Here is a 144,179-nt window from a genome sequence, read left to right as displayed (position 1 = left end):
AAACTCGCCTGCTGACTGAATGAATGAGGAAATCAAATGGAGTGCGTGGCTCTGAAAGAGGGCGGAGACAGAAAGAAACTTGAGGTCCATTGAGAAAAACCTGGTCCCGACCAGGTTAGGTTCATAGAGTCTGTTACTACGGTAACTGACCGAGAGCTTAAGTTACCTCTCTCTCTGAAACAGGCTAGTGTTACCCCTCTTTCTCTGGTTTGAGTTACCTCCCTTTTTGAAATGGAAAACTCAGAATTTCCCTCATTTCAGGGTTAACAGACTCTGAGTTTTCACTAAACCTGCTTTGTGAAATGGACCCCTGCACAAAAGCAATAGCTCAAAAGGAGGGGTCGGTGTTTGTACACAAACCAGCACACACATAGCACTGGTAGGCAAAAGCATAATTCTCAAAACACAAAATATAGTGTGTCCAAAGCAGCGGGTGGATATGGCGAGTTGTCATGCTGCACTGCAAACCAGCAAAAGGGTGATTGACCCATATCCTAAGAAAGCGACATGCAGTTGCTCATTGGCAAAACACAAGCAGCACCAACGGTATCACTTATTTTTGTCTGTAATGTTACGCAAGAAAATACTGGTGATGAAAGCTGTGAAAAGGAAGAACTGGACACCGGGACAACTACCAGGGCAGAGCCTCCATTTTAATCCAGTGGACATAGAGATATTAATCCATGTATATGCTGACTGCACATTTCTATTTTTCTTTGTTTTTTATGTTTTAAATAGAGCCTGAGTCAGAACGGGGAAGCGTGTCAGTAACCTACCATAATAAAGTTTTAAATCATCAGTACGCCATAGCCTACATTACATTCAAATATATTCGTTAAGCTTTAATCTGAAGGGGACAAAGCACAGGGGCCAGCTACTGAAGATGAAAAAAAGTACATTAAAATATAACATATAAAAAATATAGAAATTAAATACATAGAGACATAAGTTCACAATCTGATCCAGTAATAATGTGGTTGGTATGCACTTAAAAATGCATAGGTTAAAATACAGTAGATCTTCAATTTTAGACATTTGATTGGATCTTGGTCTGAAAGGCATTTAGTGGCTTTATTTCAGCTACTTCAACAAAATGGACACCATTTTGTTGAAGTAGCTGAAATAAAGCCACAATAATTTAACTTAAACACTGTCACTGAAATGCAATCATGTTCAGACACAGTCTATTCAAAAAACTAAAGTCAGCATCTGCACCACAATCTCATTAGAAACATTAACATATAATCTTCAGTATTATGGGAATTATGTGCCATCGGTGTGACCAGTTAAATTGTGGGTGACAGAGAGAATTATTCACTGAGCCTTTGTGTCTAAAGCTTCACACCAATTTTTGCTATTTAACCTGAGATAACCTGAGATTTAGTGGACTGATAGTGGACTGCTCTGACAGGCTGATGGCTGACTGCAGTGTTATAAAACAGAAGGGAGGCAGAGATTTGATTCTGTGCACAGGAGACTTGATCCTACATAACACATAGGGGGAAATAACTTTTGAACATGTCAGTTTTTTTCAATAAAACATATTTCCAGTGCATCTATTCACATGAAATTTACACCAGTTTGCAGTGTGTTTTGGATCATTGTCCTGCTGGAAGGTCCATCTGTGTCTCATCCTCACCGTCCTGGTGGATGGCAACAGATTCTTCTCATGAAATACCTGGTACATGACTCCATTCATCATCTCTTTGATGATTTGAATTCTGCTGCTGCCATGAGAAAAGAAACAGACCCATACCATGATGCTTCCACCACCAAACTTCACTGTAGATGTGTGTTTTAAGGTCATATGCAGAGCCAGTTCTCCTCCAAACATGACACGTCATACTATTGAAGAAAAGGTACATTTTGTCTTGTTTGACCACACTTAAGTTCTCCCAGTAATCCACAGGCTTTTCAAAATATGTGGCAAACTTAAAACAAGCTTTTGGGCAAAAATACAATGTGCCATGTTTAAGAAGAAAAGGTCTTTTAATGGTCCAGTTAATCACCGGACTTAACCCTGATACAACATTTGTGGAAGAAGATTCACCAGCTGGCCTCTCAGAATCTTCTACATTTTAAGACTCTGTGTGGAAGAATGGACCAAAATCCCATCTTAACACTGTGAGCCACTAATGTCTCCATAGAGGAAGCATCTTAAAAGCTGACATTGCAAACAAAGGCTTCTCTACCAATTAATTAATACATTTCAGTTGCTGTGGTCAATACTTTCCCCCCAATGTTATTTCACTTCATTGCACATAACTTTTTTAATGGACTGAAATGTTACACTTTATCAGTTGAGAATTATTGATTTAATATCAATGTCTGGAGTAAATTTCACTGGAAACATGTTATATGAAAAAATGTTTAATGTTTAATTCTTATTTCCCCCCACTGTATGTAAGGGCTAAACCTGCTGTTCAAAGAAATGACTGGCATAAAAGCAGTGACTCTAGACAAGTTAGTCCTGAGTAACAAACTAATACTGAACCAGAATTTTGATTGTGACATAGGCTACAGTAAACCTCCTCTGTGATACAAACTGAATCAATAAGGACATGTAAGCAGCGTATCTGTCTCTGTCAGAGGAAGGAGACAGACAAACTCAACCTGCCAGCGTGCAGGTTAACGTTAGCTTTACAGGAGTTCAAGATATCCCAGAGTTTCCCTCATCTCAGCATGAACTTACTCGGAATTTTCACTTTCTAAAACAGTTCAAATCATATGATCAATGGCACTGCCTGTGTTTTGTCCACCACCAACGTGTCGTCACTCCGTTATATCAGCTCGGTTACTCCTGTTAAACTGTTGTTAAATTGGGTGAAGTTTACTCTAGAATTTATTAACATTAACTGTGATCATCTAGCCACGCCAATAATATCTTCAGTTCTTATTTCCCGCATTGTGATATTGTAATCACTCGCCTGAGGCTCAATTGTTCTTCTTCACGTTACTTAAATATCATTCTGTACCACTATAGCAGCTGACGTTACAGCATTAACTGTCCCAGACTGTGGCTACATTGAGCAAAATGCTCATTTACGACTGGAGGACCTAACGTTTGCATTAACGTGACGCTGACTAAAGCCTGATTTATGGTCCTGCGTTAAATCAATGACATTGCTACGTTGTAGGGTACGTGGCTACGCCGAAGGCTCGCCGTAGCCCCCGGCCTAGCCTGACGTGCACCTCCCCAAAAATGTAAAGCCTGATTTATGGTCCTGCGTTAAATCAACGACGTCGCTACGTCGTAGGGTACGTGGCTACGCAGAAGGCTCGCCATAGCCTGATGTGCACCTCCCCAAAAATGTAACTACACATCGAGGCGACGCAGACCCAGCGCAGACCAAGAGGGCTGTGATTGGTTTGCTTGGTAGCAACGCATTTCCGGTTCCGTATTTCCAGATTGCGCCATCCCCGCCATCTTTAAACATCTTCTGTTGCGATGTAGATGTTGCAGTATTAAGGTCCATTTATGCTCAACGTTCAATACGGATACGGATACGGACGGGAGCCGTCTGTCCGTGCTCCGCGTTCATTTCTCTGTGACCGGAAAAGCCGGAAGCTAAACAAATGATCAACTAGAGACGACGATAACCATTCAGGAAAGGAACGCAGCCTCCTACCGCTCTGGCGGTGAATTGCACCGCGACAAAATGGAGTAACGGAGAAGTTCGAAGGGTTCACGACGGCATCACGGCAACGACGTAGGTACGTCGTAGGTACGCCGCAGGACCATAAATCAGGCTTAACTACACGTCGAGGCAACGCAGACCCAGCGCAGACCCAGCGCAGACCGAGAGGGCTGTGATTGGTTTGCTTGGTAGCAACGCATTTCCGGTTCCGTATTTCCAGATTGCGCCATCTTTAAACATCTTCTGTTGCGATGTAGATGTTGCACATATGTGGCAGTATTAAGGCCCATTTATGCTCAACGTTCAATACGGATACGGACGAAGCCGTCTGTCCGTGATCCGCGTTCATTTCTCTGTGACCGGAAAAGCCGGAAGCTAAACAAATAATCAACTAGAGACGACGATAACCATTCAGGAAAGGAACGCAGCCTCCTACCGCTCTGGCGGTGAATTGCACCGCGACGAAATGGAGTGACGGAGAAGGTCGAAGGGTTCACGACGGCGTCACGTTAACGACGTAGGTACGTTATAGGTACGCCGCAGGACCATAAATCAGGCTTACGTTAACATTAGTTGACAGTAAACTTACCACGGTATGGCTTTGCCAGAGAATATTCCCGCTTCAAAAAGTCCTCCATAAAGTCCCGGTCGTCTGCCAACGACTGCCTCATCAAAATACACACGGTAACAAACAAACATGTTAATTCACGGATGTTTTTCCAATGAAACATTGGACATATGAACCAGAAAGTTCTCAATCGATCCGGGTATGACTTAGTTACAGCGGCAACCATCTTTACACTCCTTACAGTCACGTGATTAAAAAAGACCAACCTCACTCTACTTCCGGTTATTACTTTCCAAATTAAAAGCTCTGACAAACTTGATAACAGGCGTTTAAGTCAAACAGTGTATTCAGAATTACCTTAATGGGTAATTCCCAGCATTCGATGCCATTTGAGTCTCTATGACATAGTATTTTGTGTAAAAATGGGCCTACACTTCTTTCTAAAAGCTTGTCTTTCATTGTTAACCCACGTCTGCCATATAACAGAATTATTGTAAGATAAGATAAGATAAGATACACCTTTATTGATCCCACAATTGAGAAATTCCAGTGTTACAGCAGTCAAGGGTAAAGAGTCAAATTAAAGATTTCAATATTTAAAAAACTTAAAAAAAAAAAAAAAACTAGGCATGCAGAAAAAAAAGTACAAAAAATACAAGAAACAGCAATAAATAATAATAATAAGAAGAAGAAGAAGAAGAATGATAATGAGCAGTGGATAAAAAGTGAGCAATGGATTAAAGTGAACATATTTAGTGCAAGTGAATATTGAATGTGCAAATAAACAACAACATAGGGGACAGCAATGCTTATTGTGGTGTTTATAAAGTGTCCATAAAGTGTCTACTGTGAGCAGTGCTGGTTATGTAGCCTGACAGCAGCAGGCAGGAAGGACCTGTGATAGCGTTCCTTCACACACTTTGGGTGAATCAGTCTATTGCTGAAGGAGCTCTCCAGAGCTCCAGGGTGAAAGTGAGGATGAGGGAGGTTGCAGCCGTGATGTCTGGGACAGGGGAGGGGCAGACTGATCAAATCTACTGAAGAACAGATTCAGATCATTCACCGGGGATTCATTAAAAAATAAAATAATTACTCTAATTTTAGCACAAGTAGGTGAAACGGCCATGTCCCTAGTTATGTTTGCCCAACTTAAATTATAAATGTAAGTAATAGAAATCAAACAAATTATACAATTTTAATTATTGTTGTATAGCCTTATTTATAATATTCCTAACCAAATGTTATTTTTGTTAGATGTTTTTAATGCTGACATTTAAACAATATATATATATATATATATATATATATATATGTTGTGTCCCTGAGACACATTGCTCACTTTTTATCCACTGCTCATTATTATTATTATTATTATTATTATTATTATTATTATTATTCGCTGCGAGGGTCATAAGGACAGAGGGATGTCGTATGCTGTAAAGCCCTGTGGGGCAAATTGTGATTTGTGATATTGGGCTTTATAAATAAAATTGATTGATTGATTGATATTATTATTGTTATTATTATTATTTATTGCTGTTTCTTGTATTTTTTTGTACTTTTTTTGCATGCCTAGTTTTTTAAGTTTTTAAATACTGAAATCTTTAATCTGACTTTTTCGCCTTGACTGCTGTAACACTGGAATTTCTCGATTGTGGGATCAATAAAGGTGTATCTTATCTTATCTTATGCCTGTCCCCCCTCTTACTCTGATGCAAGTCCCCCTGAACATGCTCCATGACTATTCCTTGTCCATCACATGACTCAGAGAGTAGCATACATTTCTGGCAGGAAAATCCATATATATATATACGTAGTGGAGCAAAAACTATATCATTGGCCTCTCTAATGTAGTGGAGTAGAATTATGATGCTGTTCATATATAAAATTGGACTAGCTGTGATTGCAATCCTTTCTTAAAATGTTTTCACAGCTGTCCAGGTCAACTGTCCTTCATATTCATACATTGTAGAGGACTATAAGTACCTGGGGGTACACATTGACAATAAACTGGACTGGGCTAAGAACACTAACGCTCTCTACAGGAAGGGCCAGAGCCGTCTCTATTTTCTGAGGCGACTGAGGTCCTTCAACATCTGCCGGACTATGCTCAGGATTTTCTATGAGTCTGTGGTGGCCAGTGCTATCCTCTATGCTGTTGTGTGCTGGGGCAGCAGGCTGAGGGTGGCGGACGCCAACAGACTCAACAAACTGATCCGCAAGGCCAGTGACGTCGTGGGAAAGGAGTGTGACTCTCTGATGGTGGTGTCAGAGAGGAGGATGCTGTCTAAGCTACGAACTATCTTGGACAATGTCTCACATCCACTCCACCATGTGCTGGTCAGGCACAAGAGTACTTTCAGTGGGAGACTCATACCACCAAGATGTACCACTGAGTGCCACAGGAAATCATTCCTGCCTGTGGCCATCAAACTGTACAACTCCTCCCTCTGAGTAGCCCTGAGACTTTTTCACACACTGCAATAATATAATGTAACAATAACTCCATTTCACCCTGACTGTATATATTCTGTTTGTGTAAATAATCTTGTTCAACTTACAATATATATATATATGTATATATACATATATATATATGTGTGTGTGTATATACAGTACAGGCCAAAAGTTTGGACACACCTTCTCATTCAATGCGTTTTCTTTATTTTCATGACTATTTACATTGTAGATTCTCACTGAAGGCATCAAAACTATGAATGAACACATGTGGAGTTATGTACTTAACAAAAAAAGGTGAAATAACTGAAAACATGTTTTATATTCTAGTTTCTTCAAAATAGCCACCCTTTGCTCTAATTACTGCTTTGCACACTCTTGGCATTCTCTCCATGAGCTTCAAGAGGTAGTCACCTGAAATGGTTTTCCAACAGTCTTGAAGGAGTTCCCAGAGGTGTTTAGCACTTATTGGCCCCTTTGCCTTCACTCTGCGGTCCAGCTCACCCCAAACCATCTCGATTGGGTTCAGGTCCGGTGACTGTGGAGGCCAGGTCATCTGCAGCAGCACTCCATCACTCTCCTTCTTGGTCAAATAGCCCTTACACAGCCTGGAGGTGTGTTTGGGGTCATTGTCCTGTTGAAAAATAAATGATCGTCCAACTAAACGCAAACCGGATGGGATGGCATGTCGCTGCAGGATGCTGTGGTAGCCATGCTGGTTCAGTGTGCCTTCAATTTTGAATAAATCCCCAACAGTGTCACCAGCAAAACACCCCCACACCATCACACCTCCTCCTCCATGCTTCACAGTGGGAACCAGGCATGTGGAATCCATCCGTTCACCTTTTCTGCGTCTCACAAAGACATGGCGGTTGGAACCAAAGATCTCAAATTTGGACTCATCAGACCAAAGCACAGATTTCCACTGGTCTGATGTCCATTCCTTGTGTTTCTTGGCCCAAACAAATCTCTTCTGCTTGTTGCCTCTCCTTAGCAGTGGTTTCCTAGCAGCTATTTGACCATGAAGGCCTGATTGGCGCAGTCTCCTCTTAACAGTTGTTCTAGAGATGGGTCTGCTGCTAGAACTCTGTGTGGCATTCATCTGGTCTCTGATCTGAGCTGCTGTTAACTTGCGATTTCTGAGGCTGGTGACTCGGATGAACTTATCCTCAGAAGCAGAGGTGACTCTTGGTCTTCCTTTCCTGGGTCGGTCCTCATGTGTGCCAGTTTCGTTGTAGCGCTTGATGGTTTTTGCGACTCCACTTGGGGACACATTTAAAGTTTTTGCAATTTTCCAGACTGACTGACCTTCATTTCTTAAAGTAATGATGGCCACTCGTTTTTCTTTAGTTAGCTGATTGGTTCTTGCCATAATGTGAATTTTAACAGTTGTCCAATAGGGCTGTCAGCTGTGTATTAACCTGACTTCTGCACAACACAACTGATGGTCCCCACCCCATTGATAAAGCAAGAAATTCCACTAATTAACCCTGATAAGGCACACCTGTGAAGTGGAAACCATTTCAGGTGACTACCTCTCGAAGCTCATCGAGAGAATGCCAAGAGTGTGCAAAGCAGTAATCAGAGCAAAGGGTGGCTATTTTGAAGAAACTAGAATATAAAACATGTTTTCAGTTATTTCACCTTTTTTTGTTTAGTACATAACTCCACGTGTTCATTCATAGTTTTGATGCCTTCAGTGAGAATCTACAATGTAAATAGTCATGAAAATAAAGAAAACGCATTGAATGAGAAGGTGTGTCCAAACTTTTGGCCTGTACTGTATATATATATATATATAGGTAGTGCCGAAAAAATACACAGTATATAGGGTTAATTCAGGGTGAGTGGGACATCAGGTTGGGTGGGACAGTATAAGTAAATTGGCTGTATTTTCTCCCCTGGTCATTGAAAATAAAAACTTTTTTTTGTTGAGCCTTGCTGTGAAACCACATTAACAGAGTTGCTTAGACTCATTGATGTGATGTCACATGTGGGGGCGGAGCCAACATCAATCAGGAAGTTGACCCTGCATAACCCAAGGTGAGGAAAATGGCATAAGATTTTGATTGTTATGATCATAAGGTTATAAAAATGTTTTCGCCAAGATATTGCAGAAATATTTGCTGGAAACATGAATTTGATGCACTTCTACAATAAAATCAGAAAAAAATGTTAAGATTATGTTTACATTTATGGAATTAGGCTATTTTTATTTTGTCCCAGTTTGGGTGGGTGGGACAGCATGGTTTTGGGTGAGTGGGACAGCACCAAAAGGCACTCTTAATGAATAAAAATGATCAATCCTGCCATAGGGAATCATTATATATGTTCCAGATTAATAGTTCCTAACCTTCTTGTGTGTGCAGACCCAAAATTTACCACACAATTGTTGATGGAGTACCTCAGTTTTACTGCTAGCCCGACTACCTAGCTAGCAAAACAGCTAGCAGAAACAGCAAGTGTACCCAGCCTACTAGGGATGCATGATAACAGATTATTTCCCAGGATCTAATTTGCAAATTGTCCCCAACTCTTCAAGCATATTGTTGATGATAGGATAGCCTATATAGAGGAACACACACACACACACACACACCAGCCAATACAAACTGCACGCATGCACACACAGACACACACTCACACACTCACACACACACACACACACACACACACACACATACATACACACACCCCTGCCAATACAATGCAACACAGTTATCAGATAATATGTGTACTAGATGCAGACGTAAAGGCTTTTCAAAGTAACAACAGTAGGGAACATTTGTTCATCAAGTGTCAACTTATACAAAGTTTAGACTTGATTTCTTTCCAAACTAATCCTGATTAATCCACTGCAGAAAGAATGGCACCAGAGAGCCAGAGAGGGAATGAGAAGGCAAGAAGAAAAGTACAGGGAGAGAACAAAAAGTTAAACAAATGTGTTGTCCCACTCACCCAAATGTCCTGTCCCACTCACCCAAATCTCACACACAAAAACGAATTTTAGTCAGTTCACAAAAAAGGGTATGCCATGCATCCATGGAACATAATCAGATCTTCTTTCCTCCTCAAATGGATAGGTAACATCTTCAGCATTACAGAAATATATCATATGTTGGGTTATTTTTTGAAATCCATAGCCAGAAATCTCACACAATGCAGAAAACCGAAAACTGTCCCACTCACCCTGAACTTACCCTACTGTGTATTGTTTTTCGGCACTACCTTGTTCTCTATAGCTGATGTAAGGTGAATTACTCCTGTGTGGGATCAATAAAGTTCTTATCTTAGCCATCTGAGAAGATCAAATACATTGTTTCTGGTGCCTAACTGTTTCCCAAGTATATTAGTGTGTGTGTGAATGAATAAACGAGAGGCATTAACGTAAATTTCTTTGAAAAAAGGCGCTTTATGAAATTAAGTCCATTCACTTGTATTAGTTTACAGCGCAGCCTTGCCACATCCAATATGGCGGCGACGTTGACGTACGGCTCAGCGCTCGATGCGGCGTCTATGTATATATGTCTATGGTTGACCTCAGGCCGTTTAAATACATAATACTGAGAGACAGAACTCCGATTTTTGGTAAGTAGCTGTCAATAACTACATTGATTTATAATATATGTGTAGCACGCCATAAACAGTTACATCTTTATGTTGTTTTTTAAAGTAAAATGTGCTAATATTTGAGGATTAGTGTTAGTTTACTACGGTTAGGTAAGACTCTATTAATCCCAACCTTGGAAATTCACGTTACAGCAGCTTAATACACATGATGTGTAGTAGCTATTTTTACTGTAGAAATATAGGAATGTATAGATACAGTCAGGTCCATAATTATTTGGACAATGATACAGTTGTCGTCATTTTGGCTCTGTACACCACCACAATGGGTTTTAAATGAAACAATGAATACCTGCTTCAAGTGCAGACTCTCAGCTTTCATTTAAGGCTTTTTTCAAAAATGTAGTATGAACCGTGTAGGAATGACAACCATTTCTTCACACAGTCCCCCGACTTTAAGGGCTCATAAGTATTTGGACAAACTAACATAATCATCAATTAAACAGTCAGTTTTAATACTTGGTTGCAAATCCTTTGCAGTCAATGATTGCCTGAAGTGTTGGACACATAGGCATCATCAGATGCTGGGTTTCTTCCCTGGTGATGCTCTGCCAGCCCTTTACTGTAGCTGTCTGCACTTCCTGCTTGTGTTTTGGGTGTTTTGCCCTCAGTTTTGGCTTCAGCAAGAGAAACGCATGCTCAATTGGATTCAGGTCAGATAATATGACTTGGCCATTGCAGAACATTCCACTTCTTTGCCTTAAAAATGTCTTTGGTTGCTTTTGCAATATGCTTCAGGTCAATGTCCATCTGCACTGTGAAGCATCGTCCAATGAGTTTTGAAGCATTTGGTTGAATCTGAGCAGGTAATGGTGCCCCAAACACTTCAGCTTTCATCCTGCTGCTCTTGTAAGCAAGACAAGACTTCACTAGAATAAATACAGAGGGTTTATCACAAGATGCAAATCATTGGTTAGCCTTAAAAATGGAAGGCCAGATTAGAGTTTGTCAAAAACCATCAAAAAAGCCTGTACAGTTGTGGAACAGCATACTATGGACAGATAAAACAAAGATCAACTACCAGAATGATGGGAAGACAAGAGAAGGAAGAAGGGAAGGAACTGCTCATGATCCAAAGCACACCACCTCATCAGTGAAGCATGGTGGAGGTACTGTTATGTCATGGCCATGTATGGCTGCCAGTGGAACTGGTTCTCTTGTATTTATTGATGATGTGACTGCTTACAAGAGCAGCAGGATGAAAGCTGAAGTGTTTGGGGCACCATTATCTGCTCAGATTCAACCAAATGCTTCAAAACTCATTGGACGATGCTTCACAGTGCAGTTGGACAATGACCTGAAGCATACTGCAAAAGCAACCAAAGACATTTTTAAGGCAAAGAAGTGGAATGTTCTGCAATGGCCAAGTCATATCATCTGACCTGAATCCAACTGAGCATGCGTTTCTCTTGCTGAAGCCAAAACTGAGGGCAAAACACCCAAAACACAAGCAGGAAGTGCAGACGGCTGCAGTAAAGGGCTGGCAGAGCATCACCAGGGAAGAAACCCAGCATCTGATGATGCCTATGTGTCCAACACTTCAGGCAGTCATTGACTGCAAAGGATTTGCAACCAAGTATTAAAACTGACTGTTTAATTGATGATTATGTTAGTTTGTCCAAATACTTATGAGCCCTTAAAGTCGGGGGACTGTGTGAAGAAATGGTTGTAATTCCTACACGGTTCATACTACATTTTTGAAAAAAGCCTTAAATGAAAGCTGAGAGTCTGCACTTGAAGCAGGTATTCATTGTTTCATTTAAAACCCATTGTGGTGGTGTACAGAGCCAAAATGACGACAACTGTATCATTGTCCAAATAATTATGGACCTGACTGTATCCCCCAGGAAGTGGCAAAATATAGCACACAGGAATATTACACAGTATGTACACAGTGCACAGTTTGAATATAAGGGATGTGGATAAGGATATGTATTTATATATGTTTACAGGCCAGTATAAGTATATTAATGACATAGCGTAATTATATGATAGAAATGTATTATTACACAGTATAACTATGTGTAATGTGTATATAACATATGTTATTGTCTGCCTTGTTTAAATATGTTAGTCTTTCCTTACCTTGGTGAAACAGCATGTTGCTTTTATTGCTTTAAATTATGTTTTCAATTCTGTCCTTAGTCTTGTGTGGTTGTCAAGAGTAATCACATCCTAACATTTATTGATAATGTAATGATTTATAACTAATGTTATCTTAATTACTTTCAGTGGGACAGAAGGAGACCGACGACAGGTGACTACCAATCAAGTGACAGCACAATGGGTCACTGGGCTAGCAGCAGCAGCAGCAGCTTATAGACATATATATTTTATGTATCTTTGTCTTTTTACTATGTACTTATTTACTATAACAAATTAATTTTTAATAAACTCAGAAACATGACTTGGATGTCAAGCAGTTTGTCTGTGCCCTTCCTTCCATGTTGTCCTCTCGTACAGTCTCCACCATGGTGCTGTGTGGGGATGTTCCAGTCGTTTAGAGAGAGAGGTACATCCACAATTTCTTCATTGACACAGAGATGAGAATTTTTTTTTTGGCTTAAGTCAGCAGGAGTAACCTGAGACTCACTACAGACTACAACAACAAAAATATGTAAGGTTATCATTCTCAAATACTGCATTAGCACATTTCCACAAACAAATACCACACTACTGGGAAGCTCAGTGTTTGGTTTATTAAAAATAAGGAACAGGGAAAGGCTTGCAAAACCCACAGAGTTGAGACTCAGGGTAAGGGGGTTGTTTAATTACGGGGTGAGGCTCCATTGCAACCCCCTGTTGTTCTTGTGCTGAAAGAGGGGAAAAAAAGAAAGAGGAGAAATGGTTAGGCACACGTATATATGTCTGGGTCTGACGTTGCCTTGTGAGATAAGGCACAAGTATGACAAGTGGCATCAGTTTTAATTGCATTTGTTTGAAGTTGTCTCATGGATATGTACTGAGTGTATACATGTTAAGTAAGTATAAAGTGTTCCCGAATACTGTATGCATTCAACCACTATGGGATATGTCTGTGGGTAGACAAAAGTGAGTTGTGTGTGGGAAGTCACTGCAGGCACATTTTGGTGCAGACCAGTTTGCCAAGACCAAAAAGGGCAAGACAAAGCTTAGAGCAGATTTAATTCCCACCATCTTCGTGCATCATGCTGTGAGCGCCCCTGCACCACAATGCACCCCTGGACCTGTAACATCATTATTATTGCCACTCCTGAACTGTAACATTAATGGTCCTCATCCTGCAGCACTCCTGACATGAGGCACGCAGCATCACTGCAGTATAATTCCTTAAAATGTTTACTTATATTTCAGTGTTGGGTGCTGTTGTAACTGATCAGCACACTGGAAACCAGCAGGTGGCTCTACCAGCTCTGGTGTATTAATTTGCACTTGTCATAGTGACTGACTGGCAAGCCAATTTCCTTTTGTTGTGCTAAACTCAGCATTTGCCTACTGTGTTTCATTTGACAGGCCGTCAAATATTCATCCCTATCTCATAAGTTATCAGACTTTGATCCTGTGTCTGGTTGTCCCTGTGTCCACAGTTATCTCTTTATTTGAAAAGGTCTAGGCTATTTAATTGTTTAATATCATAACACTGTTATTTATATAAACAGGGGATTTTAATACAAAGTTGTAACCACTGTATGTGAATGCGTGAATCGGTCAGATCTGCACTCCAGAGGAGAGCCTTCATTAGACCATGCAATATCGCCCACTACTGGATTTGTAAGTTAATGAACTGTAATTAAAGCTCTCTGTGCTTTGATTAGCCGCTATGAAACAACATGACCCTCTTCTATTTTATAATGCCTATTAATATTATAATATCATAATAACGGTAACTGGTAATATGCAATGTATTACATTTTCAAAGTAACTTACCCAACACTGTATATCATATTATATATTCAATATAATTACTTATATAATTAATATAAAATGCAGTATAATACATATTAAGTATGATTCCTTATCTCTGGAACTACTTGAAACACACCTTGTTAAGTTTTAAGTCTCACCAAGGTCGACTCAGCACTTATCTGCAGTGTCCTCTCTCACACAGTGGTCCTGCAGCATCACTGCTCCTTACATATCTAATACTGTGATAGAATATACAGTACAGGCCAAAAGTTTGGACACACCTTCTCATTCAATGCGTTTTCTTTATTTTCATGACTATTTACATTGTAGATTCTCACTGAAGGCATCAAAACTATGAATGAACACATGTGGAGTTATGTACTTAACAAAAAAAGGTGAAATAACTGAAAACATGTTTTGTATTCTAGTTTCTTCAAAATAGCCACCCTTTGCTCTGATTACTGTTTTGCACACTCTTGGCATTCTCTCGATGAGCTTCAAGAGGTAGTCACCTGAAATGGTTTCCACTTCACAGGTGTGCCTTATCAGGGTTAATTAGTGGAATTTCTTGCTTTATCAATGGGGTTGGGACCATCAGTTGTGTTGTGCAGAAGTCAGGTTAATACACAGCCGACAGCCCTATTGGACAACTGTTAAAATTCATATTATGGCAAGAACCAATCAGCTAACTAAAGAAAAACGAGTGGCCATCATTACTTTAAGAAATGAAGGTCAGTCAGTCTGGAAAATTGCAAAAACTTTAAATGTGTCCCCAAGTGGAGTCGCAAAAACCATCAAGCGCTACAACGAAACTGGCACACATGAGGACCGACCCAGGAAAGGAAGACCAAGAGTCACCTCTGCTTCTGAGGATAAGTTCATCCGAGTCACCAGCCTCAGAAATCTCAAGTTAACAACAGCTCAGATCAGAGACCAGATGAATGCTACACAGAGTTCTAGCAGCAGACCCATCTCTAGAACAACTGTTAAGAGGAGACTGCGCCAATCAGGCCTTCATGGTCAAATAGCTGCTAGGAAACCACTGCTAAGGAGAGGCAACAAGCAGAAGAGATTTGTTTGGGCCAAGAAACACAAGGAATGGACATTAGACCAGTGGAAATCTGTGCTTTGGTCTGATGAGTCCAAATTTGAGATCTTTGGTTCCAACCGCCGTGTCTTTGTGAGACGCAGAAAAGGTGAACGGATGGATTCCACATGCCTGGTTCCCACTGTGAAGCATGGAGGAGGAGGTGTGATGGTGTGGGGGTGTTTTGCTGGTGACACTGTTGGGGATTTATTCAAAATTGAAGGCACACTGAACCAGCATGGCTACCACAGCATCCTGCAGCAACATGCCATCCCATCCGGTTTGCGTTTAGTTGGACGATCATTTATTTTTCAACAGGACAATGACCCCAAACACACCTCCAGGCTGTGTAAGGGCTATTTGACCAAGAAGGAGAGTGATGGAGTGCTGCGGCAGATGACCTGGCCTCCACAGTCACCGGACCTGAACCCAATCGAGATGGTTTGGGGTGAGCTGGACCGCAGAGTGAAGGCAAAGGGGCCAACAAGTGCTAAACACCTCTGGGAACTCCTTCAAGACTGTTGGAAAACCATTTCAGGTGACTACCTCTTGAAGCTCATGGAGAGAATGCCAAGAGTGTGCAAAGCAGTAATCAGAGCAAAGGGTGGCTATTTTGAAGAAACTAGAATATAAAACATGTTTTCAGTTATTTCACCTTTTTTTGTTAAGTACATAACTCCACATGTGTTCATTCATAGTTTTGATGCCTTCAGTGAGAATCTACAATGTAAATAGTCATGAAAATAAAGAAAACGCATTGAATGAGAAGGTGTGTCCAAACTTTTGGCCTGTACTGTACATACACACATAGATCAAGGAGGGGAGATTGGTGGGTGTTTATGGGCCGGTGCCGCATGGTGCAGCCTGCTCCCCTTGCGTCCCGTAGCAGACATGGGTGGGGGTCGGCCTGCTCTGTGGCTGTGTGGGGATCCGAGGCAGATCCTTCGCTTCTCTTCCTCTCTTTATATTTATTTATCCCCCCTTTTTTTTATTTATTACTATCATTATGACGATGATGATGATGGCGACGATGATAATGATGATTATTATTATGTGTGTGTGTGTATGTGTATGTATATATACTTTTGTTATAATAATAATAATTATTATTATTATTTTATTTTATGTATTCATTTTGTTTATTTTTTCTTTTTGTTTATTATTTTTCTTTCTATTTGCTTATTTTATTTATTTGTTTATTTTCCATTGTCATCTCCCCCCTTCAGTGCCTATGATGATAATGTTGTTGATTATTACTACTTTTTATTATTATTATTACTATCATTACTATTATTGTTATGTATGCTGACACGCACGCACCCACACACCCACGCACCCACAGTCACTAATTGTTGTTTCATCATGTCGTATGTGTCTTTATGTATGTATGTAGCCTTTTTTACGAGTCCTTACATGTACCTTGTATTGCTTCACAATTAAAAAAAAAAAAAAAAAAAAGTAAACAGAAGTAAACGGCGGTAAACGGTGAGACACTGTTAGCGACCAATCACAGTCGACGTTTAACCCTGCCCAGATTCGACTTTCAACCAATCACCATCGATGTTTAACTCCACCCCTAAGCCCGCCCCTAACTGCAGGCTGCAGACGGGTACGTCTCGACAAGACGGCGGACAAGGAATGGGATGGATCATAGACATAGGCTGCGGTCGGAAAGTCCCTCCTATCGTCTATTCCTAATCACTATTCCTTGACCTCGGTGGGAAACGTCACGAGGTCAAGGAAAGATGAGTAGGAGAATTCATAAGGACTTAGGAAAAGAGAACCGCAGAGCTGAGAAAATCCGACCGCACTTACGCTGGGCTATGTCATCATGCGACGGGGGACGTCAGTGACGTAGGTCGACCGTGGTGAAACTACAGTTTAGTTTAGATGGACTACAAAAAGCGCATCTCAGATACTCCGCCCCGTGCCTACTTACCATGTTGCTTCATACAGGTTATATAAACGTGGACAGCACAGTGAAAAATATGACTTAATTACCAATGTCTGAATTGAATTAAAAAAGATAGACAGGTAGTCACAAAACTGAAACGCTGAAAATGGTTGCTCACACTCACCCTCCTCCTGAATCATTGTGATTATTTATGACAAATGTTCAAGTGTATGCAAGAGAGGCAAATATGTTAGGCTTACAAATCTATTACTGTACATATCATTCTTAAGTTGCAAACATGTTGAATTAAAAACATCATCTAAATAAAAACGTTTCATATCCCTTTTTCTTGAAACACAAACTTCTGTGTTAATATGCTAATCAATCATCATCTGTCATTTGCTTACAGTAGTTTAAAAACGACCACAAAACTCAGTAAACACCTTGAAATGTTGACGTGATTGTGCCTTGAAGTTATTTTTTTTTTTTTTTTTTAATTGTGTTTATTGGATTTTCCATTATATTAGTGACAATAACAACACAGAAAAAAAGAAAAGAACAAATAACAAGAGCATACATAGGGGATGAAGGTGCACCTGTGCAATTAACAGTATATCTTCTGCCTAAATGGACAGGTTTTCTGTGTTTGCTGATGTTCGTATGCAAGAAATGAGTAAACTATTCAATTCACAGAGAGAGCAGAAAGGGAAAAAGGGGGGCAGGGCAGAGATGTGGGAGGCTTTATTCTAAAGTGTTTGGGTGAAATTCATTTGCGTAATAGTCTAAAAAGGGCTGCCTCCCGCTGAAGAGGTGCTCCAGCCGCACAAGTGCCCGTATGAGTGCAGCGATGTCAGCATCTGTGACTGAAGAAAAATTAATTAATGATATTGCTAAAAGCTGGAGATTCAACAACGCTCAAATAGTGACATGATTAATGCAGACTGAGCATATCTTACACCACAATATTAACTTGAATTGGGTAATGTTACAACAGTAGCGTGACGTTTATAATTTGCATGGGTTTAACATATTGTTGAGAGTTTGGAACATATCATGTTACACATATTATCAATTAAGTTATGGCATGAGATGGGCAAAGCTTCAGGTAACGGTGACTTACATGGTGATCTCCGTGACTTTTCAGTCATGTTGAGAGCCAGTTGTTCTTTTTCTTTACCTTTTGTCGCTTCTTTCGTTCTTCCTCTTCTCCTACTTCTTCGGGTTTATTCGTTTGTCTCCGTGAACGGTCGGTCGCTTTAAATATTGCTGCCGCAAAGCATTGTGGGATTAAATTATCTCCTTTCCTATTGCTTAGGAAGGTCCGATGTATCCTATGCTAAAGAAGATCTGAAAGGAAGCATTGAACCTCCTTTCCTTAGTGTTTAGAGAATTCGAACAGCTCTTATCATGGCGGCCACTAAAATACTTTGGGGTCATTTCACTCAGCTAGGAACCTTCCTAAGCAAAAAAGACTTTCCGACCGCAGCCATAGACGCCGCGTTGACTGCTGCTGCCCAGAGCCCTTGAATAGAGAGTCGCGTCATCTCCATTCATTCTAATGGGCCATTTTTTTTCACAGCAATGGCGGTTCGCGTAGCCTCTCAATAGTTCCAAGGCTATTCAAGAGAAGGCTGGGACACGGGGTCAAACATGGGGGGATTGCACATGCGCAGTGTAACTTGAGCTGTGATGCTGGAAGGTGACAGCAGGGGCGCTAGATAAAAAGCGCAGGATCCGCTCAGGCGATCAAGGAGTGCGCTTGGCTAAAAAATTAATTTATATGCTGACGACATTTTACTTTATCTACAAGAACCAAAATCGTCTTTACATGAAGTATTTAATCTCATAACAAATTTTTCTAAATTTTCAGACTACTCCATCAACTGGTCCAAATCGACAATACTGCCAATAACGGAGAACTCTTGGAATCCTGCAGACCAAAAATTTTCTCTCCCTGTGGGCAACATAAGATATCTTGGCATAAATATTTCTTCCAAACTATCAGACTTGGTCCACCTGAACTTTAGCCCGCTGCTAGATAAGATCCGTGGTGACCTGAAGCGCTGGAATAATCTTCCCATCTCCCTCCTGGGACAAATAGCCACAGTTAAAATGAAAATTCTTCCCCAAATTAACTATTTTTTTTCCATGATTCCATTCACACCCACATCGAAATGGTTCCTGTCATTAGATTCTGCAATTATGAAATTCTACTCAAAGAACAAAACAGCAAAAATTAGCCTAAGCACCCTTCAGAAAAACAAATTGGAAGGGGGATTGGACGCTCCTAACTTTAAACATTACTATTTAGCTAACCAGCTACAATACCTATCCAAATGGTTACATCCTAATGAAGACTACAACTCCTGGCTCGAACTACAACAGGCGGACTGCAACAATATAAAACTCTCTGACCTCCCGTTTATCACCACTACACTCAGACGTCATAACTGTTTTAAGAACCCAATGATTGCTTCCACCTTGTCAGCCTGGTGGAAAACACTAGAAATCACAAACTCTCAGATAGAACCTTGCTTGCTCTCTCCAATTTAGCACAACCCGGATTTTGAAATTAACAAAAGACCTCTCCATTTTAGCACATGGGAGATGAAGGGAGTAACTCATCTCCACCACCTTTTCCAAGACAATATACTTATGACATACACAAACTTATTTCAAACTTTTGAAATAAGAAATGGAAATTTTATACAGTATTTACAATTGATAAAAACAATCAAGAGGAGAATTCCAGCACCCCAGGACACTTTGCAGCCACCAGAATTTGCCAAACATATTACAAAGCTTTCTCCGAGAAATAAGAAGAACCTTTCTAAGATTTATAAATTACTGTCAGAGACCAGTTCTATACATTTACCAATTTTAAAATGGGAAAAGGAGCTGGGTGTATCACCGGACCCTGACTTCTGGACTCAGATATGCAAAAATACATTCAAGATGACAAGACACACTAATATACAACTTACCCAATTTAAAGTACTCCACAGAACACACATCACCCAACAAAAGATGAATAGAATGGGCTTTAGTCAATCTGACATATGCACTCAGTGTACTCAGAACACTGCAGACACCTACTTTCATGCACTCTGGTTATGTTCACCCGTCCAGCACTTTTGGTCAACAGTCACTCAAAAACTCTCCTCCATTTTGGACTGCAGGATCCCATTATCTCCCAACCTCTGCTCAATTGGTGACCTGATGACAATTGACCTCCCAAACAGCCACTGCAATTCTCTTCTTGTTGCTCTCGCCATTGCCAAGAAAACAATCCTAGTCAATTGGAAAGATAAACAGACTCTCAACATCAACCACTGGCTGAATCTCCTTGCAGAACATATTTCGCTGGAGAAAATATCTGCTGGCCACAGAAACCAATTAACATACTTTACAGAAAAATGGTCACCATTTATCCACTCACTAAACCTGTCTGTATAGTGCCACTCAGCCTGTGAGCATATGCCACCTGTACATATAAATATTACAACTCAAGAAAGACTGTTGTGTAATATGTAACGTGTTTCTGTTAATGATGTAACCCCTAATCCCTCTATCTCTCTCACCACAATATACCACAGCGGTTCATCAGAATTCAAGGTCTTAAGCATGTGTTAGGTGCACCTTCTCCCCCTTGAATCCGGGCCTGCTCCCTGGCTCTGTGGGGGATTGCGGGGCCGGGCGGTTTTCCCCTGGGGGTCGGGTGCGTCTGGACTGCTTGCCCTGTGTGCCTGGGGGTGGCGGGGTCTCCTCGTGCTCCCTGGGCCTAGGGCGGCGTGGCCGGTCCCCCTTGGGGGGCTGTTTCCGCCCCTGGTGGTGCGGGGTGGGTGCCCCCCCTCCTTCCTCCCTGGGGGGCTTCATGATGGGGCAGGCTATGGGACAGTGGTGTCCTGTAGCCCTCCATACTGCCCCCCGGCCCATCCTTATCTGTCCTCCAATTTTAAAGCACCACACACACCTACATCTTGGGGGACAGATGGGAACAGGTTCCAGGTGCCTTAAGGCCGCACGGGCTGCAGGACAGCAGTGTGCTGTAGCCATCAGCCTTGCCCCCACCTGTCTCCTATGTCCCTCAATTTTAATGCACCACATCACATTTATGGGCACTCACATTCACACTCACGGTGTAGGGTTAATGTTTCTCCGTCAGGGATCGGAGAATCATAGTAAGAGGGGGGGTGGTGGGTTTAGACACACTGTAGATACGCGTGGCATGGCTCGTGGGGCCCGGCCCTCCTGGGCTGAGGGTTGGAGCCAGGGAGCCCATTTACATCATAGTAGGTGTCGCTGGGTTCCCGGTGTCGGGGGGGTCCCGTGGCCCTGTGGCGGGTGGGCCGGGTGGCGCCCTGGGGGCTCTGTGGGTTCCTGCCAGAGTTCTGCCTCCTGACCGGCTGTGGTTTTTGGGCCCTCTGGTAGGGGGTCCCGATGGGGGATTGACTTCTCTTGGTGGGCCGCTCTCTCCTGTGTGTTGGTGGGGGCCCGTCCTGGGGGGTTCGGGCGGGGGGCCCTTCGCGGTCCCCTGGATCCCGGTGAGTGGAGGGCGTATGCCTTGTGGCATCGCCACCTCCTTGCCAGGCCCGGGCCTGGGTGGGCTCTCACTAACATCTGGTCCGGTGCCCGCTGGCGGCCGGCGCCTGGTGCGGGCCCGTCCGTTGCGGTGCTGGTCCTCTCCCCGGGGGCGGTGCTGGGCCCCCGCGCCTGGCCCCTTGGGTCGGGGGCGGTCCCCAGGTGTGTCCGTGGGTGGGGGCGGGCGGGTGGTCGGGGGTGGGTGGTGGTTGGGGGGGGGATGGGGGCGGGGGGGTCCGCGTTGGGCGGTGGGTGGGCGGGCCCTCCTGCCCCGCCCGTCTGGGGTGTGTCTCTGGCTCTCTGGGGGTGCTGGCCATTGCTGCCCCGGGTCCTTGGGCCTGCGTGGTGTCCTGTGGCCTCTGTGGCTCCCTGGGCGTGGGGTCTGGGCGCTCCTGCGGTCTTGGGGTGCCATACCGCCTGCCTTCCCCCGCAGGGCTGGCCCTGGACCCTGGTGATGGTTTTCATTTACACACTGGGAGGGTTCAAATACACGCATGCATGTTCGATACTTCAGCTCCGTGATGCATCGCAAAGAACCTATGGGATCACTTAAAAGGGGCCCACTTGCTTCTCGAACCTACCACACTGCGCTGGCAACTCTTCTCCACAATCGGGCTTTCCTCCTCCACCAGGACTCTCACATTTTTGGTGTTCAGTATAGACTTGTCTTTTGTTTTTGTTTTTCAGTACAGTATAGTAGACGTGTATATGTTTATTTTTGATAATCTGTATGGAGCACAACCACCTCAAGGCCACAATACATCAGCTACACTGCCTGTTTCTCCTCTGTTTTTTTGTTTGTTTGTTTGTTTGTTTTTTCCTCCTTCTTCTCCGCATGCACTGTCACTATATAACTCAGGACTTAAACACCTGCCCCTCAATCCCCCCTGCTTGTTCCTTACTTTCCCCTTGATGTGGTCTGCTTGGACTTTTGGACTGTGGCTGCCTGAAGTTGTCGGAATTGCATCTCTGTCATTCTCACCCACAACGCAGGCCACCAGTGACAGTCCAATAATAAGCTGTGAAAATGACATGCATGCACATATCCCAGAACCAACAAAATGGAGCCAGATCAAATACCTTGTTTTGCTGTGATGTTTCCAGCACAAAGCTCTTCCTCAGACTTTTAGTTCATTTGTTATTTGTGTGGTGACTGTGTGTGAAAACGCAAAATAAATTATTTTTGTCCTGCAATTGTTCCTGTGTTTTGTGGTATATGACATCAAGGCAATAATGAAACTGAGAATATTTGAATACTGGAATATGTCAAAATGTGTCAATATCATTTTAATTTGTTTTTCTTCCTTAATTAAGTAGCTAACCTTAACTAATGCCTCTGGTAAATAACTAGGGGCTGTTGTCATTGGTTTTGATTCTGAGAATCATCCTTCAGTGTAACACTAGATATTATCACAATATATTTTGCTGTTAAACCAGAGCACAGATTATCAGTTTTGCCATAATAGTTAAATTCTATTGCAAAAACAAACATTTTCAAATCATTCATAAATTCCCAAATATAACCAAAAATACAAATTGACCACGAAACAAACATCCCCCTTATTCCGCGGTCTCACGCCATCTACTGAGCCTTTGAGGAAGTGCAGACGAGATTTTACTGCGCATGTGCAATCCCCCCATGTTTGACCCCGTGTCTCAGCCTTCTCTTGAATAGCCTTGGAACTATACAAGGTCTACACGAGTCACGTGACGCACAAGCATTTTGGACTTCCGTTGTCGCGACTCTGTTATATTCCAAAGAGCATGGATACCAAGAGGTGAAGCTCAATAGAACGCCCCATAGCAACAGACTCACCCATGGTTTTGTCCTACCCAAGGCTGTAAGTACCATTGAGGACACCGAGGTCATGACCTCTGTATTTTTTTCCGACCTAAATGAATGTATAAAATGAAAATAAAAATAAACCATTTCATTTGTGATGTGAAAGTACGTGAGAGGACCGATGGAAGGTGATTGAGTGACTCTCTCTTCTCCATAATAACAATTATTTAAAAAAAAAGAATTCTGGTACTCTTACTTGTCAACTTATCTAAATTAACATGTGCATTAAAGCTTGTTAGTGGATTATCTCCCATTAAATTAGTAGATTTATGTAATGTTAAAAGATAAGATAACAGATTAGGCTAGGACACTGTACATACTGTACACACCATACAGGTAATGCTAACCATGAACAGCCTGTTAGTTTTAAATTGTCTTCTCCTAAACCATTTTATCTAACATTGGGAAGTTAGAGTGCTTCCAGTCCTGATTTTTTGCGATTATTGATTTTTAGCTCTGTTAAATATGACATGGCTGCGTGATTGTTGAGTGGAGGAGGTGAAATGAAACAAAAACGTAATTTATGGTCTGTTTTTAAGGCTTTGTGAATCTGTTGAGTATACCTGTCTATAATATGTTACAGCTCAGCTGATATTACATTGATAGCGAAGTGAGAGGGAAGTCTGAGGACCTGAATGAGATTTAAAACACAAGATTAAGTGAATAAATGAAACATACCAGGCTAAATGGGGAATTATTCTGAATACCAAATGTATGTATATATTACTGTGTTATACATATGATCATGCTAAACATATATTCTATAACAGTATTAGATATGTAATCTTGTATATTTGTAACCTGCTGTAGGAGCACTGGGTGGTGGAGGAGCAGTGATGCTGCAGGACCACTGTGTGAGAGAGGAGGACGCTGCAGATAAGTGCTGAGTCGACCTTGGTGAGACTTAAAACTTAACAAGGTGTGTTTCAAGTAGTTCCAGAGATAAGGAATCATACTTAATATGTATTATACTGCATTTTATATTAATTATATAAGTAATTATATTGAATATATAATATATGATATACAGTGTTGGGCAAGTTACTTTGAAAATGTAATACATTGCATATTACCAGTTACCGTCATTATAATATTATAATATTAGTAGGCATTATAAAATAGAAGGGGGTCATGTTGTTTCATAGCAGCTAATCAAAGCACAGAGAGCTTTAATGACAGTTCATTAACTTACAAATCCAGTAGTGGGCGATATTGCATGGTCTAATGAAGGCTCTCCTCTGGAGTGCAGATCTGACCGATTCACGCATTCACATACAGTGGTTACAACTTTGTATTAAAATCCCCTGTTTATACAAATAACAGTGTGATGATATTAAACGATTAAATAGCCTAGACCTTTTCAAATGAACAGATAACTGTGGACACAGGGACGACCAGACACAGGATCAAAGTCTGATAACTTATGAGATAGGGATGAATATTTGAGAGCCAGTCATATGAAATACAGTAGGCAAATGCTGAGGTTAGCACAACAAAAGCAAATTGGCTTGCCAGTCAGTCACTATGACAAGTGCAAATTAATACACCAGAGCTGGTAGACCCACCTGCTGGTTTCCAGTGTGCTGATCAGTTATAACAGCACCCAACACTGAAATATAAATAAACATTTTAAGGAATTATACTGCAGTGATGCTGCGTGCCTTATGTCAGGAGTGCTGCAGGATGAGGACCATTAATGTTACAGTTCAGGAGTGGCAATAACAATGATGTTACAGGTCCAGGGGTGCATTGTGGTGCAGGGGCGCTCACATCATGATGCACAAAGATGGTGGGAATTAAATCTGCTTTAAGCTTTGTCTTGCCCTTTTTGGTCTTGGCAAACTGGTCTGTACCAAAATGTGCCTGCAGTGACTTCCCACACACAACTCACTTTTGTCTACCCACAGACATCCCATAGTGGTTGAATGCATACAGTATTCGGGAACACTTTATACATGAGACAACTTCAAACAAATGCAATTAAAACTGATGCCACTTGTCATACTTGTGCCTTATCTCACAAGGCAATGTCAGACCCAGGCATATATACGTGTGCCTAACCATTTCTCCTCTTTCTTTTTTTTCTCTTTCAGCACAAGAACAACAGGGGGATGCAATGGAGCCTGAACTCACCCCGCAATGAAACAACCCCCTTACCCTGAGTCTCAACTCTGTGGGTTTTGCAAGCCTTTCCCTGTTCCTTATTTTTAATAAACCAAACACTGAGCTTCCCAATAGTGTGGTATTTGTTTGTAGAAATGTACTAATGCAGTATTTGAGAATGATAACCTTACATATTTTTGTTGTTGTAGTCTGTAGTGAGTCTCAGGTTACTCCTGCTGACTTAGGCCAAAAAAAAATTCTCATCTCTGTGTCAATGAAGAAATTGTGCATGCGTACCTCTCTCTCTAAACGACTGGAACATCCCCACACAGCACCATGGTGGAGACTGTACGAGAGGACAACATGGAAGGAAGGGCACAGACAAACTGCTTGACATCCAAGTCACGTTTCTGAGTTTATTAAAAATTAATTTGTTATAGTAAATAAGTACATAGTAAAAAGACAAAGATACATAAAATATATATGTCTATAAACTGCTGCTGCTGCAGCTAGCCCAGTGAACCATTGTGCTGTCACTTGACAGTCATTGGTAGTCACCTGTCGTCGGTCTCCTTCTGTCCCACTGAAAATAATTAAGATAACATTAGTTATAAATCATGAGAATTACATTATCAATAAATGTTAGGATGTGATTACTCTTGACAACCATACAAGACTAAGGACAGAATTGAAAACATAATTTAAAGCAATAAAAGCAACATGCTGTTTCACCAAGGTAAGGAAAGACTAACATATTTAAACAAGGCAGACAACAATTATGTTACATACACATTACACATAGTTATACTGTGTAATAATACATTTCTATCATATAATTATGCTATGTCATTAATATACTTGGGGAGGGGAGTTACGCTTCATGTGAAGACTGAACTTTATACATATATAAATACATATCCTCATCCACATCCCTTATATTTAAACTGTGCACTGTGTACATAGTGTGTAATATTCCTGTGTGCAATATTTTGCCACTTCCTGCGGGATATCTATACATTCCTATATTTTTACAGTAAAAATACTAACTTACACATCATGTGTATTACACTCATCCTGTGCAGCTATTAATCATGAGCATACAGTATTTGTTTCAGTGAAAGATGTATATGGATTTTCTATTATTTTCATTATGTCTAATTTGTATTTAAAAAATATTTTATCCTTTTTCTATTGCCTCTGCTCTGAGCTCTGAGCTGCTGTAACGTGAATTTCCAAGGTTGGGATTAATAGAGTCTTACCTAACTGTAGTAAACTAACACTTGTCCTCAAATATTAGTACATTTTACTTTAAAAAAACAACATAAAGATGTAACTGTTTATGGCGTGCTACACATATATTATAAATCAATGTAGTTATTGACAGCTACTTACCAAAAATCAGAGTTCTGTCTCTCAGTATTATGTATTTAAAGGGCCCGCCAGTAACTTCCGGGAACTATACAAAGGGTGCGTCCCAAGTCTCTTAGGCCCAATTCCAATCCGGCCCCTAAAGACTCAAGCCCTGAACCCTCACTGACTTAACTGACGTCAGCTGTAAGTGATTGAGTGTGAGAGTCTGAAAGGGCTCCGGATGCTACCAATAGGAATGGGACAGCACTTATCCCCCTCTCCAATAGTATGTCTCTGCAGACCGGGTGTTTGTTTCATGGTCAATTTGTATTTTTGGTTACATTTGGGAATTTATGAATGAAAATGTTTGTTTTTGCAATAGAATTTAACTATTATGGCAAAACTGATAATCTGTGCCCTGGCTTAACAGCAAAATATATTGTGATAATATCTAGTGTTACACTGAAGGATGATTCTCAGAATCAAAACCAATGACAACAGCCCTAGTTCTTTACCAGAGGCATTAGTTAAGGTTAGCTACTTTATTAAGGAAGAAAAACAAATTAAAATGATATTGAAAAAAGAGCTTATTGACACATTTTGACATATTCCAGTATTCAAATATTCCCAGTTTCATTATTGTCTTGATGTCACACACCACAAAACATAGAAACAATTGCAGGACAAAAATGATTTATTTTGCGTTTTCACACACAAACAGTCACCACACAAATAACAAATGAACTAAAAGTCTGGGGAAGAGCTTTGTGCTGGAAACATCACACAGCAAAACAAGAGGTATTTGATCTGGCTCCATTTTGTTGGTTCTGGGATACAGTGCCCTCCAAAAGTATTGGAACAGTGAGGCCAATTCCTTTATTTTTGTTGTAGACTGAAAATATTTGGGTTTGACATCAAAAGATGAATATGGGACAAGAGATCAACATTTCAGCTTTCATTTCCAGGTATTTACATCTGGATCTGATACACAACTTAGAAGATAGCAACTTTTGTTTGAACCCACCCATTTTTCATGAGAGCAAAAGTATTGGAACATGTGACTGACAGGTGTGTTTTGTTGCCCAGGTGTTTCCCAATTACATTGATTATTCAAACAATAAATAGCACTGAATGTCTGAGCTCAGGTTCAGATTGGGTACGATAGGTTTTGCCTGTGCAGACTGCATTTAGAGGTGGAACCAACATGAAAACTGAGAACTGTCTATGGGTGAAAAAGAAGCAATTGTGAATCTGAGAGAAGATGGACAATCAATCAGAGCCATTGCACAAACATTGGCCATAGCCAGTACAACCATTTGGAATGTCCTGAAGAAGAAAAAAACCACTGGTGTACTAAGCAACAGACATCGAACAGGTAGACCAAGGAAAACATCAGCAGTTGATGACAGAAACATTGTGAGAGCTGTAAAGAAAGACCCTAAAACAACTGTTAGTGACATCAGCAACAACCTCCAGAGGGCAGGAGTGAAGGTATCACAATCTACTGTTCGCAGAAGACTTCATGAACAAAAGTACAGAGGCTACACCAGAAGATGCAAACCACTCATTAGCAAAAAGAATAGGAAGGCCAGGCTGGAATTTGCCAAAAGGTACAGAGATGAGCCTCAAAAATTTTGGGAAAAAGTTTTATGGACTGGTGAGACAAAGATTAACTTTTTCCAAAGTGATGGAAAGGTGAAAGTTTGGAGAAAGAAAGGATCTGCTCATGATCCCAAACATACAAGCTCATCTGTGAAACACGGTGGAGGTAATGTCATGGCTTGGGCTTGAATGGCTTCTTCTGGGACGGGCTCTTTCATCTTCATTGATGATGTAACACATGATGGCAGCAGCAAAATGAACTCACAAGTCTACAGAAACATTTTGTCTGCTAATTTAAAGAAAGATGCAACCAAACTGATTGGGAGATCCTTCATCATGCAGCAAGATAACGACCCAAAACACACTGCCAAAACAACAAAGGAGTTCATCAGGGGCAAGAAGTGGAAGGTTTTAGACTGGCCAAGTCAGTCTCCAGACTTAAACCCAATAGAGCATGCATTTTACCTGCTGAAGAGGAGACTGAAGGGAGTAACCCCCCAAAACAAACAACAGCTGAAAGAGGCTGTGGTGAAAGCCTGGAAAAGCATCACAAAAGAAGAATGCAAAAGTTTGGTGATGTCAATGGGTCACAGGCTTGATGCAGTTATTGAAAGCAAAGGATTTGCAACTAAATATTAAGTCTCATTCACTTTAATCTGTTTTAAGTTTATATGTTCCAATACTTTTGCTCACCTAAAAATTTTGTGTTCCATTACAAATAATGCTATCTTCTAAGTTGTGTATCAGATCCAGATGTAAGTACCTGGAAATAAAAGCTGAAATGTTGATCTCTTGTCTCATACTTATGTCAAACCCAAATGTTTTCAGCCTACAACAAAAGTAAACGAATTGGACTCACTGTTCCAATACTTTTGGAGGGCACTGTATGTGCATGCATGTCATTTTCACAGCTTATTACTTGACTGTCACTGGTGGCCTGCGTTGTGGGTGAGAATGACAGAGATGCAATTCCGACAACTTCAGGCAGCCGCCGTCCAAAAGTCCAAGCAGACCGCACCAAGCGCACTCCTTGATCGCCTGAGCGGATCCAGCGCATTTTATCCAGCGCCCCTGCTGTCACCCTCCAGCATTGCAGCTCAAGTTACACTGCGCATGTGCAATCCCCCCATGTTTGACCCCGTGTCTCAACCTTCTCTTGAATAGCCTTGGAACTATACAAGGTCTACACAAGTCACGTGACGCACAAGCATTTTGGACTTCCGTTGTCGCGACTCTGTTATATTCCAAAGAGCATGGATACCAAGAGGTGAAGCTCAATAGAACGCCCCATAGCAACAGACTCACCCATGGTTTCGTCCTACCCAAGGCTGTAAGTACCATTGAGGACACCGAGGTCATGACCTCTGTATTTTTTTCCGACCTAAATGAATGTATAAAATGAAAATAAAAATAAACCATTTCATTTGTGATGTGAAAGTACGTGAGAGGACCGATGGAAGGTGATTGAGTGACTCTCTCTTCTCCATAATAACAATTATTTAAAAAAAAAGAATTCTGGTACTCTTACTTGATCGACGCACTCACACACGTGCTGTGTTTAGTGGGGCGACTCGAGCACCTGTCAGGCTGCCACTCAGACTGTCTGAAGCAGGCATGGACAGCAGTCAGCGATCGAGCCAGGTAACTGAATAAACTAAAATCATTTCAGTTTGGGATGCTTGCTTGCTTCTTGTAATTCTTCTAACAAGAGGCAGCGGCTGGCTGTACTTGCATGAAGTAATGTTGCAATGAATGAATGAATGAAACATATGAAACGTTAGCAAACATTAGCTAGGTAACGTTAGCTTGCTATTTTAACCCTATGGGCCCGAACGACGCATCGTGCGTCCAAATTCACACCTGTTCTTCTCTATGGATTTTCTCCCCATGGTCCAATGTTTTCACAGCGACACAGAAATGCCACGCATATCACATGAAAGCGCAGGACCAGAGCTTTCCAGTGATACCACACACATCATTGTGCTGTCATCCCATCATGCTATAAATACAGATCAATTGTCTACAAAATAAAAACCTGACGAATTTCTTTACAATCCATTATACAGATCTTGTTATCAGTCAGTTCATATAGCGAGGAATATCGTATTTTACCACGTCTTAGGTTTGCCTGTGTTTCTCCCTGTCTATCCACATTTGTAGTCTGGCTTTCAAGATGCAAATATCTCCATATTGTCCAGTTGACACTCCATCAAACTTTGTATGACAAGACCAGCGCACTTCACCTTTGCGCACCCAGACAACTGTAGCCTAATTATGCATGCGTGACAGGGCAGTAGTCACCATATACATTGAGGGGGGACACCCCCCCAACCCCCCCCCCCCCCCCTCAGTGCCCAAAATGCCCCCCCAGTAAATAACTGAACCTGAAAAACAACAACAAAAAAACATTCAGGCCAGGTCAAAGAGCAGCACGGAGCACAGAGAAGTAAGTCAAGTTCATGTCGACAAGAAAACATCCAGAATTTTTTTTTTACTGTAAACAAAGTGGCAAATATTATCTTGGAGGACATCATTGCACTTGGTTGACTATTTTTCTATTATCATAGATGTAAATATTGTATGTTTCTTTCAGATAAAACACATTTTTGACTTGTGAATGAGTCAATGGAATTTCCTGCAATAATGAAAAAATACTGGCAATCATGTCCGCCTGGCACAAACCACATGTTTTGGACAGCTGTGAAGTGACAGAATGTTCCAGCATCATGGTTCTTATATTGCCAGATTCCAGAGAGTCTCCCCTCTTCATATATGGCAGAATATGTCAACTTCCAATTTGCTATGGTGAGATACAAAGAAGAAAGAAGAAGAATTTAGTAACACGGATTTGTTTTTTTCATTGATATAAAAATTAATATAAAATAGAGGCACATAGGAGGACATGTAATGATGGCAAATCTGGATAGCCCGAAAAAAAAACAAGATATAGTATGTGTATGTAGCCTTTATAAATACCCACAAACAAAGTTTGGTGAAAGGCAATTACGCTATAGTATGAAGTGGGAAGAGAAACATGATAAAATGGGATTAATCTAATATGATGTGTGTAGTTCTTTATAGATGTAACCTCTTAATTTGGCTATCAAAATGCATGAGATTGAAGCCTTTTGATAATTGACAAAAATTTCATGCACCACAACTAAATGACCTCGGTATTTCAAAAATCCTGCGTACGGCCCTGGTCCTACTGCCACCATTTTGGACTGTCAGCAGACTGCAGCAGACCCGCTTGCATACAAAAACACACAAACTGAAGTATATCGCTATTAATTATGCTTACAATGCTACTCACCTCGTGATAGCTTGGTCACAGCTGCTTTTTCACGTTTTTGTAAAGCAAAATATAGACTTAACAAAAAAAAAAAAAAAAAAACGAATAAAAACGGCCTAGATGGCATCTCTACATATTACATCCACTTATGAGAAGATTAACTTAATTACTCCTTCAAAATCACCCCATAAGCTAATCTACCAAAAAATTTAAAAAAAACAAAAAACAAAAAACAATATTTTAACTAGAAACACATTAATGGCGACGTCACATAGTCAGGAATAAAGATTTATTTACAGTTTGTACAGTAAGGGGACAGTAATAATAATAATAATAATAATAATAATAATAATAATATATAGGCTATTTTAATATATTTTAATGCTAAAGCGGTAATCAGTTCTGATATAAATGGTCTAAGAGGCCATATATATCCCTCCAAAACTGGCATATTAAATTGATATTAAAACACTTCAAAACGTACACCTCAGGAGTTCTTACCTGTCGGGATCCTTCAGGAAATGGTGGAAGGCCAGGTGCGGGGTGTTCCACTGATAGTTGTTGCAGTTAATTGCACTACACTGTTTTCTTTTACTTTTTTCGTCCTCTCTCTCTTGCATGTTGTCTGGGCGCAACAGTCCAAGCTCAACAGTCCAAAAGGCTATATATCTATATATATATAGATATATAGATATATATAGATATATATAGATATGACTTCTTGGACCATTTATATCAGAACTGATTACTGCTTTAGCATTAAAATATATCATATTAAAATAGCCTATATATTATTATTATTATTACTGTCCCCTAACTGTACAAACTGTAAATAAATCTTTTATTCCTGACTATGTGACATTGCCATTAATGTATTTCTAGTTAAAATACTGATTTTTTTTTATTTTTATTTTTTGGTAGATTGGCTTATAAGGGTGATTTTTAAGGAGTAATTAAGTTAATCTTCTCATAAGTGGATGTAATATGTAGAGATGCCATCTAGGCCGTTTTTCTTCGTTTTTTTTTTTTTTTTTAAGTCTATATTTTGCTTTACAAAAACGTGAAAAAGCAGCTGTGACCAAGCTATCACGAGGTGAGTAGCATTGTAAGCATAATTAATAGCGATATACTTCAGTTTGTCTGTGTGTTTTTGTATGCAAGGGGGTCTGCTGCGGTCTGCTGACAGTCCAAAATGGCGGCGGTAGGACGAAACCATGGGCGAGTCTGTTGCTATGGGGCGTTCTATTGAGCTTCGCCTCTTGGTATCAATACTCTTTGATATAGCCAATCCATACAGGAAGTCCATACCGGAAGTTGTATACATATCAGAAGTCCATACCGGAAGTCAGTTTTTTGTTTTGTTTTTTTCCTCTAGAAGTCGGTTTTTAAGTCTGTCTTTTTTTATATTATTTATTTTAGCAATACATTTACAAACTTTGAAGCAGTCAACAATTATAAATATATATATTTAAGCAATATCACACGAGAGGGAGTGATGTTATACTCGTATATCGTCACGGCTGTGATTTGGTCATAGGCACGAGGCCGCATGAAGTACACAATTCTCCGGCAAACACTCCAACTAAAAGCTTCCAGAGACGTAAATGGGGGAAACCAAACGAGGAGTCCTCGTTGGAGATCATATTGACGGCCATTAACACCCTAGGCTCAAGATTTGACAGGCAAGAAAGAAAGCTGGAGGACGTCGAGTCGCAGATTAAAGCCAACAGTATGATGATTGGCAGCCTGGCTACAGCGCTGGAGTTCAATGCAGCAGAAGTCAAAGAATGCAAAAGTAAAGTGGCGGAGTTGGAAGAGAAAGTGGTTGTTCTAGAAAAAGAAAACACTGTCAAAGAAAGATCCGGTGAACATGACAGATACAGCAGGCGGTGGAATCTGAGAGTAAAAGGCATGAAAGAAATGGAAAATGAAAACACAGGGGAGGAGGTGATAAACCTACTCAAGAAGATTGCATCGCCATGGGCACAGAAGATGGATGATATCGTAGACACCGTCCACCGGTTGGGAAGGAAGAAAGAGAAGAGAACACGCCAGGTGATCATCCAGTTTGTCAAGCCGCAACACAGAGATGGGTCCGATGCATGTAAGGCGGCCGGAGTTCGCTTCTCTGAAGATTTAACCATGGCAGATAAGCAGGCCAGGGAGGCTTTATGGCTGCGGATTCAAGATGCAAGGAAAGCCAGGATGAAGGCATATTTCTGCGGCCCTTTCGGTTTCATTAATGGGAAACAGATCAAACTGAAAAACTGAACACTAACATGTAACCTAACAGGATAAGTTACTGTACAATTGCAGGAGGGGTGAGAACTTTTTTTTCAGAGGAACATCTAACTTAAGTACACATATTAAGAGGCTGGTTATTTTCTTATAACAAAGAGTAAAGGTAAAGTTCAGATTTATTTTTTTATTTTCTTAAAATGCCTTTTCTAAAGTCAGAGATTTCTTTTTTTATCTTTAAACACAAGAGGTCTTAAGGACAATGTAAAAGGCAAGGCTACTTTTTTATTTTGTAAAGGTTTGAAAGTACACTGCATCTGCATTGTTCACGTTGTATAATGAGAAATCCCACTTTTGGGGGTATTATTTCATTGTTGTAAGACGTGTAATGCAATTCAGCTTGTCAAAGCGTCCGCTTGTTCCTTTATCCAGCTTGTACAATGAAAATTGAAAAAGGAAGTCGAGAGCCGGAAACAGCCTTCAAAGTAAAAGTTGCACATTGTTTTGAAGCGTGTTGGCTGCAGTGGTCAATTTAAGGAGAGCGAAACGAAATAAATACAACTAACAACAAATAGCCTAAATAATTAATATCATTCATAACTGTTATACAATGATATTTCCGCTACTTTCTCACAACTGAGAGAGATGATCACAGGGAATTTTCAAAGTAAACACACCGTGTTTGAGATGCACTGCTGCTGCAGTCATGAAGTAAGTCAAACTTTGTTGTTGTTGATCTTATCCACTAAACGTCTCCAAACCAACACTGTTTAAATTGTTGACCTGCCAGCAGTGTAGCTAACTGCTAGCTTCAGAAGATAACCGACGCTAACAATGCTAATAAACAGCCGTTGTATGCTAACCTTAACTTACTCATTTGTTATTATCAGCTGTTTTGCACCTCATTTGAACATTTGCTCATAAGTCTGTGTGAAATGTCTACATTTATGGTAGACCTTACTGGTCATATAAGTAAGGACAAAGAAGTGTTTTGATATGCATTTTTGATTTATTAAAAATCTGTGTTCACAAACGTGTATATTACCAGCAGTGTTTGTGCATGCAGACTGCAAAGTAAAGAAATGTTCTAAATAATATAATAAATGTCATATGTCCCTATAATTGTGCCTATAACCCTGCACAATGTACAGCTCTGTCACCCATGGTAAAACAATAATGTTCTGCATATTCTGTATATACTACACACACTGTTTCTTATTGTAAATTGTTTTTTCCTGTTTATCACCAGGGCTGGGGAGATATACATGTCCTCTGGGATCACAGAGTTCAGACAGTCGATGACTGAAAACACTTTAACACCAAATATTAGATATCATGACTAAAGTTTGTTTTAATTGGTCAAATGATCTTTGGTCCACTAAAATTGGGGGACTTTGGTAAAAACTAAAGCTATAATTAATACACTGTTCATCTGCGGATGTACAGTAAACACCATCAAAGTAAAGAGGAAAGATGAACCTCGGTCATATATTTTCTTTATGCAGTCTTTATGTAAAACATCTGTTTTAAACCTAATGAAACAGAGTTTCCAGAGGGCCAGAGTACTGAGCTTGTGAGACACTAGGAGAGGCGGATGTGGATGGAGTGTCGCTCATCTCAGAAGGAGTGAAGGAGTTTCAACATGTCTGCTTTCTGAGTCCCAAACTGTACCTACTAAAAGTGGCTTTCACAACGAAACACAGCTAGCTTTTCAGTGCAAAGGAAACGACTAAGACACACATGGTGCTGGGTCTTTACAGATATTGAAAAAATTATAATAAATGAGTTTAGAACACAGCCTTGCTTAATTCTTCTGTAAGAAAGGATGCAGAGATCCAAAGAGGCACCACACAGCTTAATGCCAGATGTCTTATCAAAGCATGACAAGATATGTGATATCAGTACAAACAATTGTAAACAGGAAGTAAGAAATCCAAGGCACTTTGAGTTCTGAGTTTATTAAATACACATTAAGTAAGAGTACATTGATTCAGTTTTGTATTTAAGAACTGTCTTTTAATTTACTGGATGATTAGAAGAGATGGTTAATTTTTGTACAGTGCCCACATGAAACATGTACAGTAGTTCATACTGGTCCCAGAAAATAAAGTCATTATAAATCACTGTGGTATTGTATTTCTTGTTTGTATTCATCAGTGATGGTGTACACAACATGGTCTAATTATGTCAGTTAAAAACGGCCCTTTAAGAAGATCTTTCACTAAGAAGGAGTTGTAAGATCGAGCTGACCCACTCTTAAAGGGCCAGTGTGTAATATTTGGCATGGTTTATTGTCAAATCTGAATCTGAATCTGAATATTCTACCCATTAATATGTTTATATGAGTGTATAATCGCTATAAAATAAAATTCGTTTAGTTTTCGTAGCCTTATAATTATGCTTTTACACACATATATATACATATATATATATATCTATATATATATATATATATATATATATATATACATATATATATATAGCAAGGGCCTTGCTTTAGAGAGGTTGCCATCTTGATCACCATCTTGATGTGTATGTACGGCAGCCCGAGCAGACAATCCAGCCAGCCAGAGAACGCATTTCGCGTGTATAAATAAACCAACGAAGACAGCGGAAGGAAGGAAGAAGGAGGAGAAAAACAGCACAGAGTGTTGGTAGTTCGTCGATAGAGAGTAGTGAAAAGTTTTTTTAGTTATAAAGTTTGCGAATGGACCACACTTACCATGCAACAGGAGAGAATGAACCCAAACCGTCATCTGCAAGGAAAAGAAGACACAACTTCACTCCTTGTGATACACTCTCTGTGGCGCTTTTCCTCCTGATGATATATCTCCCCAACGATGGTAGCACCGAATCCCATTCTGTGCAGCAAAATGGGAGCGGAGGATTCAGCCTCTCTTCTCGCCCGCTCAGCATCCAACACATGGAGTTCCTCATCTGTATGCTCTGGTTCAAACAGGTATGGCTCTGGATCTGTGTCCGCTACAAGAAACTCTTCAAAATCGCGTTCAAAGTCGTCCATTGCAGCTACTATAGTCCAGAGATATTGCTAGGCTAAATTAACAGCTGAGTTTTGTTTACAGGCTACGCTGTTGGTCAGTGTGCAGGCTGGAGATTGGTGGAGCAGAGAGGGGAGGGCTGCTCCGCTAGGTACTGTAAGTGAGTATGTGTGTATGAAGTGTGTGTGTTACGCTAGAAGAGTCAGAGTTTGGGACAGAGTCTTTTACCCCCTGGAGTGTTACCAGAGTTTTTGGAGTGCTCAAATAAACGGGCCTTTTTCCCAAACGCTACTCTGGTCTCCTGCTCGTGAGTGATTCAATACAATATCGTAATGTCACAGGGTGACTAGGTGTGTGTGTGTGTGTGCGCGCGCTGATCGTCACCTTAATTGATGGGCACACCTCTCTCTCATGGCGCAGCCGGCGCATAATTAAGACACAGGTGTGGGTAGTTGGGTCTTATTTTTTTCTCACAGGGAGATGGGAGGAGAGTGGCAGACAGAGCAGTGGAGCTGACAGACGCTGTAAAGGAGATCCTGGTCGTACGGCTGTTGCAGCACGGAGGCATCTTGTTCCAGGTTTGGGGGAACAGTGCTACAGAGAACGTGTATACCTGCTACCGGACGGAGGAAGCCGCTGCCGCCGCACAGAGGGTCCGGTTGCCTGCACACCAGTGAGAGGCCTGGACGCATGGTGTGAGGGGAGAGCCGTGGATAAAAGCGGAAGGGTGGGGACGCGTTACACCCTTCCTCCAGATAAGTACCCCTCCACTTCCATTACGACGAGTATTGAAGGAGAAATCACCTGTTAGCTGTTTGTGCAGATTGTTTTATTACAACTCTTATCCAAGACAAAGAAAAACAACACCACTTGGGCATCCTGCCATCGGTCTTCATTGGGACAATTTCATTAATTTGGACGGGGCTTATTTTGAGTTGCAGTGAATTTATTCTTTGGAGTGATTTGTTTATTTATTTAGTTTCATTTGTGTTTGATTTTCGGGTTGCTGTGGTTTATATTTTCTCTTTCCCATCCAAATTTAGTGCTTTTGTTCAGAAAACTCCAACAATATAAGACTGATAGGTTAGTGATTACCCTGATGGATATTTTATCTTCTTTCTAAGGCTGCTGGCCCCCACGCTACAGGAGTCTGCAGCGGAGGACTCCCCCACCTACGATTTGTGGAGCCAGTGGACAGTTTGTGTAACAGCTTCTTTGGACTCTTTTTAGACTGCTCCTAGGAGCACCTGTATTTTAAATTATTTTAGCCATCTTTTGTAATAAAGTATTTTTTTATCAAATCCTCCCCTGGCATTGTTTGGTGTGCTCCTCAACAGAAAACGTGGTGTTACACACTGCCAGTCACACACTACCACTCGGTGACAGTAACATGGTTTAGATTTCTAAGTAAATATTCACCTTGTCGCTTGACAGACCTACTCCTGAAAAACCCGTGTCTGCGCAAGGCACCGTCATTTACCCAACGGGAGGGGTGAGCGAGTGAGCCCTGCAATCTAGAATTTGACCACTGATGTCACTGTTTTCAACGGTTTTCAACCCATTTTACACACTGGCCCTTTAAGTCTAGTCTTAAATGTGGAGACAGCGTCTGCCTCCCGGACCAGACAGGAAGATGATTCCACAGGAGAGGAGCCTGATAGCTGAAGGCTCTGGCTCCTGATCTACTTTTGGAGACTTTAGGGACCACAAGTAACCCTGCATTCTCAGAGCGCAGTGTTCTGGTGGGATAATATGGCACTATGAGCTCTCTAAGATATGACGGAGCCTGACCATTTAGCGCTTTATAAGTTAACAGTAGGATTTTAAATTCAATTCTGGATTTTACCAGGAGCCAGTGCAGAGAAGCTAAAACAGGAGAAATATGGTCTCGTTTCTTAGTTCCTGTCAGTACATGTGCTGCTGCATTCTGAATTAGCTGGAGAGTTTTTAAAGACTTAATAGAGCTACCTGATAATAGGGAGTTACAGTAATCCAGTCTAGAGGTAACAAAAGTGTGGACCAATTTTTCTGCATCTTTTCGGGTCAGGATAGGCCTAATTTTCGCAATATTACACAGATGAAAAAATGCAGTCCGTGAGGTTTGTTTTAAATGAGAATTAAAAGACAAATCTTGATCAAATATTACTCTGAGGTTTCTTACGGTAGTGCTAGAGACCATAGCAATGCCATCTAGAAAACTATGTCATAAGATAAAGAGTCTCTGAGTTGTTTGGGGCCAAGAACAATAACTTCAGTTTTGTCTGAATTTAACATCAGGAAATTGGTGCTCATCCAGGTTTTTATGTCTTTGAAGTTTAGTTAATTGATTACTTTCTTCTGGCTTCATCGATAAATACAACTGTGTATCATCCGCATAACAATGGAAATTTACAGAGTGATTTCTAATGATGTAACCTAAAGGAAGCATACATAGAGTAAATAGGATTGATCCGAGCACAGAACCTTGCGGAACTCCAAAACAAACTTTAGTATGTAAGGATGATTCATCGTGAACATGAACCAACTGAAAACGATCAGATAAATAAGATTTAAACCAGCTTAGTGCAGAACCTTTTAGGCCAATTAAGTGTTCCAGTCTCTGTAGCAGAATTTGATGGTCAATTGTGTCAAACGCTGCAGATTATCAGAATCATATTTTAGTGTACTGTTTAGCTGTAACATGAGAAAGTTTGTGAACTGGCCGTCATGTTGGAAACAGTTAAATGGAGCACCAAGCATCACCCACCAGCCAAACCAACTTTCTTATTTTACTGCTAAAGAGTACACTAAAATATGTTTCTGATTAGAATTCAGAAATAGGCAATACAGTAAAAGAATCTTGGTTTATATTTCATCAGTGCTGCTTAGTTTAACAGTCTGCTCTGAGTTTTATAGAGGAAGAGGCAGCTTGCTCTCTCAATCATCCTCTATACTCTTTAGAATAGAATAGAATAGAATAGAATAGAATAGAATGCAGCCCCAAGGGGCACAAGCCAGTGTTCCCATTGGGCCGGTCCCAAGCCCGCATGCAGAGGGTTGTGTCAGGAAGGGCAAAACCTATGCCAAATCAAGCATGTGAATCACGAATATGTGTATGTGTAATATACAGTACAGGCCAAAAGTTTGGACACACCTTCTCATTCAATGTGTTTTCTTTATTTTCATGACTATTTACATTGTAGATTCTCACTGAAGGCATCAAAACTATGAATGAACACATGTGGAGTTATGTACTTAACAAAAAAAAGGTGAAATAACTGAAAACATGTTTTATATTCTAGTTTCTTCAAAATAGCCACCCTTTGCTCTGATTACTGCTTTGCACACTCTTGGCATTCTCTCGATGAGCTTCAAGAGGTAGTCACCTGAAATGGTTTCCACTTCACAGGTGTGCCTTATCAGGGTTAATTAGTGGAATTTCTTGCTTTATCAATGGGGTTGGGACCATCAGTTGTGTTGTGCAGAAGTCAGGTTAATACACAGCCGACAGCCCTATTGGACAACTGTTAAAATTCATATTATGGCAAGAACCAATCAGCTAACTAAAGAAAAACAAGTGGCCATCATTACTTTAAGAAATGAAGGTCAGTCAGTCTGGAAAATTGCAAAAACTTTAAATGTGTCCCCAAGTGGAGTCGCAAAAACCATCAAGCGCTACAACGAAACTGGCACACATGAGGACCGACCCAGGAAAGGAAGACCAAGAGTCACCTCTGCTTCTGAGGATAAGTTCATCCGAGTCACCAGCCTCAAAAATCGCAAGTTAACAGCAGCTCAGATCAGAGACCAGATGAATGCCACACAGAGTTCTAGCAGCAGACCCATCTCTAGAACAACTGTTAAGAGGAGACTGCGCCAATCAGGCCTTCATGGTCAAATAGCTGCTAGGAAACCACTGCTAAGGAGAGGCAACAAGCAGAAGAGATTTGTTTGGGCCAAGAAACACAAGGAATGGACATTAGACCAGTGGAAATCTGTGCTTTGGTCTGATGAGTCCAAATTTGAGATCTTTGGTTCCAACCACCGTGTCTTTGTGAGACGCAGAAAAGGTGAACGGATGGATTCCACATGCCTGGTTCCCACTGTGAAGCATGGAGGAGGAAGTGTGATGGTGTGGGGGTGTTTTGCTGGTGACACTGTTGGGGATTTATTCAAAATTGAAGGCACACTGAACCAGCATGGCTACCACAGCATCCTGCAGCGACATGCCATCCCATCCGGTTTGCGTTTAGTTGGACGATCATTTATTTTTCAACAGGACAATGACCCCAAACACACCTCCAGGCTGTGTAAGGGCTATTTGACCAAGAAGGAGAGTGATGGAGTGCTGCGGCAGATGACCTGGCCTCCACAGTCACCGGTGCCAGCATATGACAGGGTGCCAAAAGAGGAGCTGTGGTGTTGTATGAGGAAGTCTGGAGTGGCAGAGAAGTATGTTAGAGTGGTGCAGGACATGTTTGGGAGCTGTAAGACAGTTGTGAGGTGTGCTGTAGGTGTGACAGAGGAGTTTAAGGTGGAAGTGGGACCGCATCAAGGATCAGCTCTGAGCCCAATCTTGTTTGGAGATTGAAAGATGAGGTTAGACAGGAATCTCCATGGACTATGATGTTTGCAGATGATATTGTGATCTGTAGTGAGAGCAGGGAGCAGGTGGAGAAAAATCTAGAGAGGTGGAGGTATGCCCTGGAAAGGAGAGGAATGAAGGTTAGCCATAGCAAGACAGAATATATGTGTGTGAATGAGAAGGACCCAAGTGGAACAGTGAGGTTACAGGGAGTAGAAATAAAGAAGGTGAAGGATTTGAAGTACTTAGGGTCAACAGTCCAGAGCAACATAGAGTGTGGAAAAGAGGTGAAGAAACATGTGCAAGCTGGTTGGAACGGGTGGAGAAAAGTGTCAGGTGTGATGTGTGATAGAAGAGTACCAGCAAGATTGAAAGGAAAGGTGTACAAGACGGTGGTGAGAGCAAGAGGTAGCAGAGATGATGTTGAAGTTCTCTTTGGGAGTGACGAGGATGGATAGGATCAGGAATGAGTACATCAGAGGGACAGCTCATGTTAGATGTTTTGGAGATAAAGTCAGAGAGGCCAGACTGAGATGGTTTGGACATGTTCAGAGGAGGGATAGTGAATATATTGGTAGAAGGATGCCTAGGTTGGAACTGCCAGGCAAGAGGCCTAGAGGAAGACCAAAGAGGAGATTTATGGATGTAGTGAAAGAGGACATGAAGTCAGTTGGTGTGAGAGAAGAGGATGCAAAGGATAGGGTTAGATGGAGGCAGATGATTGGCTGTGGCAACCCCTAAAGGGAGCAGCCGAAAGAAAAAGAAAATAATAGAATAGACTTTATTGTCATTACACAAGAAGTACAATGAAATTTGCTGTGCCATGCCTGAAATATGGAAAATAGACAGTAATAAATACACAACACATATCCGTACACATGTACACAATCATCCCAATCAATAAATATATATCTAAAAAAAATAGCATTAAAAGCAGTGTTGCACAAGTTGACTCATTATTGCACGTTTAAGTTATGCTGAATGATTCTTAATATAGTTTATGACACAATAGTGGGGCAGCGTTTGATTCTGTTCAGTTTAATGATGGCTCTTGGTGTCAATGGTGGCAGGCAGACAAAAACATGGAAGTAGAATCTATGTCAAGTAAAAGCCCTAGAGCTAGGAAAATCCACAGATGATACAAAACATGGTATGCAGCGGCATGCAGTGGATTTTCGCTGGTAAATAGAGTGCTCCAGGGATGATGTTTTTCTGTAGGCCAATGTGGAACTTAGCATCACACTGGTTCCCTTGTCAAAAAGTTAGGAGTTTCCCATTGGATTTTGGGTTATTGCAGATAATAAGCTCTCTGGCAAACAAACATTTATTATACTTACATGTTTTGTTAAAAGTAAAAAGCTAATGTTAGGCTATAAATGAACTACACCAGTTGCATGTCTTAACGCTGTCACCACAGCAGGGCTGTAAAGCTGTGTCCGTATGTGTTCTGTAGTCTCATGGACTTTCTAGCACCCGCCTTTTTTAAGACACACACAAAAGCATTAAAATTCACAGTGGGGTAGTTATTGACATGTTTTATGACACAAAAAAAAATTGAAAGTGTCTTTAGTTTGTCTTAACCACAGACCACAGACACATCTAACCAAAAACCAGTTCAAAATACCCACCGACTTCAAGATGAGGGAACCGGAGTGCAAATTTCCAGGTTTTGCACTTAAAAAAAATTAAAGTAACAACTTGCATGTACCTTTTGGAGTAGTTCTGACAAACTCAGTTAGTTTAGTACAACCAAAATGATTTGCTTTGACCTCGATAAACTTAATTAAGTTGAACTAAATATTTATCCAAAAGTTGTGGTGGTATTTAGTGGTCAAACTATTTGATTTAAGATATTCTAACTTATTTTAACTTAATTTTAATTCCATCCTGCTCAAAAATGTTTTTGATTTTGACCAGCTTCTTAAAATAAGTTGTCAGCTGACTAAAACATGTTGATAATACAAACACAATCTTTTAATGCTGAAAAACATCTTTATTTAAAGCATGATCCACTATCCCCATGAATCATTTTAGAGTGTAGGACTCATTTCTGGAGCACTCTATGAGCAGGAAGATCTGGGCGCCAGTAAGATGGAGGGAAGTTTACCAACTACAAATACCTATTCACATTTTTAGGGTACAAAGCTGGTTGAAAATCACCAGAGTGTCACTTTAATGGTCTCTTTACTCATTAAATCAAACAGTATTTTTTTTAGAAAAGCATTTCATTTGTCTCCTCTAAGTCTCTTACTGCTCAGGGGCCAAGCGAGGAGTGTGTGAGAGAAGTTATCACATACACTGCTTTCTGTTATTCCAGGCAATTACCTCATGGAGTGAGGTGTTGGTTGGAACCAGTGGCTGTCTGCACAGACAGGGCCTCCATTATGCTGAGAGAAATGTGCTCCATGGGCCGTTTTTTTTTCACTAGCCATCAGTTATAAAGCTGGCTTTTCATGCTAATGGAAACATGAAGTTCATAGCTGTTAGTACAATTGAGCAAGTGACTTGAGCTTGCAGTGAGTCAGAGAAAAGGTTAGGCCAGTGAAAATTATGTGTGAGATTAAAGCCATTTTCTTCATGTTAGCACAATATGTTTCTATAGCTGGTCTGTGTTATCCAAATGAATTCAAGTGAGTGAGGCAGATGTAAATGATAAACCTTGGTGTTAAGTTTTGAAAGTGAACAGTTGTCTGAAACCCAAACATGCCTTCTTATCATACATTTGCATGATTATTTGTTTGTTCAGGTTGTGTACTCAAGCAGATATTTGCATTGAAGTGAGAGTGGTGTGGCAACACAGAGTGAAGTAGAGGTGTAAAACAGCCTGAGGCAGAAAGAGAGAAAAAGAGAATCAACAGAGTGAAATTACTGGTAGAAGCTGCTTCCCAGGAATCAAAAACACATTTTGTTCAGCTCTGCATAATGTTGAAAATATTTTCTTGTAGAAAATGCAGCCAGCGAGTGAGTCCAAGACTTGCCACAAACCAAATCTCCAGACAGAGTTCTGCCATTATAGAGCCAATGAGACATTTAGCCATTTTGAAAGTATCAGAGGTGTGCCTTATCTCAAATGAACACTTATAACATCTGACCATACATACACAGTTAGAAAGGGCGTATTTATTCACCAACTTCCCATCCCCCACACATCCCTGGATTCTTAATCCTGCAGTCAGGTCCTGGTTTATTACACAGGAACAAAGACAGGTTGTTCGCCTCAGAGGTACTACTGGTCCATCTAGGTATGAGGCATAGTCACCATAGGAACTGGGCAGGGCTGATGACAGTCTGTATTTGGATACATGCTAAGAGGCCCTTGACTAGGTCTAACCACTGTGAAGGTTGAGCTATGTACATTCCAAGAACACACTCTTTATACTGCAAATTGTCAACTGCAATGTCAATTTTTTTAAGTCATCCCCATTGAAATAAAAAAGACCTGTACTTTTAAGTTTGTCAAAACAGAATATACTTTGAAAGGCACAACAACTCAGTGCCTCTTCACTGTTTGGGGGCTTAAATTCTGCCATTAAGCTCATCATAATAATCACCATGGTTTAACTGTCAGTACAAAACTGGAAAAAGGAGGGACAATTGTATCTGCTCGATATGTTTTTATCAAGAGGATGGATTCGTCACTCACATTTAGGATGGACATTTCTTTGCAACTATTCTTAGTGATAGTGTCTGGATTCACAGCTTTTTATATCAAATAATCAATCATCTTTGAAACTTCTCAAACCATACACTGTTTTGAGAGGCACTCGAGGGGCCACATTCACAAAGCTTTTTAGTACAAAGAGTCGCTCCTAGTGACAAAATAATAACAAAATTCTTCAAACTACAACATTTTCTAGAAATTCCCCTTAAAGTTAACACTAGGTCCTGATTAGAATAAAAATTATTCACAAAGCATCTTAGCCCTTAAGGGAGCTCCTAAGATGAAAACCGTAAGAAGTAGAGAAGAGGACTTTTAAGAGTTTCTTAAGCAAAGGGGGAAATTGCAGAAACACAAAGAGGTAGGAGAAATATTCCTTAAACACTAAATGGCAGTGAGTTTATGAAATACCATAGATTAGATGGTGCAGGAATAAAGATTGTGGCCAACTGCATTTGGCAACTGGAAAAAGGCAACAGTGCAGCCGTGATGGGTAACGCTTTAGATTACAGCCCGCAATTTACACCATAACTATCGGGTAGTTATGGTGTAATCTGTTGTACTAATGGTGTACCAGTGTAGTACGTACCAATATATATATGTAGGCACAGGGGAACAAGATGTTAAGTTATGGAATAACAATTCGTGAATTTACAGAGAATTTATATTATAGGGTTTTTTTAACTACTGGGTACCTATTCTATTATAACAGGGTATGTGCGACCTCCTGATCAATAATATGGACGTTTGGGGGGAATTTAGAGAGAACTTATACAATAGGTATTTTTAACTACTGGGTACCTATTCTATTATCAATCAATCAATCAATCAATCAATTTTATTTATAAAGCCCAATATCACAAATCACAATTTGCCTCACAGGGCTTTACAGCATACGACATCCCTCTGTCCTTTGGACCCTCACAGCGGATAAGGAAAAACTCCCCCAAAAAAACCCTTTAACGGGGGAAAAAAAACGGTAGAAACCTCAGGAAGAGCAACTGAGGAGGGATCCCTCTTCCAGGACGGACAGACATGCAATAGATGTCGTACAGAACAGATCAACATAATAAATTAACAGTAATCCGTATGACACAATGAGATAGAGAGAGAGAGAGAGAGAGAGAGAGAGAGAGAGAGAGAGAGAGAGAGAGAGACAGAGAGAGATGCAGGACAGACGGTGATGACAGTAACTTACAACAACATTAATGAAAGTAATAATATTATAATTAATAATAATACATTAATATCTGATAGTATACATGTGTGACAATAATCATATGTGTATAATAACAGTAGAATTATGACTAATGATAACAGCAGCAGCAGGAGGCATCTGGCAGGACCACGGCAGCAGCACAACCACACACGTCACCAGTGACGGACTGGGACCAAAAAGAGGCCCTGGCATTTCTGACACAGAGGCCCCATGGCGGTGCATCAGCCAGCCAGGGGTGAAAAATGTTCATATTATTTTACAAAAAAATATATGCATTTTTATGTCATTTTAGATCATCAGTTCCTTATTTGTGAAAGAACAGGCATGGTGTCTCATATCCCCCCCTCCCACATATTACTAGGTACTATGATTGATGATTTTACACATACTAACATAAAAAACACTACCATTGGCGGAATGTTTCAGAGCGCCACAGAGACACAGACTGTTCCACAACTACCATAGAAATTCACTCACTCACTCACTGCCTTGATGCGCAATAGAAGAGGAGATATACAGACACAGTCATTATGAATGATAAAACTGATTTGTTGCTTGCATGGGATCATGTGGAAAGCTAACCATATGATGAGAATGCAGAAATTCAGAACACACACCACGCAATCAACTCACTACAATCACACTGGTACAGTAGACAACAATGCACAGCACACAAGATAATAAGGCAGCAGCAGAACCCCCATAAATACAGGCACGTTCAAAGGCCGGACTAATAACCTCAGTTAATAATACTAGCTCTATGTCTACCAAAACACGAAAATCTGAAATCAAACACCACACAACTTCATCCTAAAGGTTTAGCCTACTTCCACCATTAACCATAGGCGCCCCCTCTTGGACAGAATACAGCACAACCAAATTATAACAACAGAAACATAAATCTTACACCAACCACAATGCATATTACAATAGCTTCACCAAAACATGAAAAAAGCCACTGCACAGCCATAGTGCACATTTCAATAGCTCTATCAAAAGCACTAGTTACAACAGAAACAAGAAGGACCCTATGTGTTATAAGCCATAATAAATGTTACAGCAGCCACAACGCATATTACAATAGCTTCACCAAAACATGACAAGAGCACTGCACAGCTAGAGTATAAAAATAAACATGTGTCTCTCAGTGTCTTCTTTTAAATCTCTTCTTAAGACTCACATTTATCGTATGGTCTTTTCTTAATTGATGGTAATTAATTATTGTAACTGTTTTTAAATTATTTGATGTTTTATTGTTTTATGTACTAATTGTTTTTATTGTGTAATTGTTTTTATTGTTAAGCACGTTGTAACTCTGTTTTGAAAGGTGTTATACAAATTAAGTTATTATTATTTATTATTATTATTATGTCTTACCTTTAAGTAGTTAGCAGGCTACGAAGGAGTTTGCTCCTCTCTGAGGCAGAGGCCGTACTGCTAGCTGCACTTGCTGCAGAGGTGCTCGGTCTGTCGCCTCCGGGTAAACACTTTTTTATAAATAAATCTGATATTTTTGCATACTTTTCACTCTCGGCGAGCATAGCTTTCCTTTTTTTCTCTCTGTTTTTCTCTGCTCCACCCTTCTCCACCCGTCTTTTTGTGCCTTGATCCATTTTCTTTTCTTGTTGTGATGTTGTTGTTGACATTGAGTGCATTACCCATCATTCATTTGTCACTTGTCAAATGTCATCACTCAATGATCGCGAGAAAATGCTTGATGACCAATACCACTTTATATTACCGGTAGGCCCATTTCACTCATATTTATTTAATTATTACTTATTATTACTTATTATTACTAATTACTTATTACTAATTTTGTGGCTGATAAAAATGTTTTGGGCCGCCAAGAGAAGATTTATTTATTTATTTTTTAATTTTTAATTTTTTAATGTGCAGTCTGTCACTGCCCATTTCACTCATATTTATGTAAAATTATATTTAGGCTACCACTTTTTTTTTTTTTTAATTTTTAATTTTTTTTTTTTTCTTTTTTTTGCCTGGCGGCCGGCGGCCGCAGGACCATGCGGTGTATTATAGGAGGCCCCCCAGCAGACTAGGCCTAAGTCAGCCCAACTAGGGGCTGGTACAAGGCAAGCCTGAGCCAGCCCCAACTATAAGCTTTATCAAAGAGGAAAGTCTTAAGTCTGGTCTTAAATGTGGAGACGGTGTCTGCCTCCCAGACCGTAACAGGAAGATGATTCCACAGGAGAGGAGCCTGATAGCTGAAGGCTTTGGCTCCTGGTCTACTTTTGGAGACTTTAGGGACCACGAGTAACCCTGCATTCTCAGAGCGCAGAGTTCTGGTGGGATAATATGGCACTATGAGCTCTCTAAGATATGACGGAGCTTGACCGTTTAGAGCTTTATAAATTAACAGTAGGATTTTAAATTCAATTCTGGATTTTACAGGGAGCCAGTGCAGAGAAGCTAAAACAGGAGAAATATGATCACGTTTCTTAGTTCCTGTTAGTACACGTGCTGCTGCATTCTGAATTAGCTGGAGAGTTTTTAAGGACTTACTAGAGCTACCAGATAATAGAGAGTTACAGTAATCCAGCCTTGAGGTAACAAAAGTGTGGACCAATTTTTCTGCATCTTTTCGGGTCAGGATAGGCCTAATTTTTGCAATATTACGCAGATGAAAAAATGCAGTCAGTGAGGTTTGTTTTAAATGAGAATTAAAAGACAAATCTTGATCAAATGTTACTCCGAGGTTTCTTACGGTAGTGCTAGAGGCCAGAGCAATGCCATCTAGAGAAACTATGTCATCAGATTAAGAGTCTCTGAGTTGTTTGGGGCCAAGAACAATAACTTCAGTTTTGTCTGAATTTAACATCAGGAAATTAGTGCTCATCCAGGTTTTTATGTCTTCAAGGCAGTTTAGTGAAGTTTAGTTAATTGATTACTTTCTTCTGGCTTCATAGATAAATACAACTGTGTATCATCCGCAGTAGGAGTAAAATTACACACTTGAAAAAAAAACTCATAAAAGTACCCAAAAAATCTACTTAATTACAGTAATGTGAGTATTTGTAATTTGTTACTTCCACCCCTGATATTTGCAGATAGAGATAGAGATGATAGATTATACAATGTTGTAATAATTCTGAATTAATAGAAAAACGTCCTTCTTCCACCTTCTTCCTTAGGGGGGGGGGGATTCCAAAACAAAACGGTCACATCTAGGGTGGGTGAATTCTGTCTGCCGACGGCACATCTGATTTATTACTTGCTGCAGAAGTCATCACTCCATCTTCCCTCCAATTTTTCAGTTTTATTGTCAGACTGCACTCTGTAATAATAGAATAAGTACCCTGTAATTACAAATACCTATTGTATAAGTTCTCTCTAAATTCCCCCCAAACTTCCATATTATTGATCAGTAAGTCGCACATACCCTGTTATAATATTGGAACCCACTGACGTGCTGACGTATTGCGGTAAGCGAGTTGTGTCATTTCCGGTGTTTCTGTGAGAGCGTCTCTGTATTGCTCTAGTGAATTCTACTAGCCTGCTTTCTGCTTTCTCACTTCAGTTGCTTTAACATCTACTTCAAGTCTTAACCCACACTAGTTCTGTTTAAGCACTTATAGCTCTCCTCCTTTTTACGACTTCCCTGCTAATCTCTTAGCTGTTGTTTGCACGTTCCTAGCCTTGGTAGCTACATTAGCTTAACAGTTAGCGATGGCTTCTCCCTCTGCTATTTCTTGCTCGGTGTGCCAAATGTTTAGCTATGCCTCTGCCTCCTTTAGCGTCAGTGGTAATTGTAACAAGTGTAGCTTATTTGCTGCGGTGGAAGCGAGGCTTAGAGAATTACAATCGCGGCTCCGCACCATGGAAAACCATTCAGTAGCTGCGGTAGTTAGCCAGCCCCCTGTAGCCGGTACGGAGCCACATAGCATAGCCTTCCGGTAACACCCGTTCAGCCGGGAGGTTGGGTAACTGTTCGCCAGAGGCACAGCTCCAAGCCGAAGCCCACGGCTCACCACCAGCCTGTTCATGTTCCTAAACGCTTTTCCCCACTCAGCGACACACCCGCAGAGGATAAAACTCTGGTTATTGGCAGCTTTATTCTGAGGAACGTGAAGTTAGCAACACGAGCGGCCATAGTCAAATGTATCCCTGGGGCCAGAGCGGGCGACACTGAATCAAATTTAAAACTGCTGGCTAAAACTAAACGTAGATTCAGTAAAGTTGTTATTCACGTCTGTGGCAATGACACCCGGTTATGCCAATCGGCGGTCACTAAAATTAATATTGCCTCGGTGTGTGAATACACAAAAACGATGTCGGACTCCATAGTTTTCTCTGGATCCCTCCCAAATCTGACCACTGATGACATGTTTAGCCGCATGTCATCATTTAATCGCTGGCTGTCCCGGTGGTGTCCAGCAAACAATGTGGATTTCGTTAATAATTGGCCAACTTTCTGGGGAAAACCTGGTCTTATTAGGAGAGACGGCATTCATCCCACTTTGGATGGAGCTGCTCTCATTTCTAGGAACCTGGCAAATTTTATTAGTAATTCAAATCCCTGACAACCCAGAGTTGAGGTCAGGACTCAGAGTCGCAGTCCTATGCGCTTCTCTGAGCTTCTAGTGCAATTACCCACCCATAGTTTTCATAGTTTTAAACGGTGTCTGTCCCCCAACCACCTAAATTACCTAAATCTAAAATTAAACAAAGAGGAGTTGTGCATAGGTGGCACGGTGGTGTGGTGGTTAGCACTCTCGCCTCACGGCAAGAGGGTTGCCGGTTCGATCCCGGGCGTGGGAGCCCTACTGTGCGGAGTTTGCATGTTCTCCCCGTGTCAGTGTGGGTTCTCTCCAGGCACTCCGGCTTCCTCCCACAGTCCAAAGACATGCAGATTGCAGACTAGGCTAATTGATAACTCTAAATTGTCCGTAGGTATGAATGTGAGCGTGAATGGTTGTTTGTCTCTCTAGAGGATGAAGCGGTTAGAAGATGAATGAATGAATGAATGAATGAATGAATGAATTGTGCATAACAACCTCATAAAAATTCTGTGAAAGAAAGACAAAACAGAAGAATTAAATGCGGACTGTTAAATATCAGGTCTCTATCGTCTAAAGCAGTGTTAGTAAATGAATTAATTTCAGATAATCATATTGATTTACTCTCACCGAAACCTGGCTGTGTCCAGATGAATATGTTAGTCTAAATGAATCCGCTCCTCCCAGTCATAATAATACCCACATTCCTCGAGGCAGCGGCCGAGGAGGGGGAGTTGCAGCCATTTTTAACTCTAGTCTGTTAATCAGCCCTAAACCTAAACTAGATTATAATTCATTTGAAAGCCTTGTTCTTAGTCTTTTACATCCGACCTGGAAAACCTCGCAGCCACTTTAATTTGTTATAGTGTACCGTGCTCCTGGCCCGTATTCTGAATTTGTTTCTGAATTCTCAGAGTTTTTATCCAGTTTAGTTCTTAGATCAGATAAAGTTATTATTGCAGGCGATTTTAACATTTATGTCGACGTTGATAATGACTTCCTGGCTACCGCGTTTATCTCATTATTAGCCTCCATTGGCTTCAGTCAGGGTGTACATGAACCCACTCACTGTTTTAACCATACCCTCGATCTAGTTCTGACGTATGGAATTGAAATTAATAACCAGGGGTGGAAGTAACAAATTACAAATACTCACATTACTATAATTAAGTAGATTTTTGGGTACTTGTACTTTTATGAGTATTTTTTTCAAGTGTGTAATTTTGCTCCTACTTGAGCACAATTTAAACCATGTAATCTACTTTGCTACTTTTAAAATCATAAGTCGCTACTGAGTACGGCCACAATTTGAATTAATATTCAAACCTTTCATCTGCATCTTTGCAGCCAATAAGGCTGTCCGATTGCAACCGCTCCAGTAAGACAACTCCGCTGCAGCAGGCACAGGTGTCTGGCGGTAACATACCTACACAGCGGAGTAGAGACTAATTTATGGACTGAAGATTTGGAGACAAAGAAGCCAAGGGTGAGTGTCCATGTGCTCAGCGCAAAACCAGTGAGCTCCGCGCCTCAACATAACGGCTTACCGGCGAGTCTGACTCCAGGTTCAGTAATTTCCTCTTTCGTTGGCGTCATGACTGCCCAGTAGTACCTGGACAACCGAGGCACATAGGTATGTGGCGTGTCAGAGGAGAAATGAGCCGTTCACATTTCTCTCTCTGTGTCAGTAACGGGCCACAAACTTCACCGCACTTTAGGGACTGTTCTTTACTTATGAAGGGACTGTCAGGGGAGGAGGGTGGCTGGTGGATTTTTATTTATTTTATTTTGATCCCCCTATGTTAATCACTTATTGATGCTGTTTTTGAAGTATGAATAAGTCAATAAGTAATTTATTCCACTGAAATATCATTGATGTATTATAGAAAAGTGATTTATCTTTTTATAAATGACAAAAGGCACATCTGCCTTATTTTTGCTGTGGTATTGTGATACTACTCAGAACAGTGATACTGTCACTGGTATCGTACAGTGGGTCCCAATTTTGGTACCGTGACAACACTAGATGTCACAACCATTCCATTCGGGGTCGCGCAGTGAGGTGGCTCGGGTGCCGCTTAAAAAAGTGTTCCCCCACTTTTGGGAGTGGGGGAACACTGCTCTCTCAGAGGCCCAAAGTGTTCCCCTACTTCTAATTTTACAAATTAAGCACTGGTTATTAGTTTGGCTAAGATAAGTCTGCAAAGATATTGTCACTGCCATTGGTTTGTCTGATATTAAAATAAGACGGAGCTAGCTAACATGTGCGCGTGCGTGCATGCATAATTGAGCTACAATTCTTAGAAATGTTTTAGCTTAATATTTGGACAACCACCGTCATTATAATAAATTAAATCTGTAGTCATTTAATACTCACAGGCCTACATTCAGCAGGCCTATATATATAGCCTATATTCATATGAAACATTAACCATGAAAATTAACAATGTCATGTTAGCTTGTCGGTAAGGGGGATAAATAGTGCTCCAAATTTAGGCTAATGTTTAGCATGGAAAACAGGGCACGAGCAAGGGGTCCCTTGTTCTCTTACTTCAAAATACCTGAATGAAAATGTTTTCGTATGATAAGCGTTATCCCTTTACAGACACATCCACTTCACTCTAATCTCTTGCAGTTTTGTGCAAAACCTACGCGGTTATTTTGCGTGCGGTATTTATGTAATTTCGCCTATTCTATTTTATTATTCCTGCATATTGGGGTCCTTAAACAGTCTTACAGTTGGATAATTTGGGGCTGACTGGAAAGCTGTGACTCTTGTGGAGTCTGTGAGCCCCTTGTATTCATGTGTGTGCCATGTGTTTACACTCTTGCCTCATAATAGGCATATCATTGCAGTAATTTCACTGTATAAGGTGAGCTGTTTTTGATATTTTATACAGGTGAATCGAATCGAATGCCTGCTATTGACAACGCAATAAAACATCCATCGGTTAAAAGTAATTAATAGTCTGAGCAGTTTTTGAGTACTTGAGTACTTTGTACTTTTACTTAAGTATTTTTTTTTCTAACCCTAACCCTTTTACTTGTAATTGAGTACAATTTAAGCACTGTAACAGTACTTGTACTTGAGTACAAATTTTCAGTACTCTTTCCACCTCTGGCAAATATTATCATCATTTATTTATTTATTTTGATTTATTGTATGATGTATCACTGGGTGACACACCTACACATGTTATTTATGTATGTCAAAAATGTTTTGTCATCATTACATAGGCTACATAACATGGGTTAAATGTATGAAATGCCATGATGACAATAAAATGATTAAAATGTATTAAAAAAATAAGTGACAGAGATTTGGTTAGGAAAAATGATAAAAGGCTAATATGCCAATAAGGCATAATGTATAATCATAATAAGGCAAGAGTATTTATGGATGTAGTACTATGTTGTTGTTTTTTTATTAAACTTGTGACCTATAACCTTTCACATCAGCGTCATCAAAGTTCAGTGCGATTCGAATGGGTACGCTTACGGGGCTGGGTCGCGGGGGCAGCAGGCCAAGCAAAGCACCCCAGACATCCCTCTCCCCAGCAACACTTTGCAGCTCCTCCTGGGCGACCCCAAGGCACTCCCAGGCCAGACGAAGACGAGATGTTGTGTATAATGAAATAGAAAAAGCTCTAAGGTCGCCCACACCTTGGCGTACGCTGGTGAGATGAGGCAATGTACCTAATCTGTTTCCTGCTAACCAGAGAGATGTCGATGGCACTGCTGTTAACCTACTTTACAGCAAACATATGGTGGGTAATAACTTGAATATATTTACTCGCACAAAACAGTCTGGTTTGTGGCTCATGTCAACTGTAGCGTTAACTGAACAAATGAAAGGTGTTGTTGGAGTGTTACCCCACTAATTTGTTAGCTACTGGACGTTCACATCCAAGCTAATGGTGTGCGTTAAGCTGAATGAGCAAATCGTTAACGTTACCCTGCAGCTTTCACAAGCTGACACTTATGATTAATCTAATAGAATTTAAAGTGTCATTACATTCAATGCAATAGAATATAATCAGAGGTGGGTAGTAACTAGTTACATTTATTCAGCTACATTTACTTGAGTAACTTTTTGGATAAATTGTACTTTTCAGAGTAGTTTTAATGCAAAATACTCTTACTTGAGTACAATATTTGGCTACTCTACCCACCTCTGAATACATAATTACACACATATATATATATATATATATATATATACAGTACAGGCCAAAAGTTTGGACACACCTTCTCATTCAATGCGTTTTCTTTATTTTCATGACTATTTGCATTGTAGATTCTCACTGAAGGCATCAAAACTATGAATGAACACATGTGGAGTTATGTACTTAACAAAAAAAGGTGAAATAACTGAAAACATGTTTTATATTCTAGTTTCTTCAAAATAGCCACCCTTTGCTCTGATTACTGCTTTGCACACTCTTGGCATTCTCTCAATGAGCTTCAAGAGGTAGTCACCTGAAATGGTTTTCCAACAGTCTTGAAGGAGTTCCCAGAGGTGTTTAGCACTTGTTGGCCCCTTTGCCTTCACTCTGCGGTCCAGCTCACCCCAAACCATCTCGATTGGGTTCAGGTCCGGTGACTGTGGAGGCCAGGTCATCTGCCGCAGCACTCCATCACTCTCCTTCTTGGTCAAATAGCCCTTACACAGCCTGGAGGTGTGTTTGGGGTCATTGTCCTGTTGAAAAATAAATGATCGTCCAACTAAACGCAAACCGAATGGGATGGCATGTCGCTGCAGGATGCTGTGGTAGCCATGCTGGTTCAGTGTGCCTTCAATTTTGAATAAATCCCCAACAGTGTCACCAGCAAAACACCCCCACACCATCACACCTCCTCCTCCATGCTTCACAGTGGGAACCAGGCATGTGGAATCCATCCGTTCACCTTTTCTGCGTCTCACAAAGACACGGCGGTTGGAACCAAAGATCTCAAATTTGGACTCATCAGACCAAAGCACAGATTTCCACTGGTCTAATGTCCATTCCTTGTGTTTCTTGGCCCAAACAAATCTCTTCTGCTTGTTGCCTCTCCTTAGCAGTGGTTTCCTAGCAGCTATTTGACCATGAAGGCCTGATTGGCGCAGTCTCCTCTTAACAGTTGTTCTAGAGATGGGTCTGCTGCTAGAACTCTGTGTGGCATTCATCTGGTCTCTGATCTGAGCTGCTGTTAACTTGCCATTTCTGAGGCTGGTGACTCGGATGAACTTATCCTCAGAAGCAGAGGTGACTCTTGGTCTTCCTTTCCTGGGTCGGTCCTCATGTGTGCCAGTTTCGTTGTAGCGCTTGATGGTTTTTGCGACTCCACTTGGGGACACATTTAAAGTTTTTGCCATTTTCCGGACTGACTGACCTTCATTTCTTAAAGTAATGATGGCCACTCGTTTTTCTTTAGTTAGCTGATTGGTTCTTGCCATAATATGAATTTTAACAGTTGTCCAATAGGGCTGTCGGCTGTGTATTAACCTGACTTCTGCACAACACAACTGATGGTCCCAACCCCATTGATAAAGCAAGAAATTCCACTAATTAACCCTGATAAGGCACACCTGTGAAGTGGAAACCATTTCAGGTGACTACCTCTTGAAGCTCATGGAGAGAATGCCAAGAGTGTGCAAAGCAGTAATCAGAGCAAAGGGTGGCTATTTTGAAGAAACTAGAATATAAAACATGTTTTCAGTTATTTCACCTTTTTTTGTTAAGTACATAACTCCACGTGTTCATTCATAGTTTTGATGCCTTCAGTGAGAATCTACAATGTAAATAGTCATGAAAATAAAGAAAACGCATTGAATGAGAAGGTGTGTCCAAACTTTTGGCCTGTACTGTATATATATATATATATATATATATATATATATATATATATTTATATATATACATATATATATGTACACTATATATAAGAATATATTTGTGTTTCTTGTCGCTTGATTTATGTTATGTTTGTAATGATTTAATTTATTTTTGTTTTAGTTAAAAGGGTATCGTTTAAAATACATGAATTTGCAGATTATTATTTTTGATTGATTGATTACGTTCATGTTCTTATTTTACAAATAAATCAGACGTTACTCAACAGTTACTCAGTACTTGAGTAGTTTTTTCACCAAATACTCTTTTACTCTTACTCAAGTAATTATTTGGATGACTACTTTTTACTTTTACTTGAGTAATATTGTTCTAAAGTATCAGTACTCTTACTTGAGTACAATATTTGGCTACTCTACCCACCTCTGGCAACAAGTGACAGCTGACGTTAGCGTTAGTTAGCTAAGCTCAATCGTCCGACAAACAATAACCCATAAAATTACAATTCAACATATTTAAACAAAATCAACAACAGCTACCAACAGTTACAGTCCTTACAACCTTAGCTAATGTGTTGGCACAGGTTAGATTGTCAAAATGAAAGTAATAACAGCTTAAATCCCTGAGGAACTACGCTAGCATTAGTGACGGTTGCATCCACTCGTATGCAGTTACCTTACGTTACAGTTCCCTCAAACAATATCACGAAGCACAATACAAACTATATAAACTAATTATCTGTTAAGGGTACACTACTGATAAAATCTGAAGGTGCTTAGGTGACATTTACCCACCTGAAAGAATAAATGAAAACATTTTGCTGGTCTTCAGTAGCTTTACTCTAGATGTAACTGCCAACTCTCGTGCCTTTTCTCAAATCAGTTATGCTTTAAATTGAATGGGAGGCATCTGTATGGTATCTGTAAAGATACAAAATCGATATCATATGCATAAAATAATGTCACAATTTAGCGGGCGGATACACACCCTATATGTCACACATACATTTGCAGTTCTACATCATGACACTGAGATCATTAGGATAATAGGGACCTAACACTGACCCTTGTGGAAATATCATAGTATAAATGTCCTTTATGAAATTAAGACTGTGTAACGAGTTAGTATACCATACAGGTCCGGCAGAAAATATAACAGTAGCCTACTGCTAATTCTCAAACAGTTTCAGTTGGACGCTGCATCTCAACTGCTCACATGTGCCACCTGCTGGTTGTTGCGCACTGCAGCTACTCCTGGATCAATTATTTCACCCCCTTCACTGTGGCTGCGGCATTGAAATGAGTAACATCTGTATGTGAAATGGTTAACAAAGGACGACACAGGCTATTTCCACATATGTAATTAATTAGGCTATTAATTCACACTACGCAACTAAATAATATATCACACATTTTTTGGATAAAATATATTTCATATGCATAGCATATGTAGGCCTATTTATTTATTTTATTAGATTCTGTGCTTGCATAATGTTGGGTGTTACATTTTTAATAGAATGGCCATTCTACCCATAAATATCATATATATATATATATATATATGAGTCTACCCTCTTGGATTTTATTTTGACGTTTTTACAAGGCAAGGCAAGGCAAGGCAAGTTTATTTGTAGAGCACGATTCGTACACAAAGTAATTCAAAGTGCTTTACAGAACAAGAAAATGCATTAAAATCACAATACAAAATAAAAACATAAATAATCATTATAAAATGAACTTTAAAAGAGAAGAGTGCAGATAAGATCCTTTCAGTCATATGCACAGTGAAATAGAGCTGTTTTGAGCCTAGATTTGAACATTGTCAGAGTAGAGGCCTGTCTCACATCTTCAGAAAGACTGTTCCAGATTTTAGCTGCATAAAACTGGAATCCTGATTCCCCATGTTTAGTCCTGACTCTGGGCACCAGCAGGAGGCCGGTCCCTGAGGTCCTCAGAGTCCGAGATGGTTCAGAATCAGAATCAGAATCAGAAATACTTTATTGATCCCCGAGGGGAAATTATTTATGTTACAGGTGCTCCTTGCAAGAGAGGAAAGATACATGAAAATATAAGAAATTTAAACAAAAGTATTAACAAATATATAGTTAAATAAACAGGAATTATTAACAAACATAAACGTAAATAAATATATATATATATATATATACATACATATATATATATTGTAAACAAAATTTACACAAACAGAATATAAACAGTCAGGGTGAATGGGGTTATTGCACAAGTTAAATTAAATTATTGCAGTGTGTGAAAAAGTCTCAGGGCCACTCAGAGGGAGGAGTTGTACAGTTTGATGGCCACAGGCAGGAATGATTTCCTGTGGCGCTCAGTGGTACATCTTGGTGGTATGAGTCTCCCACTGAAAGTACTCTTGTGCCTGACCAGCACATGGTGGAGTGGGTGTGAGACATTGTCCAAGATAGTTCGTAGCTTAGACAGCATCCTCCTCTCTGACACCACCATCAGAGAGTCACACTCCGTTCCCACAACGTCACTGGCCTTGCGGATCAGTTTGTTGACTCTGTTGGCGTCCGCCACCCTCAGCCTGCTGCCCCAGCACACAACAGCATAGAGGATAGCACTGGCCACCACAGACTCATAGAAAATCCTCTGCATAGTCCGGCAGATGTTGAAGGACCTCAGTCGCCTCAGAAAATAGAGACGGCTCTAGCCCTTCCTGTAGAGAGCGTTAGTGTTCTTAACCCAGTCCAGTTTACTGTCAATGTGTACCCCCAGGTACTTATAGTCCTCTACAATGTCCACACTGACCCCTTGGATGGAAACAGGGGTCACCGGTGTCTTGGTCCTCCTCAGATCCACAGCCAGTGTCTTTGTCTTTGCCACATTGAGCTGCAGATGGTTCTGCTCACACCATGTGACAAAGTTATCCACAACAGCCCTGTACTCATCCTCATCAGCCTTGGTGATACATCCAACTATAGCAGAGTCATCAGAAAACTTCTGAAGATGGCAGGTCTCAGTGCAATAGCTGAAGTCCGTGGTGTAGAGGGTGAAGAGGAAGGGAGAGAGGACAGTCCCCTGCGGGGCCCCGGTATTGCTGACCACTCTGTCTGACACACAGCGTTGCAAGCGCACATACTGTGGTCTGCCAGTCAAGTAGTCTACAATCCAGGACACCAGGGGGCATCTACCTGCATTGCTGTCAGCTTGTCACCCAGTAGAGCTGGACGGATGGTGTTGAATGCACTAGAGAAGTCAAAAAACATGACCCTCACAGTGCTCGCCGGCTTATCCAAATGGGCATAGACACGGTTGAGCAGGTAGATGATGGCATCCTCAACTCCAAGTCGGGGCTGATAGGCAAACTGGAGGGGGTCCAAAAGTGGCTTGACCATGGGCCGGAGCTGCTCCAAGACGAGTCTCTCCAGGGTCTTCATGATGTGGGAAGTCAATGCCACAGGTCTGCAGTCCTTGGAGCCACTGGGACGTGACGTCTTTGGCACAGGAACGAAGCAGGATGTCTTCCACAGCAAGGGGACCCTCTGGAGACTCAGGCTCATGTTTAAGACATGCTGAAGTACTCCACATAGCTGGGGGGCACAGGCTTTGAGCACCCTGGGGCTGACACCATCAGGGCCTGCAGCCTTATTTGAGTGGAGTCTCATCAGCTGTCTTCTCACATGGTCAGCAGTGAAGCACATTGTGGAGGTGACGACACGTGGGGGAGGGATGTAGTCCTCATGATGGAGAGCAGTCAGTCTGACCACGGGGGGATGTGTGAGGAGGAGGGGTCAAGCAGGAGGGTGTTGAGGTGTGAGAGGGAGGAGTGGGGGAGAAGGGCAGAGTGGGAGATGGTTGACCAAGACAGACAGCAGAAGAGTCAGGGGGGGGATGGGCAGGGCCAGCAGTGTCAAATCTGTTAAAAAACAGATTCAGTTCATTGGCCCTGTCCATGCTGCCTCCAACTCCTCTGTGGTTGTTGGTCCTGAAGCCAGTGATGGTCCTCATTCCACTCCAGACCTCTCTCATGTTGTTCTGCTGGAGTTTCCTCTCCAGCTTCCTCCTGTATCTCTCCTTAGCCTCCCTGATCTTCATCTTCAGCTCCCCCTGTATTGTTCTCACCTCCTCCCTGTTACCAGCTCTGAAGGCCCTCTTCTTTGCATTGAGGATGGCTTTGATGTCCTTAGTTACCTACAGTTTGTTATTTGGATAACAATGGACAGTCCTGGCTGGGACAGTGGAGTCCACACAGAAACTGATGTAGTCCGTGATGCATTCTGTGAGCCCGTCGATGTCCTCCCCATGTGGCTCACAGAGTGCCTGCCAGTCTGTCACCCCAAAACAGCCCTGCAGTGTCTCATAAGTCTCCTCCGACCATCTCCTCACTGTCCTCATGATCGCAGGCTGGCTCTTGACTAGTGGTACATAGCAGGGGTTGAGGTGCACCAGGTTGTGGTCTGACCTACCCAGAGGGGGGAGGGGGGAGCAGCTGTATGCATCTTTGGCGTTTGCATACAGCAAGTCCAGTGTCCTCTCCTCTCTGGTAGGACAGCTCACATACTGTGTGAATGTGGCCAATGTTGTTGCCATGGTGACATGGTTAAAGTCACCCGAGATAGCTATGAAGGCACTCGGGTGTTTAGTCTGCAGGCGGGCTATGGCGGAGTGAATGACGTCACATGCCGACGTTGGATTGGCAGAGGGGGGGATGTAAACAGTTACAATAACTGCATGTGAAAACTCCCTGGGCAAATAATATGGCCTGAGTCCAGCAGCAAATAGTTCAATGTCCAGGCAACAGATACGTTCCTTAATGGAAAATATGGTCAGGACTGCACCAGTGGTTATTTACTAGAACAGCAAGCCCCCCTCCTTTGCGCTTACCACTCTCGGTGCAGTCCCGGTCGGCCTGAACAGTCTGAAAGCCGCTGATGGAGACGTTGGTGTCGGGAATGTCCTGGTGAAGCCATGTCTCAGTGAAGCACATAAGACTACATTCCCGGTACTCCTTCTGACTTTTGGCGACCGCTGTCAGCTCGTCCATCTTATTTGCCAGTGACCTCACGTTGCCCATAATGAGAGAGGGGAGACATGGCTTATATCTTCTCTTCTCCATAAGCCTCCGTTGTCTCAACCCTGCTTTTTTCCGCCGCTGTTTACTTCCTCCCCTGCATCCTCTGTGTGTTTTCCTCCACAGTTCAGCTGGTATCTCCGATGTTCCGGCAGCCAAGCCGGCCGGCCTCAGCGCGATCAGCTGATCTCTGGAGTAAACAATGCGGCCATGAAGTTGTTGCGCAATGGTGCCGGGTCCGAATGAAATAAGTAATTCCAGGGTGAGGAAAACGAGTACAACTCTCTCAATCAGCATGTTTTGAGAGGGCGCAGTTCCAAAACTACAATCACAAAAAGCCAGCACAAATACCAAACTTAATAAAGCAAAAAAGTAAGAAAACCGAGAAAACAAGCAGGAGCGACAGGTTTAGACACTATACCTTTGATTTTGGCAATGTTTTTTAGATGGTAAAAAGCTGCTGATGTTATTGATTTGATGTGGCTGTTAAAGTTCAAGTCTGAGTCCATTATTACCCCGAGATTTCTAACCTGATTTGTAGGTTTTAGAGAGAGAGACTGGAGGTGACTGCTGACACTTTCTCTTTGTTTCTGTGGACCAAATACGATGACTTCAGTCTTGTCTGAATTTAGCTGGAGAAAGTTGTTTTGCATCCACACACTGACCTGTTGGATGCAGTGACAGAGTGAATCCACTGGTCCATATTCACCTGCTGTCAGTGAGACATAGATCTGAGTGTCGTCTGCATAATTGTGGTAGGACACATTATTACTTTGTATTAACTGGCCTAAAGGCAGCATGTAGAGATTGAACAGAAGGGGTCCCAGGATTGACCCTTGGGGCAGGTCAAGGCCATGTGGTCTGAGACACAGTTACCAATTTCAACAAAGTACTTCCTGTCTTCTAGATAGGACTTCAACCAATTTAGGGCAGTGCCAGAGATGCCCACCCAGTCCTCTAGTCTCTGTGAAAGGATCTCATGATCGACAGTGTCAAAAGCAGCACTCAGATCTAGCAGGACTAAAACTGAGACTTTGCCTGCGTCAGTGTTCAGGCGGATGTCATTTGTCACCTTAATAAGAGCGGTCTCAGTGCTGTGATGGGGTCTAAAACCTGACTGGAAAACATCAAAGGAGTTGTTCTTTAGGAGAAAGTCAGTAAGCTGTTGGTAAACAACTTTCTCAAGGACTTTGCCTAAAAACGGCACACATTACACTACACTTCACTTCCGCTTCCTGTCTGCCCATCGTGCTACTGTCTGTCCCAAATGAGAAATGAAAAAAGGAATTTGCAAAAACCAAAATTGGTTTTCTGGTTTTTTGTTTGGAAACAAAAGAGGAATAGATCATGTGATTTCATTTTTCGTTTTTGGTTTAAAATGAAAAAAGGAAAAAACTGTGTGACTTCTGTTTTTGGTTTCAAACGCAAAAACGAATTGGCTGAATGTCCACAGACCTGTTCAATATTCAATCCAAAAAGGAATAACGGTAAAACGAATCGGCAAAAACCAAAAACGGGCCGGGTTTGATTGGATCCGTCTATCATTCGTTCATTCGTTTTTCAAAATAAAACCAAATATGATAAAACAAAATAATGACTTGTTTTTTCAGTATTTGTTTCCAGAACCAAAATGAAAAAAACGGATAACGACTCGTTTTCCAATTTCCGATTTTCTGTTTAAATGGAAAATGGAAAAAACGACTAAGGGTCCGGATTCGGGCCTTTCATGCACTTTACAGCGTTTTTGGGACTGAATATTTGAATAGGCCTATATCAAATATCTAGTACAGCCGAACTATCATGTTATTATTATTATTATTATTGGTGGGAAATTATAACAGAGGAATATATTTGCAAGAACACTTTCATGTTTTTGTGTGTATACAGGACGTTATTGAATCAGGGAATCCGTGTGTCCACCACGACAATCGATCCTAAGTGACTTTACATTGGCATTGTTTCCGTGGTACCTGCATGTAATTTCAACCCATTATGTGCTGCCACCACGGAATGCGGTGTTAAGAGGTCGTGGTCATTTCACGTATTTCTGTGAGATCAGGTTGTTTTTTGGCCCAGTGTATAAAATGATTTTTATTTGTTTCTTTTTTTCTTTTTTTACTGTAGATAGTTACTAAAATGAGTCATCCTCAGATAATACAATACTACTAAAAAGTAAACCAATAATAACAATAATGAAATAAGCAAAAATAATATTAAAATTATATTGAAATTTTAAAATCTATTTACAGAGTAGAATGGTAGCCTAATAGATAATTTAGATACAATTTATTATTGTTTAGTTGTTTAGACACTATTTATTGCTTAGATACTATTTAGCCTATTATTGTATTTACTTTTAGCATGTTCTACTTCTATCTACTGTGGGCTATATGTTTTAATTTATTTAATCACAAAAGTATTTTATGTTAGGCCTACATCTTAATATTTTATGTCATATATCATAGTTTAGTTCTTAACTCCAGTGTTTCCTCAGTGGGAGCGTGTGCGCAGGCGGGGGGGGGGGGGGGCTAAATTAAGTGGAGATTGTTATAGATGTATACATAGAATAGATATACATTTAGGTATGATACAAATTAACAACAACAGGAATAAATGGGAAAAAATGGTATAAAAAACAACAACTAAAAAAATAATATTAAAACACATTTCCCGTCTCAGGTATGTAGATTTTATTGATGCCACACAATTATTTTCAATGTCCTGACTATAACACCAACTATCATAATCCAATGTGAAACACATCTTAAGCTTCTCACTTAGAACACTGGTGCTAGGAAGAGCATCGTGATTTCCATCAGAGTCTTCATCACTGCTGCTCCTGTTGTCAGTACTAGCCTACTGCTGCTTTCATCACCTGGTGTAGAAAAAAGAAATCACTATATAAGAGTGCAGACATTTTTATCTACATTATATACACATCTTGTACACATGGTTACATTCACAAACACGGCCATGTGTAAACCGCAAAAAGCTGAAACTCTACACAAAATTATAGCATTATTACTGCTGTTTTTTTTAATAAGATTATCTATTTGGCCTGTTGCTTTAGGACAGCATGAAGTGGGGAAATAGAGAATGGGGGAATGACACAGGCCGCAGGCCGGGATCGAGCCCGCGACCGCTGCGGCGAGGCGGTGCCTCTGTGCATGGGGTCTGTGCATGCTGCGTACAGACTACACTCCTGACCAGGTGATGAAACTGGCAGCAATAGCAGCGTCAGTAGCTTTGTGGATAGTGCCGACGTGGCGTAGGAGTGTAGTCTTCATCACTATCCCCGCTGTCAAGACAGCTGTCGTCACTTTGGACCGGTGGAACCCTGGTTTGAAATCCACCTGGTCGCTTCCCATAGAACACTGATGCATTCATTTTGTTCTGTGTTGTGGAAAAGTACAAACAATGCATTTAACAGTTATATCCCAGCATGCTACTTTTATAATATTTATAGAAATTAACAAGAGTGGCATTTCCCAAAGAAAATGCATGTGAGTGCTGAAATCCACCTAAATACAGCATTATTTCTATGCTGCCGTTATGGCTGAATGTGGCGAATTCGTGAGTCGCGACAAACATAAATCTTCAAATAACGTAAAAATTACTCGCCACATGAAGTCTATTCCAATATGTCAGCTGTAGAAACAAACAGTAAGCTGGCATGTAATGTTACCTTAGCACAACTTACCTCATATTGAACAATTTCTCCAAATTTGCAGCCTCCACACGCAGCGGTTGTTAGCCAAAGCGCTAGCTTCCATGAACCAGATGTAGATGTCACTCCGACCGGTCCGACAAGAAACCAGTGCTTGCAAAAGAAAAAGGCCCGTTTTTTTGTGTGTGACTTCCGGTCAGTCGCTTTCCCTCATGCTTTCCCTTACCAGAGCTAACGGTGCAAGCTAATTTTTTTTCAATTTTCAGTTGTTTATGTTAGTCAGTCAGTTAGTTAGTTAGTTAGTTAGGCTGTGTATTTTATATAGATAACTGTGCCCACGTTTCCGTTATAACGGAAATTTATTCCCTCTAAACGCAAATAAATCACACGTCAATCATAAACTATGAACCAAAAAAGCACAATCTATCCCAAGTGAAACAAACTGCTTGATCCCCGTCTCCAGTGTACCAGCAGAGAACCTGCAGAACCGAATCAGCGAAAAACACACCGGGCTAAGCCTCTCTACCTGAGCAGCTGAAGCTGCGGCTCGCACCCTCGACACACAGACACACAGACGGTGCTTCTGCATGCCAGCCAAACGTGTGCGCAACTGTGAGAAATAAATATGTGAGGTGTACGCTGTTTTTCTATCTTTTTTTCCCTTTTCTTTCTTTCTTTCTGTCAGCGACATACACTCCTAACACAGGACGGGTTGTTTTAATTGACTGAGGTGATCATTAAGCCATAGTGATGCGCGGATCGGCTCTGATAGCACCTGAATCAGCATGTACGCATCAACCATCCAGCCGTTACAACATGATTGAGCTAGCAAAGCAGTTTTGTGTTGCTATGTGTGGTATTTATTCAGTTTTGGGAAATCACGATGTCTAGAAAGCATCAGTGGCTGCAGCTGACAGGGACAGCTAACGTTAACACTAGCAGCAAAGCTAACATCAGGATCGTCATCCGTTAAAAGCCTCCCGTTGTCGGATACAACATGAAACTACTCCATTTAGCTCAGTCATGTTGTAACTAAGACATCCGCTGGAGAAAATATTTTTTTCACGGGCCACTTTGTGAGTTTAGTGAGTTATTACAGACACGGCTAACGGCTAACGGTTAGCCCAGCTAATCTATGATAACCATGTTATTAATTACACACAGAGAAAATACTAATGTTTGTTCAGTCATTGTGTTTATAGACTTTACAAACATCAGATTAGTCTAAACGGTGATATAGTGACGTGAAAAATGTGATATATACATATATATATAGCTAAACTCAGCAAGGTAAACAACAAGGCGATTCCCATTTACACAGTGGTAAGAGTGCTGGACCGGAAGTGTCGCACAAAAAAACGGAAGCTGGCTGCGTTCTGTTTTGCCTCCATGTTTCCGTGAAAAATAAGGTGGATAGTCTGAGCGGGTGGAAGTTCGCTGCAAAGATCAGCCTCTCATTGGGTGGAACGAGCCACCGCTGAAAGTCCCGCCCTACCACCTCCGGTTGCAGTTTTCAACACGTCCTTTACTAACTTTTGCGGTGTTTGATCTTGTGGGGACGTAGCCATTTTTCTGCCATGGTTCGCGTCCTGTAGGTGATATTTTTGTGGGCGTGTTACACCAAAACCTGTTTCCCCCCGGCAATATTTTTGCAAGCGCACCGTTGCTGTGGCACCGCCAAGAACAATTGTGATTGGTTGAAAGAAATACAAGCAGCCGGGGCGTTTTTTTCTCCAATCTTAAAGTGAGAGTCGGCCCAGCTAGACCTTTCTTTTCTTGAGAAAGGTCTGGTGAGCGAGACTAGGCCCCTAAAGACTCAAGCCCTGAAACCTCACTGACTTAACTGACGTCAGCTGTAAGTGATTGAGTGTGAGAGTCTGAAAGGGCTCCGGATGCTACAAATAGGAATGGGACAGCACTTATCCCCCTCTCTACAAAATGTTGTTAACATTGGCGGCTCTGGGTGTGATCGTTTATTTTATAAAGAATATATATCTCTCTATATATATAGATAGATAGATAGATCGATAGATGGATATATCTATATATCTATATCTATATAAAGGCTATATATAGATAGACATATAGATAGGCCTATATATTCTTTGTGTGTGGAATATAACCACTGGTATTCCTCTGACTTCATGTGTGTTTATGTACCATCTTAAATCCTTGTTAATGTAATGTTTCATTGTTTATCTATCTGTTTTTTCGCTCTCCTTCCATAATGTTACCGTTTGCATATCTGCCGACCGTGTTTTCGGGTTTTTTTTCCGGTGTTCCGAGGGCAACCCCTGTATTTGACGTCACAACGCTATGAACTGTGGGTAATTTCCTTACCGTAAGTCCGCATCGATGCTGACCTACGGTAAGGGGGTGAGGGCTCACTCACTGACTCACTGACTTTAAGATTTGACAGTGGGACAGCCCTCACACACTCACGCACTTAACATGAACGCGCCTCTGAAGTCAGTGAGTCTGTAAGGGATTGGATTGGAATTGGGCCAAAAAACTTGGCTTCCGGAGAGATGAAAATATTGAAAGTGCATGAAAGGCCCGAATCCGGCCCGTTATCCGTTTTTTTCCATTTTCCATTTAAACAGAAAATCGGAAATCGGAAAACAAGTCGTTATCCGTTTTTTCATTTTGGTTCTGGACACAAATACTGAAAAAACAAGTCATTATTTTGTTTTTTCATATTTGGTTTTATTTTGAAAAACGAATGAACGAATGATACACGGATTGAATCAGTTTTCCGTTATTTGATTCTGACACCAAAAACATTTTTCTTGGGTACTCTTGTTTTTTTGTTTTGAATCAAATAACAGATTTACCGTTTTTGTTTTTTGAATTACGAAAGAATTACGAATTATCCGATGATACCCGGACCCAGACTGTACTCTGTTATAATAGAATAGGTAGCCTACCCTGTAATTAAAAATACCTATTGTATAAGTTCTCTCTAAATTTCCCCCAAACTTCCATATTATTGATCAGTAGGTCGCACATACCCTGTTATAATAGAATAGGTGATTCCATAACTTAACATCTTGTTCCCCTGTACCTACATATATGTATTGGTACGTACTACACTGGTACACCGTTAGTAGGCTACAACAGATTACACTGTAACTACCCGATCGTTACGGTGTAAATTGCGGGCTGTAATCTAAAGCATTACCCAGTGATGACTTGGGTCTTTCTCAACCTTCCACCAGCAGAGTGATCACACGAACAGTGACAACACTTACACAGTCAGCAATTTATTTTATTTCCACTGGCTGTCCACACCCTGCAGGCTCACAAAAGGGTAACCAATCACGTGTCATACCTGGCAACAGCGTCAAATTATCCTTGTCAATACACAGTTTGAGTCATGCACTGATGTGAGTTGCACATGTTTGAAAAGGTCCACCATCTTGGGCAGCTACCTACAGCTACACCACTTGGACAAACACACGATCTGAGTTTCAACCATGGATGTGATTAATGACCCATTCGCTGTATATTCTGTTTATTACATGACTGTTTACTAAAGAAATCAATAATCTGACACAAAATATTGGTGTAAGAATGATTTCATTAGTTTAAAATCATGATTCTGTCTCCTTCTTTCTCACTCATCCCAGCCAGTCACAGCAGATGGCCGCCAACCTTGGCACAAATAAATCAACTGACTTGACTTAAATGTGTTTTTTCTGAGCTTGTTTCCTCCTCCATCGTTGACATTAATTTGCTAAAACACTGATAATTTGGCGTTTTTTTTACATTTAGATCCTGTAGTTGTTTTTATATATTGATATAAAAAAAATCTAAATAAAAAGCACACACATACTGTGTGATATGGCTTGTGAAATGTAAAGGAGATGGTTACTGAGGAAATTACTGTTCCTTCATCCATAACATTACTGTTGGTCAATAGTTGTTAGTCACTCATTTCAATATGGCCACTATGCCCCTTCATCTTTCCCTAAAAGGAAGTCCTTCATCAGCACATACACAGACTGTGTACAGTCAGTCAAACCTGCAGTTGTTTTAGTAAGACAGCTGTTCTCATAGTGTGTAATGCTACAGTAAATCAGAGGCTGCAGACCAGAATCGAATTTTTTTTTGTTTGTTTTTTAGATGTTCTCTAGATTTTTTTAACAGAAAAATGAATTGAGACAAGGTTAATGGCAGACTGGACATACTGTGAAGGAGCATTGATGCGAAATCTTGTTGGATATTTGCTTGACCTATAAATAAAGATGGATGACATGCCACCCTGGTGGCTGGCTGCAGTACATATCTGCATATATGGCTAAATAAACTCCACCCCCTCCATGTTAGTAAATAGGACATGGGCCAAACTGAAAAATCAAAGTACATGTCAAATACATCTTTCCCAAAGCTGCTTTCTGACATGTTAGGCAGTTCTTATCATGTTGATGTATGCGTCACCAGTGCAAGATAATTCATTTTTGTGCAGTGGGAGGAAGTGGAGATGTGTTGTTTAACTTTACGTACAGACTGTGGTATGACTGTGCTGTTGAAAGCAGTCAGCCAGCCTAATGTCTTAAGTCCACTTGGCTGTTGGCCAATGATTTCATCTTCTTATAACAGTCTTGGGAACAGTGAGCTGTAATGTAATTAGTTGGAGTGGGCAAGGTTGCTCATGATGCTTTTTGTGTTTGTTTTAAAGCCAAAAAAAAAAAAAAATGCTGTTACACAAAACACAAATTAAATAAGAATGTCCAGGGGGCATGAAGGGGCTGACCAAAACTTCTGCTGAAACTGAACCATAAATCCAGACTTGGAAGATTACACAGCAGCTCTTTTGGGAAAGAGGTCTTAATGAGCCAAGGGAGGAGAAAAAAAAAACAAACGGCTCAGCTTGGCCCTGCTCCAAAATACCAGACCACAGAGAAAGAATGATTCTTATTGTTCATTGTATACCTGCAGATAGACAGACATGTAGGAGGGGGCAGAGGTTTCCTATTCAAATTTCATCTGTCCTCTACAACCCCTCTACAACATAGAGCAGACATGAATTAATCTTATTGTAAGGAGCAGGCCAATATAGAAGAGGAGGGTCGACAGTGGGGCCACTGGTGACTAGCTACTCCTTGTCAACTGCAGTGACACCTACATTTGAACTGCCACCCATGAGCCCTGTACTATAAGCACTTCGATGATAATGAAGCATTAAGATGATCCACAAAGGAGCACTGTGGTAGATCTGCACAGCTTTTTGATGTGATATTTCATTACAGAAAATATAGAAAAATATGACCATTATTAGTGAGTTGAAAAAAAAAAACATCTCACCATCTGATCCATCAGTAGCTGTACTGATCACACAATCCTGCTCAGCAGAGGGCGTTTTTATGGAATTGATCCTTTGCTAAGCCCTGCCACTTTGTGATGATCCATCAAGCTGTCAGAGTGAGCATGGAGCCCACACTTTCACTGACTGCACTCCCTGAAGAAATCTTTACAATGTTTTGGAAAAACAAATAAAGTGATTTCAGAGACAAGCAGACAGAGGGGTATGCAATATGTGTTAGAAGGATATGTCCAAAATGCCAAACTCACTCAGCAGCACAATGAGGTGTAAAAAAACGAGCGTTAGAAGCTAAAGCCTAACTATAAGCTGCAGATCACAGTGTAAAAGTGAATCACCACATCAGTGGCAATTGAGACAAAATACAACAAATATAAAGGGAAACTTCACTGATATTCAACCAGCTGTGTGTCATCACAGTGTGTGCAGATAATCAATGTTTGACTTCCCACATGCTGCCAGCCACCAGACCTCGGCTGCTGAGTGGGGAGTTTCAGGGGACGCCAGTGGTCGAATTGAGGGGGGATGAGGGGGGATGCCATCCCCTTTGTTAGAAAATTGACCAAAAACCATCCCCCTTGTTAACCTTGACCAAAAACCACCCCCCTTGTTAATCTAGAATCTGTGTGTGTAGGTGGAGCTATGCTGCTAGCTAAATCCTGCAACTCAGTTTATTTTATCATGCTCGAAGATGTGTACCTATAGCAGAGAGTTGAAACTGCTTGCCCTTGGTGGAACCAAAAAACACATGTGAGCGAGACGGGAGCATGTTGTAGCTGTGCACACACTCACTCACGCACTCAGTTGATGCATTCATTGGCAGCATGACCAAACGAAAATAAAGTTTGTGATTATTTTAAAAAGGAAAGAACAGGCGAGAAGCCTGGATTTGACTCATGCCCAGACAATTTAAGTGATGTGATTTCTCACACAAAACTTGAATGTTGCAGTGGCTGTTTCCACAGAAATGCCTTATTTAGCTATGCTACTGTTAGCCTATGCTATTTTGTGATAGAGCTAACATTCGGCTAGCCAAAGTAAAGTGAAATTGACCAGCTAGGCAGCTAGCTAACTGCAAACTTTACCTGCTTTTCTGTGCATGCTTTGGTGACATCTGACATCACTTGCTTGATATTTGGAGTAGAAAAATAATATTGGTATCATTTGTTTGATTATAGTTATGGTTAAGGCATCCTGCAATAATGTCCTTTGGGAGGTGTACATTTTGTGAAAGTCATTGTGGGCATGATGTGTGCACGCAAAAAAAATCAAAGCTACATTGCATTCCCCTTGTTAAAAATTAACAATTCGACCACTGGGGGACACCAAACACTGTTCATCTGCACTTGCTGCGATGACACACAGCTGGTTGAATCATCACTGGTTCCTGTAAAGCAGGGTTGGTCTTTATTCACTGTTAGAATCATAAAGAAGCACAAGCAGCATGTGTATGAATTCAGTAAGCTATACATTCAATATCTAGGTAGCTAACCCTACACTTTTAGGGATTAGATTTTGGTTTTGGAATGGGGAAGAATCTCTCTCCAACCTCTCCAGGTCACAAGTATCATTAATAGACAGCGGGCCCCAGGCACAACTTTTAGCTCGAAATCCACAAATCCAGCCTGAAAGTGAAGGAAATCTGAAAAGATTGCATGAGAATCCATGGAGCACAGCCGTGATGTTACCAGACCCTTGTCAGAGCTTGCTGATGCTATACTGTGATTGGCCAGTCTGCATTCAAGGCATGGGACTTAGTGGAGGGTCAGTTGTAGATAATTCACTTTTTTTCTTGTCTTGGACACTTGGAGAGCTTCTTTTCCACTGAGTACACCAGGACTTTCATGATGCATCTTGATAGTGTACTTTAATTAGACTCTCAATGCTGGTCAACAGCCATGTCTTTCAGACGCCAAGACTCCATTTTGTAACACAAGCTTTCTGTTATAGGTCTCCAGTTTCTGTGAAATCATGAAGACATGATAAGGGTTCTTTGGTAGACTTGACAAAGCTCCTCCTGAACCTCAGAAAGGGAATACCCTTTGACTGTCACATCAAGGCACATCACCAGTCAGTGGTTTGCCCAATATTTTTGCTGGGTTAACTGCACATTAAGTATATGCTCCCAGAAATCCTCAGAAAACAGTACTGATACTGAGTCGGTTATCCTACTAGTAAAGTAAATCAAACATGAGTTTCTCAAATGTGTTACCTGTGTACACACGAGACAGTGACACTGTCAAATCAGAGAGACTATGTGCTTTCATCCATCCTCACTTGGAACATCAGCTGCCTGAGAGTCTAACATCAACTGTCAACATCCTGGCATGGGGCTCCAGACAGGAAGAAAGTTAGCACATAAGTTATTTTGATATAACATAACATCTGTTGATAAAAATACTCAGAAATGATTAGGAAATATATATTATTATTTTACAACCAATGGATCAAGAGATATTTGCCTACATGCATTGATTTAGCACCCCCAACTCAGTATCACCCTACAACCTTGTATCAACACAGACACAAAAGGACTCTTAATTATAAGGCTATGCCTGAAATAGGTCTGTGGTTAACAAAAGCTGAAGAGACTTTCACGTTTTGTTTTATGACATAATATACGTCAGAAAGTACTCCACTCATGAACTTTGAAGCTTCTATGTGTTTAAAAAAAGGAGGTTGCTAAGAAGTAGCTAAATGCAACTACAGAACATCATGATGCTGAGTGGTGCCAACAAGGCTGTACGACCTCATGGTGGTGGCAAGACATGCAGCCTTAGTGTGGAGTGTTTATAGCCTAAAATTAGCACATTTATGCTTCTACAATCATGAAAGTGGTGTTCATTTGTGAAGATTATCTTGCTGAGCAAAATGTGTAAATATCATAAAGATTTATTTGCCACAGTGCTTATTTTTGCAATAATCCAAAATCTAATGGAAAAATCTCATTTCTGATGAGGGAACCAGTGCGACGCTAACTTCTGCATTGACCTACAGAAAAAAAGTCGTCCCTGCAACGCTCTGTAAGGTCAGCTAAGGAATTTGCAGTTTAACATCTGTTCCATTACTTTCTTTAAAATCTTTCTGTGAAAGACTACGGGCCCTATTTAGATGGTCTAAAGTGGACGGCGGAGGGCGCATAATCCATGTCGCAAGTGTCATTGCTTTTAGATACAGGCGCAGTTGTCATTTTCATGCCCTGCTCCCTCGTCGTTTAACTAGCAAATGAACTTGCGCTTCTCTGGGTGTATTGGTCTAAAAATAAGGAGTGGTCAGGCGCAGTCATGGCGCGTTGCTAGTTAGATGACGTAAAAAGCAAATGCGCCAGTGACCAACAAAAACCTGTCTTAATGGTCAGTCGTTAATCAGAATGATCTAATTGCAGTAATAATGATCATCATAATTTATAATAATGACAAATGAAATTGTGAAATTATCTGACCAATCAGTCATTTTTTTGATTGAAAACCAAAGCCCACACATTACATTTATTTTACCATGTTATACTAGGTTACATTATATACTAGGCTACATTATATTATATTATTATATTGTTATCTGTGTGTAGAGAGGACACACATGCAATACACAGCTCTAGGAAATGTGAAAACAATTAACAAACGTGGGTGGGGGAGAAAACGCTGAACAGGTCCTAGCTGCAGGATCAGCACCTTGGGGAGCTCCCCAATTTAGTAAGATCTTTAGATCTTTAGTAAGCTCTTTCTTGTATTAGTGATCCCATGCCTGCTTTACCTCGGGGAGCTTGGGTGCCTGTCTGCTGTCCTTGTAGATCTGGTTCTGTCGGGCCTTCACCTCCCGCACGAGGAGATCTGTCTCCTCAGCTGTAAAACGCTCACTCTTTCCAGTTGGTAGGTCCGCCATCTAACTAGCTCTCCACCATGCGCTCCAATCACACCTCTTTTAAAGGGAATGTCATTGTATTCGAGAGAAACAAAAGGCAACTGTTTCCTTCCTTTTCTCAAAGTTTTGTGCTTGAATATCTTATGACCTCAACAATCTTGTTAATTCAGCAGTCTGGCCAGGTGAGCTGCAGGAGCTTTACAAGGCCAGTGTTCTTCCTCTCTGGTATATGCTGACAGACTGAGGAATACAAGTAATGGTGGCTCACATGCTTCCAGCTCCTCATTTGATATATTTTATATCAATCCTGTTAAGTCATCAGTATTTGAAGCCAAATCTCAAGCCAGCCAGAGAGTGAATTGAAAAAGATTTCTTTGTACAGTTAGAAAAACTGAGGACAAGATGCAATTCAAAGCGCAGGGTCAGTATGAAAAACATCATACCTATCAAGAGCGCATTAAACTAGTCCCATTAATGAGAAAAGTTGAGTTAAAGGCACCCTGAAAAATTTTCATCGTAAACAACCAACATATTACACTGAAAGCATTCTTAAGCCTGAACAATATGTTGAAAACATGTGCTACCTTATAAAACCACTGCAAAACTTCTTTAAATATATGTTGATAAAAATCTACTGATATACACTGGGTGGAAAAAAATAACATGAAGTGTGTGTGTGTATGTGTGTGTGTGTGTGTGTGTGAATTACCCAGACTGTTTCTGGCTAATCCAATCAATTTGATGACTGAAAATTTGACATATTCTTTTACTCCAAAAATACTGAGTAAATATGTTGCCATAAAGTCGTCCTGTTTAGAGACCTCTGTATGCTTCAGACCAAATACTTGTTGTCTAAAGGCCCTGACACACCAAGCCGATGGTCGGCCGTCGACCAAAGTCAGGCCGTCAGTGAGCGTCTGTCGGTCTAGTTTTTGAGCACACATTTAAAGCAACGCACACATTTAAAGCAACGCTTACTTTTCTGGAAATTTTTACAGTTTTCTTTGTTTAGGTTAAAATGCTATTAATAAGCTGATGGCACACTAAAATATAAGTTAACTCCTACAGAGATCAAAACTCCTTCCAGTCATACTTCGACTGATCATTGCATTCAGTCCGAATGGTCAGAGTTTTCTCCTGTCCTGTCTGTCTTCCCCACGTGGAGGCCTCTGACTGACGCAACTGCTCACATAACATCTCCCCCCACCCTCGCCTCCGAGTCTGTGAGACAACAAATACGCTAGTAACAGGGAGATATAAAGTAGTAACAGTGACGCTTGTGGATATAAACTAGTAACAGGGACGCTTGTGGATATAAACTTTTCTCCTTAACAATGGCAGACAAATGTGGACCACCACTTCCACCTCCAGGCGCTCCAACAGGGAAATCAGTTGGCAAAAGTTTTAAGTTTAAGTTTAAGTTAAGTTTATTTACTTTATTAATCCCCCTGAGGGGAAATTCAATGTTTTCACTCTTGCTTGTCAATTACACACAGATCTGAAAGACACACACATGCACAAACAGGACCTATACATGCACAAAGTGGAGAGATGTCAGAGTGAGGGGGCTGCCCTTGGTGAGGCGCCCCGAGCGGTTGGGGGGGTTCGGTGCCTTGCTCAAGGGCACCTCGGCAGTGCCCAGGAGGTGAACTGGCACCTCTCCAGCCACCAGTCCACACTCCATATTTTGGTCCAGACGGGGACTTGAACAGACAACCCTCCGGTTCCCAACCCAAGAGCTACTAAGAAAGAAACAGTGCAACAAGAAGTAAATTCTTAAGTGCAATACAGTCGCGAGTTTCTAACAGACATTAGAAACCGCTGCAGAGATCTAACGCTACAACCGAGAGAGCTCAGGATGTATAGCAAGCTTGGCCTGCTGCATCGAGCTAGCGCTGAGATGACCGTGGTTTCGCCTGGAGCTGTCCCGACGGGGAGACGCTGGCAGCGCTGTGCTGTGACAGGACGTGGGAGCGGGGGAAGTGCGGAGGGGTTAGCTCTAGGCTAAGAGCTAGCCCCATCAAACCAGCTGTTACCAGCAGCCTTCTGGCGAACGTCCGCTCGCTGGACATGAAAATGGATTACGTCCGACTGTGGAGATCCATTCACCGAGGAGTGAGGGACTGCTGCCTTGTGTGCATTTCCACTTACTAGTAACGTTAACGCTGCTATTTAACGTTAGCACTGTAACCTTAAGGTGCGGACACACCAAACCGACATCAAAGAACTAGTGGCGACGAAAGCCAACTGTTGTGTCATCTACGTCACCTCACGTCGCCCTGTGTCAGTTGGATTTGAACAAACTACACAGACTACGTCCGACGGCCAAGTAGCACGTACGTTCTGCGTCTGCATGAGAGGAAATAACGCAAAAGGCGAAACCGGAAGTCCGAGGAATGCATGAGATAAACAAAATAGCGGAGTCCTGGCACCTCCACGGACTATTACATCCAGACGGTCCCGGTGTTTCCTCCGCAGGCTCCACTTCACTCAGCTGCCCGACAAACTCTTGCTTCTTCCCACTTTAACCTGAAAAACAAACCAGGGCTTGGAGCTCCAGTTGGATCCAAACGGAGAGCCGGGGCTAGCTCAGAGGCTAGCGGAGGGTAACTGGCTGTGCTTCCCTCCGGTCATGTTGCGGCTAACGCTCCACTAGCCACTCCCAGCTAGCTCCGGTTTGTTATTCAGGTTAAAGTGGGAAGAAGCAGTGGATCTGTCGGGAAGCTGAGTGAAGTGGAGCCTGAGGAGGAAGCACTGGTTAGCCCTGGTTTTACTACAGGCAGATTCACTCGCTACAGGGGCAAGAAACTAAAACCTGAACAGCCAATCAGAGTGATCTCTCTCACCGACAAGCTCCACCGCTGATTCAACATGCTCAATCGGCCGAAAAGCCACCGACGCCGAAGTCCCGACGGTGCGGGTGTGTCAGGGCCTTTATTCTAAAATTCATCAGTCATCACTGACTCCAGTTGAGTTTTAAAACTCCGGGGTTGTGTTTGACTTTCTTGGTTGTAACGTTACACTCACTCTCCTCTTCTGTGTATCTAACGTTACCTTGCCAACGCCTACGTCTATCATGGATGTAATGAGGACATAATGGAGGAGGGGGGAGTAGGCCTTTGGAGGGAGGTGGCATTGCAGGAGGAGGGGGATGGGACTTTGGAGAGAGGCGGGAGTTGTGGATGTTTAAATTTTTTTCTAAGTGCTGTGTGAAATGCAAGAAAGGTAAGAGTTGCAACAACATGAGTCTGGTATTTCTACTCTCAATATCAGAGTAGTCTGCAATAAAAATCAAGAACAACATGGACAGCATATTAAAGTTTAATATCAATTGACACTTGTTTTTAAGATGACATTTCCTTTAATAGTCTGTGAAAGTTACAGACTGACAATAATTAGAATAATGAAATAATGTGGAAACGCCATGCCCTGCTGACACTTTTTGATGAACAAAATTTCAAAACTTTTCCATGACTTTTCAAGGACCCATAAAAAAAGAAAAATTATTGCAAAACTGAACCTCTAAATTCTACTCAAGCATAGTTTCAGGTGGTGAAGGAAAGTGTGAAAAATGAAGAAACTTTATGGTAAATTAAATATCACACATCGATGCAAATTAGAGCAACATTTCTTTGACAGCTACAGAAAATAGATTTGCTGCAATGTTACATTTCGTGGAGGATTATCCAGATTACTGTAACAATGCCATTACACGCAACACAATTCCATGATGTGATTTTTCCAAAACATTCAATATTTTTTACTTATTCCATGACTTTTCAAGGCCCTGAAAAAGTGATTATGAAATTCCATGACCTTTCCATTTTTTCCTTGACCATGGGAACCCTGAAGAACTCTTTCTGGAGAACAATCTCTTTCACAGTGTTAAATAACTGATGCATCATTGAAGCAATGTTTTCATGTGATTCAGGTGTTGCCTTTCCATATAGTGTTGGGTAGTCTAAACTATAGCAGTGCACATTTTATGACCTTATAGAGTGTTTGTTTGAGAAATCCTAATCTGCATAGGAAATAGATACCATCAGATAAATGACATGCACTAACAAGCTCAGGCTAACAACATGAAAGTACTCAAGTAAAGTGCCTGCATCTTAAAATTGTGCTTAACTACAATGACTGAGTAGATGTACTTTGTTACTTTCTTTTTTCTTTAATTTTGCACCTTTGCTTTATAACACAAGAAATACTGGAATTATTTTCTTGTCTCCTTGTCAGATTTCCTCTTCTCTTCAGCATTATGTTTGCACGTATTGATGTTTTTCCATCAGCTTCTCCTCCAAACACTTAATCAGAATGGGGTCCACTTTGGGGTCAAATTTGTTAGCAAACCAGTGGCCATAGTTGAGAAGCCAGCGAAGTTCAGCAGCTCCATAGATGCAAACGCTTCGCATATGTGTACCCGTGCAGACTGGGTAAAGAATTCCTTCTAAATAGTTCCATTTGACCAGTCGTGTCTTACTCCTCAGATCTGTAATGTCAGCCTCTGACCTGGGAATGTGTCCAGGCACCCCAGGGACCCTGACAAGGGTGGCCCAGAAGTGTTCATCTGGTGAGTATGTGTCATCAGACCATGCCAGAAAGTCCTTTGCCACCTGGCTGCTGCTAATGTAATTCACAAAAGCCCGTGACAGGACAAAATAGGCACTGCCGATGAACATCTCTATTCCATGAGGAGGAACATCTTTGGGAACTGTGGTTTTGACAGGAATACGATGGTACTCGTAAGGCACATTTTTCAGCTCATGTTGGAAGCTAAAGCGTTGTTTCTTGAGTTCACTGGGTCGGCTGGACTCCAGCATGTTACTTCCATTCAGCTGCTTCAGCTCCATTACCAGTTCATAGTTTGACTTGAGAGGAAAGTCCTGGCCACATAGGTTGATGACATACTTCCACTTGACCTCTGACCTTAGTAGGTCAGAGAGGCAGTTTAGGTCAGCATTAAGCCTGCTGATGTGGGCATATTCCACAGACTCTAATTTTGAGGCAATGAATACATTTGGAACACACTGAGCCAGGTTTTTAATGGCCTTTATAAACACTGGAGAGGACTTCTGATCATAGTGAATGCAGTACATGTTATAAGGTGCATAGATGGCATGAAGAATACGCTCCACCATGGGTGCATTTTTATGCACCACCAGGGAGTAGGCCAATGGGAAACTCTGCTCTACATCCGACACTGGAGCCATATTGTAACCCCTTGTTTTGACAAATGTTTGGCAGTCTGAGGTCACACTCACCGTGCTATCGTCGTCCACATCAACAATGTCATTTCGTTTTATCTCCAGAGCTTTGCCTATCTCCACAGGGTCCAGCTCGTAGATGGCAGTGCAGTTGATGTCATATCTGTGGCTGTGGGCTCTGGATAAGCTGACAGTGATTCCATAGGGTTCAATGTAGACGCTGTTCCTCACTGTCACTTTAATGTAGACCAGCTTTAGCAGACAGAGCGCCAGCAGAGACATAGGGAACAGGAAGCACCTGTGTCTCAATCTATGTTTGTAGTGTGCACATCTTATTTTCATTCTAGGAACAAAGGGATAAAAAATACAGGAAAATAAACATTCAGAAGATATTATGTAGTTAACCCCTGTACCTGATTATGAGAAGAGCATTAAGTGAGTTAAATATCTGAATCATTTAAAATAAGTGGCAGATTATCTATCTTTTTTCAAGGTTCCCACATATTTTCATGGACAAAATTTCAAAACTTTTCCATGACTTTTCAAGGACCCATATTAATTTTTTTCTTGCCCCACTTGCCCAGCATTTTTCAAACATATCAGTTTCAAACTCTATTCAAACATATTTTCAGCCAGCTGGCACACAGAAGGGGAGAGACAGAACAAAGGGAGAAAACTGAGAAATATACGTGAAGGTTAACAAAATGGTGTCACACATCCACGCATATTACATTAAGTTGACAGCTACAGAAAAAAATGCTGTTGTGTTACATCATATGGAAGGTGATGCATGGGAAATTTCTGTAACAGTTTTACACACAACAAAATTTCATCACTTTTTACTAAACTTTCCAAAAAAAAAAAAAAAAAAATCCTAATTTCATGATTTTTCCAGGGTTTTCCTGACTGTGGGAACTAGGGGTACAAATTAAATTTTTGGTAGCCCAGTAGAGTAATGACATCAAATGCTTTTTCAGTCCACTAGATATATGTTGCTTTGATAAAAATGACTTAAGTGAGATGAACAGATCGGAAATTTTAACTTATTTGATAAAAATCCAATACATGTCATCACAACACTTGGCAAATTGCAATACATTTATTATCGCAATGAAATAGTATTGTGATCAAAGTATCGTGATGAAATCGTATGGGTGGGAACCCATCAGTGAAACAAGTTTTTTTGCAAAGCTGCATCACATTCTGTGAGCCCACTGATTACAGGCTAACCCAGATACATCATTTCAAGTCAGAGAGAGTCTTGTGACAAGGCTCTGGAACTTTCTTTCCCTATAAGAATTCAGTTAATGAACACAAAAGCTAAACATCTGACATGTATATTTATTAATCCGATATTTGCGTTTAGGAGGCAAGACAAATAAAATAAACACCATGGAATTCAGGCTTTGTCTGGTCTAAATTACCTTGCTCTCTAAAGTAGTCTTTGAGCGGATCTCTGCCATGCAATCTTCTCCCGCAGTTCCACATAAGAACCTTAATATAACGACAAACATTTCTTCAGTGAGTGAAAGGGTAAACACAAGCACTGTAAAAGAAACATAACTGTGATACAGTAACAACATGCTGATTCAATAACACTGGGAAACCTGCTTTCAAAACTGTATGAGGAGCAGTTTCCTTCGTGGCTAAGTTTTTTTCTTTTTTGTATGTTTGTTTTTTTTACGCACCAGACGGATGAAAAATGTTATTTTCTCCAGAGGGAATCACACGATGAGGCACGCTACGGTACAACCTCAATATATCCTGAAATACATACATCCGCAACGGTACCTTTAAAAAAGCACATTAGAAGGCGAGGGAGCAGAAATTTACCAGATGCGTAAAGAAAGTGCCGAGCGGTCATGAATTGCGTCTGCTATGTCCGGGTGTCCAACGCTGACTGGAGCGACTGTTCACAGAGAAGTGGCAGGAGGGGAGAGCCCCGGTAGCAGTCCGCCTACTGCCCGGCCACATCCAGCACATCACCACCATCCGATGCATTTGGCACCCACTCACTAATGGTTAACCCTCATCAGCAAAACTGAGGAAAATCCTCATATCTTTAACAGAACCATCCATCAGTGTATGTGCTCAGTATCTGCCCCTATACAGTAGCAAAGCCGGGCCTAAGTCAGGATTTCCTATTACCTACTGGCCCAAAACAGATGCGTAGCACCAACTTTTGGGCACTGTGGAGAAGCACCCTCTGTGGGCCCCCACCCTTCCTCCCTTGCTCCATGTCTCTGTCTCACACCCCTTTTGATTTTTTTGCCCCTTTCTTTCTTTTCATTTTGGATCCCTGAATTCCATTTTTTGGGAAGGACATGACAGTGCAAGTTGGTGCCCCAGCAGCACAAGCAGTCACTCACTTGGCTCTCACTGAGTTCAGAGACAAATAAAATACAAAAAAGGATAATGCACTCACGGTCTCCTGAGAGGGCATGGCCGTTTTCCCCCTGCACCTTGTTTGGATGTGTTGTAAACATCATGCGGATGGATGAAATCAGATCCAGATTATTTTGCAGCTTGTTTTTATCTGCTATCTTAAGCCCTTTTTAGATAGGAATTGTGCAAATTTGCAGAAAAGCCCAATCAGACTTTTTTCAGCATTTGCAGTATAAAAACAAAATCGGGGAGGGCGGAAAATTGCCGCCTACCTACTTTAGTTTATACAGAATGGTTAATGACCTCTTTGTTTGCGAGGGCAAGGAGGGCGCGCAATTCCTTGTCTCCCCAGTTACTCATCTTTACAGTGTCTGTCAGGTTTGCATTCCCCTCTTGCTGCTAGCTGCTTGCTAATTCCTGCTATCAGCTGTTTCCTGTTTATCCACCGCCAGTGGCTCGCACATGCAGCATCATCAACAGCTCCTCCCACAAGTCTTCAACAGCCCCTCCCGTTGCAGAAGGCCACCTCGGTCTGTTTAAACTAAAAGGGTTCTGCCATTATGACTACCCTCCGAGGCGGAAAATTGGGCGCCTCAGATCAACTCGCCTTTCCGCCTCTGTATGTCTAAACGCTCGCAGCTGGCAGGCAAATCGGCCCAACATTTGCAGAAAATCTGGCAGTATAAAAGAAGCTTTAATGTTTGATATCAACCAAGTGTAAGATCATGTCAGTTGCCAGATCTTGCAAGTGTGCTTAAAACATATCTTGAACAAAGTTAATTTTCTCTTGATTTGTCTGTCTGGAAAAAAATGTCATTTCAGTGTCAGTGTAGTTAGAAGGGTCGGGACTTGTAAGAAATGAATCCAATATTTACTAAAGTGACTATGGGGCGACGGAAAGGGTCATAATCTGTACTTGCGGTGACTTTTTTCATTGGAATTTATGTAGTCCGCACCACCGCTAGTCTCCAAAAGTGGCAAGGCAGTAAGCAAAACCCACGTGACACAGACACAGGAAGTGAATCGAATGGGGGCTGTCATGGTTTATCAGTCTCTGACGAATCCTCATACATGGGCGAGACTAAACCACTTTGTGCCTTTAGGGGGTGAGAACGGCCTCAGAGAGCTTCCACGTTTTTTTTTTATTTTTTAGAAAGTTCAGGCTTTCAAATGATTTATTTAGCCATTTTGAATTTAGTTATGGAACTAACTACTTAAAAATGAAAAAGTGCAAACACAACCAAGCCTTTCATCCCAGGCTTTTCAAGGCCCCCCCGTAAAAAGCCTGGGCGTAGGCCAAAAGTGACAGATTTTTCTCAAACGTTTACACACACACCAAAGCAGACACTTTCATGAACACCATTATCTTTACAGTTTTGCTTTAATGCACTTTAAAAGATCACATTTTAAAATGTAAATACTTTAAGTACCTGAATGATGCTCAGATAAACTTGAAGTACATGGAGAACACTGAAAAGAGTGTTAAGGGATATTATGTGAAACTACAACCTATCTTCACACTGCCAAATAGGGTGTGTGCTTTTTAATCAGATATAAACAGAACATGAAACCTGAAGTACAAACACATGAGAACAACAAACCTGTGATAAACCCTGAAAAACTATTCACTGGCATTTAGGGTTTTGGATATGATCACTCTTTGAGAGTCACATTGTACCCACGGTAAGTACAGTAAAGTGATCACAGAATTTGTGACTAAGTTAAATCAAATTTTTCAGAATGAACAGTTGTGGACAAAATGTGAGGAGGGATAATCAGAAGTCTTCAACCCCCAGTCTTTAGACTCTGAATAATCTTTCTTTAGGAGCGTCTCCCAGTAACGGTCCATAATAGCATTTGGCAGCACTTCCTCATCAGTCACCAGATGGAATATCTTGATTTTCATCAGACAGTTCAGGGTCGATGTGTCTGCAGAATTAGAAAAGGTATTCCAATACATTTACAATCATGCTTTAGGTATGAAGTCATATTAATGAGGCTGCTTGAAACAGTGCTCAGAGAAACTCCAGATGGGAGATATACGAGGCCGATGATAAATTACTGACACAGAAAAAGTCATGCTTCAGTGGCTGCCCGCCTGCTCTCTTTGTTTGTCAGAGAAAAGCAGGATGTATGTGGAACTGAGGCTGGAGGTAGGAAGGAACAACAGACCTGTGAACAGTACCCTCTGAGAAGAGCTAGCTCTGCAGTGCTGAACATTGTCCTCATGATGAGTCTGTGGTTTGGTTTCTTCAGCCTCAATGTTCAATAAGTAGTGAGACAAAGGTTTGTCTCTGAACGTCACCTGAGCAAACAGTGGAAGGAATTAATCAGAAATGTCTTTCAACACCACTGACATGTCCGCTTATGACTGATGACTTATTAATGAGAGTATCAAGGTTTCCTGAGTGGGATATATGAACCCTATGGGCCTATTAGGTGTCCTTCAGCAGCACTCTTGATTATGCAACCATTAAACAGGCCTCTGTTGCACTACGCTTTTTAATTTTTTTTTCAATGTCATGGAAAAGGAGGAGTGTGTGTGTGTGTGCTGGTGCATAGCTCTACAGTGAACATTCAATAATTTACAGCCTTATGCTGTGTATTGGCCTGTCTCCACAGACCCCTACTGGCAGTAGCAGACACAAATCAACAGATAGGGAAGGAAAACAGTCTGTGGGAGCTGATTCTTCACAAACAACTGACTCACTCTAGATTCATAACTAACTGACATTAAACTAACAAAAACAAAATAAATAAAAAGGCAGATTTTAATATCACCACAATACTGTATGAACTCTGTTTTACTGTACTGCTGATTTCATTTGATTCTTGCTACCTGAACAAAGTTTTACTGTTCACTTAGTTCATCTTGTTGCCCTTTTTTGCCTTTCATAAAGCACTTCAAAATTACTTGTTTTAGATAAATCAACTTAATTACTATTATGAACCTTGCTATTGATTTATGTCAGTTATTCATGACGTGCATCAGTACAAAAAGTCCATATTCATTTTAAAGGCCAATGTTCAAATCATGCTATTATACATGAATGTGTTTAAGTAGCCTGGTAAGACCATCCTAATGAGGTGAGCTCAACATTCTGTTTCACTCTCTGTATCAGTCTGGACTCGCTGCCCCTCAAACACTTTCCAATTTGGACCAATCAGGGATCAGTTCTGTGGTTGACAATGTAAGCAGCTAATCAGGGACTGTGTTGTAGTTGATGATGTAAAATGTAGGCTGCACCTTGCAGAACAGTGATGGCAGCTTCCAAAGTAACAAGCACTAACTCTAACATCAGTAGAATAAACACAGCAATAAGTGAAGTTACTGCAGAAAGTCAATAAGAACAAGAGTATGCAGTCGCTAAGTTTCTCAGAGGAAAATCTGTTTCTGTCGTTCTTCTGACTGGATTTGGCAAAAGCTAGATTTATCAACTGGTTCTGTTGGTGACGAAGATGATGTTCCCCTGTGTTTTGTTAAGCTGACTGACTGACTGAAGGAATTTGTCTTACTTGCAGTACTCCCACCCACTGAAAATGTTTGGGGGCGTTGCCAAATCCAGACTGACACAGAAAGACAAACAGAACATTGAGCTCACGTCGTCAGGATAGTCTTACCAGGCGAGTGTTTAAAGCAACACTTACCTTTCAGGAAATTTTACACTTTTCTTTGTTTAGGTTAAAATGCTATTAATAAACTGATGGCACACTAAAATGTAAGTGAATTCCACCAGATATAAAAACTCATAATTATACCATTCTCATATGGTTCTAAGAAAACTAACTAACTAACTAACTAATTTTTCTCCTGTCCTGTCTGTCTTCCCCACGTGGAGGCCTCCGACTGACATAACAACATGTATATGTATATGTATATGTATATGTATGGGGTGCCGTTTGTAGTGTCTCACGCTGAAAATAACATCAACATTTTGCCACATTTAACTTCAAACAATGTTTAAAAAAGTATTGTGAATTTTTTAACATCACCTTTTACCACATTTACAGCAATATTTGTTAACTTAGAAATATATTAAATAGTTAAATCTAAATATTAAATGTGGCACCTAAATGTTAAATGTTAAATCTTAATCTAAATCTAAATGTTAAATCTAAATGCTAAATCTAAATCTAAATCTAAATGTTAAATGTAAATGCTAAATATAAATATAAACATAAATGTTAAATCTAAATATTAAATATAAATATAAATCTAAATGTTAAATCTAAATGCTAAATGGACACTAACAACTCAAAGTACACATCAAATAAAATTTCTCCAAACATGTTTCTTGTTATTTTAGGTAGTTATTATCACACTAATATATGTTCAAGTGTCCATTTCCCCCAATAAGTTGGTTTTAATTAGTTATTTGATTCTATAAACACAGTCTGACCATCTCGAGCTTTTATTTTGGTATTTCCGGTGACCGGCAGTGTGAATTTGCATATTAGCTAAATATTCAGTTTCACCCAGAACATTTAGACTTAACATTTAGATTTATATTTAGCATTTAGATTTAACATTTATATTTATATTTAACATTTAGGTGCCACATTTAATATTTAGATTTAACTATTTAATATATTTCTAAGTTAACAAATATTGCTGTAAATGTGGTAAAAGGTGACGTTAAAATATTCACAACACTTTTTTAAACATTGAAGCTAAATGTGGCAAAATGTTGATGTTATTTTCAGCGTGAGCCACTTTACAAACGGCACCCCATATATATGTATATACATATATATACCTATATATCTATATATATATATATATATATATATACACACACACAAATCAAATGAATCAAATGAAATGGGTTTTTTTTATTATTTAATTACTTAGATCTGTTACATGTAGCTAGTTACAAATACACATTTTCATTTTTAAAGAGGTTGAGTAATTTCCTAAAACATTGTTTTATATTAATTTGTAAACTTAGGTTCGAGAGCAGGGCCAGGATCAGAAGATCAGAACCAGGAATTTCTTTAACCATCCATTACCCGCTGCACCCCCACCTCCCATCAAGAACTCCGGCAGCAACAATCTCTGGGGCTTCCCACACTTCCGGTTGCCACACCAGAGCCAGTCACCGCCAGTGACGAATGACATCCCCGGGCTTCTGCTGCCTCAAGGGCCACAACCTGCATCATCAGCCCCCCCCCTAGTGGGGGCCAGGTCGTATTACCCCCTATCCCTACTTCCTCTGTGTCTGACTTTTCTAAAATAATGTCAGCTTTCTTCTCATCCCTGTGTTCACAGGCTTCACAAAATCCCCATGCACATACATCCTTTCATCCCATCATCCCTTCCTCGACCCTTTCCTCAGCTGCATACAATAATATGGCTCCTGCTCCTTCCCTTTTCATGATAGCCAATACTGCAGCACAAGAGCCCCATCCAGTAACTCAAGGGGTCCCACCACAGGCCAATTAAGTTGGCAATTCTCAGCTGCCTCCTCCATTTCAAACCGGTCCATCCTTCGAGCTATGTGGAGCCCCCTCCCACCCTGCCACAGCATGCAAAGTCAGTGTTCCACCACCATGCTCACATCCCACGCAACACTTCAGTCTTAAACCGTCTATCACACGCTGCACCCCCACCTCCCATCATCCCAAGGCCCACAGATATACACCCTGCAATTAATGTTCCCATGCCAAAGGGAGTCGACAAATGGGGAAGGCCAATCCTTTACCAGAGAAGCAGGATGGTGTGCAATAACTTCAACCACCTGAGCTGTTCTCTTTCTAACTGTCGCCTCCTGCACATCTGCTCCTTATGTGGAGGTGCTCATGCCAGGAGCACCTGCCCCCACAATCCAACCACACCCATAGACTGACTAGCACAACATCTCAGCACACCCGTTAAGGTAAATGTCTGTGCCACTGCTCTATAAAACCACCCAGATAAACAATTCATTAACTTTCTCATCAATGGCTTTGCATACGTTTACCACCCAGGTCTAGTAGTACTTCCTAGCACTTCCCACGTCTGCCACAACCTGCAGTCTGCCCTCTCAGAACCTCACACCGTAGATACCCTATTTACTAAAGAGACTGAGCATGCAACTTTTTATTCATTGGATTAAAATGTGCTATATCGTGATATGTATCGTTATCAGGATATGAAATGACCTTTATCAGGATATGAGATTTTGGTCATATTGCCCAGCCCTAATGTACTGTATTATTTGGACCTCTCTCATCTAATAGCTACTCCCCCTAATAGGCATCGCTTAATACATCTGCATGATCTGTAAATGCAAGTGCGAAGCGCATGCCGCAGACATCACCATCAAAGCCCCTTTCTGAGCCAGGGAAAACCCTGCAATAGCATCATACCCAGCCCAGATTTCTCCATGCAATACGCAACAATCGACCCCGCCATCACCCTCATTCGTTTGGCAGGCCATCGAGCCTGGCTTTCTAAAGAAGACATCACAAGGCCATTCAAAGTCTTGCCGATTCATCCAGACTTCAAGCGTCTTTTCAGGGTTTGCTGAAAGGGAGATTATTACTTTTCTGTGCACCTCACATTCAGCTGCAGAAGCAGTCCCAAGGTCTTCGACTCACTTTCAGAAGCCCTGTGCTGGATCCTGATCAACAACTACAGACTTCCTTACATTTTTCATCTTCTCGACAAAACCCTCCTTGTCACTCCACCATCCCCCTCTCTCTGAAGAGAAAACCTCAGGGTCTAGCACTTCCATCGAGTTCCTAGGCATCAACGTGGACTCCATTTCCTTTCAGGCATCTTTGCCCACAGAGAAAGTACAGCGCATCACTCTGCTTATATGCTTGGCCACCTCAATTATGCCATTCGCATAATTCCACAAGCCAAATCTTTCCTGTCCAATCTTTTAACCAAAGCCGCAGCCATCTCCTCTCTCCATGATAAAGTTGTTTTGGATGATGCATGCAAAATGGAAACGCGTTTGTGGCAACATTTTGTTTCTTCTTGGAATAGCATTTCTTTCTTCTATGACGACTTCATCACTCAACTGGAGAACATTCAACTTTACATGGATGCAGCTCCTTCCATAGGTTTCAGTGGTTACTATGGAGAGAAATGGTTCACTTCCACATGGCCCACAGAGTTCAAAGCCCTTGGCTCAGAGTCCCACTCTCCCTCATCCACGCTTCATGAGCTATATCCTATCATCATAGCTGCCATTCTTTGGGGGAATCAACAGTCTAGGAAGTCCATACTAATACACACTGACAGAGAGATCCTTAACAAAGGGCCATCTCATTCCCCAACCATAACGCAGTTCATGCGCAGACTCACATTAATCTCATTCTCATTCATTTTCAGGGCAGCGCACATTTCTGGTTACAACAACAGCATTGCCAATTCACTGGCTCGTTCCACGTTTGATGCTTGGCCCTAGAATCGGATCTCCACCCCACACCAGTCCCACCACTTTCAGCCACGACATTCAAGTAGCTCCTCGGCTAAGAAACCTCTCTAACGCTTCACAAGAAGCCATCCTCAACAGCCTCGCCCCAAGTACTCTCTCAGCCTACTTTTCCAGCTGGAATTGCCTCAAGGCATATCACGGCACTTACCTGCTACCATTTCCATCTCTGGACGTCAGGTCCATATGCAATTTCATCACCCATGCTCATTCCAATCACAAAATCTAGTCCTCCACCATCAAGACCTATCCAGCTGGTATTCAGATTCAGATTCAGAAAACTTTATTGTCTGTCGTAACAGAAAATCTTCTTCGATGTGGCTCCACATACAATCCACATTTACATTTTCTGCCTCAACTCCTATCTCAGCCCATACAAGCCATGAACCAAATACATTAGCTCTAGGTATGCAGCCCTTGCATCACCTCAACACCCTCTCTTTCTCACCGAAGCAGGAGAAATGGCCACTCGATTGTGGTTCCAGAAACATTTTCACAAAGTCCTCCACATTGCAGACATACTATCAGAACACTACTCAAGTCATTCTTTCTGCATTGGCGCTGCATACACAGCTGCCACACTGGGCATCTCAGATCAAACAATCCAGGACCTCGGCCGCTGGTCATCTCAGGCATATTGCTCTTACATCCGCAACAATCTCAACGATGTTCATCAAGCCCGTGCTCAACTCAGTTCACTTTAACTCTGCGTCATTTGGGGAACTGTAATCAGCTCGGGTAGGAAAAATGCCTGAGACGGAACCCCCACACTGAGTCCCCTTCTGTCTGACCTCCAGTTCATCCTCCCAGACCAACCGGACAGAAGACATCCTTCCTCCACCTTCACCCCCACTTACATCCATTCACCATCCCTCAACAACTAACGCCTCCTGAATTACAATTAAACAGTTAAAAGACATATTGTTGTGGCGTGGTCCTTGCTAGTGAACAAACATTAGTTGTATAGTGCACTTGCTGAGGACTGTTTTCAGCAGCACATTAACCTACATTTGGTTCTTTGTCCGTCTCTTGTCTGTCTGAACATGGATCCCACCATGTTCAGACAGACAATAGCATGACTGGAGGGGCTTTTGTGAGTTACAGTGAAAAGCCAATGGAAGCAATATTACTTTTTGCAGTTCTTCTTATGTTTTGAGTGCTGAGATAAGATTTAGGCAGTCTGGTGTCTAACCTTGTCCCAGGCGTACGTTGAACTGACAGGGATGTTATTACCAAGGACAGACTCCAACCAGCATTCTGGAGCCAGGTACAACTGGCCTCTGCTGTCCTTTATCAAGCCATCATTCATCACGTGAGCAAGGTGCCACTGACCCTGCAGAGGCAAGACAACAGATTGTTTTCTGAAATGATGACAGCAGTACTGGCAGAAATAGCCTATGTTGCTAGTACTGCTGTAAAACATATGCTGTAGCAATGTGAGATGACAGTGGTCACCCATTTAATGCGTTTTTAGAACAAAGTGCAGAGGAAAGATTTATCAGCCACACAAAGGCATGACTGTCTGTGTACTGATGAATTTGAAGATAAAGACACACTAATGTGTTGCAAGGACCCTAAATAAACACACAAATAACAAAAACAATGGCCAGGGCCCTGTCCAAATGTTAATTGTTAGAGTGGCAGCCAGTAATTCTTATTGGTCGAAACTGGCACTCACTGCAGTATGAGACAGAAGGGACTCTGACATGCCCAAATTAAGTGTGAAAGCTCCACACATAGGCCTGTTTCCACCAAAAACGTTCAGTGTAGTACCTTCAAAACCAAAAGTAACCCCTATGGACATGTATCTAGGCTGTAGATCAGTTTAGCATGTCCACGGCAGACAGTACTCTAAGGGCCGGATCTACTAAGATCCCAATTTGTGTGTACTAATTTGCCTGCGCAATCTAGAATTTTGCGTGTGGGGCTGAACTGCAGTTTGCGGGTGATCTACTAGAGTGATTGCGTAAATGACAACAGGTGCAAACGTGTTGAGATACCCTATTTAAATGAGGGTTATGTGTGTTTTATGGTTTGCAGCATGGCGAGTTAGGAGAGAAAGCGCAAAGTGAAATTCGACCCTATGGAATTAGAGGTGTTGGTAGATGAGGCCAATAAACACTTAAATGAGCTACAGCAAAGAAACCTGACTGTCTCACAAAGGAAGGCTATATGGGAAGAAATCTGTGAAAAAGTAAATGCTGTAGGTAAAATGATGCGAACAGTGGATGAAGTGAAAAGAAGATATCAAGGCATCAGAACAAAAGAAAAATTGGCATATAATAAAACGTCTGCAAATAAAACAGGTGGGGGCACAGTAGATGAGATGCCTCTGACCAACAGTCAGGGACTGGAGAGGGAGGAGAGGTGCGCATGGCACGTTTTTACACACGCAAACCTTTAGTAGATCCGGCCCTTAATTTTGGGCAGGGTTGTTGCCACTCACTGCTCCATTCATATTTCCTCTTCACTGGTGACACAGAGGAACATCTGCATGTCCTTTATTGTCCACAGAATGGGGTTTTATGCTGTGGGTTGTGCATTGAGTCCTTGTTGAGCAAGAGCAGGGGTTTAGTGCTGCCAGAGCGCACCAGGACAACGCTCCGCCGCGTTTTTTTCTCAAGTGAGGATTAGAATAAATGCCAGTTGAAATTCAAATCCATTTAAACGCTTAAGATCTAATCATCACTAAGGTATATGTCGTTCAAGAGAGACAGTAAAAACAAATGGAATGGTCAAAGTTGTCATATTTACACTTGAGGTGTGCTGATGTATTCAGGTCGTCAGCTAACATTACAAGTTAACATTACATCTTAAGAGTTGCTGGCAGTCAGCACAGCAAATTAATTTTTTATTTTTTTTCTCAGACTACATCTGCTACCAGAGGCAGCAAAACATCCTCTCGTGTTATGGTATTAGTTTACTATTGTATGAAAAACTTGCTGTGATATCAGCAGTGGTTGCATAAGTTTCAAAACCAGCCACAACTCAGCCCTGAGCAAGAGTGACAGTCCTCTATTGACCAATCAACAGACTGCAGTGTTTTTAGCTCCAACTTATAGTATCGGATCAGTGTGTTAAGTACCGCAACAAAGAGGCTGACGAAAATGGGGACAGTCTTTTTGTACCATCCACAACTTTTCACAATGCAAACAGACAAATAACTGTTCTAATGTCTACCAAACTGATTTGAACTGAAGTGGACTGCTTGGTGGAAACGGGGCTTATGTATGCCTGTAAATTAATTATATTCATGGACTTTGTGGCAATGTTCCAGAAGTAAGAGGTGTTGTCTGTATAAACGGTAATCATGAGGAAAATGTAATAATTACCTTTTCTGTCATTAGGAAAGACATTCAGTTTTATTATTTCAGCTGATTGGCAAGTAAGTGTTGGAAAGTGTTACACATGTATCAACTGGGTTTTACGAGAAGAGCTTTACCTAACCTTCAACACGACCTGTAGATCACTTCCAGATGGCAAGACTCCCCTCTGTATGAGCTCAGAGAGATGCGTGCTGTTGTCTTCAGCTCTTGTCTGTATCAGTGCATTACTTCCTCTTCTCTGGAAGTTGATGTGTTCTGAAATATTTTCTGGCTGTGGGGCACTGCTCTGACAGCTACTGACTTTCTTATTTAACACATCAGTGTGTGTGGCGGCCCTCTTGCTCTGGGTTAGTAAAGGAGCAGGAGGACTGGGCACTATGAGGTCCTTAGCATTGTTTGGGTGTGCTGATCTTAACAGTCTGGTCTGTGTACCTGGTCTATGGCTTTCCTTTCTTTGAAAATTTTCATTGCATCTGTGTGCTTCTCTAGCTTTAGAGGAGGCTGGTGTGGAAACTGGAGTGGAGAAGTGATCTGGCTGCTGTCTCACTACTGTAATGCCTTGATGATTGGGAGGGGGAGTGGAAAGTATGGCCTTCATGGTTACATACACCTCTACCAAATGCATTTGCTTCTGGAGGATCTCCACCAAGTTCTTCTGACATGAGGCAAGGGAGACGAGTTGACCTTTCAACAGATGCCGAAGGGTGTTGGCCACACACCTGCACAAAAGAGAATCAGACAATGCTGCTGTTACTTATACAAGTAATGTGTTGGCACAATAATTATACCAACCTTCAGCAGGACAGTCATGTCTTTTAAACAAAACTGTATAAAGACTACATAAGGGGTCAGAGGAAGACAGTACCTCAGCAATGAATAGCAACCACAATATTAAAGCAAGAAACCAGCTTTCACCCCATTTTAACACCAATTTCACTAGCAAGGACCATGCCACAACAATATGTCGTTTAAATGTTTATTGTAATTCAGGAGGTGTTAGCTGTTGAGGAGTGGTGAATGGATGTAAGTGGGGGTGGAGGTAGAAGAGGGATGTCTTCTGTTCAGCAGGTCTGGGAGGATGAACTTGAGATCGGGCGGAGGGAGACTCAGTGTGGGTGTTCCATCTCAGGCATTTTCCTACCCGAGCTGACTACAGGCCCCCAAAAGAGTCAAAATTAAAATAAACTGAGTTGAGCATGGGCTTGACGGAGATCATTGAGATTGCTGCAGATGTAAGAGCGATATGCCTGAGATGACCGGCGGCCGAGGACCTGGATTGTTTGATCTGAGCACCACCAATGCGGAAAGAATGGCTTGAGTAGTATTCTGAGGATATGCCTGAAATCCAGAGGACTTTGTGAAAATGTTTCTGGAACCAGAATCAAGTGGCCATTTATTCTGCTTCGGTGAGAAAGAGAGGGTGTTGAGGTGATGTATTGGCCGCATACCTAGAGCATGATGAATATGAGGGAGTCGGAAGTGTGGATGGTGATGTCAGGGCTGGGCTGATGAGCAGATTTGTAGGAGGATGAAGTAGGTGCGGAATCTGAGCACCTTAGGGAGCCAAAGAAAGCCAGCAGAAACAGGGATTCTAGGGTTAAGTCGACCATACGGGATATGTAGCCTGAGTGTAGAGAACGAATACAGAGGCTTAGAAGGTCGGAGGTGAGTGGCAAGCATCTAGCTGTGAGAGTGGGCTCCGGTTTATGCAAGCCTTTGATCAACACTGTGACATGAGAGTGAGCGACTGAAGGGCAATGGTGGCCAGTGATTAGTTTAATAACTAAGTTGATACCAGCTAGGAAGGTTTGGTTGGTGGATTTTGGAATGAGCATGGGTGATGAAATTGCATATGGATATGATGTCCAGAGACAGCAGGTAAGTGGCGTGATATGCCTTGAGGAAATTCCAGCTGGTTAAGTGGGCGGAGAGAGTGCTTGGGGCGACGCTGTTAAGGATGGCTTCTTGTGAAGCGTTAAAGAGGTTTCTCAGCTGAGGAGCTAGTTCAATGTTGTGGCTGAAAATGGTGGGACTGGTGTAGGGTGGAGATCCGATTCTGGGGCCAAGTGTCTGAATTTCTGGAATGAGAAACAAGACACTGAATTGTCAATGCTGTCGTGGTAACCAGGAATGCGGGCTGCCCTGAGAATGAACTGCTGTTGAGCTGAATTAATGTGAGTCTGCGCATTAACTGCATGATGGCTGGGGAACGAGATCGCCCTTTGTTAAAGATCTCTACAACTGCAGTGTTGTCAGTGTATTAGTATGGACTTCCTAGACCATTCAAGGCCCCCAAAGAATGGCAGCTATGATGATGGGATATAGCTCATGAAGCGCAGATGAGGGAGAGTGGGAATCTGAGTCAAGGGCTTTGATCTCTGCAGGCCATGGGGAAGAGAAACATTTCTCTCCATAGTAACCACTGAAACCTACGGAAGGAGCTGCGTCCATGTAAAGTTGAATGTCCTCCGGTTGAGTGATGAAGTCATCATAGAAGAAAGAAATGCTATTCCAAGAAGAGAACCCCAGAGGCCTATGAAGGGAGCTGCGTCCATGTAAAGCTGGATGATGAAATCATCACAGAGGAAAGAAATCCCATTCCAAGATGAAAGGAAATGTTGCCACAAATGCATTTCCATTTTGCATGCATCATACAAAACAACGTTATGATGGAGAGAGGGGATGGCTACGGCTTTAGTTAAAATATTGGACAGGAAAGATCTGGCTTGTGGAATTATGTGAATGGCATAACTGAGGTGGTCGAGAAGGGCCAGTACCTGGCGTTTTGTGCATCTGTCTACCAGAAGATAGTCTGACAAAGCAGAGTGATGCGCTGTACTTTCTCTGTGGGCAAAGATCCCTTAAAAGGAAATGTAGTCCAGGTTGATGCCTTGAAATGGCCCTGAGGTTTTCTCTTCAGAGAGAGGGACACCAAGTTCTGTGAAAGCTTGTGTAAGAGTAGTGAGCCCGTGGTGAGGAGGTGAGAATGGTGGATTGACAATGAGGAAATCGTCGGGAAGATGAAGAAGGTAAAGGAGTCTGTAATTGTTGGTCAGGATCCAACACAGGGCTTCTGAAAGTGAGTCGAAAAGACTGAGGCACTGTGTGAGGAAGAGGGACGTGAGTGTGGTGGTGGAACACTGACTGTGCATGCTGTGGCAGGGTGGGAGGGGGCTCCACATAGCTTGTAAGAGAGAGATGGTTGAGGGATGAAGGTATGAGGGTCAAGGGTCCAATGGATGAGGGATGAAGGGTTGAATGGATGAAAGGTTGAGGGATGAAGGGATGAGGGTCGAATGGATGAGGGATGAGGATAGACCAGTTGGAAATAGTGATGTTACGCTCGAGCCAGTTTGCTCGACATAGTGTCAGTCTTTTGAAGCGTAAGTGTTCCGAGACAGTGTTTCGTTCCCCACTTCAGCACGCCCACAACTGACTACTGAGAGCGAGGCCTCATTACAGCCAGTCCTGAGGCTTTTTCAGGTCTTCCACTTAGATGCAGTTCTGACACACAGCCAGCAGGTGTCACTCTTCTGACTGTATGAAATGCTTTGAAGCAGCGTGTCATTCTTGAAGCAGTTGTGTCAAAGTAGTTCACTGCTTCATGAAGCTTCGATTTCACCATCACTAGTTGGAAATGGAGGAGGCGGCTGAGAATTGCCGACTTGATTAGCCTGTGGTGGTTGAGTTACTGGATGGGGCTCTTGTGCTGCAGTGTTGACTATGATGGAAAAGGAAGGAGCAGGAGCCGTATTATTGTATGCAGGTGAAGGAAGGGTAGAGGAAGGGATGATGGCATGAAAGGATGTATGTGCACGGGGATTTTGTGAACTCTGCGAACACAGCGATGAGAAGAAAGCTGACGTTATTTGAGAAAAATCAGACCCAGAGGAAGTAGGCACAGGGGGTAATAAGACCTGGCCCCCACTAGGGGGGCTGATGATGCAGGTTGTGGCCCTGGAGGTGGCAGAAGCCCGGTGATGTCATACAAGACGACGCTGGTGGTGATAGCCTCTGGTGTGGCGGCCGGAAGTGCGGGAGGCTCGGAGACTGTTGCTGCCGGAGTTATTGATGCAAGCTGTGGATAGCTGGGGGCTGTACCAGAGGAAGACTGCTGGTGTTGTTGCCAGCTTTGGAGCTGGCTCCTTCGTCTCTGTGGTCCTCTATTCGGCCCTCGTGGAAGGAGAAGAGGAGCACGGAGATCGATCAGAAGTTGGAGAGATCTCGTTTGGCGACACTGACTGGAGACACCGGCTTGACTTCAGCGCGGTTATCACTAGGCGCAGGCGGCTCCGCTGAGAGGCTTGGTTGTGGTCTGCTTGATCTATCATGGCTGGAGGATAATCTACAATACAATAATCGAACAGATGATCATACAAATCGTCTTCTGAATCATGTGGGTTGATCTGTAATTCAGGATCCATCATTCTTTTGAAACCTAAGTTTCTGCGTTGTTGATGTTTGATAATGCGTTCAGACATGTTCTCGAGAAATCTGAGACAAACGGAGTAGGATGGGTTGACCAGGTATAAGTACACTTGACAGGTAATCAGGGGTGTGGTTGAGGCGTGGCCCTGCTCCTGAACTAAGTTAACAAATAAACTTCATATCTAAACCACATTTTGGAAACAAAAATTAGTGTGAATGCACCCAAAATATCCACATTAATCATAACTGTCTAGAGTTTATCAACATGGAGTCCTCACAATCTCAGTAATGACATTTGAAATTTAATTTAATTTAATTTAATTGTGAATTTAATTATAATAAATAAGATGTCCAAAAGAAAGCTTACAAAAAATAATTGCATATTACTGAGTCCAAAAATCTCACATTAAAAATATGTAACTTTGTATATAATATGCTTGATTGATTTTAGGGTTCAATGTTGAGACCTGTCTTCAGGCACACTATCAAAACATTGTAATTTTATGGTGTTTTTTGTTTTTGTTTTAATACTATTCAGTTTCACATGGAAAGCATGCATGAGTAGTGTTCTATAAATATGATGTATTATTAGTATTATCTTGCTGACTGGAATCCATCAATGCATTTCTTTCAACCTGGAGCATTTATTTGGGGTGACGTTATTTTAACTAGAAAACACGTTTTCTGCAGAAAAATCATGTGAGTGCTGAATACTACACTAATACTACACTAAACTGCAAAGCATTGCTGAAAACAGGAATCTTAAGCGGAATTGCATTGCACCGCACTGCTTAAACCCTGGAAGTTAAACTGTAATGCTATAATAACAATTTAATATTTCAAAAGGCTAAAAGAAGAAATGCTTTGTACTTTAAATTGCATAAAACACAGAAAAATACAAAAATAAATGTCCATAAAGAGTAAAACATTTTGACATGTGCTGGTATCTGTAGATGAAGGTATGCAGAGGTAGTAATTGATCACAAAATGTACGGGGGAGGAATAAATACTTTGTGACCTGTTTAAAGCTTAAATAAGGCCTGCCAACAAAAAAAACTACAGAGGGAAGTAGAATTTTAAAGTGCAGTGGATTAATGATTTCAATGTTTTTTCAATTCACTGCAAGTACTTAAAATAAAAATAATTAAAGAAAACTTTGAATTTTGATTATATTATAATCTTGGGGCTTTTATTTAGGAAATTTTGCCTTGTCTGGGCCCCTTGTTAAACTATACTTAACATCTGGGGGCTTTTATATTGACAATCCAGCCTTGTCCATGGCCCCCAGGTAAACTACCTTTTTTTTTCTTTTTTTTCTTCAATGAAACCTGGCTGATTTTTAAAGACATTTATTTTGAAGGAGATTTAAAATCCATCCAGAGTATGAAAATGTGTCACATCAACCCCTCTAGCTTTGTATTTTCAGAATAAACTCCTTTTACCAGCTGGGGGCTTTTATTTTCAAAATCCAGCTTCCTTAATTTATGTTTTAACAAAAGGTTTTCAGTTACATCCATGGTAACCAGAGACCCCATACATTTTTTTGCAGTATTTCTGAAGTATTAAATGAAGGACAATCTGCCCAGAAAGCTGTTTAACATCACACAAATATCCCACTGTGCATGTGTTTTGAGTGTGTTGAGTGATCAGCTCCCAGTCTGCCTTCGAGCTCTATATTCTCCTCACTTGCTACAGTTGACTGAGAATAAAAATCAAGAATCAATGAATACAGACACTGTTGGTTTCTTCCCACGGAGCTAACATGGAAATATTTTGCTTCAGTTAATGTCTGTTGTCAGTCAGCCTGGTGAAAGCCTCTTTGCTGGCCGCTTTCCTCTAAACTCAGCAGTAGCTGCTGCTGACAGACGACTGCTTCTGTGGACAGAGACGCTAAATGCAGTCAGTGGATTGAAAACCACTATCTCCATGATGACAAAAGTAACACTACCAATCAATGACACCGGGCAAAAAAATATGATCCGGGTGTGACATAACAAAATTCTCTATGTGTGCGACATGAAAGGACAGTGTTGAGTGACACTTTTTTCTGTTGAAAATACATAATTTCTGTCGAGTCACACTCTTCAAAAATGTCGAGCACCCTACCACTATAACAGGCTTTAGATTGGGTGATGTCATCAGTGTCACCCACTCTAAGGACACTATATACTAGGGCTGTAGTCAACCAAAGAAAATCTTGGTCGATTGAAATTCTTCTTACTCTTAAACCAAACGATTGGTTGATGGAGAAAAAATGTACGTTGAATTAGCTAAATCGCCACAGTGCACTGAGTGCACTCTACCTTGTAGCATTACCTGTCCACCAAAGGCTTTTTTTTCCTTGTCACAGGGCTCACACTTGCCCTGGGCATCTAAACTCTGTGTTCAAGCAAGTGGAATCCCTTGAGTGAAAAATAAATGTGATCTCCAGTGTTATATTATCTGAAAAAAGACTGCACTGTAACACCTTTCCACCTGACCTGCTTGTGCGTATATCTCACCTCAAAGCATTGAACTGGGCTGATGGGAAAAATCTGACATGGTTTCTGTAGCTGACAGTATGCAGATGTAGAGTCCAAAAAATGTATGGAAGTGAAATAAGAATAAAGATTTGAATCTAAATAGCGTGAACGCTGAATCAGCACTGGCACAAGAAGGAGTAGGATAACAATAGTTTGAAAGCATCTGAATCAGCATTCACACTAATAATAACGATTCAAAGAACAATAGTTTGGATGCTGAATCAGTATTCACACTAAACATATGCAAGATAAATAATAAAGATATGGACAACAACAGTGTGAATGCTGATCGGCACTCACACTTATTGACATTTGGATAAACAAACAATCCTATGTTTGAAAATGAGAACAGTGTAGTCTCATGGAAACTGACCCCTCTACTCAGGCTAGCAAATATGACATTACATTCAGGGCCGGATCTACTAAGATCCCAATTTGCGTGTACTAATTTGCCTGCGCAATCTAGAATTTTGCGTGTGGGGCTGAACTGCGGTTTGCGGGTGATCTACTAAGAGTGACTGCGTAAATGACAACAGGTGCAAACATGTTGGAGACACCCTATTTAAATTAGGGTTTTGCGTGTTTTATGGTTTGCAGCATGGCGAGTTAGGAGAGAAAGCGCAAAGTGAAATTCGACCCTATGGAATTAGAGGTGTTGGTAGATGAGGCCAATAAACACTTAAATGAGCTACAGCAAAGAAACCTGACTGTCTAACAAAGGAACGCTATATGGGAAGAAATCTGTGACCAACAGTCAGGGACCGGAGAGGGAGGAGAGGTGCACACGGCAGGCAAGTTCCACCTGCGTAAAAGATAACACAAATAATACACTCAACTGTCACGTTTAAGTTTTCTTATATTGGCTGTGAATATTCATTTTGTGTAAAATAGGCTATACGATAAAGAACTGTTTAGTTTTTTTGCCACAATAAATGTTAGAGCTATAGCCTAATATATTTTGTGACTGAAACAATGTGTCTTTAATATGATTTTGCGTGGCTTAACATAATGACACGTTAATGAGACTGAGTATTTCGTTTGATAATAATGTTTGGAATCTAGAAAGTGACTTCAATCATCTTTTTTTCAGTAAATGTTGATTCGCTTAACTTTGCAATGCTCTGCAGTTTATTGGGGCACACTAGCACTTGTATTCTAATCTACAGCATTATGTTTAACACTAGAACCGCCACGAAGGTCTGTTTGGGTTTTTATAATGCAAATAACTCTTTTTAGATAAAACCTACAAGCTTCTCTTCCTATGACTTTTCCTAAAAATGTGTCTTGTATGTTTTCTGAAGCCTTTAAGTTACAAAACTGAAACACACTACACTTCTGAGCATTTATACCTCCGACCGCTGCTGAAAATTATACATTTTGATACATACAATAGGCTGCTATACATATTACAAAACTCTGTAAAAGTACACCAAAGCATACATTTTCGTTTCCAAATATTTATTTGAAGACAAAACCATTCATACGGTCAATAAAAAAACATTTTGTTAATAATAAAAAACGAATGTAATCTCAACAGTGACCGGGCCAGCCGGCGGGACTGCGGCTGAACCACTTCCAATGTTCACTCATTCATTCAATCGCGTGTTCAGTGTGTGTGTGTGTGTGTGTTAGTATGTCAGAGAGGAGGAGTTCTCCTCCGGCATGGCATTCTGCTCCAGCCCATGTTGCTTGCTTCACACAAGGGTGAAAAATGCATTCTCTACATCTTCTTTCATCGTTTCGATGTCTCCTTCTTGCAACAATAATCGCAGCAGTGTGTGCGCAATACAAACCGTCTGCACCTCCCTTTGACACGTGTTAAATATAGACGCAGTTTCTATGAGAAAAATTGCTTTCAGGTTTGATAAATCACTTTGCTTGTGCTAAATTAATATATTTACATTTTCTCCTCCCAGCACACGCACAATTGCGTGTAAACGCCCCATATTGCATATTCATTGCAGCAAATGTGCTAACTGGATGCAGATGCGCTATTTTGCACCTTTGAAAGACGCAACCCTTAGTGCGCACTGTTAGTAAATCAGTTTGTACATTTTCTTGCATGTGCAATGAGTTTGCACACGTTTTTATACACGCAAACCTTTAGTAGTTCTGGCCCTCAGTGTTATAGTTGTAGACATTGTTGTGTTTGGCAATAGTCAAAATCTGCTTTTGAGAGATATATGACAGCTTCAAGAAGACAAACATGTCATTGTAACCATGTCCTGTAAAGACATTATTTGTATTTCTAATAACTCACTGCTTGCACATACTGTACACTGTAAGCCAGCAGGAATGATACTGTGTTACACAGTGTTTTCATTTTGAGAACATGGTAAAATTACAAAAAAAGGAAGTGAATTACTTACAAACTATACAAAGCCTCAAAAGTCAAGCAAGGGAGAAGTTCCTGAACTCACCACTGTTTTTGGGCAAGATTATCTTTCTCCACATGCTGTTTGGTGAGCACCTCACTCAGCATGTTGTGGATCTGTATTAAAGCGACATGATATCCGTCTGAAAAACAGTACAGCTACAGTAAATGATACAAATTCAGCATCTTTTTGGTTATCCTCTATTTGAAACCAAGTAGACAATGTTTTGCATTAGTATTGCCAGCTGGATATGTTGTGATCCTAGTGGCTATTTATAGTGTATAATTCTTTTTGTGTACTTCAAACATTAACATGTAAATGGATATCACTGCTACTGTCAGTAGGCAGTGACTTGTCTTGACAGGCTGGACTGTTTGCAGCTGCTCTACCTGCATCCTCTGGACCTGTCAGAGGCCAGGTCAGTATTTCTGTTTGTTTCCTTCTCACCTCCTCCAAAGCCACTGTTATAGCCTCTGACTGACTCAACTATAAAGAAAGATAATTAGTGAGAAATTCACATCAAAGCTGCAAAACCAGTGAAGATTTCGATAAAGTGATGCTGCATGTCTCCTAAAGAGAGGGATGACATCAAACTATTGGACTTGTACCTTATATGGTTAAAAAGACTTTTTTGTCAGCTGACACAAATGCACACTTTAGTATAAAGGTATCTGAAGTGTTCTTGAGCTCTCACATTATCCGTGGTGGTGTCTTTCTTCCTCTGCTGAATGTCACTACGCTCTTTGGCTCTGTCTCTGTCATCTGATTCTCTGGATTGTACATTTGCTGTGTCACTGCAGCTGGTCTGGCAGGAGAGTTGCAGGTTACCTGAAAAAATCCAGCACTCAGACCTTAGCTGAAAACACCACTCTAAGAAATCCAAAGTCTTATGGATTTCTTAACTTGAAATAAGCAACAGATCCATTGATAGTTTAAACATTTTGGCACAAATTTAAGTAATATGTGCCAACTGCTTGCCAAAAGTCCTGTTCTGAGGTTAGCTTAACCTACTTAAAATACATACTTCAAACTGTTTCAACTTGAAAATGTCTTTAGTGAAGATGCACCCAAGATGCAGCCCAACAAGCCCAGGGCCATCAAGGCAAGAGCCAGAGGCCTTGGTCCCACCTGCCCACTGACCTGCCTCAAAAACACCAGCATCAGAGGCAATGATGGGATATGGGGAACGCAAGTTTTGATTAAGATGAGCAACAAAAACACATCAGCACACCACTTCTCATGTGGCGGAAGAAATAATGTCATCTCAGGCAAAGATAACAGTCCTGACGGCAGGGCTGTCGAACCTGCTGGAGAAGGAAGCGTTCAACCATGTCCCTGCAGGAGAGGAGAATGATGGGTTCTATTTCTGCTACTATATCACACCAAAGAAAACAGGCGGGGTGTGGCCAGTTGTGGACCTGCCTTTGATTAACAGTCAATCAATCAATCAATCAATCAATCAATCAGTTTTATTTATAAAGCCCAAAATCAAAAATCATAATTTGCCTCAGAGGGCTTTACAGCATACGACATCCCTCTGTCCTTAGGACCCCCCAAAAAAACCTTTAACGGGGAAAAAAATGGTAGCAACCTCAGGAAGAGCAACTGAGGAGGGATCCCTCCTCCAGGAGGGACAGACGTGCAATAGATGTCGTACAGAACAGATCAACATGATAAATTAACAGTAATCCATATGACACAATGAGACAGAAAGAGAGACAGAAAGAGAGACAGAGACAGAGAGACATGCAGGACAGACGGTAATGACAGTAGCTTACAACAACATAAATTAAAGTAATAATATAATTCTAATTAGGGCTATTGTGGAACAATATGTTGAAAGTATATATTAATATCTGATAGTATACATATGTGACAATAATCATATGTGTATATTAACAGTAGAAGTATGACTAATGATAACAGCAGCAGGAGGCATCAGGCAAGACCACGGCAGCAGCACAACCACACACGTCACACTATCCAGGCACCACTGCGACATAAGTTAACCTGCGAGACAGTGGAGCACAAAGGCTCCGGAGAAGAAGCCGAGTTAGTGACATGTAGTACAGCGGAGTTAGCGAGATGCAGTGACAGGACATGAGTGTTAGCAAAGGAGAGAGAAAGAGAGAGAGAGAGAGAGAGAGAGAGAGAGAGACGGAGAAAAGGTGTTTGGTGTATTATAGGAGGTCCCCCGGCAGACTAGGCCTCAGTCAGCCTAACCAGGGGCTGGTACAAGGCAAGCCTGAGCCAGCCCTAACTATAAGAGCTATCAAAAAGGAAAGTCTTAAGTCTAGTCTTAAATGTGGAGGCAACAGGAGGATGATTCCACAGGAGAGGAGCCAGGAGAGGAGCCCGATAGCTGAAGGCTCTGGCTCCTGATCTACTTTTGGTGACTTTAGGGACCACGAGTAACCCTGCTTTCTCAGAGCACAGTGTTCTAGTGGAATAATAGGGCACTATGAGCTCTCTAAGATATGACGGAGCCTGACCATTTAAAGCTTTGTAAGTTAGGAGTAGGATTTAAAATTCAATTCTGGATTTTACAGGGAGCCAGTGCAGAGAAGCCAAAACAGGAGAAATATGATGTTGTTTCTTAGTTCTTGTTAGTACACGTGCCGCTGCATTCTGAATTAGCTGGAGAGTTTTTAAAGACTTATTAGAGCTATTTGATAATAGGGAATTACAGTAATCCAGCCTAGAGATAACAAAAGCGTGGACCAATTTTTCTGCATCTTTTTGGGTCAGGATACGCCTAATTTTCGCAATATTACGCTAATGAAAAAATGCAGTCCGTGAGGTTTGTTTTAAATGAGAATTAAAAGACAAATCTTGGTCAAATTACTCCGAGGTTTCTTAGTGTGTTACAGTGTGGGTGTGGATATGAAATCTGAATACCTTAAAAAAGTGAAGTCACACAAATTGGTGTATGCGGACATGCCACCCCTGGGGGACGTGTCATTCCTATGTTGTTGGTGTGAAATTTAAAAATCTGCCATCACTCCACATATACTGTCTTGAGCTATCCGTGGTACTGAAAGTGCTGAAACGCCACAAACTTCCACTAGGACTGGATGCCTTTTCTCATTGGATATGGCCCATAGTTCTACTTTGCACATTTCCCATAGTTTCTCTGATTCCTTGCCTGTTAGCACACATTCAGGAAGAGAATTTAATGGTCCTTCTGGTGGCTCCAGAACATATGAGCAAGTCATGGTTACAAACCTTGGCAGCTCCCATGAGCTGGACAGCATGATTGCTCACCTCCCAATGATGCTGAATGGAGTGGTTAGGACTGCTCCCTGCAGTGGTATACAATATCCAGGGCACAAAAGTCCCAGCATATGGCGCAAGCTGATGGTCCACTTTTCAGTGCATGTCCCATGCCTCTCGTGTTAACCTACTTCAGATGTTGTTTGTTAACTCTATCTACAGTGATAGCATATGCTGCAGCCATTTCATGGTGCCATGATGGCTTTGAAGAGATATGGGCCTCTAGTTTCCCGGAGCGGCACAGGGTGGTGAAGGGTGGCGAACCCCGTGCAGAGCTAGTTTCGAGCAGCCTGAGGTGTGCTCAGTTTAGTAGTTTGGCAGACCGAGGTGCACTGAGATGGGTGTGGCGGCGCAGCAGGGGGAGTTGTCGACAGGTCCAGCTTGGCACAGTGACAGTTTCGTGCCAAAAAGCCTTCGCCGAAGGTGCGCTAAAAGCTCGCCAGCTGAAACCAGGTCTACTGTCAGCGCAGGCGGAGCGCAGCCGGTGTAGCGGAAGTTTGGCTGACTGGCGGACAGTGCGCACACGTCACCAAAACCTCACAGGCAGGTTTCCAGAATGTCAGGCACATTAACAATGCAATGAATACCCACAAAAACCACTATTCAATGTAACTATCTGCAATCAGCACATAAATGTATCTCTATTTCGACTGTCCCGTCACATCTGATGTCAGATCAATGGGGATTGGCACCGTTTGACACATTTGGCATGCGTAATGGAAACCCAACCATGGAGGAGTCGTTTTCAGAGTGGGGGTGTTGGAGCCATTTTTAGTTACTCATTTAAATACATGAGAAATGTCACCATCTGGTGTTGACCAGTGGTATTAAGGAAAGGCCTTTATAATCAGGTCACTAGTTGCATGCAAGTGTGCAACAAACAGTGAATGCTGAGAGAGCACACAGTATTTTACTGCTCTGCTCTTCTCTGCTCTGCTCCGTTTTGTTTTGATACTCAACACTTACTGACACAATATTGAACGCTATTTTTTGGATATCAATTGATCGAGTGATATTAGTGTATGTTTGTTTATTTGTACTTTTTAGTTCATTCAATTTATTTGATGCATGTTAGAGCCAACACATGCACACGCTCACACAATCCACACATAACCAACCGGACAGACTAGAATCAACTTCAACAAACCAAGTAAGTGCAATAACAAACAAAACTCGAAGCACGTAAAGGAATTCTCGACGGCATAAAGACTTTAGCTAAGCACCAAGTTAAAGAAAGCTATTGACCTAATAGGGGGCTTGCCTATCACAACATCAGAGGGCTGCTGTGATTGTGAGGCCTGGGCCTTTTTCTGAATGCCGGCTCAGGCTCCTCATCTTTTGATGACTCCTCCTCGCCAGGTGAAAAGGACGGATCATCGGTCTCTCCCTCATCCAGTTCTTCTTCTCTCATTTCACCGTTGTGTCTCCCCCCATCCGTGTCTCCCTCAATCACCTCTCTCCAATCTGATTTTCCGTCACTTATGTCCTGAAGCATCGCCAGAGCTTGTTCGACATTCATCCATTTTATCTGACATATCTGTCTGTCTGTCTGTCTGTCAAAACTAGCTTGCATTTTGCAGAGAGATGTTAGAGTTTTATTGTGACAAAGTTGCAAGCATTTGAAAATGGCAGGGGGGTAAAAATGACTCCTTGGCGATTCTGTTAATAAATAGTAATAGACATTTTTATCACAAATTCCTCTTGCATCAGATCTTGCTCGCTTTCATGAATCTGTTCAGACAGACAGTGACAAATCAATGAGGTGAAGCCGTGCTGCGTGCTAATGTGTGCAGAGCGTTGTACAGTCCAAACATCAAAATAATAATTAAAAAAGAATAGATCTATGTAATCATTTCCAATATTCACAAGCTGTTTTTATCTAACCAAAGATTCTGCTTCAGTCCGTATTTGTTAGCATGTAGTCTTTGAAAAACAACATTTTCGCTGAGGTTAAATAAAAATCCTCTTGTCTTTTGCACAGTCTGTAAACAGAGTGGGGTGGTCTAACAGCAATCTAACAGGACTATAAATTACATTTATATAGCCATAATAATGGTATTATATGTGACGGCCTCCTGCCTCTAGGGCCTTCTGTTGTGTTCTGTGTTCCCTCTCTTGTGTTGTCTTGTCTTTCCCTGCAGGTCGTAGGTGGGGCTTGCCACACCTGGGTGGACCTGGCCAGTCCACAGGTGTATAAGAGCTGGCACTACTCCTCACATTTGGTCTTCTCTGCTCTGCTCCGTGACCTACCTGGCGCGGCTGCATCACTGCACCTGCGATTCCTCGGTACATTATGTTGTGGTTTAGTTAGTTTATTTGTTAGTTCAGTTAGTATTTGATTATGTTTCCAATTACCTAATTTTATATTGTTTGTAATATAATCATTTCGTTTTACTTTAAAAACCATACGTCTCCTCGTTTTTGTCATGACTTTGAGCCAGGTCCCTCTATCAGTCCCTCCAGAAAATCGCAATGTTGCGATCGCAATAATTAATGCAAATTCACCGAAAGCCCGCAACATTTGCGGGGGCTTGCAATTTTTCAAAAGTCCAGCGATTTTTCATTTGAAACGTCATCAGACCTGTACTCAAATGCGCTAATGGCTTTGCATGGAGAAACCCTCTGTATGTACATAAGAATTTGCACTGTTTAAATGCATACAATATGTGTTGAATTTATTAAAATGTTATGTTTACAGAAGATGTAGCTTACATGTTTTAAAGTCCCATTGTCTGGTTTGAGAGCTACAATATTCACTCAGGATTTTTGCAACATTATTAGAGTCCATGTTTTGAAACTAATTAAATAAAACTAAAGAAGAGAACTATAAAAAACATTTGCAGCTATTTTTGTAATATTCTGTATGATTATTATAGCAAGTGATGAGTTTTTGGAATTTTTTATATCCTTCTGTCATTAGCCGCAATTTTTGTCATTTGCCACAATTTCCCGCAAAAAAATTCATAAAAATGCTGCAATTTTATCGCAGTTTTCTCCAAAATTGGCCACAAATTCAATTTTTTTTTGCCGCGAGATCCTGGAGGGACTGATATATATATAGGCCTAGTGATAATCATTAAAAATGCTCTGTGTGGGAAGCTCTCTCCCACTATTATAGTAATAAGAGGCACAGTAAACCACTTCAGCTTCCACATTTACTGCTCCTCCTGGTGGATTGACAGACAATTGCAACTGGTTTCTACAAATTAAACTTAGGGGTGTTACCAGTTAGCCCGTATTCTCTATGTCATCGCGGGGGATCTCATTAGAGCTATGAGCCCGGCCAGGTGACAACCGGGACCTGTCACGGGTCGGTCAGGGCTCCACCACGGACCAAACGGAAATTTGAAGTGGCTGCATCTGTATTTTGAGTTTTTATTTTGGCTAACATGGAGGAGGTGGGCTTTACCAGGGGGTAATCCAGATGTTTTGGCTTCACTTTGGGATAAACCCAATACCGACCGCTCTAAGGGGCTACACCTATACTCAGAGAAATTGGAGTTATGCTATGCAACTAATGTTTCTGGCTATGAAATTGGGAAATTTCAGAGTAGCAGGAAAACTTTAGAAGTTTGGTGTGGCAGCTGGATTTCTATCAAATCTCTGCAACTTATGCATCAAAACGAAGCTGAAAACCTGAAGTTTTTTGTTGTGTATTTTTTCTTTCATTAAAAAAAAAACAACAGTTGAAATATAAATAAACACAGATGCAGCATCATTGGAGTTTAAGCTTACTCCCTTTAACTGATGGACATATTTTCTATATATATTTAGTGTTGGTTCTATTCACAATGCAAAGCTGAATTTTTTGATTTATAAAACTTTTTTTTTAGCCACTGATTGATCAGTATCCCCCAGTTAAAGGAGTGGTGATAGGGTTTTAGGGCTTTAAAAATCTTAGTTTGATTAAAAATAAAACTGAAGATAAATGGATGTGTGGATGTATGTATGGGTGGATGGACAGACAGACAGACAGACAGACAGACAGACAGATGGAGAAAGTACAGTATGAGGAATTAAAAATATGTGGAAACATATTTCATAGTAAATTACATGTCAATATTCTAAAAAATGCTGCTATGAACCTTTGTCGGTAGCTCAGTTGGCTATTTGTATTTGTTGTTTGCAACCACTGTCAGCAAACACAGTTGCTGCTGTGCTCAAAAAAGTCAATTATAAATGGGCCACCTCTCAAGACTACAGGAGATGAGTGTTTGATACTCAAAAACATAGTCTTTCAGTGTAGTATAGCCTACAGTGCCAAAATGCATTTGCTGACCTGCCATTTACTATGTATCATATTTTCTGTATGTCATCTCAAAATAAAAAGCTCAGATTAGATTTTCTTGACAGACTGATTTCTGAGGTCCAGTATGGAATGTGTAACATAGCTCACCTGGCTGTCTGTATTGTGCAGATGCTTTACAAGGCTGCTCATGTGTAGCAGAAGACATGGAGAGAGACAGCAGTGCTTTGATATCCTCCTCCTCTGCTATGTCTAGTGCGCTGAGGCCACCATGATTCCTGTCACTGGGGTTTGACCCATGTTGGAGAAGAAGCTTCACTACCTATAAAACACACATGCATTTCACATCTTGACAAAAAGTAGAACCTCCAATCACTTGTGGATTTTGATATTATACAGAAATAACTCTAGCTAGGTAGCACTTTCATTACAGCACTTAATGAAGTGCTCCGGCTCAAAACCATAGCTGATGTCACATCCAGTCATGTTCAAAGTCAAAAAAGCCCTTCTGCCCATTTGAAATGGTGCTAAAAATGCTGCTGTGCCTGATTTATGCCACACACTGCAGTCGTGATTAAAATGTACATTTACTGGGTACCTACAAAAATGACAAACCATGGTGGATATCAGCCTTTCCCAGTATAACACATGCATCATGCATCAAAAGAATTGCTTGACACGTTCACAGTGCACTGACATGTAATATAACACATTCTCCATCTGTCCAAGTCCTTTAGTATGTTGCTCACTGGATATTTATAAAATTTTAATGTAATGAATCAGGCATGATGAGCTGTCATGAAGAAAGCATCACGAACAGATTGTAACTTTTCATGCATGGTTGCAGAAGTTATAGCTTGAAAACTGACCGAGGAGAGCAAATAATATCAATGTTGGTGCTGGGCCATGTAGCAAGTGGCCTCTACATGTCCTGCTTGCTGTAGACAAAAACATAATTTTATTATAACACAATAGCAGCTCTGAGAATACATTATGCATGCAATAATTCATCAAAATGCATCAATATGTGATACCTAACTTCTGTATGCAAAAACCTAAATTTAAAACCACAGGCATGTATTATTAACAATATATTATGCCTCTAACATCATACAATAGTTTTGAACACAGGTAATGTAGACTGATATACAGAATGTTGAATTTTGATATGTTTTATTAATCAAGATATATGTCTGATATCTTGTAGTATGGCTTTGGTGTCACTGTTTTTTTCTCCTATATAGTTTTTTGTATGTATGTTATTGATTGTCATGTATTTCATTGTTTTACCACCCTGAGTGGTTTCAGTAGTTAACCACACCTGCCACCATCAAGCTTGTCAGCATATTGGTATTCATAATGTATAAATATAGCTTTGTTTACAGCTTTTTTAACATTTTGACCTGACGAAGATCCAAGTAGGATGAAAATGTTGTCTTCATTAAACTTGTGTGGCATGGATAAAGTCTGGAGATGTTACTTTTTTTTTCCTCAACAAAAGATATATTAGGCCTACACAGCTGACTAAAAATCCAGCCCTACAACATAGTGAGTATGTTGGAACAGTGTGTTTGTCTGGACAGAGGTGCTTACGTTAGTCTGTCTACCATGGCACATCTTACCTGTGTATCCCAATAAGACTAGGTAAAAACCTAGTATATGACTAAATCATGTTTGAAACACTAGAGAGCTTTTAACTTCAAGCGAGGACAGACTTTCTTCATGACTTTCACTTACAGCACCAGCCCTGTTGTTGTGGTCCAGCCCAAAAGGTCATGTAAATACATGTTAAAATGAAGAACAGTATACCTGGGACACAGTCACTCAACAAATGGGACCTGCTTTCTCTCAAGCTGGAAGAAGAGTTCCTTCTTGCTCAGTTGAACACAACCCTCTGCTCGGCAGCTCTAGTCAGACATGCAAGTCCCTTCGTGATTGGTGAAGGCTGCGCAGTCATCAGCCACTATTGGAGCAAAGTTCTGCCAATAATGATAGCTTGTAACATGTCCTATCAGTGCTGATTACCAAAGGGAGAGTTCTATCATTGTGGTGGCACCTCTTCTGACATTTTAATACGTTGGTGGTACCCATTCTGACAGTGTAACACATTATTGTCAGTAATTTTTAACTAAGGGCCTATGTTATACGCAGATTTCCCACACATTTTTATGGAAAAATGATAAAACTCTTTCATGACTTTTCAAGGACCCCTAAGAATGAGAAGAAAAGTATACTGTATAGTACACTTTGCTCCAAATGTTAATAATAACTGTTTGTGAGAGGCGCAGCTCCAATCCGAAGCCCACGGCTCACCACCAGCCTGTTCACGTTTCCAACCGCTTTTCCCCACTCAGCGACACACCTGCTGAGGATAAAACTCTGGTTATTGGCAGCTCTATTCTGAGGAACGTGAAGTTAGCAACACCAGCGGCCATAGTCAAATGTATCCCTGGGGCCAGAGCGGGCGACATTGAGTCAAATTTAAAACTGCTGGCTAAAGCTAAACGTAGATTCAGTAAGATTGTTATTCACGTCAGCGGCAATGACACCCGGTTACGCCAATTGGAGGTCACTAAAATTAATATTGCCTCAGTGTGTGAATATGCAAAAACGATGTCGGACTCCGTAGTTTTCTCTGGACCCCTCCCAAATCTGACCACTGATGACATGTTTAGCCGCATGTCATCATTTAATCGCTGGCTGTCCAGGTGGTGTCCAGCAAACAATGTGGGTTTCATTAATAATTGGCAAACTTTCTGGGGAAAACCTGGTCTTATTAGGAGAGACGGCATTCATCCCACTTTGGATGGAGCTGCTCTCATTTCTAGGAACCTGGCAAACTTTATTAGTAAATCAAATCCCTGACAACCCAGAGTTGAGACCAGGACTCGGAGACGCAGTCCTATATGCCTCTCTGAGCTTCTAGTTCAGTTACCCAGCCATAGTTTTCATAGTTTTATACAAACGGTGTCTGTCCCCCGACCACCTAAATTATTTAAATCTCAAATTAAACAAAGAGGAGTTGTGCATAACAACCTCATAAAAATTAAAACCTCTTCTGTGACAGAAAGACAAAACAGGAGAATTAAATGCGGACTGTTAAATATCAGGTCTCTATCGTCTAAAGCAGTGTTAGTAAACGAATTAATATCAGATAATCATATTGATTTACTCAGTCTCACAGAAACCTGGCTGTGTCAAGATGAATATGTCAGTCTCAATGAATCCACTCCTACCAGTCATAATAATACCCACATTCCTCGAGGCAGCGGCCGAGGAGGGGGAGTTGCAGCCATTTTTAACTCTAGTCTGTTAATCAGCCCTAAACCTAAACTAGATTATAATTCATTTGAAAGCCTCGTTCTTAGTCTTTTACATCCGACCTGGAAAACCTCGCAGCCACTTTTATTTGTTATAGTGTACCGTGCTCCTGGCCCGTATTCTGAATTTGTATCTGAATTCTCAGAGTTTTTATCCAGTTTAGTTCTTAAATCAGATAAAGTTATTATTGTAGGTGATTTTAACATTCATGTCGACGTTGATAATAACTCCCTGGCTACCGCGTTTATCTCATTATTAGACTCCATTGGCTTCAGTCAGGGTGTACATGAACCCACTCATTGTTTTAACCATACCCTCGATCTAGTTCTGACGTATGGAATTGAAATTGATAACCTAAAAGTCTTTCCAAAGAATCCCTCGCTATTGGATCATTATCTGATTACTTTTGATTTCTTTTTACTCGATTACACGCCACTCAGCAACAGTTACTATACTAGATGTTTATCAGATAGTGCTGTCGCAAAATTTAAGGAAAAGATTACTCCGTCGTTAAATTCAATACCAAGTCCCTCAGTAACAGAGGTTTCCTGTACCGACTTTGATCATTTTGTTGATAGCGCCGTAGGCTCGCTGCGAACAACACTTGACTCTGTAGCTCCTCTTAAAAAGAAGTTAAAAAAGCAAAAAAAGTTCGCTCCTTGGTATAACTCTCAAACCCGTAAGTTAAAACAAATATCGCGAAAATTTGAAAGGAATTGGCGATTGACCAAACTGGAAGAATCTCGTTTAATCTGGACAGACAGTCTCAAAACTTATAAGAGGGGCCTCCGCAATGCCAGAGCAAACTATTACTCAGCATTAATAGAAGAAAACAAGAACAACCCCAGGTTTCTTTTCAGCACTGTAGCCAGGCTGACTGAGAGTCAAAGCTCTATTGAGCCTTGTATTCCTTTAGCCCTTAGCAGTAATGATTTTATGAGCTTTTTTAATGACAAAATTCTAACTATTAGAGGCAAAATTCATGACCTCCTGTCCTCAGATAGTACCTATCTAACCTCAAACACAGCTTTAAGACCTAATATATATTTAGATTGCTTCTCCCCAATTTCTCTTCAAGAACTGACAGCAGTGATTTCTTCATCTAAATCATCAACATGTCTCTTAGACCCCATCCCAACTAGGCTACTTAAGGAAGTCTTTCCTTTAGTTAACACTCATATATTAGATATGATCAATATATCCTTATTAACAGGCTATGTACAGGCTATGTGAGAACGCAGGGTTACTCGTGGTCCCTAAAGTCTCCAAAAGTAGATCAGGAGCTAGAGCCTTCAGCTATCAGGCTCCTCTCCTGTGGAATCATCTTCCTGTTACGGTCCGGGAGGCAGACACCGTCTCCACATTTAAGACTAGACTTAAGACTTTCCTCTTTGATAAAGCTTATTAGTTAGGCTTGTAAGCTTATAAGCTAGTTAGGGTTGGCTCAGGCTTGCCCTGTACCAGCCCCTAGTTAGGCTGATTTAGGCCTAGTCTGCCGGAGGACCCTCCTATAATACACCGGGCACCTTCTCTCCTTCTCTCTCTCTCTCTCGTATTCTATTACTGCATCTTGCTAACTCGGCCATTCTGGATGTCACTAACTCGGCTTCTTCTCCGGAGCCTTTGTGCTCCACTGTCTCTCAGATTAACTCATATCGCAGCGGTGCCTGGACAGCATGACGTGTGTGGTTGTGCTGCTGCTGTGGTCCTGCCAGATGCCTCCTGCTGCTGCGGCCATCATTAGTCATTAGTCATACTTCTACTGTTATTATACACATATGACTATTGTCACACATGTATGCTGCCAGATATTAATACATACTTTGAACATATTGTACCACAGTAGCCAGAACTATAACTATAATATTATTACTTTCAATAATGTTGTTGTAAGCTACTGTTATTACCTGCATCTCTCTCTCTGTCTCTCTCTCTGTCTCATTGTGTCATACGGATTACTGTTAATTTATTATGCTGATCTGAATATGTTAGTCTAAATGAGTCCACTCCTCCCAGTCATAATAATACCCACATTCCTCGAGGCAGCGGCCGAGGAGGGGGAGTTGCAGCCATTTTTAACTCTAGTCTGTTAATCAGCCCTAAACCTAAACTAGATTATAATTCATTTGAAAGCCTCGTTCTTAGTGTTTTACATCCGACCTGGAAAACCTCGCAGCCACTTTTATTTGTTATAGTGTACCGTGCTCCTGGCCCGTATTCTGAATTTGTATCTGAATTCTCAGAGTTTTTATCCAGTTTAGTTCTTAAATCAGATAAAGTTATTATTGTAGGCGATTTTAACATTCATGTCGACGTTGATAATGACTCCCTGGCTACCGCGTTTATCTCATTAATAGACTCCATTGGCTTCAGTCAGGGTGTACATGAACCCACTCACTGTTTTAACCATACCCTCGATCTAGTTCTGACGTATGGAATTGAAATTGATAACCTAAAAGTCTTTCCACAGAATCCCTTGCTATCAGATCATTATCTGATTACTTTTGATTTCTTTTTACTCGATTACACGCCACTTAGCAACAGTTACTATACTAGATGTTTATCAGATAGTGCTGTCACAAAATTTAAGGAAAAGATTACTTCGTCGTTAAATTCAATACCAATACCTTCAGTAACAGAGGTTTCCCGTGCCGACTTTAACCTCTCCCAAATTGATCATTTTGTTGATAGCGCCGTAGGCTCGCTGCGAACAACGCTCGACTCTGTAGCTCCTCTTAAAAAGAAGTTAACAAAGCAAAGAAAGTTTGCTCCTTGGTATAACTCTCAAACCCGTAGGTTAAAACAAATATCGCGAAAATTTGAAAGGAATTGGCGATTAACCAAACTGGAAGAATCTCGTTTAATCTGGACAGACAGTCTCAAAACTTATAAGAGGGGCCTCCGCAATGCCAGAGCAAACTATTACTCAGCATTAATAGAAGAAAACAAGAACAACCCCAGGTTTCTTTTCAGCACTGTAGCCAGGCTGACTGAGAGTCAAAGCTCTATTGAGCCTTGTATTCCTTTAGCCCTTAGCAGTAATGATTTTATGAGCTTTTTTAATGACAAAATTCTAACTATTAGAGGCAAAATTCATGACCTCCTGCCCTTGGATGGTAGGCCTACCTATCTAACCTCAAACACAGCTGTAGAATCTAATATATATTTAGATTGCTTCTCCCCAATTTCTCTTCAAGAATTGACCGCAGTGATTTCTTCATCTAAATCATCAACGTGTCTCTTAGACCCCATCCCAACTAGGCTACTTAAGGAGGTCTTTCCTTTAGTTAACACTCATATATTAGATATGATCAATATATCCCTATTAACAGGCTATGTACCACAGTCTTTTAAGGTAGCTGTAATTAAACCTCTCCTAAAAAAGCCCACCCTGGATCCAGAGGTGTTAGCCAACTATAGACCAATATCTAATCTTCCCTTTATGTCAAAGATCCTTGAGAAAGTAGTCGCAGACCAGCTGTGTGATTTTCTCCAGGATAATAATTTATTTGAGGAATTTCAGTCAGGATTTAGAGTGCATCATAGCACTGAGACAGCTCTAGTTAAAATTACAAATGACCTTCTGATTGCTTCAGACAAAGGACTCGTCTCTGTTCTTGTTTTATTAGATCTTAGTGCGTCGTTTGACACAATTGACCATCAAATTCTACTGCAGAGACTGGATCACTTAATTGGCCTAAAAGGTTCAGCACTAAGCTGGTTTAAATCTTATTTATCTGATCGTTTTCAATTTGTTGACGTTCGTAATGAATCATCCTTACGTACCAAAGTTTGTTTTGGAGTTCCGCAAGGTTCTGTGCTCGGACCAATCCTATTTACTCTATATATGCTTCCTTTAGGTAACATCATTAGAAATCACTCTATAAACTTCCATTGTTATGCGGATGATACACAGTTGTATTTATCGATGAAGCCAGAAGAAAGTAATCAATTAACTAAACTCCATAACTGCCTTAAAGACATAAAAAATTGGATGAGCACCAATGTTAAATTCAGACAAAACTGAAGTTATTGTTCTTGGCCCCAAACAACTCAGAGACTCTTTATCTGATGACATAGTTTCTCTAGATGGCATTGCTCTGGCCTCTAGCACTACCGTAAGAAACCTCGGAGTAATATTTGATCAAGATTTGTCTTTTAATTCTCATTTAAAGCAAACCTCACGGACTGCATTTTTTCATCTGCGTAATATTGCGAAAATTAGGCCTATCCTGACCCGAAAAGATGCAGAAAAATTGGTCCACGCTTTTGTTACCTCAAGGCTGGATTACTGTAACTCTCTATTATCAGGTAGCTCTAGTAAGTCCTTAAAAACTCTCCAGCTAATTCAGAATGCAGCAGCACGTGTACTAACAGGAACTAAGAAACGAGATCATATTTCTCCTGTTTTAGCTTCTCTGCACTGGCTCCCTGTAAAATCCAGAATTGAATTTAAAATCCTACTGTTAACTTATAAAGCTCTAAATGGTCAAGCTCCGTCATATCTTAGAGAGCTCATAGTGCCATATTATCCCACCAGAACACTGCGCTCTGAGAACGCAGGGTTACTCGTGGTCCCTAAAGTCTCCAAAAGCAGATCAGGAGCCAGAGCCTTCAGCTATCAGGCTCCTCTCCTGTGGAATCATCTTCCTGTTACGGTCCGGGAGGCAGACACCGTCTCCACATTTAAGACTAGACTTAAGACTTTCCTCTTTGATAAAGCTTATAGTTAGGGCTGGCTCAGGCTTGCCCTGTACCAGCCCCTAGTTAGGCTGACTTAGGCCTAGTCTGCCGGAGGACCCCCTATAATACACCGGGCTCCCTCTCTCTCCCTCTCTCTCTCTCTCTCTCTCTCTCTCTCACTCTCATCCTATCACTGCATCTTGCTAACTCGGCCATTCTGGATGTCACTAACTCGGCTTCTTCTCCGGAGCCTTTGTGCTCCACTGTCTCTCAGAATAACTCATACCGCAGCGGCGCCTGGACAGTGTGACGTGTGTGGTTGTGCTGCTGCCGTGGTCCTGCCAGATGCCTCCTGCTGCTGCTGCCATCATTAGTCATTAGTCATACTTCTACTGTTATTATACACATATGACTATTGTCACACAAGTATACTGTCTGATACTAATACATACTTTCAACATATTGTACCACAGTAGCCAGAACTATAACTATAATATTATTACTTTCATTAATGTTGTTGTAAGCTACTGTCATTACCTGCATCTCTCTCTCTCTCTCTCTCTCTCTCTCTCTCTCTCTCTGTCTCATTGTGTCATATGGATTACTGTTAATTTATTATGCTGATCTGTTCTGTACGACATCTATTGCACGTCTGTCCGTCCTGGAAGAGGGATCCCTCCTCAGTTGCTCTTCCTGAGGTTTCTACCGTTTTTTTTTTCCCCGTTAAAGGGTTTTTTTTTGGGGAGTTTTTCCTTATCCGCTGTGAGGGTCTTAAGGACAGAGGGATGTCGTATGCTGTAAAGCCCTGTGAGGCAAATTGTGATTTGTGATATTGGGCTTTATAAATAAAATTGAATTGAAAATTGAAAATTGAATCTGTTCTGTACGACATCTATTGCACGTCTGTCCGTCCTGGAAGAGGGATCCCTCCTCAGTTGCTCTTCCTGAGGTTTCTACCGGTTTTTTTTCCCCGTTAAAGGGTTTTTTTTGGGGAGTTTTTCCTTATCCGCTGCGAGGGTCATAAGGACAGAGGGATATCGTATGCTGTAAAGCCCTGTGAGGCAAATTGTGATTTGTGATATTGGGCTTTATAAATAAAATTGATTGATTGATTGATTGATAATATTATTATAGGCAGTCTGTGGACATGGAGCAGTTCTGTTGGCCCAGTGGTTAAATTGTTTGGGAAAAAAAAAAAAAAAGCTTTACACCTTCAAACTACTATGCTTTACTTTCAGAGCAGTTGAAACAAAACCAGTTAGCACATTAATGCTCCAAGTGACAATTTAACTGCTGTGTGAAAAATATGGTACGAATCAACCAGAACTGTCAGCTTCCACAGCTCTGCCAGCTTGTTAGCTTTATTTATTTAGAGAGAGCAACGGCCAATGGGAAAACAACAACTCTCACAACATCACTCACACCAACCAATGGTGTATTAGGGTTCAGTTTTTTTCACGTTGCAGTAAATAGTCATTTGTCTTTATAAACCCTAGGGCAGGGCTTTTTAATTACAAATTTGACTGGGCCGGATTTTTAAACCAGAAAATGTTGATGGGCCACATTTTCAGCAGCGAGCAATCTATCCACCTTTTTTAGCGTGTACACACACACACACACACACACACACACACACGTATGTATGTATGTATGTATATACATACATGGCCCTCCTCAACATAACAACACAATAAAAAAGAGCTATCAATGCACAGAAGCATAAGTGGCAATACAGGGCTTGAAATTAACTTTTTTACATGGTAGCACTGGTGGTCCTAACTTCAAAAAGTTAGGAGCACCAGCACCCAGCACCCAGCATAATGTAAGAAGCACCAACAGTGTAATCGATTTTTTTATTGCAACAAAAAGTCGACATTATGTCACAACTGCCTCCAGACGTTAGTGTTTTGTGTTTGTCTTGTCATTTCCGGTTTTATTTTGGTATTATCCCTCCTGTGTCATGTCTGGTGTCTTTACTTCCTCCTGTGTGATTGCCTCCCTCCTCCCTAATGTCTTTCACCTGCGTCTCGTTAACCTGCCTCCCTGCAGTATATATGCTCTGTGTTCCCCTGTCTCCGTTGCCAGTTTGTTATCAATTCCAGCAAGAGAAATACTTACCAGCGTTTTCTGCCTGCCTTCTTGTGAGAGATCTATTTGTGACCCGTTTCCTGAGGCCTGCCTGTTCCCTGTCGGTACCGTCACCAGTTCCCTGTTCAGCCTGTGTATGATCCTGTCTGCTCTCACGGTAACCCTGTTTCGTCTGCTCCTCATCTGTACCTCTGCCAAGATTCCTGCCAACCTGTGTTCTGACCCTGCCTGCCTCGTTAACCGTCCTCTGCCTGTCTCTAGTCTGTACCTCTGCATTACTCTCTAGAGTCCTGGTATAGTCGCACCAGTGCTCCCAATTATATTTTGGTCGCAATTTCGAGCCCTGCATTTACAGTAACTAATAATACCCTCTGTCTCTCTACCTGCATATCCCTCTCTCCCTCTCCTCCACACACCCATACACACACCTCACCTCCTGACGTTTACCTTATAGGTCAGGTACACAGGATATAGTTTTATACAGTCTATGGCAGCAACAGTCATGTTTACAACAACAAAGTCACTGTACATACTCAGTAATATCTCACTGGAAACAAATCCAACATGTCAATAAAATAAATATTCAAATTAAATTCATATTAAAATATGGCTTTCTACACGCTGAACACATGTATTGATAAAGTATTGGCTTTTTTTTTAGCAGAGGTTTTTTGCACTTACTTACAGTAACAAGCGTAGTTGTCGTCAACAACAGTAATCTTGAAGTTATACTCCCTTCATCTGCACCACGGCCTCTCTGCTGTTGTCTTGACTTCACTCTGTTGTGTGTCTGAGTGTGTGTGTCTGAGTGTGTGTGTGCTGTGAGGAGGAGGTCAGCCCCGACATGCAGAGAGCGAGAGAAAGGCTGCAGAACGATGATACATGAAACCGAAACTTTAAAATGTAACATCATAGCTCATTAATATTATTATTGCGGTCTTGATTAAATTTGCTTCGGGCCGTTTAATACCGGGTCTCGGTACCAATCTCTACCCGGGCCACTCAGTGGTTGCTTCTGGGCCACGGGCCGTTAATTGAATAGGCCTGCCCTAGGGAAACGTTTTTGAGCAAGATGAAAGATCGCATGGAGTTACCTAAACTTGTGCCAAAGAGGGTAGTCTGAAAACGATGCAAGGACCGTGGCTCTCTTTGGACATGTGGAAAGTGTTACTGAAAACTCTACATCATAAAAGTCTCATTCAGAGTTTCTCCATCACCTCATAGTGTCCAGAGTTAACAGCATCATGTAGGGGAGTGACACCATCATAGTTTCTGGCATCAACATTAGCTCCAGCGTTCAACAGCTCCTCAACTACTGCCTTGGCACCAACAGCAGAAGCCTCATGAAGAGCTGTCCAACCTGACAATTCAAGTTAACATTTTCAGATAAGAATGGCTTTTGTATCTGACAATTGTATCATGAGTAACAGATATGTCAGAATGTACAAGTGATCAAGTGAAAATAAACAAGTGTCTAAGGTGTGACAGACCTGCATAATCCTGCATGTTAATGCTGATCCCAGCTTGAATGAGAATTTTCACTTGTGTCAGATCTTTTTTTCTGCATACTTTATGCAGAAGAGTCTCTCCCATTCCACTTCTCTTGTTAAGTTGCATCTTGTTTGGGATTTTTACACTTTGTGAGTCCTTTTCTGCTTTGAAGATGAATACAATGAAGATTTGCAAAAATAAATAAGAATTAAACATCACAAATCAGAGGGAAAAGTCCTTTCTATTACATATACATAACATGGCAACAAACTGCTGCCACCATGACAAAAATTATTTGCTCAGCTTCAAGTCATAACAAGCAAACTTTTTGGTCTTACAACATTCTTTTTACATTATATATTTTTCATGTTATTATGACATATTTTATCATATATATATATATATATATATATATATATTTTATTATTTGATACCATGTTATTGAGTTTTTACTTTTCTTGCTATAACAACATATCCCTTTTAAAGGGCTGTACGTTAACTTTTTTAGCCCATAGCACTGGTCTTACAGAGGGTGATAATTTTGTAGCACAGGCCAGAAAGTTTGTAGCACCTGTCACAATAACAAATTTTGCTGGGCGATTAATTGCATCAGAAATTATTGCGATAAGCGATAATATTGCCCAATATTGAGCTTTTAATACAATTTTTATTATTGTTGTAATTTTGCTGTTTTTAGACCATTTTTTAAACTTATATAATGATAATAAAGGCATAATGATGCTAGTATACCCTTTTAGAGAGAAATAAACATTTATTTAACAAGAATATTTACGAATGCAAAAAAGAAAATTTACATATCCGAAATAACACGTAAAAATACCAAAATAAATAATAAAGACCTTATAAATACAAAAAATAAACTGTCAGTCTCTCACTCTCAGGTGTGCAGTTAAGTTGGTCATATTTGCTCTTTTTGTTGAGATGGTTTTAGAACAAACCCAGCATACCGGCTCGTTCAAATTACTGGGCTCCCCTCTGTCATTTGGTTTAAATCCAAAACACTCCCACACAGGGAACGTGGCGTTTTGGTTTAGGAACAAGTTCCCTGTCTTTCTCTTACACTCAACTCTGTTTTCTTCTCCGCCTCATCTGCCCCAGAGCCCTTGAATAGAGAGTCGTGTTATCTCTGTTCACTCCAATGGGCCATTTTTTTCACGACAATGGCGGAGCCTCTCAATAGTTCCCGGAAGTAAGCGGTACATGCTAGAAGCGCAATGGAGTTACAGCAGAAAAGACCGACTGTGATGTACTTTTAACGGGTAAGATGTCCAAAGACTCAAATTTTACATTATCAGCACAACTTATCGAAATTAACATGTGCATTAAAGCTTGTTAGTGGATTATCCCCCATTAAATTAGTAGATTTGTCATGTTAAAGGATAAGATAACAGATTAGGCTAGGACACTGTACATACTGTACACACCGTAATGCTAACCATGAACAGCCTATTAGTTTTAAATTTTCTTCTCCTAAACCATTTTATCTAACAATGGGAAGTTAGAGTGCTTCTAGTCCTGATTTTTTGCGAGGCAGTATGAGTTAGATATTAGCTCAGTTAAATATGACATTGCTGCGTGATTGTTGAGTGGAGGAGGTGAAATGATGAACTTATGGTCTTGAGTATACCTGTCTATAATATGTTACAGCTCAGCTGATATTACATTGATAGCGAAGTGAGAGGGAAGTTTGAGGACCTGAATGAGATTTAAAACACAAGATAAGTAATTTTGATAAATGAAACATACCAAATGTATGTATATATTACTGTATTATACAAATGATCATGCTAAACATATATCCTATAACAGTAGTGGATATGTAATCTTGTATATTTGTAACCTACTGTAGGAGCACTGGGTGGTGGAGGAGCAGTGATGCTGCAGGACCACTGTGTGAGAGAGGACGCTGCAGATAAGTGCTGAGTCGACCTTGGTGAAACTTAAAACTTAACAAGATGTGTTTCAAATAGTTCCAGAGATAAGGAATCATACTTAATATGTATTATACTGCATTTTATATTAATTATATAAGCAAATATATTGAATATATAATATATGATATACAGTGTTGGGCAAGTTACTTTGAAAATGTAATACATTGCATATTACTAGTTACCGTCATTATAATATTATAATATTAATAGGCATTATAAAATAGAAGAGGGTCATGTTGTTTCATAGCAACTAATCAAAGCACAGAGAGCTTTAATTACAGTTCATTAACTTACAAATCTGGTAGTGGGCGATATTGCATAGTCTTTTTTTTTTTTTTTTAATTTACTTTATTAACCCCCCTGTGGGGAAATTAAATTTTTTCACTCTTGCTGTCAATTACACACAGGTCCGAAAGACACACACATGCACAAACAGGACCTATACATGCACAAAGTGGAGAGATGTCAGAGTGAGGGGGCTGCTTTGGTCAGGCGCCCCGAGCGGTTGGGGGTTCGGTGCCTTGCTCAAGGGCACCTTGGCAGTGCCCAGGAGGTGAACTGGCACCTCTCCAGCTACCAGTCCACACTCCGTATTTGGTCCGGACGGGGACTCGATCAGGCGACCCTCCGGTTCCCAACACAAGTCCCTGTGGACTGAGCAACTGCCGCTGAAACTACGCTGAGTCTAATGAAGGCTCTCCTTCGGAGTGCAAATCTGACCAATTCACGCATTCACATACAGTGGTTACAACTTTGTATTAAAATCCCCTGCTTATATAAATAACAGTGTGATGATATTAAACAATTAAATAGCCTAGACCTTTTCAAATAAAGAGATAACTGTGGACACAGGAACGACCAGACACAGGATCAAAGTCTGATAACTTATGAGATAGGGATGAATATTTGAGAGCCAGTCATATGAAACACAGTAGGCAAATGCTGAGGTTAGCACAACAAAAGCAAATTGGCTTGCCAGTCAGTCACTAAGACAAGTGCAAATTAATACACCAGAGCTGGTAGACCCACCTGCTGGTTTCCAGTGTGCTGATCAGTTACAACAGCACCCAGCACTGAAATATAAGTAAACATTTTAAGGAATTATACTGCAGTGATGCTGCGTGCCTCATGTCAGGAATGCTGCAGGATGAGGACCATTAATGTTACAGTTCAGGAGTGGCAATAACAATGATGTTACAGGTCCAGGGGTGCATTGTGGTGCAGGGGCACTCACAGCATGATGCACAAAGATGGTGGGAATTAAATCTGCTCTAAGCTTTGTCTTGCCCTTTTTGGTCTTGGCAAACTGGTCTGCACCAAAATGTGCCTGCAGTGACTTCCCACACACAACTCACTTTTGTCTACCCACAGACATATCCCATAGTGGTTGAATGCATACAGTATTCGGGAACGCTTTATACTTACTGAACATGTATACACTCATTACATATCCATGAGACAACTTCAAACAAATTCACTTAAAACTGATGCCACTTGTCATACTTGTGCCTTATCTCACAAGGCAACGTCAGACCCAGGCATATACGTGTGCCTAACCATTTCTCCTCTCTTTTTTTTTTTCTCTTTCAGCACAAGAACAACAGGGGGTTGCAATGGAGCCTGAACTCACCCCGCAATGAAACAACCCCCTTACCCTGAGTCTCAACTCCGTGGGTTTTGCAAGCCTTTCCCTGTTCCTTATTTTTAATAAACCAAACACTGAGCTTCCCAATAGTGTGGTATTTGTTTGTAGAAATGTGCTAATGCAGTATTTGAGAATAATCTTACATATTTTTGTTGATGTAGTCTGTAGTGAGTCTCAGGTTACTCCTGCTGACTTTAGCCAAAAAAAAATTCTCATCTCTGTGTCAATGAAGAAATTGTGCATGCGTACCTCTCTCTCTAAACGATTGGAACATCCCCACACAGCACCATGGTGGAGACTGTACGAGAGGACAACATGGAAGGAAGGGCACAGACAAACTGCTTGACATCCAAGTCACATTTCTGAGTTTATTAAAAATTAATTTGTTATAGTAAATAAGTGCATAGTAAAAAGACAAAGATACATAAAATATATATGTCTATAAACTGCTGCTGCTGCTGCAGCTAGCCCAGTGACCCATTGTGCTGTCACTTGACAGTCATTGGTAGTCATCTGTCTTCAGTCTCCTTCTGTCCCACTTAAAGTAATTAAGATAACATTAGTTATAAAATCATTACAATCACTACATTATCAATAAATGTTAGGATGTGATTACTCTTGCCAACCACAAAAGACTAAGGACAGAATTGAAAAAATAATTTAAAGCAATAAAAGCAACATGCTGTTTCACCAAGGTAAGGAAAGACTAACATATTTAAACAAGGCAGACAACAATATGTTATATACACATTACACATAGTTATACTGTGTAATAATACATTTCTATCATTATTATGCTACGTCATTAATATACATATACTGCTCTGTATACATATATAAATACATATCCTTATCCACATCCCTTATATTTAAACTGTGCACTGTACACATACTGTGTAATATTCCTGTGTGCGGCAATAGTATGTCTCTGCAGACCCGGAGACTGTAGATTCAGACCCGCAGTTCTGGACCCGCAGTTCTAGACCCCTTGTTTTTCGCGAGTGACCCCTACTGGGCGGCTGTATAACTGCAACTAAATCAGCGTCTCACCCAAACACCACTGTTTGAAAGAAGTTACACTTTTAATGCTTTATTACAATTTACAGTTTTAAAATTTTATTACACCCGAATAAAAATACCAAGATTTAAATGTTGATTTATGCCTGGGTGCTGTTCTGCATTATTATTGTTTGCTGCTTATTTTGTATGGTTTGATCCAACTATTTTAGTTATTTATTTCTTAATATTCATCAGACTGCTCTGACTGGCACGCCAAAAACTTGCACTGCATTGATCAAACCCGCTACAACATATAATAGGAAATGTCTGGTCTTGGGTGTCCAGTCCTCACTTTTGTTGTGGGAATTTGAAACAAAGGCTGTGAAATACTGAAATGGTTTGAAATGTTTTATTATGTGCAGTTACATCACACATCAGGGAGATCTGCAGAGAAAAAAAAGAAATCAAACATATCACAAAATTGAAAACAGAAACACTTAAAAAATAAATACCGGGGCGTCGGTGGCTTAGTGGTAGAGCAGGCACCCCATGTACAAGGCTGTTGCCGCAGCGGCCTGGGTTCCAGCCTGTGGCCTTTGCTGCATGTCATCCCCTCTCTCTCTCTCTCTCCCCCCTTCACACTTAACTATCTTGTCCATTAAAGGCAAAAAAATATCTTTAAAAAAAAAAAAAATTAAATACCTATCACAGTCTACACTGAAATACTGAAGATTCTGGAGCATAGCAAACACATTATTATATCGACATATTAACATTACCTACCATCTGAATAGTGCCCCTTCCTTCCTCATCTGCCTTTCGATCCTCCGACAAAACTCCTCCACTTTACTGTAAAGGTAAACAGACAACATAATAATAAATACTGGGATAGCAGAAGCATCAATAATACTCAGAAATTACTGCTTCTCTCCTCTTACCTCTCCTCTTAATATTTTTCAACCGTTTTACACACATAAACAAGGCCAAAACCTAATAATAGACAAAAATACATTTCTGATCTTCTGCGCTGGATAAGCTTAATTTCTGTCCACAAAATCTCTAAATATATACTATAGAGTAATATCAATGTAGTGATATAAACATACGTGATATATAATATTATGAATAATAAAGGAAAAACGTGTGTAGGTGTATTACATGATATACATGAATACAAAATTAACTTTTAGCATAAAGTACACTAATTGCCAATATGTAAACAGTTTCATGTATGAAAACGTAAGCCTATACATGTTTTTCTCATATCATCCACTTCATTGCTTTAATCATTTATTCATGTTTAATTTAAAGCACATGCTAAAATTGTTCGTCATCGCGCTTCGGTTTCATGAAACAAAATGTGCAGGTCAAACAGTTCATTGCTAACAAGTTAAACTATTACCTACTACTTTAACCCATATTTGACGTGCCTTTCAGATTATCGTGGTAAAGACAGTCATATCATTTTAAACGTATTACTGTAAAACATCAATTTCGCTGTCTAATTCAAGTCAACAAAATAGTTTGATGGCATTAAACAAATAATGTGATTCACATTCGCAAAATACAAGGGGTCTAGAACTGCGGATCCAGATCTGCAGGTCTGAATCTGCAGTCTCCAGGTCTGCAGACACACCCTCCTCGTGTGCGGAGGTGCTGCGAAGCGCAGCGCACTGAAATTCTCGCACGAGCCGGAGCACTTCCGTTCACATCAGACGTGCATTTCTCCATGCTGGTCGACAAGCGGTTCTGCTCCCAGCTGTTGTCTCCTTCACCCGGCTTGACACATTCGCTCGTGGCTCACGCAGAAAATAGACCAGAGCCGGCCACGGAGCTGCGCAGCGCGGCGCAGCCGGTGTGGATGACACAATCAGTTAACATGGGCGCCGAAAGGAAACTGGCGTCGCTTCTCGGCTCTACGAGGCTCTTTGCAGCGCTTCCGCGAGGGGTGTGGCCTGACGGGTCAGAGAACGGGGGCGGGTGAGAGGTCCGCGGTCGTTTGTAACGTAATGTTATACATAACTGTTTTATGTGTTTTAATGTTTAGGTATGTAAATCTTTTCAAAGACGTTTAGGTTGAAATAAAAATGCATACAAGTAGTTATGTTTCCTTGTATTAATACATATACAAGTATGTTTCCTTGTATTAGTTTGCCCTCTTGTGGACATAATGCGAAAAAAAAAATTCGAATGGTTCGAACCTATGAGTTATTTTTAGAAGGAATATTCGAACGTCATTTTTGAGCAATTTTGACAGCCCTATTACACACACACTTTGGTAACATTTTGCCACGCGGAACGTACATTTGCCTATAGTTTTCAAGCACGTATTAAGTGACCAAGTAAGTGGGGATATTTAAATGAAATTGGGACAGACTTGACTTACATTGCGCATTGGATGTTATTCTCCGCGAACAAAAACATTATCCAAACATGATCCAGTTTAGAAAAGGGTGTAAAGAAATAATTTTTATGTAGGGATAAAAAAAGGTGTGGATAACCAGCCAGGGTTCCTACACATTTGGAATTTCAAAATTCCATACTTTTCCATACCCTAATTTCCAGACTTCTCTGCGTTTTTTTGTTTGTTTGTTTGTTTTTCAGAGAATATGCAACATCTGAGTAAATCTATCAGTGTATCATATTTCACATCATATTTAATTATTCTTAATAGGCGATTGTAGCCAAGTACCATAATAGCATGCAAATAAAAACTCAGGTAAGTGCAATGTCTGGGCTGAGGCAAAAAGGTTGGGACTCTGGGTGTAAGCGATGCAGTAACGAGACGTCAGTGTTTTTTCGTTTCATGTGGCTCAGAATCACCTTCTCCCCCATGTTGGCGATGTCACACAAAGCTGTAACTAGCTCTGTGTGTGAATTGGGAATCCTTGGCCAACTAGTATTTATATACCGTATTGTCAAGCCATCCATCCAAAAACTTGCATCTGAACCACGTGAAACTCCTCTTCTTGTCGAAGGTGCAGTGTTGGAGTGAAACTTGATACCTGGGGGGCTGGAGGAGGGTCATGGGGCAGCGGACTGGACATACCACTTGTCAATCAGGTAAAAGGGCCATTTTCTGAGACGTTTGCTCTCACACAAACTGTGCTTGGCCCGGCATAAAACACGATCCGGATTGATTAAATTATTTTTGGAAATACCTAATTTTCTATTTTAAAAAACAGTATTTTAGAACAGTGGTAATAGTCTGGAAACATAAATATTTTTCCATACTTTATTTTTCATTTTCCATACTTTTTAATACCTGGAAATTGATCAAATTTATTTCCATACTTGCGTAGGAACCCTGATCAGCAGGGATCTGCAGCTGTGATTTATGTTGAGCTGATGTATGTATGTATATGGATATATGAATATATTTTCATGTTGGTACATGAAAAGTTCATGATATTTCTATGACATGCATTTAAGGAAGTAAATTAATATGCTGGCATATATAATACTATGTTGGTTATCTAAAGGAAAGTGAAAGATTATTAATTAGTGAATAAAAGGGGTAGGATTAAATAAGTTAACTACTGTTTTGTAATATTTGTCATGTTCGAAATAAAGACATCAATCAAAAGAAATGACGGAGCAAACTACTCACCTGTATCCATCAGCTGCAGTATTTTTAGCCCCGGTAAACAAGTAATCGTTTGTTCCGTGGTCCCTATTTCAGATAAATTCTGTTGTTAGTAAATAATTCCAGGGCAAAGCTTGATGTGAATTTCCTCACCACAGACACATTAACAAAGCTTCCTAACATGTACCATCATAACGCTATGATATGAACGGGACTATGATATGAAGTTAAATTTATAAAACATTTTTCTTACATTGAAATTTCTTCGGCGGCATCTCAGTCGAAATCCCGATGATGGCAGACTCACTGAACTATAGTGGGCAGACTTCACCAGCTTCTCCTTCTTTAGTTTATTGGCGGAACTCCACCAGCTGGTGATGCATTGTGGGATTTATACTTGGCCAAATACTGCTCAGGTGTGGTATTACCGTAAGTGTAGATAAAGTACAAATCAAGCGCACTGCACTTTTTTGGTCGTTGTAGAAATGGGATACACTTGCGCACTTACACTAAGCACATGGACGCGCATGTCAAGTGTCCAAGTGCGTAAGTGTGATCAACCGTGCATAATGGGACAGGCCCATTGGTCTCCCCCTCACGAAGATCGCACTGTGTGTGTGTAGCCCATAGCCCCGCCTCCCCCACAGAGACAAAGTGAACGCTCTTGTTGTCTAGTGAAAAAATGAGAAAAAAACAGACCACACACACAAGCGGCTCGCAAGCAGTCTGTCACACGCGTGCTACTAAGCAAATAAATTCATCACACAAACATTTTTTTCCATTGCACGTGCGACATATATGTCACATTGTACAGCCCTGCTTTATCTTATATCGCAAAATGTTATTTTGCAAAATAACACAGTGAAATAATAAAACACATGACTATAACCTCATTAGGTGTACCTAATGATAAACAGAAGATGGGACACTGCACGTTGGTGCTGATGAGAGACAGCCCTGCCCTGATTTGGATGCCCATGTAAGTGGACAGCCTTAATTATTGTAGGCAGTGTGCTCAGTCTGCCCCCTCCTGTTCACATTGTACACTCACAGCTGCAGTCCCTGACATGGACAGAACTATGTTGTGAATTTTGAGAATGGCACCACCATCATTGGCTGAATTCAAAACAATTATATCATATCGTGAGGAAAATTCACAGTCTTTTGGAGTGGTGCTCAGAGAACAACTAGGGCTGCATGATATTGGAAAAAAACTGTGTGTGTGTGTGCGCACGTGTCTGTGTATGAGAGTGTCAGAGAGAGGGAGGCGAGCGGAGCAGAGCAAGGAGCTGCTTTTCTGAAGTAAAATAGAAGTTGCATGTCCTGCAATGTGACTATCGCACATGCGCACATCGCGATGGCGTGTTCAAACGATATATCATGCAGCCCTAAGAACAACCTACTGCTCAAGATCAGCAAAACCAAGGAGCTGATAGCTGATTTTAGAAGAAAGGAGGAGGAGCAGACACACACCACTGTCTACTTTAATGGAGCTGAGGAAGAGCAAAAAAACAGTTTTAGATTTCTAGGAATCAGTATCATGAAGAACCTGACATGACCATCACACATCTCCACTCAGGTGGAAAAAGCTCAGAAACAGCTGTAGTTATTATGGAAACTTAAAAAAAGCAAAACTCCAGTGACAAGTTCTTGTTAACTTTTCAGAGTTACAGAAAGCATCCTGACTGGAAACCTTACAAACTGGAATGGGATATGGTAAATGGACTGCACTTGTATAGCACCTTTCTAGTCTTCCAACTACTCAAAGTGCTTTAACGCTTCAAGTCACTTTCACCCATTCACACACATTCACACACCAGTGGCCAAGGCTACCATACACGGTGCCACCTGCAACTCAGTAACCATTCACATGCACTCACACACTGATGGAACAGCCATTGGAAGCAATTTGGTTCAGCATCTTGTCCAAGCGTACTTTGACATGCGGACTTGAGGAGCCAGGGATTGAACCATCAATCTTCGATTAGTGGACGACCTGCTCTACCTCTGAGCCACAGCTGCCCCAAAATGCACAGCCAAGGACAGGAAGGTTCTGCAGTGGTTGACTGAATCTGCCCAGACCATCTACAGAGCATCAGTGATACAGGTGAGGAGAGGTGCCTGTACAGAGCCTAAGGGATACTGAAAGACAGCACCCACCCAGCCACAGCCCGTTCACCCTGCTGCCATCTGGCAAGCATTTTTTTTCTGTTATAATTCTTATTGTATTATCATAGACAATGCACACAAAGATATAAAACATACAACAATAACAACTACCACCATCTACAACAATATCGGCCCAATAGACATTTTCTAAAATGAAATGCAGGGTGTGTGATACAATTCTTATCTTGGGGGTGGGAAGGAAACCTCTGAGCCTCCCGGGCCCACTACTGTCCAGATCTTGAAGAGTCGATGCTGCTTGTTCCATAGATACCAAATGATACAAGAAAGTGCCAGTCATCCCACAACCATGCCAACATGTGTCTGAGACATTACAGTTCATTTTCGTCAGTTTGTGTGGGCTAATATATGACCTAAATAAAATTTTCATTTGTATAACTTTATACCTCACACATTTCGAAATATAATTTAAACGACTCAGTATTGCTTCCTACTGATCTGTTCTAAGAGTTAGACCCAGATCTCTCTTCCATGGTTCTTGATGCATCACAGACAAAGAAACAATGGCATAGTAACTGTCTCCAAACTAGACAGTTTAGAGACAGTGCTATTGTGAAGAGAACTTGTGAGGCTGGGCATCCCTGCTTGGTGCATCTGAAAAACTGGAACGGGAGAGATATTAAACTACTAGTTTTGACAAATGCAGATGGGTTATGGTAGAGGGCCTTAATCCACTGTATGCATATTGAACTGGAACCAATTTTTTGTAGAATGTGAAATAAATAAGAACTCTATCTGGTCAAATATGTTTTCAGCATTGAGTGATACTGCAACCCCTGGATATGGAGGGATGCGGCCTCTAACATTACAAGACACAGTCTTCTCATATTATGAGCAGCTGGTGCCCAGCAACAAAGCCCACTTGATCTGTGATAATTAAGTGATGATCTTCTCAAGGTGCATTGCAAGAATCTTAGCAAATATTTTTTAATCATTGTTTAACATGCTGAGTGCATGGAAATTGCCCATTTGAAAATGGTCTTCACCTAGTTTTAGCAGTTGTGAAAAAAACTGCTGTGTTCATATGCATGGATTGCACAGAAATAATATCTTTGTACAATAGAGTGGGAATTGGAGACAGGACATCCTGGAAATATTTGTAAAATTCTATTCTACATCCATCCCGTCCTGTGCCTTACCAGCAGCATGAGCATTAATGGCTGCCTGAAACTCCGATTCCTGTACGTCAGTCTCCAAGTAAGCCTTTTCATTGTCTTTCAGCTCTGGGAGGGGTTACTGAGAAAGTCATCATATTTGTGTTGTATCTACATTCTGATTTATACAGCTTTGAATAGTCATCTGTGGACGCTTAATGACTCAAGCCACCATACTCTCTTGTCACATGTTCAGAGCAGCCATCTGGCAAGCATTAAGGAACTATCAGCTGCTGTACCACCAGACCACAGAACTTCTTTCCTCAGGCTGTATAAGACAGCTCAACTCATTCTCGATCCTCCACCATATATAAATGACATTCAATTTTCTGCAATGCTGACTTTGCACGTTTGCACTACCCTCATTTCCACTATAACAGTATTTCTAGTTACACTAAGATTACACTGATATTAACATTTTGGGCCCTAGTTTTGCAGACCGGGCGAGGCGGGGGCACAGCGCACCTGCGCTTCGCCAACTGGGTGTGGTCAGGCGGATTTTGCAAGTTTGGCACACCGTGCGCCTGGCACAGCTACTCGTCTGTCCCACCTCCGTCCCTCCTACTTGTGCAAGTCGGAAAGAGGGAGGAAAGAAGGCGTGGAGTGGGTTTTACACACATCACACCAATCAAATGAGCCCCTCTCCTCACCCTTAAATGCGCCGCGCGAAGTCGTAATGAGAGTTGAGTCAATTCGCCATGGCAGAAGAGAGCAGCAGCGTCAGACGGCCAAATTTATGGCAGCTGCCATACCTCGCCATACCTAAATGACGCCTATGGTGGTGGTCCAGGGTCCGGCGGTGGTCCGGGGTCATTTCCAGAGAGTTCCATTTTAGCTGCTGCATAAGAAAAAGAAACGTTTCAATACAAAATTTAAGGACAAACTTCAATTTTCTACAAATGATAAATGATATTTACAAAATAATTTTATTTGGAGCATACAGGGCATAGGCACTTTTTGCGGTTCCCATTTTGACATTCATTGCAGAAAATAATGAGCAATATTATGGACCTGCATGTGTTTATATTCTATACATAATCATCACTGTTAAAATAATAAAGGCACATGGTCAAAAGCCTTAAAAATTAATCATTCATTAATTCATTAATCATTCATTTTATTTAAGGTAATTATTTCTTTATCTCATTTACTACATAACACACATTAATAATTGTGTTATTAATATTGTAATAAACTTACAAATCTTTGGCTTGTAAAATCTGTCTAAATCCAATATTTTGAAATTTAAAAAAAAATATATGGTCAAAATGTCTGGTGGAAATAATCTAAGCACAATCTATCCTGAGTGGAGCACAATGCTTATCTTCATCTCTAGTGTGTCAGCACTAAACGAGAGGTTTCCAGCCCGAATACACCTTTATTTTGCCCGGTTAATACTCAAATAACATGTCTGTCTAACCAAAACACAACTGGCAGATGCCCTAATGACGTTACTTGCAGGTCCCGATTCATGTATCATTAAATGAATGTACTAAATAAATGTAATTTAAGAAAAAATACAAATGCAAACATGAATTAAGTTAACGTTACCGTAAGTCTCAACGGTTGCCCCCCTCCCCCCAACTCTGCAGTGAAACCAGCAAAATGGTGGTGTTGAATTGCTAAATGAATGAATTACTGTGGCATTGACTTCAAACGCAGTTAATTGTTAAAGTAAACTAGATGAGGTTTCTGCGGACTTTATGGAATGAGCGACTGTTTTGCTATCCTAAACTGCATTTTACTTGGTGTAATTTTGGTAACAAGCACAGTAGAACTTAAGCTAACATTAGCAGCTAACGTTAACGTTAGCTTACTGGTCGACAGCCCTGATGAACAAAATGGGAAGCTTACTGTATCTGGATACAGTACAGTTCGATGAGATAGTTTAAATTAAACTGGTAATGGATACTTACCGAAGAGTCCGACAGCACCCCAGGCGAAGCAGCCTCCATCTTCCTCCCCTTTGTTTGTCTCAGAGTAAAGCCACTGTTGCCAACTCCTCAGTAAGAAAAGTAGCTATTGGCTGTCCTAAAAGTCGCTAGAAGTCACTAAATGACGTCATCGCCTAATTTGCATAATTGTCCATATGCATGTAATTGTAATGGCTGCTGTAGGAGAGAGGAATAACATCGTGGGAGAGACAAAAACTGAGTAAAAAAACACCCTGAATATGTTTAGAACTACAAATGAACCTTCTTTCAGTGATTTATATTAGACAAAGAAAAGTTTACATTTACATCCCACCCTGACTGTAAACCAGGTCGGGATCAGCCAGCGGCGGTTCTGCGCATGCGCAATTCACTTGCAGTCTGGACGTGGAGGGATTAACGTCTCCTGCTCTGAATGCTGCTGGGAGGGAGGACTGGGTCGTCTGTGAGTGCTTTGAGGCGAGAGGAGCCCACGGCAGCATCCGTTGCTCGTTGGGAAGAATAAGAATGATACGTGCTCTCACAAGAGTCTCCAGAAGTCTTCAATAACATCAGAAAAAGTCGCTAGATTTGTCGCTAGTCGCTTTTTTGAAAAAGAGTCGCTAGAGGGGTCTGAAAAGTCGCTAAATATAGCGACAAAGTCGCTAAGTTGGCAACACTGAGTAAAGCACACGTAAAGGGCGACCCCTTCTCGCCTCTTAAAGTAACACACCGATTGTGTTAAACTGGTTCCCGCCTCTTAAAGTAACACACCCATTGTGTTAAACTGGTTGCCGCCAATTAAAGTGACACACCCATTGTGTTAAACTGGTTGCCACCAATTAAAGTACCACACATATTGTGTTAAACTGGTTCCCGCCTCTTAAATTAACACACCCATTGTGTTAAACTGTTTGCCGCCAATTAAAGTAACACACACACTGTGTTAAAGTGTCCAGCACATTAAATGTGTTAAGCTTTCTGTGCATTTTGTACACAACTTGTGTTGAAATCCACACAAAATGTGTTACACAAGTAACAACACATTTTTTGTGTCATTTTTTAACACATCTCTTCTAAGAGTGTAGTTACATTGAATAGTGTTTTTTGGGGTATTGTTAATGTGCCTAACATTCTGGAAACCTGCCTGTGAGGTTTTGGTGACGTGTGCGCACTGTCAGCCAAATTTCGGCTTACACCAGCTGCGCTCCCCCTGCGCTGACAGCAGGGTCCAAAACTAACTTTTTCACTTACCAGCCAGGCTGGCTGGTAAGTGAAATTTTTTACCAGCCAGGCAGATATTTTACCAGCCAACCAATAAAAAATGCTTTTAAGTGTTGTAATTTGCTATCAGTATTATTAAGCATGTCATTTGGGTCTTGTATGCGATTCTCAATCAATATTTTAATAGTGTGCACTAATATTAGTAATAATGTATGCTAAAATATGAATAACTGTTTCAACAGTTAAGTGTAATATTTGGGTTAATAAATTCTGTAGTATTCTTACTACAGTGCATAAAGAATCTTTCATTAAGGAATTTTACATGAATCACTGACTTCAGTCCCCTTTGGACAGTTGAGACATAAGATTTTAGCTTGACCAGACTGCAACAGCAGGGCCTGCCCTATATAAACATGAATGTCTGACCAGTGGTGGACAACGTATTCAACGACATGACTTGAGTGAAAGTAAAGATACTCTTGGTCAAATATTACTCCAATACAAGTGAAAGTTGTTCAGTCTTTTTTTTTTACTTAAGTGCAACTGCACCAACTGATTAACATACAAGTAAAGAACAGTCCCTTCATAAGTAAAGAACAGTCCCTAAAGTGCGGTGAGGTTTGTGGATGGTTACCTGCCACAAAGAGAGAAATGTGAACAGCTCGTTTCTCCTCTGACACAACACATACCTGTGTGCTTGGCTGTTCAGGTACGTTTGGGCAGCGATCGCAGCGCACCGAAATTCTCGCGTGAGCCCGTTCACATCAGACGCGCATTTCTCTACGCCGGTCGACAAGTGGTTCTGCTCCCAGCTGCTGTCTCCGTCACATTTGGGGCTGTTTTTCCATCATGGGTAACTGCCCGGCTTGACACATTCGCACGCGGCTCGCGCAGAAAATAGACCAGATGCCGAAATGATCACTGCAGGGCAGCTCCGCAGCCGGTGTGGATGACACAATCGGTTAACATGGGCGCCGAAAGGAAACTGGCTTTGCTTCGAGGCACTTCGAGGCTATTCACAGCGCTTCCGCGGGCGGTGTGGCCCTGGCATTACGTGACCAAAGATCGTCTCTGCCTGAAATACACATTACTCTGCCAGGAAACCAGCCAATACCAGCACCGTTCTACAGTAACAAAAAATGCATTTTTCGCTGGTAAAAAAATATCTCGCCAGAGTGGGGAGTGGTCTTAAAAATTTACCAGCCAGAGACAAAATCTACCTGTAACTGGCGAGTGGCGAGTGTTAATTTTGGACCCTGGCTGACAATAGACCTGGTTTCAGCTGGCGAGCTTTTAGCGCACCTTCGGCGAAGCCTTTTGGCACGAAACTGTCACTGCGCCAAGCTGGATCTGTCGACATCTCCCCCTGCTGCGCCGCCACACCCATCTCAGTGCACCTCGGTCTGCCAAACTACCAAACTGAGCGTGCATTGGGTTGCGCCGCTCAAAACTAGCTCTGTGTGGGGTTCGCCACCCTGCGCTGCGCCGGGAAACTAGAGCCCATAGTGTATATAAATATAACTTAGTTTTCTTTTTTATTTCTTTTTTCAGTAATACTTTTATATACTTTATTCTATTCTATTGCCTTTTCTATTGTGTATAATCTATTCTAATTTTAATGCAGGCAGCATCAAGGGAGTGATAACTACATTTTATGTGGTTTGTATACTGACAAAAATAACTCCTTAAACCATGAACCTTGCTGTATTTAGCCTGCTCAGAGATGGTGAAAAAAAAAACAGGAAACAGAAAACGCAGTTTTTCCTGTTGCCTCTCTGTCAGCACCGCAAAACTTTTGCTATATTTAGACTCTTACATCCATTTCGCAAGTTTTGATGGTGCTCTTTGTGGTTGGCTTTGGCAACTCACCAGTCTGTCTGCCGACTTCTAGCTAGCTCACTGCTAGCCAGGTCGAGCTTTTCAAATGTAAACATCAGTAAATCGAGTAGAAGAGGGAGAAGAGGGAGAAGATGGACACCAGCTAAACTAGCATCCTGCTAGCAACTACACAGGCATTGAAAAATAAACTGGACAACCTCTGTACTGCATCAGTTTCCAATGGGATATCAGGAACTGTAATATCCTTTGATTCACCAAAACTTGGCTAAATCCTGGACAGCACCATTTAACCATGAGGCTCTTTTTCTACATGCTGATCTGACAGAGCAGAGGACTCTGGTGAGAGGAGAGGAGGTGTGTACTGGATCTTGTTCTGACCTATGGAATTGAAATTGAAAACTTAATAGTCTCTTCACAGAACCCTTCTCTATCAGACCATTACTTAATAACTTTTGATTTCTTTCTACTTGATTACACGCCACATGGCAAAAGTTAATATACTAGGTGTTTATTAGATAGTGCTGCTGTAGCAAAACTTAAGGAAATTATTCCATCAACTTTAATTTTAATACCATGTCCCTCTGTAACAGAGGTTTCCCATACTGACTTTAAACTCTCCCAAACTGATTATCTTGTTGATAGCGCTGCAGGCTCGCTCAGAACAACACTCGACTCCGTAGCACCTCTTAAAATGAACAAGAACAACCCCAGGTTTCTTGTCAGCACTGTAGCCAGGCTGACTGAGAGTCACAGCTCTATTGAGCCTTGTATTCCGTTAGCCCTCAGCAGTAATGATTTCAGGATCTTTTTTAATGACAAAATTCAAAATTCATGACCTCTTGTCCTCACACAGTACCAATCTATCCAATCTAGCTCACTGCTAGCCAGGTAGAGCTTTTCAAATGTAAACGTCAGTAAACATCGAGTAGAAGAGGGAGAAGATGGACACCAGCTGAACTGGCATCATGTTCCTCTATTGAGCCTTGTATTCCGTTAGCCTTCAGCAGTAATGATTTCAGGATCTTTTTTAATGACAAAATTTAAAATTCATGACCTCTTGTCCTCACACAGTACCAATCTACCCTAAAACACAGGGAACTTTTCAACTGCTGCTTCCACCCTCTGTAACTCATCAGAGGCTCCCCCTCACTCTCCACCTTCAAGAAACCCCTTGCAACACATTTGTTCAAAATTGCCTATAACCTCTAAATTCAGTGTACTTTGCCTGCCCTTTCTGGACTTAAGGAAGTCTTACTTTTAGTTAACACTTCCATATTAGACATGATCAATATCTCATTATTAACAGGCTATGTACCACAGTCTTTTAAGGTAGCTTCAATTAAACCTTAAAACAAATCAAAAATTAAAATAAATAAACTTCTAAAAAAAGCCCACCCTGGAGCCAGAGGTGTTAGCCAATTATAGACCAATATCTAATCTTCCCTTTCTTTCAAAGATCCTTGAGAAAGTAGTCGCACACCAGCAGTGTGACTTTCTCCATGACAATAAATTATTTGAGGAATTTCAGTCAGGATTTAGAGTGCATCATAGCACTGAGACAGCACTAGTTAAAATTACAAATGATCTTCTGATTGCTTCAGACAAAGGACTTGTCTCTGTACTTGTTTTATTAGATCTTAGTAGGGCTGGACGATTAATCGAATTTTAATCATGATTTCGATTTTGGCTTCTCACGATCATAAAAACATTATAATCGAAGAAAAACGACTAATGTGCCGCACAGCGCGGCGTGTATGAAAGTTCCTGTGCTGGAAAAGCACCGTGAATGCACCTGTGTTACGTGCAGCAGCAGCAAGCGTGTGACGTGTGTGGATCAATAACATGTGGAGCGAGCGATTGAGAACATGGCAGAAAGGCAGCCTTTGGTTGAGAAGAAAGGTAGGACAACTTCAGTGATCTGGTAACATTTAGGCTTCGAGTTGACGGATGTCGAGCAAAAGGAAATTGTTTGCAAAGTTTGTCACGCTGTCGTGTCTGCCCCCCAAGGCAACACGACCAACTTATAATCGTGTTTATTAATCGTGATTTCAATATCTATCAAAATAATCGTGATTATTATTTTTGCCATAATCGTCCAGCCCTAGATCTTAGTGCCGCGGAACATTTAATTGGCCTAAAAGGTTCTGCACTAAGCTGGTTTAAATCCTATTTGTCGGATCAATTTCAGTTCGCTCATGTTCATTATGATTCATCTTTTCATACTAAAGTTTGTTTTGGAATTCCACAAGGTTCTGTACTCGGACCAATTCTAATCACTATGCTTCCCTTAGGTAACATCATTAGAAATCACTCTGTAAATTTCCATTGCTTGATACACAATTATATCTATTGATAAAACCAGAAGGAACAGATCAATTAATTCAAAAATGCCTTTAAGACATAAAAACCTGGATGAGCTCCAATTTCCTTATGTTAAATTTAGACAAAACTGAAGTTATTGGTCTTGGCCCAAACACCTCAGAGAATCTATCTGAAGATATAGTTTCTCTGGATGGCACTGCTCTGGCCTCTAGCACTATTGTAAAAAAAAAAAAAACGTGGAGTAATATTAGATCAAGATTTGTCTTTTAACTCCCATATTAAACAAACTTCATGGACTATGTTCTTTCATCTGCATAATATTGTAAAAAAAAAAAAAAAAAAAAAAAAAAAAAAGGGCCTATCCTGTCCCATGCCACGGCACGTGTACTGACAGGGACTAAGAAAAGAGATAATTTTTCTCCTGTTTTAGCTTCTCTGCACTGGCTCCCTGTAAAATCCAGAATTTAATTTAAAGTCCTTCTCCTAACTTACAAAGCTCTAAATGGTCAGGCTCCGTCATATCTTAGAGAGCTCATAGTTCCCTATTATCCCACCAGAACACTGCGCTCTGAGAAAGCAGTGTTACTCTTGGTTCTTAAAGTCTCCAAAAGTAGAATGGGAGCCAGAGCCTTCAGCTATCAGGCTCCTCTTCTGTGGAACCATCTTCCTGGTTCTGTCCGGGAGGCAGACACCATCTCCACATTTAAGACTTGACTTAAGACTTTCCTTTTTGATAAAGCTTATAGTTAGGGCTGGCTCAGGCTTGCCTTGGACCAGCCCTTAAATAGACTGACATAGGCCTAGTCTGCCGGGGGACCTCCTGTAATATACCAAGCCCCTTCTCTCCTTCTCTCTCTCTCTCTCTCTCTCTCTCTCTCTCTCTCTCCTCAGTTTCTGAGAAGTTGGTTATTCTTCACTTGCTAACATTCACGTCCTATTACTGCATGTCACTAACTCAGCTTTTTCTCCGGAGCCTTTGTGCTCCACTGTCTCACAGATTCCCTTGTATAGCAGCTACGCCTGGATGGTGTGTAGTGGTTGTGCTGCTGCCGTGGTCCTGCCTGATGCCTCCTACTACTGCTGTTATTACTAGTCATACTTTCACAGTTATTATACACATTATTGTTAGATACATATATTATCATATATTAATATATACTTACAACATATGCTACCAAAATTACTGTTATTATTATTATAATATTATTACTAAAATAAATGTTATTGTAGCTACTGTCATTACTGTCTACCCTGCATCTCTCTCTGGCTCTGGCTCTCTCGGTCTCTCTCTGTCTCAATTTCTCTCTCAGTCTCTGTTTATGTATCATTTTGTCATATGGATTACTGTAAATTTATTATGTTGATCTGTTCTGTACGACATCTATTACACGTCTGTCCGTCTGATAAAACTGACTGATTGATTGATTGATTGATTAATTGACTGACTTTACAGCGAAATAGGACTGGTGTGACACTGGGAATGTGAGGTGCTGAAGAGCGCTGCCTGTGTTTGGGAGAAGCAACCATACAGCCTGCTTGTTGAGGTTCGGATGTGCAGACAGTTAAATCATTCCACAACCAGAAACCAAGGATTACCATCCGTAAACATTAATAATAATAAAGCAGCAGCCTACAATGAAAGAAGACGCAAAAAAGGACTAAATTACAGTACACAAGTTAAAGGAGCTGATGGTATTAGGGATACACAATATCGGATGTTTTGCCAATATCCAATATGCCGATATGTAATGACTTACTTGGCTGATAACCACTTTTTTCCCTACCTAATTTTAGTGATCATCAAGTCTCTTCTGTAGTGAAATTAACATCATATTATGCATGCATACTTTTATCTTGATGGCTCACCAGCAGATGGAAACATGAAATACAATACTCATCAATGTACATAATATTCATTCACTGTGCAAAATAAGGAAAAGCATGTTGGGCAATTCTGATAGGTAATTTTAAAGCTAATATTGGCCAATACCCATGACATGCCAATATTATCATGCATCCCTTGATGGAATCACATTTCACTGGAGTTGTATCTTGTGTAATTCCATGTGACAAATAGATGATTGATGAGTGTAGGAGATGACCATTCTTGTCATATATTTATGTGATTGGACTGGGATAAAGTGTCTCTTCCGGCATTCTTGTTTCAACACCGTATGGAAGTGTCTTCATATGTTATAATCAGAAAAACTTAATGAAATGCGTTAATATTGTAAAATAACATTATTACATCAGTAATGTGGATGTGATGACTAAGTGAGTAAAGGCAAATACAAAAGTCTGATAAGGTCGGAAAATCACATCACTTTACTGTAATGTAGCCTCTAAAACACGAACAGATAACATTTATGGTATTACGATATGCCAAATCTGAGATGATATCTAGTCTTAGATCACAACATCAATATAATATTGATGTATTGTCCAGCCCTATCCAGTAATAACAAGAAATATAAGTCACAAACCCATTAAAAAAATTCTAATGTGAATGAGATCTTGTAAAAATTAGGCCAAAACAAAAAATGGCACAAATATTTTTTTGTCATGGTGCAGCATATTGCTGCCATAACATGATGTGTGAGGAGTTTCTAATTCATAATTACCTGATTGAGATGAAGATTCTGCATGGCCTGCTGCAGACTGGTTACAGCTGGACATCTCTTGCTCTGGTGGTTTGAGTCGATTTGTCTCCATCTCTTTTGTCTTTTTCTGCTCTTTGTTGCCAAATTGTAAGTGTCCTCAGCTGTCCGTCTGCTTTGGCAGGCATCAAGATCACGCACCAAGCTCAAAGAGTCATCATCTGAAGTCGACACATTTTTAATCATATGCTCCTGATTGCAACTGTCTGTCATTCCCTCAAAGTCTGGGGAAGAATAACACACAGAGAGAAATGGCAGTCAGATAATGACACTATGTGGTTTCATAGACTATTCAACCCAAACCAAAGGATATACATAATCACAACGATTTGAATCGGAAAGTCCTCCAGACTAAACAACGACACACCTCTTGTCATGGCCATCTAAAACAATCCACATTGTGAGTGTCTTTTGATTTGACAGCCCAACTAGCTGGATGGCATTGTTTGCCAATGCCTTCTAGAATTCTAAAAACATTACTGACAATTACAAATGGATTCTTATGATGTATATGTGGCACAAAACCTACTTGGTGAGGATAGTTAACAGGGTTTCCATACATTCTTAACAATAAATTGTAAAAACCTTAACAGCTCTTAGACACACACTAACTTTGCTATGAAGTTAGCGTAGGCTATTCGTTGTTAAAGCTATCAGAATATGTACCTCCTAAAGTCGCCAAATGTCACAGCACATTTGAAGCTAAAGTTCTAATACGGTCACGGTATGTTTGGAAGAATATAATTTAACTTTATTGCTGTTTTCTTTGTTGCTTTTCCTAACTTATCTCAATGTTGAGAAATACAGAGAATGAAAATCGTCTAACATTACTCCCTCTATAACAGGTCTTGTGACAAAGTCTGTTACCTGTCTAAATAAGGTTTAACATACTTTCCCTCTCCGTTCGGTTCCTCTTCTTCAGCAATGACAGGCTCGAAGCAAAGAGTTGTGCTCAGTGTCAAGTCATCCGCCACCGGCAACTGTGTCTTGTTGCAGACACTCTCAAGCCAGATACTTGTCTATTAGTGGTATTACGGTACGGGTGGTTAGAACAGCCAAAAAGGACGAGGACTGACGCG

The 144,179-nt window shown here is 41.0% G+C and overlaps 3 protein-coding genes and 2 long non-coding RNA genes across 12 annotated transcripts in view; 2 read left to right on the top strand and 3 right to left on the bottom strand.

Annotated features, from left to right (window-relative positions):
- Nucleotides 1-4,475, bottom strand: part of LOC117252429 (VIP36-like protein) — a 174,074-nt gene extending 169,599 nt beyond the window's left edge. For 2 of the 7 annotated variants that reach the window (XR_013492064.1, XM_078171005.1), the window contains exon 1: nt 1,576-3,578. Coding sequence is in view for 6 of the 7 variants with exons in the window: in XM_078171005.1 (XP_078027131.1) it covers nt 1,576-1,834 (259 nt within the window). In the remaining variant the exon portion in view is untranslated. Of the gene's footprint in view, nt 1-1,575; nt 3,588-4,227 lie in introns of those variants that run through there. The other 5 variants (XM_033619299.2, XM_078171008.1, XM_078171009.1 and 2 more) reach the window with 5 other exon arrangements.
- An 18,964-nt stretch (nt 4,476-23,439) lies between these two features.
- On the top strand, nt 23,440-25,815 carry LOC144464366 (uncharacterized). Its single transcript, XR_013492094.1, has 3 exons — nt 23,440-23,578; nt 24,391-24,499; nt 25,674-25,815. It is a non-coding gene; the product is annotated as an uncharacterized LOC144464366 (long non-coding RNA).
- Nucleotides 25,816-29,884: 4,069 nt separating this feature from the next.
- On the top strand, nt 29,885-125,309 carry LOC144464307 (uncharacterized). Its single transcript, XR_013492063.1, has 3 exons — nt 29,885-29,965; nt 123,493-123,576; nt 125,168-125,309. It is a non-coding gene; the product is annotated as an uncharacterized LOC144464307 (long non-coding RNA).
- On the bottom strand, nt 78,170-82,337 carry gcnt4a (glucosaminyl (N-acetyl) transferase 4a). Of its 2 annotated transcripts, none has more exons than XM_033620300.2 (3): nt 81,749-82,337; nt 81,485-81,554; nt 78,170-80,403 (listed from the first exon to the last, which is right to left on the bottom strand). In XM_033620300.2, exon 3 carries the CDS (start codon nt 80,400-80,402, stop codon nt 79,113-79,115), a length of 1,290 nt encoding a protein of 429 aa, XP_033476191.2. In that variant the 5' UTR covers nt 80,403; nt 81,485-81,554; nt 81,749-82,337; the 3' UTR covers nt 78,170-79,112. The 2 variants fall into 2 exon arrangements, with proteins under 2 accessions (XP_033476191.2, XP_033476190.2); XM_033620299.2 differs by having other exon boundaries at nt 81,894-82,337.
- LOC144464335 (ankyrin repeat domain-containing protein 31-like) lies at nt 83,892-121,768 on the bottom strand. Its single transcript, XM_078171057.1, has 10 exons — nt 121,622-121,768; nt 121,349-121,491; nt 110,190-110,361; nt 103,215-103,348; nt 102,910-103,006; nt 102,566-102,662; nt 93,317-93,914; nt 91,062-91,202; nt 84,618-84,750; nt 83,892-84,374 (listed from the first exon to the last, which is right to left on the bottom strand). Exons 1-10 carry the CDS (start codon nt 121,746-121,748, stop codon nt 84,181-84,183), a joined length of 1,836 nt encoding a protein of 611 aa, XP_078027183.1. The 5' UTR covers nt 121,749-121,768; the 3' UTR covers nt 83,892-84,180.
- Nucleotides 125,310-144,179: the final 18,870 nt, after the last annotated feature.

This window comes from Epinephelus lanceolatus, chromosome 9 (assembly GCF_041903045.1).
Source record: "Epinephelus lanceolatus isolate andai-2023 chromosome 9, ASM4190304v1, whole genome shotgun sequence".
Taxonomy (NCBI): domain Eukaryota; kingdom Metazoa; phylum Chordata; class Actinopteri; order Perciformes; family Serranidae; genus Epinephelus; species Epinephelus lanceolatus.
This window is presented reverse-complemented; position numbering and strand designations above follow the sequence as displayed.

What these genes read in the sequence shown, in the direction of transcription:
- gcnt4a (XM_033620300.2), bottom strand. Translation starts at nt 80,402, where the DNA reads ATGAAAATAAGATGTGCACACTACAAACATAGATTGAGACACAGGTGC.
- LOC144464335 (XM_078171057.1), bottom strand. Translation starts at nt 121,748, where the DNA reads ATGCAACTTAACAAGAGAAGTGGAATGGGAGAGACTCTTCTGCATAAA. An exon ending in GACAGGTCCAGAGGATGCAG is followed by an intron (nt 102,663 to 102,909) that starts GTAGAGCAGCTG and finishes ACTGTTTTTCAG; the next exon opens with ACGGATATCATGTCGCTTTA. An exon ending in ATCTACAGGTCGTGTTGAAG is followed by an intron (nt 91,203 to 93,316) that starts GTTAGGTAAAGC and finishes TTGCCTCTGCAG; the next exon opens with GGTCAGTGGCACCTTGCTCA.